We start from the raw sequence: 144,179 nt of genomic DNA, 5'->3' as shown, positions 1-144,179 counted from the left end.
TCAAAACAGATAGTTATTCTAACAGTAAGCAATCCTCTTAGGGAATTAAGACAACGCAGGATTCATGTGGGTCTTTAGACAATTTGCCACAGACTTCGGATCTTGTATAATATTGATTTTGGTCCAATAAGAAAAGTCAATTAGCATGCACAGAAAAATCATCATAAAGAATAAAAAATTTAATTTCCAGACTTGTGACATTACCACTGCTGGGGACTAGACTATAAATTGGGGGAATCGTTTAATATCCGCTAGTTTGTTTCAATTATCGTACGAAGAGATATATTTAAAAAAACGGAAATGGCACGTGGAATCTAATTTCGGACTCCTGAAATTATATACGATATACTCAAAAAGATTATATTCATGTACATTGTGAAAGTCATTTATTGTTATATTTAGACGAAATGAATCATTCGCCATTCAACCTTGTATTGTCAATTTCAAGCAGATTACAAAAATTATTTGAGATAACGAAATAGAAATTTATTTTGAAGCTGAGCATTATTGCCCTACGTAAAATGAAAATTATAAAATGAACAGATGAAGGCATTGATGTCATGCTGCATAACAAAAATGACGGTCTTTTAGTATAATTGGAAAATCATAATAAATTCGAGTAAATAAGGTGGCAAGCAAGATTTATATGGTTCACATCTTTAAAACCTTACAGCAATTTTCAAAATACAAGCAGTAATTAAATGAACAATTTGTAAGTAAAACAAATGTTATTGTTTAAAATGTGAAAAGTTGTAACTGTTGTTAAATACGATTTTTTTTTTTACTATAAACATATACTTCAACGATCGCAGCATACATGTACATGTAGAACCATTTTAACAATTGCTTGAAGTTTGGGTAAATATGTCAACAACAATGTGATGTAGGCCTGTCCATTTCATTGCTGGACGCTCATCCATGGCTCTTTGAAATCAACAATATTTGTCAGGCTTTTGAGCTAAGACTACGCAATCGGTGCATGTTTCGCTTGAAACCTTGTCGTTTTTTACGTGTTTTGAGGCAAGAAATAGATAGCTACGTCCAACCGAAAGCCTAAGGTCTTGTTAAAATGGTTCTATATACTAGCACAATTCTAGCTTTGAATAATTCATATCAGATAGAAAAATCTCATTATGATACATTTTTAAATCAAAACAATTCATATTGATTTTATCGATTTGATTGTATTTACATATGTTTCAATATAGGAAAACAAATTAGCAGATAGCCCCTTCCCTGCCGATTTCACAGGATGAAACTCATTTATTGACTAACTTTAGATTTACATACCCTGAATTTGTATGATTTGTTTTAATTCGCATTTAAGCAATTCTATAGCTGTAAAACAGTAAAGTACGGAAAGCGTTTTAACAAATCGATGTTGAAAGTGAATTCTCTTCGCCACATCGAGAGACCTTGCTATACTTTTATGCCTCAACTCTAGTAGACGATAATATGATAAGATGACTTCCATCAGAGACTTTCCGTGACAGCATAATCCTTACATGCCTGGATATAGTGCAGTTAATAATTTGTTTACATGCCAGGGTTTTTTTAAACGGACAAGATGACCTCTTGATTGGGATTTATATGTAACATTAATCCATGATAAGACACCTCCTGGAACAAATCAATTATGATTAACAGCTCGTTATGAAAAACTGCAAAATCATGTGGGATTTCTGGTGATGACATGATTAAGCCAAATGTCTTTTAAGGATTTCATCGCTCAAAATCGAAGATTACACACAATGAAATCATCGACAAAAGCTGTGGCGTACACAATGATGACTTTGCTACTGTTTTATTTAATCTTGCAATGATATGCACATGGTTTTCCTTAATTAAACATTACCTTATAAATTGCAAATCTTCTACTGGCAATTGTTTTCTCTCGGACTGAAATGTCACACTTTTATTGGTTAAAACATGATTGCTGACAGTGTATATATTTCTATATGATTTATATTCGGTAATATGGTCGATGATTCGTCTACTTATCTAGTCAATTCATATTATTTAATAAATAAAGCCGTTCTGTATAAAAAAAAAATTAATTTGGAGTAGTTGCCCTTTGAAATTATTCTAAAATTAGATAAGTTGCACTTTGAAATGAAATCGCCTCGCTGTCTATGACATTAACTCAATATATTACAAACATTAGCAAATCCATTTTGTAATGACATCTTTAAGTGCATCCTGTTAGATATGCCAAGTACATGTAATTGGCATTGGCATGATATATTTCAAGCGATTCAAATTCTTTTGACACAAGAAAATAATTTATCTAAAATGCTTTTCCTAGCATTAGGCTTTGAGACCACCAACATGTAAAATTCTCTGCGTTGGTCACCTCAAGGCCAAAACATCCGGTCGAAATTATAATTACAAGTTGCTTAGTATTACAATGTATTACATGTATTTTGTTTGTTATTTGTTAACTTCAAATACGTAGGCAGTGGTAATTAACATTTCCTTTTCCCAACTAGCTACAAATGTTGTTCTGAAATTGTTGAGATGTTACTAATCTGCTTCTTTCATGTTATGAAAATAAAGCAAAATATTATCCAGATTGAAAAAAAAATGATACAATTGGGAAAATTTATTTTAGTAATCGGACTATGTACATAAATGTCCATTAGCCTGGAATATTGGCAGATATGTTGCAATGCCTTTATTTTATTTCTTCTGGCTTCGTATGTCTTAAATACTTAATAAACAAATCAAAACATGAATTGTAAAGTTATTTTTTGTTTTTAGAAGGCAAATTGTGACATACTCCTTCCATGCAAATTCGCGCATTGTGTTGTTGAAAAGTAAACTGAATGTGAAATGTTTCTAACAGTCAGTTTGCACCTAATTTAGAACCGTTGATGTTTGGTCGTGTTTAATACGTACTGGTCAGTTAGTTCAATTCCTGTCAGTTAGTTCCATTGCTGTTAATCCAGTGAAACAATTTGTCGAAAAATCCAATAAATTCATTAAAGATCTGAACCTTCTTCCATGATGATCGTTAAGCAGTTCCTTGAACTAGAAAAAGTTCTCTCGAGATCCTCAACAATTTGATAAATATCCTTTGCGCCGCATTGGCAGTCAAAATTCATTACGACGTCGTAGTCTAATATTGCCTGGTGAAAAACTACCTTGCATTTCAATGCAGAAATAAATAAACTAAACTAGTCTCTAAAATACAAAATGGATATTGAAAAATATTACTTTATTCACTCGCCATTTTTCAGTTCATAGTACACATAATCATTCTACTAAAAAAAAAGTTATGTATGATTACAACTGAAAGATTTTAAAAATATTGCTCAAACTTCTTTACGGAAACAATCTAAAATCAATAAAGAGATGCGTTTTTCGGAAAATAACTTGTTCGTGTAAAAGCAGTGTAACCGATAAAATAATCCCCTGGATTGCGACGATGATCTTCAGACGTATCTAAACAAACTACGTTTAATCTATTTTATGACTATAATTTCTTCAGTTCTCTGTATAATTTTTTTTAATTCTTTTTTTTTTTGGGGGGGGGGGGGTTAAATATTAAGGGTTTCCCAGCAAACGTGCTGACTGTATGCACTCTTCGTTTCTCTTCTCATTGCCTTTTTATGGCGTACTCAGTGACCCCGGCTTTGATAGTCTCGCAGTCACGGTCAATGACGAAATACTAGTACACCATTTCTATCGCATCACTTTTGGACAATTAATACCCACATGGGTCTCCGTTTTTTGGCTTGAGTTAGCACTCTCGTCTTTAATATTCACCAAACACGCCCATGCACTAAGAATGTAATATTCACAACTTATAACCACCATAATATAATAATATACAATTTCAGATCTAATTAAAATCTCAGAAATATAATATTTATTTACAAAATGACATTAAAAACAACATAACAGGCTAGGGAAGGATACATGGGCCAGAATAACGGATTTTTATTTATTGGCTTCTCTTTCCAGATCCGCATTCTGAACGCTGAGCCTAACCCGGTCACATACAACTCGCCTTTGACGTAACACATCTGTGACATAATAACTGTTAGATAACACATTATATGATAAACCAATAAAAAGAAAACTTACTGAACTTCATAACAGACATTGAAGCACAAGATAATTTAAATCTATTTCTTGTTAGAATTTTCTCAAAGTGTCCCACAATATTTAGTCATTTTTTCCCATTAAAAAAGAGAATAAATGAGGGGTGTACAAATTTTCCGAACGGCCCTTACATCTTAAAATCAAACAAAGACCAACAATACTTGTTTTCTTGAAAATGTTCAATTAGGAACGAACAATTTAAAAGACGGACAGACAAGAGACTTTATTAGCAAGACATAACATCACGTGACTAATAAGCAACGTTCGGTTCAGTTATCTTAATTTAAAGTAAAGGAAAAGACGTGATGCTATAAAAGACGATACAAAGTTTTAGGTCACCTTGATTTTGATAACCAAAAAAAGATAGGCGTTGACGAGTGAAAATGAATAATTATTGAGGCACATATAGAAAAATAATCAGATTTTAACCACGATCCTCAAATGAAAGGCGGCATAAAAAATGGGTAGTATATGTGATCACGAAAGGTTTAGACCTAATGATGGATAGCCCGGCATGCAATTCATGTAAAATAAAAACACAATGAAGAGAGTTCTTTATCATGTTTCCATCTGTAAAAAACAACAATCGTAATATAGAAAAAATTATGCAATCTAGCAATATATTACCGGTCATTTATAAAACATATAAGGAGTCCGGATGATTAACCAGGCAACCATCAGATCTATAGAAAATTTTATCATATAATTCGCTTATATATATATATATATATATATATATATATATATATATATATATATATATATATATATATATATATATATATTAGAGGTTAAAGAAATATTGTCGTCAGTGTTTTGAATATTAATAATTATTGGCCTCTTGTTTTGTGGTTAATTAGAACTTCATATTTAACAAAAACTTTCATATATGTAACTCTCTCATTTTCAACATTTTAGAAATAATAGAGGTTTGCTTTATTTATTACGTTGTACTGAAAAAGTGAAAATTAATTCTACATGTTTGTTTACATCCAACAACGTAGTTGTGTGTCTCCACATTGCAAAGAACATTCGGCAACGGGGATATTATTGAACTAATTTATCAACATTGTATCCCTTACAAACATAAAATAAATTGATCGGTTTTTAAATTTCATTGCAAAACAAAGCTTTCAAATTGGCTACATGTAAGTCTTTCTTAAACTACTAAATGTTTAGGTTGACGTTTTAATATTTACATCTACCAAGTATTATTCCCTCTATTTCTTATGGAAACTTATAGTTAATTCATAGCTCTATAGAAACAGCCAGACTGAAATCTACACGCCCCGTTTATCGATTGGTCGAAATCTACAGCGGCTGAAACTGACAAGAAAGTGACAGGACAGAAATTGACACGCCCAGTTTATCGATTGGTCGAAATCTACAACTACCTAAGAAAAATCACGGACTGCACGAAATAACCATGATGATGTCAGATTCAAAGTTTCACAAGAGACGTTTTGGCTGTTTCTTTTAGCTAACATACTTATGTACATTAACAGTAATTTATTGAATTTTACTTACTTTTTACGCTCAGTTTTTTAATTAGTTAAAAGAAAGATGTTAATATAAACAATGAAAGTCTTTCTTTAATGATTCATGCGGGTTATGAAGGTAGCGATCATTGCAAAAAAAATTTACAAAACGCGCTAACGCGGGTTATGTATTTTTTCTACAATGTCGCTACCTTCATATCCCGAATGAATCACCAACGAAAGCATTTTATTGTTTAAATATTAACTTTCTATGATAATTTTATTATGTTTTCCACATATTCTTTTGAAAGAGGGCTGACATGAATACGATGATTCGATCCTGTCGTTATAACACTCTCTAACGTTGAAACTCGTACAATGTATGTTGCGCTAGAACACTAAAATACATTTACATCCTTGATGTTGCCAGTAAGAATTAGAGTTTCCATGGAGATTAATAAACCTAACACTTGTACAATTTCAAAAATTTGAAATCGAGCGCTCACTTAGTTCTTTCGTTGATTAACGACGTTGGTGCTGATGAGACTAATTACCACAAAGGCCAAGGATGCACATTTTGAAGACGATATAAAATAATTGTTTTGACGCACGATGCTAATGTTTTCCAGCACTATTAATTACTACTATAGTCTGTCCCAAGTTATTGCTTCCATCGCTTTTTGATGATTTTTAATAAAATTACACATACCTGTGAAAGAAATACAGTTGAAATCGTTAAAAGGGAATTTATCCAAGATATCTTCACTGAACAATTATCCCTTTCCACTCAGAAAAATTCACAGGAACGAAAACAGATTCCTTACGCAGATTTATAATGGGGAATGTTTACATCTTTTCTCCATTCGGAATACACTTGGAATACATCGCGCAATTTTTTAACGTTATCATCCGGGCTTATTAATGGCTGGTGCAATGCAAAATCTCCGTAGACTTTCAATTTCGGGATGTGTATTGAAACCTGAAGCGGTAGAGGGGGCGTTTCAAAACAGATAATCTGGACATTTTTTATATTAGTGGATGAACGTAGTTTGAGCACAAATGTATTTACTATTATTGAAATATCATGCAAAAAGTGGTGGAAGCAAAAAACTCGGGACAGAGTATAGACTTTGACCCGTGCGTGCACGGGTTGACATGGCTTATGATATCGGACATTTACGAAATAGATACATTGACACACCGTATATTGTTGACATTTGCATAACCAAGCTTTAGGCCTACAATAATGCTATTAATTTTACTACACTCTGCTGAGTTGGATTAATCTGTGTCCCGGGAAAGGCCTTTACTTCAACACCTCCCATATACCCGTAATGTAGCAGAAAATTGCAGAATCGCTCCAAAACGGTTTTGGAGAAAATTAATAAAGCTGCATTAAAAAAAACAGTAAAATTTTAAAGCTGTAAATACCTTTTTTCAAAAAGTTTGATTCTATAATTTCAGATTTCAACATTTTTTCAACAACGTTTTTTACACACCTTGTTGAAATACGAAACTCTCGTGATTATTGTGATCGGCTTCGGCCGATCACAGTTGTGTCCATATGAGGCATCCGGCAAATTTAACTATTTGCGCACGCATTGCGCCTTGCACGATTTTATTTAATTTGAAATGACAACTTTATTTAAATCTTTAATTAGACGTAGATTACTAAAACGGTAATCTAATCCGTTTCCCCTGAAAATAAAACATTTATAGAGTTACATACATAATGATTCAAATCACGTTATTTTCACATATGCGTAAGAATATTAGTCGGAAGTATAATTCGCTTACTAAAAGTAAAGCTCATTCATGCCTTGCCATTTCGGAAATCAATTAAACGGTGCTATATAAAGTTTACTGCATGTAGCGTAAATTATATAAACAGAGCTGACCAATGATATTTCATGCCGATCATTCCTTGTTTATAGTTACAGTAAATACACTGTGTTCAAGTTATCTCCCGTATTTTCTTTGATGAACAGAAAAAAATTTCGATGAAAATTTACACGCATTTGTTTTATCGTTTCTGAGTTTATCCATGCAAATGTGATATTGTGGTAATTAGCGTGAATGTAATGCGCATGCGCAAGATTGTAAATTCCAAAAAATTCAGATGATTTCCGGAATTTTTAAAGGAATCTTCGTTGATTATTAATTAGCGAAGCTTGATTGAGAAAAAAACAAAACAAACTGGCAATCTTCAAGTACCAATGATGGTTAAAATATATAAACCAAAAGACAGTTTTCTTCCGATTTATCGGTATTAAAGACCAAAAATTCGAGTCTATTATTTTAATATAGTAATATAGATATATCGCATTTGGATAACATAGATGATTATAAATTTATAACTTGAAATATTCTTCAATATACTTGTGTCGCTTACAGCAAGCGGATCAAACACATGTATTATTAACATTTGGCGTTCAAAAGGGTGTCTAGATCTATAGGATGATCTTCAAAGCAATTAAACAACACGTTATTAAACATCTATCACATGCCGTTGCATGTAAATCCAAGGCACTTTGATTGAATCTGATCATCGTAGTTTAGAAGTTGACTTAGGTCTTTAATATAAGAAAATAATATAGCAGCTGCGTGGGAAATTAAACAAAAAATCATTATTGTTTGTCCCCCGATATGATTGAAAACTAACCTAATATTTAACCATTATCATGATCAGTTTGATTTTAAATGACCCTATTGAAGTTCAGTAAGTATAATGTGATGGTCTATCATCTCGGGATTATGAAATAGATCTGGAACCCAACGACATTAAATTTGCATTTCAAAGCGCACTGACATGATAGGGAAGCATCTGCAACCGCTCCCCTTCTACACGACTTGTAAAGAGAATATGTGTGACAGCTGAGACAGACGTGACACATTAATTGTTCACTTCTAACCTTATTTTTGTTGCTTTACGTAATTATTACCCTTCATAAAACATGCCAGTTATTCCGTAAGTGCAGTCATCCATCCAAAAGTCAACGAACAATGGCAAAACGAGCATGACTTTAGATGTTGTTGAATTCCAGCTAAACTTTATTTTGCTCTACATGCTTTAATGGAAGAATGGGAGAGGCATGCCTTGGAGTCATATACAACCTATTCTCCAATACAAAATAAGTACGCTGAAAAGTCAAAGTCTTTCGTGTTATTTACTTTTTAAATAACATAGTTAATTGTAGGTGTGAAACTTGTTTTTACTGTAAATTCCTTAATACAATCGATCTTTAATCGCAAAATTTGCGCAGTTTTTAATTTATTGCGAGAATATAAAATTGCGAGCACTATTTTACTGTCTGAAAAATAAAAGGAAATGTTAAAATCCATGAGGGGTGGTTTTCGCCATTTTATGCGAATATTAATTTAAAAATGTCTCAAAGTACATGTATATCTAACATGACGCATTCCTCTGACATTAGCAAATACATGAACATAAACCAATAATTTATCTTCGTCGAACGTAATGTAATTCGAATTGTTAAATCGGAATTTATATATGTTTTAGAACCGTTTTAACAAGGCCTTGGACTTTCGTTAGGTCGTAGCTATCTATTTCTTGCGTAAAAACATGTTAAAAATGACGCTGGATTCAGGTGAAATATGCACCGATTGCGTAGTCTTAGCTCAAAAAGCCAGACATTCGTCTTGATTTCAATGAGCTTTCGCTGAATGGCCGACAATAAAATAGACAGGCCTACGTCCCATAGCTGTTTGACACAACTACCCGAAGACCAAGCTCTTGTTAAAATAGTTCTATGCTGAAAAATTGCTAGCTATTCAAAATTTATATTGTTTATTTCCGTCATTTTTTTTTCAGATCAAGGTCAGATCATACCCACTGTACCACATCACTTCATGTATAAAATTAAAACTCTTAATTATGGAGATGAATTTTTAAAATTTTCGAAACGCAGAACCATGGGTTGCCTTTAGATTTGTAGAATATCAAACAATTCATTGATTCAAGCCATGCCTTTCAGATTAGTATCGTTTTTGTTTATTTTTTAAGAATTGTGATGAGTGGATAAAATATAAAGTAAATTTTGTGGTTTCTTGAATCGCCAGACGAGATTTTTTTGTAATATTTTCCTCTCAGACAAATTAAGACTATTATGATTCCTCAAGGCTGTCTCGGCATACTTCCATGACATTGTGGAAGTCAAATCCGTTCGTAAACCAAGATTTGAAACGTCATCGCAGTCTCTAGCATGTTTAATCCGGTTTTTGGGGGGTCCATGTTTATGCAGTTCTTTAGTAAGCTTTTGTGTTGTTATATGTTGGTCACGACCGCTTCATTATTTGACTGCATTGTTGCACGGTGTTTTTCTCTGTTGCTGTTTTTTTTTAAATCATTGTATGAATTATGAATTACATAGGTACTTGATGTCATTGATTTTCTTTTTATTCCGCCCTTTGGTACATGCCGATGAACTTTTTACCATATATATTGAATTATATGCCATAGCAAGACTCATTATATTTTAACATAGTATCTTTGGCTAATATGTTTAAAGCTTTTATTAAACTTTATAAAACATATATGTTACATTAATAATGTCAGAAATATGCAACAAATATGCAGTCCTTTCATCAAAGCAATAATTTTCATTGTTTACCAGATTTACAAGTTAAAGTATGAAGACATTGTTTATAACATTGCAACTAGAGAGATTCCCCCTTTTTGTAAGGCATTATGAGAGGTCCGTGTTTGCTATGCTTTAAAATTTGTATCTCGCAATATGGATTTTTGAGAATGTTGACAATTTGTTATTGTCATTTTTTATTTGATGGATGAGCAGAAAATGTTTCTAAAAGTAGTGTTCTGTCGCTAGAATCAGACTTAGCTTTGTATGATAAGAGAAGCCAAAAAACATCGCAAACTCAAAATAAAGACTTATAATTGTATTTTTGTCCGTAATAAAGTAACATTCACTATCTCGAGAAACTTAAAATTTCTGTAACTGCTCTTGTAATAATTCAGAATAATAGTCTTCTGTTGGTTTCTACAGATTAAGTTTCTGGGTATTGTAACTTTACAGTCAATGCTACAATGTACCCACTGATCATTTTCAATTTTACAAACCGGTAGCATGATGTCGTTGCCAACAGGAAACAAATATTGACACATCGTCTCATGTTTTATCTGGCATTATTGCATTTGAAAGAATAATTTTATCCATCGTATTTATTTATTATTTCTTCTCATTAATCTTTATTTCACTTGTTACCTGTATTTGAGCAATTGTACAATGATGTATGCATTTTTAATAAACGAAATAGTCTTATTTCAAAAAACAAACATATGTAATTATTATTTTACTTGAAAATTTTAACACAGTGTTAGGGGCAGAAGATGTATTTAACACTGTGCCGGATAATTAGGCTAGTGCCAAGGTGGCATCTTTGCACCCGCTTAAGGTGCAGTTTCGGAAAAATCCATACATACCAAATGATAGACCATTGTCAAGAAAGTACTAATTTTGTTTTGAGTGTGTTTCAACTTACAGGTGAGATATTTACCTTTCAAAATTAATATCCCATAGGAAAATGATAATTGATAAATGAATTGATTCTCCTACAGGAAATATTGACAATCGTATAGGTTTTTTAAAAAGTCATTTAGGAATTATATTTCCTTTAGGAGAATGGTATTTTCTGTTGGAATTTGATTCAGGCATGTAGTTTTCCTATAGGATATTAAGTTTTCCTATCGGATTTTATCAAATCCCATCGGAATTGAAATTCCTATAGGAACTTCTTGTATTCCGATAGGAAATTTCAAAATAACTATAGGAATATTGTTTTTTCTATGGGAAACTTTTTTTTTCTATAGGAATTTATTTTTGAAAGGTAAATATCTCACCTGACAGGTGAGATACAATGATAACAAAGGTGGTTGTTAACTCTTTAAGCAATGGACTCTCATATGACATATTTGAATTTTTCGATATATATATATATATATGCAGCTTTGACGGATGCCAAAAATGATACCTTATAATTATCCGGCACAGTGTCATTTAATTCTTTTACAAAGTGTGATTATCAAATGTTTTTGTACGTTATTGGGATTTTGATAAAATCTTAGTTCAGCACAATCTGTGTTAAATGTATAAGTAAGTAAGTAAATCATTTATTATAGTGACATGTGTTTCAATTGAACATATACACATTGAAATATAACATATTATCACACCCGGCCCATCGGACCTATATGTCACTGTTTTAAATTTTAAAACAAATAAAAAGGTCAGCGTGAAAGTTTGGTTCGACTTATCCTGAAAGCTTTAAATATGAATTGAGCACATTGTCGGGGAAAGTTACAGAGCAATGTTTTAAAAAAAATCGTTGACATTAAAATTTACGGAGCCTAGTGTGGTTTCTAAAAGAGAGTTGTGAAAGTCGTGATATAATGAGCATTTTAAAAGAAAGTGTTCTTCAGTTTCAATTTCGTTTAAGATGCAAATTCTAACGTCGAGAGGTTCACCACGAAACCGCCTTGTTTCCACACGGAGGGGGAGTATCCCACATCTAAGTTGCGCTATAGTCGATCTCATGTTTTTGGAATGTCCATCAGTGCATAGTTTTCAGAGATGAAGTGTTGTTTTATTAGCTGGTTTGTTCTAAGTTTCGCTGATTTTTCGAGATCTGATAGCCACGTGTTTTCCAAAATGAAGTGCTAAATGACAATAAATTGTTGGATGTCGCAGATCCTTGTGTTTTGGTATATATTAATCATATTCGTCGATTCGAAGATAGATATCAGCTGATGGTTCCAACTTCTCTCGTTATTTAAATTTTTATCCCAAATGAAGACTTGTTTTATAATTCTGTTGTTATCCAATTATATTAACCTATTCCAGAGACGAATCATATTTGTTTTGTGTCGATAACTTGCAGGTGCCCATCCACATTCTCCTCGAATAGCTAATAACGGTGCTAATCTGTGAGTTCCAAGGAAATATCGTATAGCACGACCCTGAACTTGGTCAATTGAGTGAAAATGCTGGCACTACAGTAATCGAGGACTGGTGCAACACAGCTGTAAAAAAAAAGTTTTTCGAAAGAAGAAAATCTCATATCTTTCAACTTATGAATTTTTTATATTAACGATCCTAAGGCTCGCCCTCCCGATTTGGATAAATCAGCGTTACTTTTGAAATCTCTGTTTTCGTTGAATAAAACACGAAGACATTTGTAGACTGAAACATATTCTAAGCTGGTGTTACCCACACGAAATGTAAATGTACTTCGTTTTATGTTTCTCTTTTGGAAATGTATAATTTTTTACTTGGCCAAATTGATTTGTAGGTGCCATTTTGTACACCACTTAGTCACGACGTTAAGAATTTCCTGCATATCTTGTTCATTTCTAGTAATGAGGGCTATATCATCCGCATTAAGAAGGATTCCAATATTTGTTTGGTTAATAGGGATTCCCTTGTTAAGCAATTTCACTTCATCAGCAAGGCCGTTAATGAATTAAGCGAATAAAGTTGGTGAGAGGTTGTCCTTTGTCTTACACCTGAAGTACATTGAAACCATTCAGTATGTGGATCTCCTAAGCGAACACACGACTCCGTATTCTTATATAATGTTTTATTGTTATTGTAAAGATGACCGTCTACTCCGTTCCTGAATAGACTGTATTGTAGTAAATCTTGGTCAACCGTGTCAAATGCTTTCTGTAGGCCAATAAATGTAACGAATGTGGAATCTCTCTTTTGTATTCTACTGTTCAGAGTAAAAATATGGTCTTCACAACTTCGGTCTTTTCTAAATCAATTTTGTTCATCGACTAAAAGTTCATTATCGTCTAAGTAAATTGTTAAACTGGTGTTCAGCACTGCATTATATACCTTGGATATGACTGAGAAAAGACTAATGCCTCTGTAGTTAAGTGGAATCCTGTGAGTTAGGTTCTTTAAGTATAGGGAATATAAAAAGTTGATAGTTGGATTATATTTGATTCCGAATTTAGAATTAATATTTCTGTTTTAGGAAGGCCGTGTCGGATGTCACCGTGCCATTGTCCATATAACATTCATTGGGAGTTTTTGCTTTTTCTTTGGCCCCGAATGCTTTATTTTGTCCCAGAATTTACGCGGGTCACGAACAGAAATTTCATCTAATTCTAAAGCTACTCCTCTACGCCATCTTCGCTCGTAATATCGAATTCTTTTATCAAGACTATTTTGCGAGAGTTTATATATTCTCAGTAATTCACGATTATCTCTATGATTAGATTTAGTTTTTAGAAATTGCTTTTCATTTTCTCTCATTGTCTTCCATAAGGATGTCAGTTCCTCGTTCCAGTAAGGTTTGTGACATTTGATTTTTTGCGGGGTTTTTTCAGTACAATCGAATTTCGGGATCACTTTCTCCATTTCGTTAATTATCGTATAGCAGAGGTCGTCATAGAGTTTGTCTGACTGGTTTTGTGTCGTTCTGCTGTGATCGATAATATCTATCAAACGTGTAATCGCAGTTATTGCTAAATCCGATTTCATGAAATCACGAGGAATTTGGCGTAGGTAATAACGCTGTCTGTTGTTACTGTTCTGAGATGGAACTCTGTTTGTAGTATGTGTGTTTGACAATTGTGCGAGATCGGTGTTTATTACGATGTCAAACCTGAGTAAAGTGCGTGATCCGGGCTTTTACATTTTTTTCCGAGAAAAAAAAATAGATCAAATTTTTCTATAATACTTTTGCACCTGGTGATACAAATAACTTTTTTTAGAGTTTCAAACATCTTGGGGGACACAAATACAGTCAAGAACTGATTTTCCTCGAGTAAAATGAAAGGTGTACTCATTCGATCCATCCCCAAAACGGCCGTTTATGACACATCTACTGTCATTTAGGAATTCTAAAAGTGAATTTCATTGTTGGTTTTGGGTATTATCTGTAATAATTATAGGTGGCGTTCGTCCGTGCAATCCTTACAATCTTTCCTAATCGCGAGCTGAAACCCCCACAAATGATGATGGATTCAATATCACTGCATATATATTGGGGTTAACAGGTGCGTGAAAAAAGAAGACGAATCTCGGCTTCATGGGAATTTTCCGGGGGCATATAACATGAAAATACAACATATTCAAAATCATTTAGCTTGTTTTTGAATTTCACGCCAAGAATTCCGTCATAGAGTTGTCTAGTGTGTCAGTATACTCGAGCAACCACTTTTTAGCTCACATGAGCTGGTCACATTTTGTCTGTCGTCCGTCTGTCTGTCTGTAAACTTTTCACATTTTCAATATCTTCTCAAGAACCACTGGGCCAATTTCAACCAAACTTGGCAAAAATCATCCTTAGGCCAAGAAGATTCAAAGTTTTTTTTTTTGTTTTGTTTTGTTTTTGGTTTTCCATAATTTGTTTCAATTTTCAACAGCAATACAATATCAAATATAGCTTAAACAATAGTATTTCACAAGATATAATGTATATATACAATCTTTTCCACAGAGACAAGGGATTCACACACATAGTCCAATCCGTAGTCCTTTGAACCCCTTGTCTTCCAACTGGAGGACTGCACCCCCCAGAATGTGGAATACAAATTGATGAATGCATAAAGTTACAAAATATAATTACTTAAAGTAAAGTACCTATCATCAGTACATGTAATACTTTCAGCTTTTTTAAGAACACAATTTTCCACAATTAAGTAATTTTTCACAAAATATTTTAAATTTTCTTTTGACATTCTTTCTTGATTTATTCTACAAGACATTTTGTATTTATAAATTAAAAAGCAGATAAATGACAAAATATTATTCAACCTTCTAGTTTTGACATTATTTTCATAATGGAACCCCAATACTATTATCTTCCATGATATTCCAAAATTAAAGAAATTTCCCACCTCTTGCCATATATGTTTTACTAATTTACAACTAAATAAAGGATGTTCACAGTCTTCGACTGTTTGACAACATTCACATTCGGCTGATACATCTTTGTTCCACAAAGTGTATTTTTAGCAAAAGAAAAATGAAATATTCTTTCAACAACCTATTCATGTTTTAAAAGATACCTACCATAGAGTGATATAACAGTTTATGATTAATAAATAAATGAATATAATGATTTATAGCTATAATTATGTACTAATTGCCCAATTTTAAGAGATGTTACAGAGAGTAAAGAAATATAAAAACTGAAACATTTCCAGGTTAGTCCGTACGTATTACATAACTCCTAATGCAGATCCTTAGAACTTCGAATGCATATAATGACAATAAAAAATCATCAAATAAAATCCCAAGTAGAGGGCATACTGTTATGCAAATGTCGAATGCGATCATTATCTGAATATTACAATCGCCAAATTTCTAGTAATTAGTTAAGTGATATCAGATTAAAAGATATTTCGAGATTTGCTGGTTTTTATATAAATATTTTCTGACACTTGAAGCCAAAACATTGTACGTCAAGTATTATTACTTGTTATTTTTCCTCATTCTGATTTCTAGGTTGTACTAATAATATACACATGGGAACATTATCAAACCGTATCAAATTGTGTGCAAGCAAAGCGTTTTATCAAGGTCTGTGTAAATTATATTTTACCATGAAATTTGAAGCATTAAATTTTTGTCCAGATTAGTCCGGTAGAATGACACTCGGCTTCCACTAAAATACTACACAACTTTAAAGAACGTTTTTGTATATATGATTTTTATTGTAAACTCTAAATTGCAATGTAAGAGTTCTTATCAAAATACATATGGTGACTTACAAATCAACATAGCACATTCTTTACTAACGTGCAGGGTTCCAGCAAAATTAACCAAACCGTACTCTTCCAGATCTTGAACCATTCTCTTCATTCTCGTATATATCACTTATTTTCATTTATCGTTTAACAATTCTATATCATGTAAAAACAGTTGTAAGTTTTGTATAATTTTTCTATTTAATGGTAAAGACCTACATGTAGTAAGTTGTCAAAACTTGTGTCCGAACCATTTGAAGATATCAATGACTAGTGACAATGGGATTAACATTTTGTCACATTCGAGTTGTTTTCAAACTATTACGTCAATTAATCTAACTGAGACATAACTCATACTTACATATATGAACTCATACTTATGTTCTTATAGCAGCAGGTGAATTTTATTCCCATAACCTGTTGCATTAAAAGTTTAAAATAAAAGATTCTAAACTAATCTGTAACAATCTCTCTCACAGCCTTAATGAACTATGTCCAAGTGTTCTACTTCGAAATAAAACTAAAGCTTTAACAACAATGTAAGCAAACCTACTCGACAAAATCACAATAGAAACTAATTCAAAGCCAGCCAGCGTCTAATAAATTGCCACGCAGGCTGCACATTTGGATTGTCTTTGTAACAGGTTCTGTAATAAAAGTAACAGTCCACTCAGGTCTTTAAGATTTCTTGTGAACAAAAGTTTTTGTAAGTTCTCTCAACCTGAAATTTTCTTTAATTGTGTAAGATTGTTAGATATATGTTTAGAATGGTTGATTTTAAACCTTTAATGTAACACATATATTGTGAAAACTCTTTGTTCCTGGTAGGTCAAAGGACAATTAAAATGCAACCTAGTATTCAATAAGATGGTAAAACAACAAACGAACATACATATACATGTACATGTTCCTGAGCTTTCATATCTGTATTAAAATAAATTATTTGTAACATTTTCAAGATAATGTTTTCACAACAGTGATCGTAGAACCTATACATATATTTTGACCTGTTTGATAAGACGCTCTTTGTTTAGATTTTTCTCGACAGACCAACGTCTCTTATCTTAAGATCAACAGTCACGAATAACAAAAAATATAAATGGTTTTGGTTTACTTCGCGTCACTAACAAAACATACTTTGAAACCCTTGTTATAGCAATAGATATGTATGAGACGTGATTTAATTTTTATCATGATTGGGGGAGGGCTCATTTTTATTTTGCAATATGATATTTACGAATGAACTTTTCCTCAATAGGAATATATAAAGCTATCTAAAATTTACATCCGGTTTGAAATTAGAATTTACTAAATATCTGTGTATGCGACCTCAGCATTTCATTGACTCCTATCACAGAGTTAATTCAACACAGTATAAATAAAGTTATTATGAATTTGAATTGTACAAAATTCTTTCAACGATTTCCACAACATAAGTAAGGATTGCATTAACTGCTTTTCTCTATTTTACACGAAATTCATAATCATATGAAGGAATATTTTTGCTTTCGAAACGATTCGGTTCTCCGACAAGTGCTACAGTTGGCAATTTTGAAATTGTTCTAATCGAAATTACATTTCGTTTAACTGTTTTTGCATTAAACCAATTTAAAACAAATTGCTTACTCATCACTGAGTTTATTGAGTATGCATTATATACATGCATTTTAATACATCTTACGAACATTTTCTTGATGATAAAGGCTATGCTTTATGTATTTGTTATGAAAGAAACAGAATTTTTTTAGTAGAATAGACTAGGAATGATAACTAACAAATCCATTATTCACGGATGCTATACGTTTTTGTGGTTTGTATTTTTCCTTGATGTTCAAGCATATCTAAACCCTTAAACATGCATGCATATTTCATGTAGGTAACCATTAACAAGAAATTATTTCCCCAGTGCGTCAGATAATTCACTCACCAGGGTCTCGATATTTGAATTGACCAAGAACAAATCAATTTTTTCCAAGTAATGCACTAATTCCTTATTTTAAAAATTTGCTCAGTGGCCTTTACGGTCACCTCAGTATCATAATTCCCTCTAAAGATTTCACATTATATATTAAGTCCACAAATTAAAGCAAAATAAGTACATGTACTACTAAAAATGTTACCTTATATAGAAATCATATTGTGATCGAAGATCTAGAGAAATTTCCAATGTATATGTATGACTGTAATAACGGCCAATTTTAGCTGTGTGTGTGTTAGCTGCAGGTCTCTTTACTTGTCTCAGACTTTCTCCGGAACAAGCCACCGATCTTTGAAAGTCAAGTATATTAAATTTACATCGAGATCGAGAGTCGACATCTTTACATGTAAACAAACTGCACCACTTCACTTTACGGGGCTGGTGAAAGTGTTTAAAAGATTATCAGAGGCAAGTGAAGAGACGATATCCGTAGTAAATTACATGAAGTGTTTAATGGTTCTAATTGTTTTCACAGAATTTGCGTATAAATAAGATTAATTAGTCCGAATTTTTTCAGACCGGAAGCTACAGACCTGCAGCTATATGTGGTTTTTTTGTTGTTTTTTTTTTTTGGGGGGGGGGGGGGGTGGGGGCTTATTATGGTTACATAATAATTTTATAAGTTATTGGGGGGGGGGGGGGGGTATGGCTCGATAATAACACGCCCGTGCCAAGAGGACTTGGGAATGGAAAGGACTATATTTGATATGACCAAATATATTACCCAAATTTTAAACAAATTTTGAAATGTAATCATATGAAAATCAAATATTCATAAAACATCATATTAATCTTGATATTAGTCATCATGGTCAATTGTTTGTGTATCTATGATGTCACCTAAAGGGACCAATTTCCGCAATTTAGCAAACAAATGAAAATATTGCATATGGAAGTATTGAGCGCAGGTCGGCTCTATTACGAATTTTGGTTTCATTCATATAATCATAATAATCCTTCACCTAGAGATGATTAGCCTCGTATAGTTTCAGGGCAGTTGTAATAATTTCATTGTACAGTCCAGAGTCTCACTTCCCTGCAGTGTTCTGAAATCTATTGGTTGCATATTTGATTTAGATATATACTTTAAACGTTTTATTTTCATCTAAGTGTATGGTTAGGATGAACATTGAAGACTGCTTCAGTGGTAAAACAGCGAACACCTCTCGTTTTATTTTTTGTAGCATTTGACAATGAAGCCATCCGTTCTAATATTTTGCACAGAATCATTTCATCTCAACCATGACGCTAAACTTTATGAATCGCTTAGGTACCATAAAGGACACTTGTTTTTGATTTATACATAAATTATATGTATGGAAAATAATCCAAAAAATCAAAGTCATAGGTAATTTTTGATAACGGTAATAGGCTTGAAAACCAGGGGTATCTACTCCCGGAGATAGATTGAAGTTCGACATCCTCCGAGTCGATAGTTAAACCTTAATCATCGGAGATAAATGAAGCATTGGATTATTTGGGGGGTTTTTAAACCACAAGCGAGTTGACTTTGTAACGGTATTAAGAAATATTAACAACGTTCTCCTAGAGCAACCGTCGACTAATCTATTTGAAAACAACATACAACGTGTTATGATAAATATAATTTATCTTATGAAAAATGGGTTCAGAAACCTTGAAAGTACACTCACCAACTGTATGCCAAAATAAAATTAAAACCATTAGCCCTTGCAGACCAATATTAATTGGTAGTTAAAACTTTGACAAACAACGTTGTGAAAAAAGGAGAAAGAATAAAGTTTGTTTTTACTTTTATTTTTCTTTTGTTCGATATCCACTTAAACAATCTCATTCCCTCTTCAGGAGGCTAGATGGTCAACAAGTTAACCATCAGATCTTCCTTGAACTTTAAAATATGATTTGTTTGGGTATACAATGCATTATATTATTTGGTTAAGATAAATGCCATTTACATAACCTTTAAATTTTGTGTATTTTCTTTTATCTTCAAACAGAGCTCCTCTTCTTTAGGAGATCAATACACTCTAAAAATGGCCACGACCATCTAGCCCCTCTTAATCAAGGAAAATACACTTTCCTGTATCTCCCATAATATAATACTTCGGAAGAATGATTCCGCCATTCGCACTCATGACTTGGATTTAAACAATTAATTTCAGGATCTGCCTCTATCGCCGCCTCTTCATCTCACCTCCTAGAAATATGTTTTATGGGGGAAAATCATGTACATATGTAATGGAATAAGTAATGGCTTATAATTTTACAATTTAGTATTGAGGGTACCAGTAACGGCCGTTGCAAACGGCGCAAAGAAAATAAAAGCATATGAAGCAAACTTAATCAACCATGCATTGTGACCTCGAAGTTAGCAACGTGCCTTCCATAAGCGCTGTGTGATAATTTGTTTGCATGGCCTAATAAGTAAACATGCAATGCTTAGATATATAGTGATGTTTATTTGTATGAAATTTTTTTGTATCAGCACTTTAAAGCCATTATATACGCTCTTTGTTAGGGAAGTGAATAATATATGGAACAACCATTAAACATGTTTTTTAGTTCGTTTCACGACTAGAAATATAGTGCCAGAAATTTTGTCGAGAATTTTTTATTATATTGAATAAATATGCTTGAATGCAGTGTAAGTACATTTCAAATTGGTTATGTAAATTTAAACGTTTAAATTAATATTACAACATAATATATCACACGTTCATTGTTTGACAATTGCATTTTTGTGAACATAAAAACACGGTTAATGCAGTATTTCTGAACGATTTGTCTTTCTCAAATGTAAAAATGATAAAGTGATTTAATTTTCTTAGAAGCCATCTGGTTCATATTCCAGTAAACGTTTCAACTTGTTCAAGTTGCTGTTTATTTCCGTATGGTATTACCAACAAAAAATGAAATAAAATAAAATGTGTACGTCATGAGCCGTGTTAACAAAAAGGGACCATGTGGTTTTGATTGCTTGGGTTTATTCTGTCAACATATTATGCAAGATTGTCAGAACAAAGTTCGGAAAGAATTATGCAAAAAAAAAAACAATTTTGAAAACTAATTTACGTTATGTTTAGCAAATGACATAGTCGTAATACAATTATACCCGCCTCGTCATCGGGACGAATCATAATATGAGGAAAAATCATGCGTTAACCTGTTATGTGAAGTTTATTATTTCCATAGGTTGAAATATTACTTTTAAGATTGGGAAAATTACCGCTTTGCCTGTCATTATACATATACTTAACATAGCCATCTTTTTACAAGGTAAATGAAAATTGATTTCTTCAGACCAAGCAATTTTAAAAGTATTTTTTGCACGTGAATGTTTAAAATTTTTACTTAAATACATGCTTTTTGAGTTAGTGAATTATTTTTATTAATATAACATTTAACATTTAACAGCATATGTCCCAGAAGGAGAACAAAATTAAAGTATTACAATTCATGTTGATTTATCTTTACGCTATTTCGACTAGTGGACTGAATTTGATTGTAACTCAAGTAACGTATATCAGACACCACAGGAAATGAATGCAATCAAGCAGCGATTAATGTTTCTACAACAAATTTGCAAACTGAGGAATTAGATTTTCGTGATTTCAATCCTTGTCAATGGTCTTTATGACTTGCTTTGATGAGAAAAAAGCAAAATTTAAATATTAATACATTTACGGTCGCTGAATGAGATGAAACCCTTACTAAAAGGGGATTCTATTATCTATTACTGTCATTATGACTTTGGTTTAAGAACAAGGTGAGGACTCAAAGCAATCAGATAGTGAAAAAAATCCATCCCCTATTTTGCATGATTTTAATCCATCCTACCCATTAAATCAAACACAATTGCCTAATTACGCCATTATGTCGCTTCCTTTTTGAAGCAACAAGACATTATACTGATATATCACCGCTTGATGTATGTTTATCTTTCTAAAAGGATGAGTTTGTCAAGATTAGAATTGCCCTTGAAACTATCTTTTAGGTTAGCAATTAACCCATGTTCTTGAAAAGTTTTTAAATAAACTCAAAATACTAGGCGTTGATCATATTACATAAAGTTTCAAAAATCATTTTTGTGTTAGGTAAATGCACGCACATAACCAACAAAATCTCCGACAAGTGACTTCAAATAGCATGTTAATGTTTTCTTTAGTTTCTGATACATTTGTATTTTTGGCTGGGCTATTAAGTGTATTTTAATTCGTTTAACGGCCATTGGGATGCTTACATGTACTTATCGTTTAATTTATTGTTCTCGTCATTAGAATTTTTGGTACAAAATTTTTAAAAAGCAGCAACAACCGCTGCATTATTTTTGGTTTGCTGAAAAAGACTATTATTTTCAATGCATATATGTTTATAACTTTTTTTTTAATCTATACTGATTTATAAACATCGAAAGATGAGTAAGCATTGGGATGGCTATATCTGTACTTTAAAAATAAAGTAAAAATATATTTAAAATACAAATTAAAATATGATGATTCGTTTTCATCTAGACAAAGACTTCGATTTACAGAGTTCGCAAAAGTTCAAAAAAATGTTTATATTTTAATTCTTTAAAAAATAAACACATATACATATGTGTATTAAAGAAATTGCGTTATATATATTTGTTTTAATCCTTTACATTATTCAGCTTATATTTCTCTGGCCATAGACTATTAAATGAAAAAGGATAAAAATACATTTTCTACAACTAAAATTCAATTTTAAATATTTATTTCTTTATATAAATACATTATAACAACTATTGGTGTTAGTGGTTTAAATCTTGCACGTTGCTCTCTGAGGGAGATGCAAACTAATTGTTTTGTTAGAAATGCAATGTTTCACGTGTTCAACTTCATTTAAGATATAAACGGCGGTAAATAAACTTGATTGGTCACGTGGTTAGACCAACGCCCGAAGATTTGCTAACGTTTCAACCAAGTTCAATTCGAGTAAACAATATTACACCGCATATTACTTTTCATGGGGTCAACTTGTTTAAAACTTTGAACATAGCCTTGTTTTGTGTTTATGACAATGTAGTCAGACGATTATCATGACGTCATAAATATGGCCACCTGACCCGTTGAAATGAATTTTCTGCTCTTTTCTACGTTCATATACAAATGAATATATTGTAGAATAATGAAAACGACTTTTATAATTTTTGCACACATTTATCTAAGGCGTCATTGATTTAAAAAAAAAAATAAGTACAGAGCTTTGTTTTCAATTTTCAAAAACTCAGAAGTCTTTAACCGAATGACGTGAATTTCATTCCTTATTAAAATATCGATTATCATATGCTAGAGTTAATGTTCCTTCAAAATATACGAACTGTGTCGAATATAAACAAAATTGATATAAAATCGACATGTCATCAACGCAACACAACTTGACGATATCTATAATAAGTATTTGTTTGTGATTTGACTGATCACAAATGCACCAAGATCCAATTTGGGGCATAAAACATTCAAGATGAGTTTTATCATTTAAGTGAATATGCGAATAATACCGGGCCAGGCGTAGAAATTCGATAAATCAGCAATTTTCCAGGATTAAATGGATTACCAAACAGCAGACAGTAGGCAGATAATTAGAAGAAAACATTTCAAGGACAATACTTAATCTAAATCGTAAACAAATCTGAGAATTAGAAAATTGGTCCCACATTTCTGTGTCTATATTTAAGATCTAAGGTGTTATTTTGAAGGAATGCTTTTCCCGCCAATATTTCATTTTTAGCATAAAACGGATTGTTTTCAAGCAGTTTTTCTTTCGGAAAACACAGAGCGCATGCCTGAACAAATAATTTTTAATCGATGTATCTAGCCAAGACTAATAAGTGACAACGGAATTTTCCCTGTCAAAGCGGCACTCTACATTTCCCATTCGTAAAATGTCAGTTTGATCGAATTATAAAAAAACATCACTTCTGATGTTACATACATGTTCTGCCAGTTGGTGCAAATAAATGAAATAGGTGAAAATAAATATTTCATAACAATTCTTCTAAATCTATTGTACACGAAACACTTTAGAAATGGCGAATTATGGGGGCCAAATTTGACTCATATCACAGACAGTACTTTGTAACATCAAGAATCACAGCTTGCCAAGTCAGACAAGGTGCATATAGAGGATGTGAAACATTTTTATCCCTCCCTAATCTGTTGCAAAACTCTAATATTCCTATGGTTTCTTGAAGTATAAGATGCGTATTTTAGCTGTCGACGACTGAAAAACAGAAACACTACTTGTGTATCACGTTATAGAATATGTACTTCAAAAATAATTCACGCATTTAAATACTCTTTCTTTATCTGTCTCTGTATCTGTTGCTCTTATTGTTACAAACTCATATAAAGTTTGCAACATCAAAGTGTGTCAGGAAAAGAAGCAGCTGCAACCATTAACGTATCCGTTTTCTTATTCATTTTGTGTGCAAAATGCTTTATTGTAAGAATGGGAGAAACACTGTTCTTTGAGGATTCTGATATGGAGAAGAACACAAGATAAAAAGGGAGATAACTAATACTCCGTCATAAACCATTTCTTTATTTATAGAGGGTGAGCAATTACAATGCCAGGAAATGCCCCAATGGCTGAATAAGAAGCCATTTTTGAGGCCCAATACGGAAAATCTTAACATGAAATCAACAGCAAGATATGCATAATGTTCTCTTCAATTTCAATATAACCTAAATAAAAATCCTTTATAAGGGAACAAAGATATATAAATCTAATTTTTGACGATATGATAAACTGTAAGCATGAAAATGGCGACTGCAAGAGACGATGCAGATACATTAGTACAAATATGGCAATTTCATGAAGGTTTCTTATTTAATTGCCTTTTCGTGTGGTTTCTTCTGAATAGCGAACAAACATTACAAATATATCTAGCAATGGCATTCGTATTGTATTGATAGATAAGTAAATCATGATGTATACCAGTCGATAATATATATATATATATATATATATATATATATATATATATATATATATATATATATATATATATATATATAATTTCATGTAAAAAATCTCTGAAAGCAGAGTCCAGGCTGTAGGCAGGCAAATCGCCAATGTTACTATAAATAGCACAACTTCAAAAGTAAACAAAAACCCAAACAGCGTCAAAGTCAAAGCTTCCGCTTTACCAAATAGTTACACAAAGAGCCACGTTTTGTCAAAAGTGTTTGCATTTTGTTTCTTTTTTATAATTTCGAGAGAATTGCCTATCTTTTTTTTTTTTTAAAATTCAAGGCAGAAACTGTTAAACTTTTTTTTCTACAGGGAGCCATATTTTTGTTTTCAGCCGCTTACAAAAATTGATCGCTCTCTGATGCTTTGCCAACATTATAAGCAGAGAGAGAGAGAGAGAGAGAGAGAGAGAGAGAGAGAGAGAGAGAGAGAGAGAGAGAGAGAGAGAGATTTTCAGTCTTTACTACACAATATGCATAAAGACACACCAAAAGAGCACGGCTTTCAGTACTTCAGTACTTTGATTATACAATGGAATCTCAGAAACAAGTGCTGCTATTAGATATTAAAGATGAAATAATCATCAACCGCTTGAATTTCCACATTGTTTTTCATCAACTGAAAATGCAGTATGTAGGTAATATTGTTTTGGGATATGGATGAAATCATTTTCCAGTTATATCACATTGTTTCTTTAATAAAAGAAGCGGAGATATGCTTTGAATGATGACATTTATCTACAAAATATTCACCCTTTGTGCCCCAGACATTTGATCTTATTAAACTTGTTCAGGCAGATAATTATAACCAGGTGGTTCTTTACAGTTGCTTTTTATAAGCTAAATGTTTAACTTACTGATTTGTTCAGAGTCAACATACTCAAGTATTACTACATATGTACTTGTATTTGTAATAGTATATACCTGAGGATCGTTTATTCAAATTTGTTACAAGCATTTCCTTGTTTGGCACACGGTCCAAATTCCATCCGCTTCTCGGACCACAGGGGCAATTTGGAGCGACAGGTCTGAGAACCTGAGATTTAGTAAAACAGTTGATCTGTTGCTCTATAGGAAAAATTTAGATTCTCAGACTTGTTTTGAAAATTACCACTTAAAGCAAATAGCAGAATAAAATTTTCCTTTTAAAACGTCTCTTTGTGGATTATTTTGTAATGAAAATTGACGATTTTCCTTTGAAAGGTATGCGTAATCATATTTATTTTTCTGCAGTGGCATAAAATTCTGTAAACTTCATTCTAGAATGGACACTATTATCGGAGGACGATATCGAAGTTGTATGCATGTATCAGATTTCTGATGACGGAGTTAAAAAAAATAAGATACAAAGTCTACGTGTTTTATCCATGTTGTTTTAAAAATAGCTGAACAAAACGTTTCTTCGACATCAGAATAATATGTTTCCTTTGTATATCATTTCTACCACATGTGGCTGATATTTAATCAATATACTGCACGGTTTTAGATATGTCATACAAACAAAAAATTTAAAATTAAAAAACATGCAGTGATTCTAAATAAACAACAATAATCGTTTGTCCTTTATGTAGCTATATAAAACACAACAAGAAAGTTTTTATCCTGTGATTCGATTTTTCTGCAACTTCTATAACTTGATATATTGAAAGAAAGCTGTAAAGCTTTAAGTGAATCTAAATGTTTGTCCACGCTGTTTCAAACCTATCATTTCTTTTAAGCAGTGGTGCAAAAAAAAAAATTCAGTTGGATTGGCGATGCAAAAAACAGTTTAAGAAATTACAAGTATGTGTGTCGTTATTTATCAAGGGTACTTTTTAATATTTAGGTGCACTGAACTATTTTATGACTGGTAACTGATGCAACATAATGTAAGAATTATCCCCAAAGACGAACATTTGCAACACGTTAATGTCTTTAGAAAGAAATTACACGTAAGGATGGTCGTTACTTACAAAGCTCTTTTTAACATATTGCATAGGTACATTAATGAAAGAAAATCTGGGCTAAGAATTTTTTAGCTATGTATAATCTCACTAAACCTAAAAATACGTTATGCTTACACTTGATAAGATAGTTTTTATGCATTTAAAAAAAAATATTTTTTTCAATCATTTGTTTGCAATTGTCAGAACTATAGAACATAAACATCGTTAACAATTTAGGCACACCTGGATATTTTTACACTTTAGTTATTTTTATCACTTTTCATTAAATTATATTTAATTTGAATTAGTTCACATGCACATTCATTTGCATATCCAGATGTTTTGGTTTTCTTCTTTCATTTTGGCAAGTTTCCTGACTATAAAATAATTTGTTTCTGATTCTTCATTACTTAAAAGCGGCTATGAATCTTGAATATACCAACTAAAAAAATCATCTACATTGTGAGTTCATATGTATAAGCCAAGAAGCTTGTATAGGCTAAATATTCATCGCCTTTCATAAACAAAATTAAACGTGTCACATTTAATGTAAACGACTTGCACACAACCTTTTCTGGAAATATTAATAAAAGAATTTACTATTTCAAGATCATTATTGTGTCGAATGAAAATAACCTGATTTATATCAAACCACTTTGAGACATTCACCATTTGAATGCAAGAGTTGAATGCACAAAATAAAATACAAACTGAACTCACTAGAAAATCGACACCAGGGTAACCAATAGAAATCACGAATACTTGTTATTAGCAAAAGTAAAATATCTTTAATAATAAAATTAATCAACTTCATGCTTAGTTAAATCAGTAGTATGTAAATCTACTACATGTAGACTTTAACTTTTAAATTGGTTTATTAATTTCCAACTATATACCAGATATGAAAATATTTTATTTCTTAAGTTTATTTACAGTTTATAACCATCAAAATAACACAACTTATATCACATACTATCCTCTGTTGAAAAAATGACGTCCTCGCCATAAGGAGTATTTGCATAAACAGAGTTAAAACACATTGTTAATAATATTTGCAATCAACTGAATAAAAACATTTTTCATACTTTTATCGGTGGTTGCCATGAGTTGCTGTAATGTAGACACCTTTCCTCACCAGTCATCTGATACTTTGTAACAATGGTAATCAGATATATGACTGGGTGGTTTACTTACCCGTTTACTTTCTCTGACTGATCTATGCGACACTTCATCCTGATCTATATCAGTGTCATGTCCTGGAACATGATTTTTTACTTGTTTAGGTTCGTCTGGTGGAGTAACTTCTGCCTCCTCCTGGGCTCCCCGGAGTTCCCAGTTTCCATCACCTTGACTCTCCTCTCTAACCTCAGTACATCTACGCCTAATGTCATTTGGGACATTTTATATACATGTACTATCCTTACAAGCTGATTATCTGAATCTGAACCATTATCATCTGAGTCAGTTTCTACAGCCTTCTCTCTAATAGGATGTGTTATCTGCCTTGGTCCTGGTATTCTTTGTCTTGGTCCTGGTTGTGGTTTTGGTCTTACTACTGGTACGTCTGCTCTCAACACCAGTCTCTTTGTTATTGGATGTAACATCTGTATCTAAATAGCCAATTGGATGTAATAAGTTTCTGTGTAATATTCTTTTCTTTCCTTTTCTATAGTCTCTTGCTACGACGTAGACTGGGATATCTGCATTTGGCTGTTCTGTCACTATATATGTTGTTTCCTCCAATCAATCCATTATCTTATGGTTTCCCTCAAATGATAAAATTTTCACTAACACTCTGTCCCCGTTATCTATCGTTGAACCTCTGGCCTTAAGATCATATCCTTCTTTCTGCTCTTTCCTTGCTCTATCTGAATCATCTTTTTGCTTTTCTAAAAGCATCCTTCCTTCATGTCTTCAAGTTCTTGACATAATCATTAAACCTTTAAAATCTTTTCCACTGACATTTAGAGCTAAATATATGGGTATTCTCAGATGACGTCCAAACATAAGAAAAAATGGTGTTTGGCTTGAACTTCCATGTCTTGTACAATTGTAGACTGAAACTAATGGTGCTACATACTTTTTCAACTTGGTTTTCTTGTCTGAGTCTAAAGTTCCTAACATGTCAAATAACTATCAATTAAAACGCTCCGTAAGGTGATGTCCTGGATTTCTGAGTACCTGTAATTTTACTTATTTCATGAATGATCTTACCTGTAAAAGAACTGTGAACGCTAACGCCCGTTTCCCGCCTACATTTTACATCCAAATATTTCGGAATTTCTGTCAGATATTAATAAACTAAGTTTTCTTTTTAAAAGTATAATCAAATCCTTATCAATTTATATCAAAATAAAATTTGTAATCAAATAATTAATTTTTAAACAAAAGTTTTGCTAACGCAGGGTCTTAAAAAATTTTACACAGTGTGTCTGCGTCTGAATTCTTCTTACCAGGTCTGTAGCAAATTTCTAAATCAAAATTGGACAACGTTGCTTACCATCTATGTCCCATTGAGTCCAACATGTCTGTTGTCAGAATGTAAGTCAAAGGATAATTGTCGGTAAACATTGTCGTTGTCCGTCCATGAAGATAATCCGAATTTTTTTCGGTCATCGCCCATTTTAAAGCCAGAAAATTCGAGTATGTGAGCTGGATAATATTTCTCCGACCTACATAGGCTTCTTTTGGCATAGCTTATAAAATAACTCTATTGTACTTACCTTGTTTTTATCTTAAAGAAAGGCCCCCAAGCCATGATGAATGCGTCTACATGTTATTCAAAAGGTCCCTACTAGTTTTGAAATCCTTGAATCGGAGATTGAGCTTAGTGTTGTTTCAGTTGTTCAAAAGCCTCGTCTGCCTCTGATTTCCACTTCTGTTCCTGAACCTTGTGGCCTTTCTTCTTTATATGATTTGGAAATATTGTCGTAGGTTGTTTAGCAATCTTACCAAATTTAAAATTCGGTATAAACCTTCTATAATATCCTATAAACCTTATAAATTTCCTTACAGCCTCGGGTGATTTCGGGTTTGGCCAGTTTAGAACTTTCTCTGCTTTCTCTGGGCCTGCTTCTATTCCCTTATCTGACTTTTTGTGGCCTACATATTTGACCCCCTCTTTAAAATGCTCATTTCTTACACATCACTATTTTAAGACTTTTGAACTCACCCGACTGGTTCCCGTGCTGTTGTGGTGAATTAGGCAACTGAAAAGAACAAGCTGTCCTGTACTACAGTTTGTTCAACTTAAAATGTATACAACTGTAACTGAGCATTTTTTCAACCAGGTTCTTTCACTTCCGAGGTAAGAGATTTTTATTTTAAAGTTTGTTTATTGTTAGTTTTCAGATGCAATGGCAGCCAAGTTCCATTTTGTGATTTGTTGACTCGTTCCATAAAGTTTTCTTAAACTTAACATTATGTGAGTACATGAATACTGGCTGGTAATGTCATCAAAGTATACAAAGTAGTTATAAAGTAACAATGCTACGTTAACTTTGTAATATAACAGTAACTGCGTGAATTCATTGTTAAAATAAACATGCAATTTGCGTTATATATATATATATATATATATATATATATATATATATATATATATATATATATATATATATATATATATATATATATATATCATGGTATGTGTAAAAGTGTAAGTATACATGTAAAAGTATAACAACATGAGTTAAAATGCAAGTATAATAAAAGTAAATAAAATTAATGTAAAGTAATTGTGTTAAGTAATGTATACATGTATGTATATGGAAAAGCATTGTACATAACCCCAATGTATGGTATATACAGTAATAATATGCATACAGTAATTTTGTAATAGATCGAAGTACATGTATTCCAGAATCCCAGTATTGCAATACTAAAGTATTCAAGAAACCCAAATATTCCAGGAACCCAGGATTCCTGCAACCCAGTATTCCGTGTACCAGTATCATAAAGACAATGGAACCACCCTTTTTATATAGAAAGTTGAGTTCTGAAAGAGTTGCGCCCATGTGCCCTCTTTTGGGGGGAACATGTAAAATATTATAGGGTAACAAAAGTAACATTACAATAGAAGTCGTAAATTTATACATGTAGATAACGCGCAACCCCCCCCCCCCCCCATTAGCTATCAAGATACGTGATTCGAAAATAAATATGTACTCCCAAACCACCCTTTCATAATTAGTGTACATGTGTATATGCATAATTTAAATAAAAATGTGTATATATAAAACTATGAAAAATGTGTCCACATAATGTATTGAAAAATGTCCAATGGCAATGTGTAATTGTGAGTGCCTGTAACTTTCTGCAAATATTTTGCCAATAAAAACATTATCTCTGGTACGTGTTTCTTATATGAATATAAAAAGGTGTTAATCTTTTAAACAATGAATCATTTAATCATGCCAAACATTTTACTCTTAGTTGTTTTTGTATGTTAGATAGTGTCGAGTAGATTTTTTGAACTGCAGTTTAACTTTGTCCCTTTACAGTGACATAAAATACATGACTGTCCGCTGATGTTGTGATATGACGGGGACCCAGAAAGCTGAAAGGTTGTGGATTCGACAATAAGTCCATGTTATTTCTAGTTGAAAACGAAACAATTATATTGGCAGACCCTTAACAATTATGTCCAACGAATCAAAGGTCAGCTATTTTCGTAGAAAACCAGGATCACCAGTACATGTTCATACAAGAAATAATATTAAATAATCTTTACGCCTCCTTATTTTGAACGGAAAATTTAATGTAAACATGCATGCAGTCTTAAAATGGATGGTAATGCTGTCAGCTGCTGTGCCAGTGGCACTACTTGTTCTTCACCTTATAAAACATGCTTCTCAAACTTAACTCAGTTTAATAATCACTCTGTCTCTTTATCGTCTTAGAACGTTATCTTTACAATCTCAAAATAAAGCATGGTTCGTCAAAATATCGAAATCTTAGGGGAAAACTTCAAACATCAACGAATTCATTTTTCATAATTATTTTGTGTGCATTTTGCTTTACTACTTGAACAGGAAAAACATGATTCTATATGTAAAGCTCATGATAAAGAGAAGAGACTTAAGATGAAAGGGGAAAAAGTAATACACCGTTATAAATAATTTCTTTGTTAATTACACTTGGGTCGGAGGCAAATTGAAAGTGTGTGTGTGTGGGGGGGGGGGGGGGGGGGAGAGAGGGGGGGGGGGGGCAGACTAATCCTCAGATATATTGAGAAAAAAAACCTTAATTCCCAAAATCATCAAAATCCAAATCAATTATGAAATTAAACAGGTCAATATCATATTCACAGACTGAATAACCAATTTCAAGGCCAATTCTTATCAATATTATCTAATCGTTATATCAATAGGATATTCTTAAACTGCAAAATACTTAATGATTGCATTTAGGAAAAGCATATAAACGTTAAATCAATTACACGATCTCTCAGCTACATGTGCTTAAATATACTGAGTTCACTTTCAAAAAGAACAGTTCTTACCTACCAAAAATGTTTCCCCGAATCATGAAAATCCTAATCCGGGGGGGGGGGGGGGGGGGGTTACCTATTACGCTAATAAAAACAAATCTTACCTACCAAAATATTTCTTTTCCAAAATCATGAAATTCCTAATGGGGGGGGGGGGGGGGCGGGGGGGGGGGGGGGGGCTTTGACTCCAACTACTCAATCTTCCAAGGTAAATTAAGGAACAATTATATTTCCTGCGAAAAAAAGGGGGGGGCTGAACCCTCTATTCTGCTATGTGCATAATGGTTACATCTAACTTTGCAAAAAAAAAGTGGGTGGGCTATCCCCACCCCACCCACCCCCACCCCACCCCCGGTTCCGACGCCTATACATTATGATACAATTAGGAAATTTTAAAACAGTTCAATGTCATTATTTTCCGAGAGTTGGGAACTATAAGAAATGTGGATGAATGTTCTCGCGATTTGATACAAACCAGCGGGATCGCGGAAATAAGTACTCGCGTAAAATAAGGAATGTATAGTATTGTTTCTGTATGGAAATAGTTGGAACAATCCCTTAGCTGGATTGCAAATTGTTTATACTAAAGAATCATGCTTTAATTGATGAAAACAAGACCCCTTAACGAAGGACACAAGCTGAAAACTGTTGTATACTTAAGGGAGAATCAACTTGAAAGATTGGCAGTCCATATTTTAAACATATTAATTTGTTCGTAAAAGTAAACACATTTTTAATGTACATTATTCACAAAAAAGTTACTCAAGGGACCTAGACACAATTTGAGTTCAATATTTTATTCTTTATTGGTATAATGGTCTACCTGGGCATTTTCAATGACCATTGTTATGTAAACAAAATTCAAGTCTTACATTTGTTTACAAATAATGTAAACTAAGAAATTAACATATTTTTCTTTGACAAAATGATTTGTGGCAAACAATATCAACTAATGTAATGTGTTCATAAATACTATCGTCAACCATTCAGGCATTGTTTGATTGAAACGTACATCAATACAACACGTAAACAATAAAAAAAACTCGAGCTTTACAAAGAATTCTTAACTCTGTTTCTTGTTATGTAACTCGATATATGACTTTTTAAAGTTTTGACGAAGCATTAAAAATACCCATATTAACCATTTTAGACTATAAAAAATCAAAAAATAAAATTTGAACATTTTGAGCTCAAATCGATGCTTGGTATCTCCATCCAATTTTCAGGGTTCAGGATAATATCATCACAATAGTATTAGAATGACCCTCCTATGGCACCTCACATTTGACTGCGTTTATACCCTTTGTCATGTAGTAAATTTTGTATTTACTGCCACCCGGTAAATTCAAAATTTACAACAGTGCATTTAAGGATTTCCTTTGTCAAAAACAGTATAAATTTTGAGGACATTTCGGACTATAATGATGAATTACAATGACTACCTCTACATATAAGCCAAGAAATTGTCTCGCAAATAATATTATATGTGTTATTTTATGGGATTGATTTCATTTAAGTTGCAAGGTACAACTTGAATAACAGCTGAGTTAAGAGCTTTAATAAACTGTGCCCGGAGTTGTAAAGGTGATTACAGTTAAATACCTAATCAACGCATTCTATCCCAAGGATTGACATTATACAATTTTCTGTTTTTGTTTTCAGTCTTCTTAATGACAAGTATATTTGCAAACGATCTCGATCTTTTAGACATGAAAATAACGTGTTTGAATGGATTTATTTTTGACAAGGAAATTTTTGAATTTCCTTTTAAAGGTTATCACAACAACGGTGTTTTCAAACAGTGGCATATATTTCTGTAAACTCTGATTTAGACCATTATCGGCTTTGCAGACGTAATCGAGACTGTTTATATCAGATATCTGGTGGAGGAGTTCCATTATATAGATAAAAAAGTCTACGTGCTTCGCTAGATGTCAGTCACATATTCAGTTCGATTTCTGTGACGATTTTTGTTCAATAAAAAAACACACCGGAATTCATGGTTCAAAATGCTTATTTTTTGCTATATATAATTGAAAAACGCGAACCTGAACGTATCTAAGAATTATTATTTAAAAAAACAATTCTTTACGGACTTGCATAAATCATGTCAACAATACATTACAAAAGGAGAGATGAAAAATTATCTAGAACATTGTTATATAACAAGGATATGGACTGTCTTCAAATAAGGTACATACGGTCATCTGCCCATTTATATTTAAATCGAAAATAGGCGGCAGTCGTGTTTGATTTAGAAAAGAAAGCATAAAATAAACGTAAATTATGTGCTTTGCCTCAATACAGAACACATGTACATCTGGTCAACAAAAGATGAGAGTAGATAAAGCGGATAAATCTGACTCTCAGTTGAAGTTATATTGGACTTAAATGATATTATATAGAAAAAAAATATTAAGTTATATAAACAAGTTTTATCGGTTATATTGGATACGAGTTGGGAAGATTAACCCAGGAAACACTCTCGTACAGCTTTTATTATATAATTTTAGCGACTTAAGAGAGATAATCGAATACATGTACATGAAAGTTTTCATAAATACATGAATACACATAAGTTATAACAGATTAAAAAGCTCAGCGAGACGAGGCGTCACCTTCATGAGACCACTTTTATCATATTACCGGTATATGAAGATCATAGTTAATGATCATTGATAAAGTATTGGCGACTGTAGCGTTATTTGACACAGGATCGTATGTCATATGATGCAAAATTGTATGAATATCATATGATATGTTTATTTCATATTGCATTGTATGATACAATATTTTTCGATACACTACTAAAATACAATATTGCATCATATAATATTATGTCAAATGATGTATTATATGATACGATGTAATATTGTATAATATTATGATACAGTATGATACAATATCATAATACAACATCATATCATATTATTCAAATTTTTGTGATACAATTATATCATTTGATAATCAAGATCACTCTCTGTATTTGTATCTGAAGCTACCTCAGTGATTCATTTATACAGTAATTATTAGTACTATTATTCATATGTTAACATGTGACCTGCTCCAAAATACTTAACCTCTTCGAATATCCTCCATTATCCGAAACCTATGGCTCAGATTCAGCATCCTTTCCTGTGAAGTGCATCACTATCAAAAGATGCATCTATTAGAATTTTGCTAAAGATTCAACCAATAATAACTAAGATTTGTCTATCAAAAGGGCACCTGCTCCAAAAATTTGAACCAGCTCAAAAAGCCTTAACCTCGTTGTCACAATCAATTTTGAATTTGTTTGATGTTTTATCCCGTTTTGAGCCTCGATGTTGTACAGATACATGTATAGTTGTTTGTATTTTAATTTTGATAAGTTTTTCTTATTCGTTTTTATTATACAAGAAATAATATTCAGCTTAAACGTTCACTTTAATCTACTGTAGTATTTCTATTTGTCAGCGTGTTCGAATTGTATACTTAAAATTTTTCCTGGAGCACTTGTCTTCAGTATCGGTAATAATGTTTACTTATTGCATGTTAATATATATGGTTTTATTTTTGCAGTGTGTTATTTATTGACGGTGTCAACATGTACTGTTTGTAATTTGCTTAAGCATTTTGCACAATGAACGGCAGCCTTTTGGTGGTTTCTTTTGATTATAAATTGTCAACAAATTTGTTGAAGGTTTATCTCGGTGTGCATGTAGCTCTATGTGACGATAAAGTTTTGTTGACGGTCGTGGAGGACTTCCCGAGGCTAGCTAGCGTGTGAGCGATTCGACGTGACGTCTGAAATATGATGCTTTGAGGACCGGTTTTCGGATCAACAGACATTGTGACACTGGGGGCAGTACAATAGTCTGGACAACAACGTACATTACGAATGCGGGCCCACTTAGTGGGTACTAAGGATGTCGAGGATTACCGTAGACCTGAGGGAAGATTCCACCGAAGATACCGATACCTGGGCAACATGAACTATATCTCGTTTCAATTTGTGTGTGTGTGTGTGTGTGTGTGTGTGTGTGTGTGTGTGTGTGTGTGTGTGTGTTATTTAAAATTTTAAAATTAAAAAAAAAAATACTTGTACATGTGTTTTGTGTTTTACTGATCAAGCCAAAGGGTGTCGTTACACTAATCCAGCATCCGAAACCTTTGGCCCAGATTTAACATTCAATCCTGCATGTCAAGTGCATAAATATTCATAAGACGCACCCTCCATGCAAGTTTGGTGAAGTTAGGACAAGCAATAACTAGAATATAGTCATCAAAGGGCACCTGCTCCCAAAACTTTCATTTGCTCAAAAACCTTAACCTCATCGAGCATCCAAAACCTTTGGCTCAGATTAAGCATACAAGGCTGTCAAGTGCATCAGTATCATAAAACGCACCATCCATGCAAACTTTGTAGAGTTATGACCAGTAGTAACTAAGATACAGTCATCAAAGAGCATTTGCTCCAAAAACGATAACCAGCTCCAAAAACCTTCACCTCGTCAAGCATCCAAAACCTATGACTCAAATTTAGCATTCAAGCCTGCGAAGTGCACAAGTGTCATTAAGAAGCATCTTCCATGCACGTTTGAATTTAGGACCAATAGTAACTGAGATATGGACCTCAAAGGGCACATGCTCCAAACACTTGAATAACCTGCTCCAAAAACCTTAACCCCCCCCCCGGCATCCAATATTCCTGGCCCAGATTCAGCATCCAAGTCCCATAAGACCATAATTATGTCCAGATTCAGGTTTGGTGAAGGCAGGGCAAGTTATAACAGGACCTGTACCAAAAACTCAAACCAGGTTCGGACGCGGACGCCGGGGGTATAGCATATTATTTTCTATGTCGCTTATGTAAGACTTTGAGTATCATAGTAGAGGTCACAAGACGACATGACGAAGTGTTTTATCCGCTGTCTGCTGAACATAATCCTTGTACTGACCACAAAATGACTCCACTTACATCCGGGTGTGTTAGATGCCTTCATCTCGTATTACATAAATACAGATTTAGATAGAAGGCATTGAGGTATTCAATGTATAATGAAGTGATATTAAACAATTTTGTATTGTTAGATGACAATGAAAGTGAAATGAACCAAACTCATATGACTGACAACGCATTTGGCACCTTAAACTTCTTTAAAGAGTTATCTTCCCTTAATGAAAAGAAGAAATTTATTTTGTCAAAATAATTGCGGTAAATGTTTCATTTTATCTCATATTTTAATATAGAGAAAGTTTGTATATTGCATATATTCACCAAGAGATTTGTATGAATTTCAGGTTAATTTTGAAAATATATTAATAAAACATACGTTGCCCGCACAGACTTCAATGTAAAATTCAAGTTGCAATGTTTGTTTCAACCCACTTATAAAGGTCAACATCTGGACACTGAGTTTCTTCAACTGATTCATTTTTTTTCTCTCAATCCATCCATAATTTGAAATTGGAAACTGCTTTTCCACCCCCAAGTCTACTTCCGGTTGCAATTTGACACAAACCGTTATATTTTTCTTCCAATAATGATTCTCTACGCTCTCTTTGACTTTGATAAACAACTAAGGGTTCAGAAGTTTAATTTTTGAGTCGTTTCTTAACTGTAAGGTGTAAATCATTCTAGTATTCACAAAGAATATTTGTATCTATTAGCTAATTCTCAAGCACGTTTTTCAATAGATTCTTGTTCAAGTTATTACAGATTTGACGAGAAAGAATTTCTTACTATTATTTTCAGAAAGTTTAAATTTCATATTCAGAATTCGGAAATATCCCTCTCCTCTGTATACCGACAAAGGGGGTCTCCGAAGGCACACACACACACACGCAAAATGAACAGCAAATGCTGCTTTCAATCTCCATTGTAAACAAGAGGCCCAGGGGCCATATCGCTCACCTGAGCAACAATTGCCTTAATTCTGATCAAATTAGCATTACAGAACTAAAATATCTTGACAACTGAGTACAGTAGATCTTGCTAAAAAAAATTGAAAATCTGCCAATTTTTATCAACCTCTTATTTTTTGGTAAATACCAAGCCCCTTTTGTTGTTGTACCTGTAAGAAGATTTGTCTCTATTCCTATATACCCCCCCCCCCCCCTCTCCTCATTTCATGGCCCCATTTTTCTCTAGGGAATCGTGGTTTCATCAGACTTAAATCTGCATAACCTTTGCTTTCACACTAAGTACTGAGTTTTGAACCGAACACTTTCCCAGAATAGTTTTAAAGATTTTCTCTTCATATTCCTATGTAAAAATTCAAACCGCCATCACGGTCCCGCCCTACCACTAGGGACTGTGATTTTGCAAACTTGAATTTACACTACCCGAGGATGCCTCTACACAAGTTTAAACCCTTTCTGGCCAAAAATTCTTTAAAAAGAAGATTTTTAAAGATTTTCTCTATATATTCCTAAGTAAAAATTCATCCCCCATTGTGGCCTCACCCTACCCCTGGACTATTATTTAAACAAACTTGAATCTATACGATCTGGGGATGCTTCCACTCAAATTTGGGCTTTCCTGGCCTAATAATTTTGAGAAGAAGACTTTTAAAGATTTTCTCTATCTATAAAAATTCATCCCCCATTGTGACCCCGCCCTACCCCCAGGGACCATGATTTGAACAAACTTGAATCTACACTTCCTAAGGATGGTTACATGCCAATTTGAGATTTCTTGGCCAAATATTTTTGAGAAGAAGATTTTTAAAAGATTTTCTCAATATATTCCTATGTAAAACTTGATCTCCCAATTGTGGCCCCACCCTACCCCCGGGGATCATGATTTGAACAAACTTGAATCTACACTACCTGAGGATGCTTTCATTTCAATTTGAACTTTTCTGGCCTAATAGTTTTTGAGAAGATTTTTAAAGATTTTCTCTATATATTCTTATGTAAAACATGATCCCCCTATTGTGGCCCCACCCTACCCCCGGGAACCATGATTTGAACAAACTTGAATCTACACTATCTGAGGATGCTTCCACTCAAATTTGAGCTTTCCTGGCCTAATAGTTTTTGAGAAGACTTTGGCTCAGGTGAGCTAAAAAAGGTTAAGTTTACAATGCAATAAGTTGTTAAAGTTGGTTTCTGAAAGAAGAGACTTTGAAAATTTTCTTAATAAATATTGAAATTTTTTTTAGTTTTTTAATCTTTAGTTTTTAAGATCTGTGTACAAACATAGAATTGTGAGCAAATCTCTGTATCTTGCTTATAATTCGAAGCTTAACACTCAAATATGGTTAGTAAATAGAAATTGTAAACAATTATATAAAACACAAGAAACATGCACTATAACAAATAAAGAACACAATTTATTTTTTTCGAAATGAATCATATATATACATGTACATGTATATACCTACATATTTCCGACAGCGATATCAAACTCTATTTAAATTGAATAAACTCGAGAAAATGCCGAGCATCTCAACAAAACCTATTGCATTAATATACCATTACGCAAAATATAATGCCGAATTACCGATAGAATGAATTGTATTTCAGTTCTTTTTTGATACATCAGATTTTGCTTAATTTGCGCAGGTAAACAGTTAACTGTTTGATTTACCGAAGTCTCTGTTTGATTTGATACGTAAAAATCACGAAATACAGACGATAGTTCCCAGGTTACAAAGCATAAATAATGAAAACGAAACGAAAATCAGAACAAGCGAACACCAACGTCATGTGTGAAAACTGTCAACGCATTGAAATATTTAGCCTCAATTTACTTCACAAAATCGGCACAAATACATTTTGCATGTTTCAAAACTCTCCCTTCATTCGCGAACTGTTGCAAAACAAGCAAATTCATCATAGTCAGATCGACCCTTTTTCGTATAATGTCATGGCTGCTTTAAACAAAGAACCTCGTTTTAGATGTATGGAATACGAGTCTTGGTAAAATGGGTACGCAAACCTGGGCCGTGGCAAAATAAAAGCCGGGGCAGATCGGCAATCGTCAATTCCAAATACGCATTATTTTGCAGCAATATTTACAGCAAATACAAATATACTGGTCCATCAAATATCCTGAAATTTTAATGAGATTGGCAGATTAATAACTGCCAATCTTTTGTTTTGCCGAGGCCAAGTCTTGTCTACCCATTTTACCGAATGCCGAATCCGAAGCTATTAAACTGATTGAAACACGCCTTTCCTTTATTATTATTTTCGTAATAACTCAGATTTGAAACATAATTAGACCTTAATTTTTGCAATTTATATTTTCCTTTCCATAAGGATAATTTATGCTAAACAACGTTGAATTGGAATCAGTAGTTCTTGAGAAGAAGATTGTTTAAAATGCACCCCCCTTTTTTTACAGTTTCAAAGTTTTCTCCGCTTTGAATACAGATCTGACTTTTATTTCTGCAATTTATATTCGCCCTCCCATAAGGATGCTTTGTGCCAAATTTGGTTGAAATTGGATAAGCAGTTTTAGAGAAGAAGTTCAAAATGTAAAAAGTTTACAGACGGACAGACAGACGGACAGACGGACGGACAGACAGACGGACGGACGGACGGACGACGGACAAAAAGTGATCAGAATAGCTCACTTGAGCTTTCAGCTCAGGTGAGCTAATAAAAACAGAACAAAGTTTGTATTTCAGAATATTATTTATTTCACCTTTAATTACAGAAATGTCTTGCACGCACTTGTCACAAACTAAGCAGTGATATGGTATAGGGTTATTGAACAATGAGACACTTGGCTACTGTGTGTCTGCCATAGCACATGACCTGAAATCAAAACAAAAATGCATTCTATTTCATAGAAAAAATGCATTTTGACCCATAAATGCCCATCAAGCAAGATCTCTCTGTCCAATTTGGATCTTCGACGCAGATTTCGAGGATTCGATACCACATTACTGTTACAATGTAGGCACAAGCTTTGTAATTATCAATATCCATTTTTTTACTAATGGTGTAACAAAGAGAGGCCATGGGCCACGAAGCGCTTGCCTCTAAGGGATTCAGTACTTTCAAGGCTTTAAATTAAAATAAAATAAAGTTTTATAAAAACAATACCATCTATAAAAATTATTCCCAACAGAAAAAATATATGCAAGTTCCGGTACACTACTGTACATTCATTTTCTTGGAAAAATTTACCCCAAACATACATCAGGATTAAATATACACACCTTTCCTCTGAAATTTGTAACCAATTTAATATTCATATATATAACAAAGGTAAAGTTTCAGGTTCTTCTAATCTGAACTGACAAAGACTTTTGACTGTAAAATTCAAATGTAAATTAACATTTTTCATTTACATTTAGCATGTAGCAGAAAGTTGCTGACATCTTACACAATATCTTGACTAAACAACTTTTATTTATATCTCGCTTCGAAAATACAAAGAAAATATTAAATTTTAAATATTACAATTATTCAAAGGGGAACCAAAATTGACGGTCAGGGCAAAACTAGTATGCGTAGCTTTGACCTATTTCATGATCAATCTTAATAGATTGTCTAACCAACTTTGGACCAAATACTGATAACAATTTCCAAAAACAACAAAATGATTCCAGAAAACAAGGATTTCCATCACCACATTGCACAACATATTTCATAAATATGGTCACAATTCTTTATAAAACAGGTTGTCATTGTGTGATTTGCTTTATATAATCATTAATGGCATTAATCAATTCATTCAATATCAATCATCGAAATCATGCAATGAAATAGAAGAAAAAAAGTTATGCAACATTAAGACATCAACCATGGGTTTCCAGCTCTTCCAACATATTAAATGATGTGGATCCATTGTGTATATAAAAACCTTTTCTTTGTTTCTGACAAAAAACATGGTCTGTATAGTGATAGTAAATTACAAATATGGAAATAGTATATAAGCTTGCAAAATTAGACTGACCAAAACAATCTAAACGTATTTCAAATTTCTATTTTCGTGTTCAGAAAGAGACCCTTTTTTTTTTAATTATCCACAATGAATTTGGGCACATTAACCGCACAGAGCCATGTAAAGATAAACAAGACATGTAATAAATGAATAATAACATTGTAAACGTACATTCATGAATTTCCATAACACCTGATCCATATGGCATATAATAAATCTCAAATCAACATATTTGTATCAAACTTTATTTAGAGTTTTACTGCATGATCAGAACTAAAAGAGTTTTATTTTTAGTTGTTTCATTGAAAACAACAAAAAGCCACTGAAGAATGATTTACCGGGTATTACGAATCATGGAAAGTAAATGTCCTACTCCTTTTAGAATAAAGACAATTATCGTTAAGGTGTTCATAACTTCTGATCAGTGTGTCCCATTGAGACGCATTATATACTGTACTATTATCACATTTACACTACTTGCAAATCAATCACTAAATAAACGCAATGCAAATATACTGTTCAAAGCATTATGAAATCATTTCCTAACAGCTCAAAATCTATACTAATAAAATAAAAAAAATACTCCTGTTAATAGTCCAAAATAGAAATACCCCATTTTCTGTCCAATACAGTATTTGAAAAAAATATTTGACATACAGACCCTTTTAAACCCCCCCCCCCCCCAAAAAAAAAACTTTCAACATATCTCGGAACTGAGCAGGTTTCATTTCTCAATAATATGCTGGATGTATACACACTCTGAAAAAAAAACATCATTCATTTTTTTCAGGCTTACCATACCAGTTCAATTTAATTTGAAAGAAAGACAGACTCTTAGAAGGATGTAATAACACAGCAGGAATGTCAACTTGTAAAATGAAGTGAAAGCTGTGCTATACTACCTTATGATGCACAAATACTTAATATAATACATCTTTTATGTACACAAAGCAAAACAAAACAATTCTATAAGTCTGAGATACATGAATGTACACTGTGCATTATTAATGAGAAAAATATAACAGAATGAAAAGTAAGGTGAATATGTATAAAATAAGTGAAAGACATGAGTATGTACTGATTAACACTGACAATACATGTATGTGTACTTTATTTTCAGTTATAAATATATACTTTACCTAACGTCAAACTGCATGTCCTAACTTTATTATGGGCATATTTAAATTAAAATGAGATGAAAATATCTTTAACAATGATTGTTGAAGCCAAAACTAAATACCTCAATAAATTTAAGAAGTTCATTTAAAAGAATAAGATCCAATAACTTCGAACATTATCTTTCACTCTATTTTGTTTATTCAGTATATGAATACCATAACAATGAAAAAAAAAATCAAGTTGAACATTATACAGTTCTCTCATTAAATTAGTGTCCCACATTTTCACCCACTTATCATTAATTTAGCTTATTTGCTAAAAGCTGCTATCACAGCCCACATGAGTTCATTTGCACCCTCCTTCATACTCTCAGCATCAAATTCAAGGTCAAGTAACTCTCTCACACGCTTCATTGCCACTTCATAATCATCATCTGATAACGGAGCGAAGGCATTTTCAAGGACGTCTGAGGCATGAGCCAGGTAGATGAGAGAAAGCATTCGCCTGTCCATCTTCTGTGCATTGTTAGTCCAGCGACTTAACACAGATTCCTGGACTTTTTTAATAAGTTTTTGCTTGATGCCACCATCAGTCAGTGGATGTGTTGTCATGTCAAACAAAAGAAAATTCTGTTTTTCTGTGGTACATACTCCTTTCTCCACTAAATTCTTGGCCAATCTCTCACGGACATTCCTCAGCTGATACCTTAGTTTCAGGGGATTCCAGGTCTCACCTGCTCATTCAAATAAAATATGCTATAATGAACATGTTCATGACAAAGAACTGTAAACTTAACCATGACAATTACTACTAGACTCGCTATCTTTCTAAAAAAAAATTTTCATATCAATGACAATTAACCTACCACTGAGATACTCAATCCAGATTTGGACAGTTTCTGCTGGGTCTGTTTCTTTTATGTGTTTCAGAGCTTCGTCCAGTAAGACATCTCCAGTTGGATTTGAGGACTTTAGTAAAACTTTTCGGTTAAGAAGACTTCTTCTGCGCATCCCAGCTTTTTCCAGTTCCAAGCGCCCTCTGAGAGCTAGTTCTATTAGTATGCAACCTCGTAACCCTGATGAAATGCAATCATTCCAAAATGATGTGTAACCCTGAAACATAAGATAATGGCAAGTTATAAAATTTGTAATAAAATGTGACATATATAAATAATTCTATTCTATTCAACTTCTGGTGAACCTGTACCTGATTTATCTTCTTTTTTTTTACCTTCTTTTCCTAATTGTCTTTGATGGTTACTAAATCTTCATACTGGGCATAAAGTGCATCTTTTAAATGCATCATTACAGAAAAATTTGCAATTCTGGGGGTACTTATTCCCCAGGGTACATTTCTTTCCCTCGAAAAATTTGTACCTGGTTACAAGTTCTCTAAGACATCCATGTTATGACATCTGTTACATGTATTTTTTTATCTGCATAAGATTGATTGGGATATTGACATTTTATTGATGAGAGTTTGATTTTTGGTTTTAGATAGCATGCAGTACATTTTTACAGAAAAGTGCACAAGTGCCACTAACAAATGTTAGAGAGTTACAAATTTCAAAAAGGTGTATGCTTCTATGTATAGGCCTACATGGAAAGAAGAGAGTGTCTATGGAATTTTGAATTACTAAACATGAAACACATTTTACATTTTTTAATATACATTATCTCTTAGACATACACAGCACGTAAAGATTTGTTAAATTCAAGCGAAATTTGCACCTCTCTGTCTTTAAGTCCGAGCAATAGAATTTCTTCCATTAGAGTCAATCTGGTTTCCTTCGATTCGTGGTCTTCTTCTTCGTCTGGGGTATATCCCTCGTCGTCTCGCTCTTCTGCTCCCCCATCCGCTCCGACATGTTGCACAGTTGCTGTTTTACGCTGAACGAGACCACTCGATCTATTTGTGAGCGACATTGCGTTTAAATAATGTTTTTTTACTTCTATACAAACCAATGTTTACGTTCACCTCCTGACCAGACTGTCTTGCAAAATGGCCGACTAGGAGTTGACGTAAACACGGAGATGGGCACGAGACTTGAAGAAAATTTAAAATAAACAGGGTTATGGCATGTTTACTGTAGTTTTAAGTGTTTTTACAATGATATATCTAGAAGAAAAAATTATTGGAAATATTTGCAATATTGCAAAAATGTTCACATACCAATAATTGTAAAAACCAAGTATGAGGGAACATATAATATCCGGAATAATGCCAATTTGTAAAGCGTCTTTTCAACCGATCCTTACTTAATTAATCTTTATGATGAATACTCATATATAAAGCTCAGAGAAAGAAGGAAGGGTGGTTCATTATATTTAGATAAATATTCATGTAGATGTTTCACCCAACTCAAACTATTTTAATTTATTTAAAAAAAAAACAAAAACAAATTTAGTTTGGCTCACCCATTATATTTCTGCACTTAAATTACACAAAATCTTTTTCTTATTTCATTAAAATGCATTCTGTTATAAATATTTTCCTTATAATATTCAGCCCCGCCTCCTTTCAATTTGCTATCGACACCTATATTTGTATTGAAATTTAATTTTTTTTTATAAATAAACTCTCTTTTAAAAAAACATCCCACAATCACAACTATTTGGTCATTGCATTATATAGTAACACTCTAAAAAAAATCTAGTACATGACAATTCTTAAAAAAAAAAATCAAAAAAATTGCACCTTCATCTTTCAATAGTGAGCCCCTCCCCCTTCAGTACACTGTCTGTACTTCTTCATAATATTAAACGTAAAAGAAGGCACGTACATGAAGCATCGGGGGGGGGGGGGGGGTTCTCTCGCAACAAACACTTTTTTTAAATTAACAAAAAAAAGTGGGTATAATCAGTGGAACCCCCCCCCCCCCCCCACACACACATAAACACACACACTTTTTGTGACCATGTAAAATAAAATTGAAGCAAAAATAAGGAAATAAATAATGAAATTGAAGTACTGTGGACTAGGTGTCCTACCGTTCTAATTTTGAAGTTAATATCTTTTGTTTATCCTTTTTAAATCATTATGTTAATTCTTTCTTTCATATTCGATCACCAAGAGAGAAAAAGAATATTTCATTACTTTATTATACATGTGATTGATACAAGTAAAACAAACATATGAGATTTTACAGTTTATTGAATAATGCATCACTGATTTGTCAGCTCTATATTATAAGCCTAGAGTTGTCTGAGAACTCCAACAGTTCAGTGCCCAATTCATTCCTCGCTCTCTCTATTAATGATGAACAAATAATGTCCAGGCCAAAAGTTCAATGTTTTGTGATGAGATATTAATTAATACAGCTTTTGATAACAAATCGGTTTTACTCTGTATGTTCCGCCAGAGGTGAGAAGCGATTGATGCCGAAGAACGTGTTTTCAAAATTAACGAGCAGCTTAGATTTCATATTATAGTACTAAATTAAATTAAAGTCTGTACTTAGTACATTATCATTAATCTATTATAATAATTATTTTTTTTTGGCATTATATTCTCTAAAAACGCAATTTCTTAATATGCATGGATTATCCGATATAAATGTAATGCTTAATGTACAATGTTAATTAATTTATAGTTGTCTTGGTTGTTGGAGAGGACATGCACAATTAAGTTCATGTACCACTAATTCATCTCCTGCCGTTTAATTCCTCAATGTATTTGTTTTATACAATGTTCTAAATATCAGTAAATAAAGAACGTCTCAAATTATTGATTTATTATACCAAGTACTAATATGTAAGTTATACTGTATACATGTACATATATTTCATTGCACAGTAATTCAACGGGAATATAAACATGTGTATTTGCTGAGGAAAAATTAAATGAAGAAAGAAACATCGAAAATAATTTTTCGTTAAGTGTTTGGACTATATTTAAAGGAAGACGGCACATTTTCCATAAATTTTGTTCTATTGTCCAATTCCGTTTCTTGACGGACTTTTGATACTCGTCTCCACTTTCTGTAAACAATGATCACTTCAAGGATAAATGTGACGAGAACAATAGCCAAAATCCCGCCATACAGAGCGAATATTCCCGACAGGCTCTCGGTCTCCAGGGCTGTGGCGGTTTTTGGACTGCTTACACATTTGCTTTTTCTCCACCATTTGGCCTTGAACTTGGCAATGATTCCTGCCTCTATCATCTTTAGCATGCTGACAAAACATGAAATACATGAAAAAGCCTTATAATTATCGAACATGTTGGTAGGTAAAATCAGGCGATTATTTCAAACCTTCTATTGGTCAGGTGAAAACGGATCAATATATCAAACTTTCTAATAGGTAAAATCTAGCCATTATCTTTGATGACACTTCTATGAAACATTGTTATCTAGGTAGGTTTAAGAATACCAAACGCTTTTATTACCTAATCAAAGGGATTTTGTTGTTTTATTACAAATTAAATATTTGCGTCTATTTTGAACTGCCGGTCAATAGACTGCGATCTATTAGACCGCTGGTCAATAGAATTCGATCTATTGGATTGCCGGTCAATAGACTGCGATCTATTGGACCGGCAACGTATTTCAGAACGTGGGTATGTTGATGTTACATCCTTTCGATAGTTCTCAGGAAGTGTATATTCCTTTACATAGACGCTGTTTTAGTACTTGGTGAAACCAAATTCAATGTTATCAAAATGGAGTACTGTGGTTTCATTAATTTTTGTGGGTATCAATTTTCGTGGATTTTCTAAAAACCGCAGTTTCAAGGATACGTAATTTCGTGGCCAATGATACAATCAATACAAAATGTTAGTTGAAATTGAACTTCAATGAACATTTAATTTCGTGGATCAACTTAACAACGAAATCCACGAAAATTGGTATTCAACGAATATTGATGAAACCACAGTATCAAATAATCAACAGTTTTAAAGCTTTATATAAGGTAAAAGACTATTTCAAATCTAATGGGTTGAAGACTCCCCCTTCTTTGTGTAAACTATTACTAAATTGAGATGTTGTAATGCATGCAACAGGTTTTGTGCATGTAAAAGATGAAAAAAAAAATCTGAGTATATTGCATAATGGCACGAAAACCATCTGCAATATGCAAATTGTAAACCCCGAAAACTAAATAAGGAATAAGGTAATAAAACAATTATTTGATGCTTGAACAGTCAATAGACCAGAATTTTTTCCCTTGGTGCAGGGAACAGCTCAGTATGATCTATTGCCCTCGGCCGTTGGCCTCGGGCAATAGATCATACTGAGCTGTTCCCTGCACCTCGGGAAAAATATTCTGGTCTATTGACTGCTCAAGCATTAAATAATTGTATACTGTTTCACGTCGCTGAATAAAAGTTATATCGAATCATAGACCAGATGAAATATATACATTTTGGCTGTATAATAAGGTCATTATCAACATGTTCGGGTTTTTCTTACCGCCTGTAATATTCCAATGACGATTATGCATGTTTTAATTTTTGAAATACTCACTGATTATCGAATGCTCTCTTGAAGGGTGCCTTTTCTGGGATTATAAACGACAAGCTGATCTTGTGAAACGATTCCTGTGCTATTTCTAGAGATCCACAATCGTTATTTATCAAATACTCAAACTGGGAGTAATCCCAAAGGAGAGCAAACTGCCCCGTCTCCACCAGCTGGTACCCCTCCTCCACGGTTTTGATTTTTGGAATATCTGACATCAAGTCCCAAATCCTTTTATATAGACCAGTTGTGGCTCCCTTAAATGTTTAAGATTAAAACACCAAACAATCTCATCACTTGTCTAAGAATTTTGAAGTCATATAAAGTCAAAAACAAAGATAGAACAACAAGGAGTAAATTCGTAAAAAAAATAATTCTAAATAAAAAATTAAGACGAACATGCATCATATCTTTATAAAGATTTTGACGAAACTTGCAAAAGGTTGATATACGCACAAATTGTTTAGAAACAATCTTAAAATCCAACCCAAGGTTGTACGTCTTCGTTCACATCAAGAAATCAAAAAATTAGTATAATTAAGAGATTACAAATCAATTTTAATCACCTTAAACATTGCATGATGGTTGGTTTCCTGAACTATCAATGGTTTATAAATTGTCTGTGAAGCTAGTTCCTCCAAATTCTTTACTGGGGGTTTAGCCAAGGATATCGTCAAAAAAGCGGCCAAATTAGCTGTGTATGAAGCAGTTATAAGAATGGTGAAAACCCACCAGAATCCAAGAATGATTCGTCCTGCCCCAAAACTAGGACGTTGTCCGTCATCTGAAACAAATTTCGTTGAAGAAATAAAAAGGATAGCTCAATGTACATGCATGCATCTCGAATGCATTCAAAAGCCAGTGAACGCAATACAAACATATCGTGCATTTCAATCACATGCAGTTAAAAGACCATGCATCGACGGAAACCTACGGAAGTCTCGCATACGCTTACTCTAGACCGATCGTGGGTTTCCGGAACAGAAAAGACCCGCATCAGCTTAAGTTAAAATCATGAAAGAAGATGAATGAATAAGGCGTGTAAACTGCCTATGTGAGGATAGATAAGATACTAATTTTATATTAAAATTTCAACAAATCTCATAGTTCTTTTCTTAATTATTAAAAACAATTTCTATTTACCATAATATCGATTTATGGCCCTTGAATATGTTAAATAACGACTGAACCAAATGGGCATTTGTGCTATCTTATTTACCCACCTTCTTACAGAAATATCATAATTAAAGAAACCACAGGAAATACCACATAATGTTTGTACCTTGACCGTACACGGTTCCAACAATTAACCAAATGTTGTGACCCAGCTGTAGTTCCCGCTCTTTTGATTCCGGACTCAGTTTGGCTGCAAAGTACAATACATACGCCGCTACCACCGTAGCCACCACAACTGCCCACCACGTAGTGTAGTGCAGAGGAAGAAAGATGCGGAAGAATTTCTGGACCTTGTTCTCTACTCTCTTCATGAGGATCCCCACACCATCTTCTTGGTACGGCAATACATAGTCTATGACTTGTTCACGGGTAGCTGTTACGGCAAACGGCGCCACACCAATGTCAACCTCCTGAAACCGGAAGTCAAAGGAACCAAATGTAAGAAAACGCTACATTTCTATTGATGGCGAGTCCAGTTTTTTAAAATTTACCCAAGTAAATATTTGTGTAGTAGTATACCCCTCTCATAACCATTCCGACCATTCCTGAGGCATTGCGGCCGTCTTCTGTAGGGTTTCCAAACAGTCCGCCATCACCATCGACTGACTCGTATCTGGCGTAATAGTGAATGTAAGGATAATGGTGAATATCATCATCCAATCAAATGTATGCATTTCATGTTTTCCTATTTCTATTATTCTTTTACAAAAATATTTAATAGCTATCATTTCTAAACTATTTCAAACATTTGTGAAATAGTCTTCGATATAACGTTACCGAAAATTGAAGGCTTTTGCGTAATCTTCCAAAATGTCATAACAGAAGCCGTAGTAATACGTCTCGCCATTTTCTTTTGTTCCCTTCATCACATAGGGAGCGTTCTTCAACATAGCATTAGTCTAAATCGTTAACATTTGTAGATAACTTTCTAATTATATTTTAAAATATTTTCTATTAGTCTTCTATCCAATAGTAATTAAAATATATTTTCAAAACTTTTCAAAAAATGTAATTCAGACGGTAACCTATAATTCTTTTGGTAAAAAAAGATATTGTTTTATTGTTTTCAATATTCAGAAAGCTTAAAATAAGCAAGTTGATATGCGTTATTACCGGAACAGAAGCTACTTTCAGTACTCTATTGCCAAAGTCCCTAAACTTGTTCTTGAAGAGTTCTTCATGACTATTCAGTCCTTCTTGGTTTGTGAAAAGAGCTACTTCCTCAAAATCAGACGTTTCTTTACAAGAGCTGTGAATCTTTAATGGGTAATGTTGTTGAACGGAAGTCCAGTTTGTCTGGGAATAGAGACCATGTGGAATTTAACTTAGCTTACATAAGATTTCTTGTACAACGAAGAAATCGTCATACAAACTATAAAAAGTTTTCATCAGATATCTTTATAGAATTAAATACTTACGAGACAATTTTCTGTGGTGTTTTCAATTCCTGAGGCCCGTTGTAATATGGTCTTAATTATATCCTGCAATTCAAAAAGAGGTATTTAAAAATTATTGAAAATGGCAGGTTGTGCTTGAATGGAATGCTTCCCTTTTATAAAAAAATGTTTTATAATAATTTTGCGAAAAAAGAAAAACTTTGTTACACTGTAGTTTCCCCGGAGCCCCGTACTGAGTGTCACGACAAAGCTGCGATGCAATGACCCATAGTGATCTGCATTATGTAAATACTTAGGGTCAATATTCATAACCCAGTGAAGCTTTCGTTCAAATAAACCCAATGATATAGCCTGAAATGATTAAGCAAAATACGAAAAACTCAATGCTGAGAATTCACATTCATTATTTCTCAAAAATTCGCAGCTGTCTTGAATATCAATACGTTATTGATGTTTGCTCGATCGTTTTCATATAAGAGTTTATAAAACTTGAAATAAAGACGTATTGGAATTGTAGGAACATAAGTATGCAATTTATTGAAACTACATGTACATGTACATGTCATTTAGAAATTAATGATTCCGATCAATACTTATAAATACTTCTCTTGGTAAACAGTATTGTTGCTTTTATTCTACAGAAACTCAAACATTAGTTCATTAAATCTAGGTATATTTGCGTCCAATACTTGATTACTTCTGCCATACATCTTTAATGGTGTTCAGCATGAGGTGGGGTTCCAAAGCTAGGTAGACATTTTCGTAGTGGTCGTCTCTCCTGATCATTGATAAAGTACCCTTAATAGTATTTCCCTCAGTCGTCATCAAGATGGAACTGGTCGCCACGCCCATCGCACTCAGCCGGTGTACAAGATCCTGAATACAGTTGGAATCTAGAAGCAATTAAAGCAACAATTCAATCTAAATTTAACCATTTGTTCAGTCTCAAAGACGTGATCAAAGGTTAAGTTTCTTGTAGATCATACAGGTTTGTCAGAATAATGATGACCTGTAAAAATATTAATCTTTCACGTAAGCAGACTTGTTAAAAAACGATGAGGTACCATAATAATCATCATAAAAAAGATTGATACGGCTCCAATTTTCCCTCGTCACTATAGAAACAAATCCTTGATTTCGAAGCCAGCAATCAAATGGCAAACTTGAAGAAGAGAAAAATATATCGCGCTGATTTGCTAGCAGTATCAAAGGCTGTGGTGACACGTACTGTCTCTGAAGAACCCAGGCAGTCTCCCCGGAATTAGTAACGACAATTACACAGAGGCACTCCTTCGTTAGGTTCTTTACTGAAATAAAGACACATTTACTTAATGAACCTAGATTCAAACTGTATAGAAATTTCTACTTTATCATTATCAATATTTTTTTTATAGAAAATTTCATGTACAAATAATTGAAATGATAATCTAGGATTTATGTGATTAAGACAATACCATTGTCCTTTACTTTTTAACAGGTTTTTCTCTGTAAGTAATTTCAATTAGTAAAAGACACCTGTATTAGAATCGAGTGTGTGAAGTTCGAAAGTAAGCCGACTTACTCTTTTCAATGAGCGCAAAAGGTTCGTTTTCACCCATACCGTACGGAATATATACAATGCCCTTCTCTGTCTCTGTGTTGTTCAGATCCGTCCATGCTATTTTGGAATCATATAGGACCCCTGAAAATTGATGAACATTACGTAATGAAACACAGAAATCCAGCGTATGCATCATTTAATGTATTTGTCATGATATCGGTAATTTCATTTCAGTGCTTCAAAATGATTTTCGAAGAAATTAACTACAAAATCAAAATATTTCGTTTCAGATCATAGTAAACAGAAGTAAGTAAATAACTAACTTGTGCTTAATAATGAAAAGGAACTATTCGAACAGAACAAATATATCCGACAAAGATAAAATTGAAATAAATCTTTAAAAATACTTACCGATTTTATGTGTGGCTATTCCCACGCTTCTATGAATTACCACAAACGATATAAAAATGAGCACAGAATTCTCCATTGCGAGTATCTCAATTATTGCTATGTCAGTTCAGATTCCAATCAGGCGAGTGCTTTCATTGGACTAAACGATTCGTTTCCCGGGTGTATTGATATATGGGAGAGACGTGGGTAAGAAACGGCGGAGATGAAATTGGCCATTTTAATTTCATGACAAACAATTTAGGATTGATTGAATAATAAAGTCATTATATAACTAATTAAAAGCTTCATTTGGTGAAGGTTCTTGCAAGTTTATTCACTCTAACCAAAAACTGATACTACACGAGAGACATTCATAACAAATAAATACCGGTATACAAACTTAACATATTGTCAGGGGAAAATAGATGATTGATCCACTGCAAGAACTTTGACCAAAGGAAGATGTTATATAATGACTTAATTATTCAATCGTAGTTATACTATAGAGATTGATTAATAACAATTTCATATAGGGGAGGAGATTAGAAGAACAAGAAAAATAGACAATGTCAAAAATATATAAAATAAGTGCAGAAAGATTTATTTCTCACTAAGACATTAGTGTTAGACATAATGTCAAAAAATTGAAGAGATTTAAAACTCAGCAGTATTCGATGCTTACTTCCACCAAAGCCAAATTTTCAAATGTAGTGACTCACTGCCCTTGTGTTTCTTGTTACATTTATTCATAAAATTTAGTTCCACTATAGAAATTTGAGTGCATACCATAATAACAGACAAGGAACTCAAATTTGACAATTAAATATACTGTAACAGTACTTATTTTATCAATATGCCTGATAAATATTTTCTATAAAGTACAATAAATACAAGGAAAGACCGAAATATTAATTCTGCTTTCAATTAATCTATAGCGATTGGAATCTATTCATTTGGAAATGAATGTAAGATCAACTGTTTCCTGTAAAACGATACTTTGTGATATTATTATATGAACAATTCTATTAGGGTTTCGGAAATGAACAGTTCGCAATTTAATCATACAGGTATACTAGTATTTAATTTTCTATAAAATGTATATTTAACGTACATAAATTATGCTTTTCGTCTCTTTATTATAATAAAACATTTTGAAAAATAAGAAGTGTCATTTTTTTTTATATTAAACATATCTGGAGTAACATTGCACATGTAAATAAGAAATAGTATGCTTATTATTAGTTATAAATTACCATATTATTTAAAAAATAAAATGTTAGTTCTCAATGAACACTTCCTACAAAATTACACATACAAAAGCAAGACTTGTTGTTCATCAAAAGCCTATCTAAACTCTGCATCAATATAAAGCTCATACTTCCAAACAACGAGGTTGTTTTCATAGCTAGGGGTCATATTAAAGTTTCTTTAATCTCCACAGGATAATGAGGACGCCCAATATATTTTACTGACTTACTACATAGTCAGCGCATGTTTATCTATTGTTATCCTTTTAATGATAGTTGTATATTTTAAACAAAAGCCTATATACATGTATATACTTTTTATAGCCTCTTTTGGGTAGTATGTGCTGTACTATATACCTAATTTCAAGTATGTATAGATGAGAGTAAATAAATATTAATATTTTTGTACAAAAAGCTTCGATTGACAAGAAGTTTGTTTACATTATAATTTATAAATGGTGAATTTTGTCCTTATGATTGTTTATTTAAAATAAATTAGGTGAGGCTTAATATTACTTTAGAAATATCGTTACATATAGTCAATATATTTTAGTAAAGAAGGGTTTTAATGGCCAATGTTATAATAACTATAGAAACAAGCGTAAAAAGTATAGTTATCCTTGTTGCAGAATATCCAAGGCAACAAAAACCAAAAGTTTGGACAATTTGTTGTTGAAGTCCCTTACAAAAACATTAACACGTACCAGTACTTTTAGTACTTTGATTAAAAGATAACCTTAAGTATCTGTATACAAAATTCGGTTTTTCAGTAGAGAGAATTAAAATTTGACGACACCGCTTCATACCGATAAGACTGATAATGTGGACATCGCAGTAATATACATGTACAATCCTGTAAACATATTTGAACCTTAAAATTTTGCAAATATAACATTTATTTTATTTTAACTAGATCCATGACTGACCATTCTAGAGGTCTGACATGTTCAATTTTAATTATGTCTGTCGTGGATATTCATAAAACACGCTATTACAAGAGGCATATGGGCCACATCGTTTATCTGATAAATATTTATCATTCAATTCACCAAAAAACCTAACTTATAATTTTAAATGCCTCATTAATAGTGAAACTTTCCAAGGTGAATATTTTAGTACTGCCTCAACTTGTCATGGCTAGAATGTCATGTTTAATCCTGAAAAATGCAATACGGTGGGCAGATAGTGTTTTGAGATAGCAAATATCTGAATCATGGGTACTTCATTCTAGAAGTCTTTAATTATAAAAGGACAAAATACCAAAAATAATTTATTAATAAAAAAGATTTTTATCCTCTTCAAAAGACAACATGTTTAACAACTGATAAAAATTACAATAATGTATACTAAACAATGTGGGAACTAGTACATATGAAATGATATACATGCATATGGTCATGTACATTAACATTTTTCTTGTTATAATATGTCACCAGCAACACCAATTCGTCAATGCTTAAAGATCTTAACATAAGATACACCAACAGATGAAACAAAAACAAATAAAGATTCAATAGATACATACATATAACAATATAAAAGAATCAAAAAATTAGTGGCACTTCATATGTCATTATACATTAACTTAAACCATTTGTTAATTTAAAAATAAAATATATATATAATATCTCTGCAAATTACAATGCACCATATATATTTGTTATTACAGCCTATATTTCACATTAAAACCTTACTTTATCATGAAAAACAATAATGACGTTCCACAAATAGAAATCTTCTTGTTCTTCTTTGTGTTCTTGATATTTTTTTTATTTTGCCATAATTCTTCAATCAATGAAAACTACATGTATATCCTATGTGCTACACTAATGAACAGCTACACTGAACACAATAACATGCAGTGAATTTACTGCAGTAAATGAACTTCAACATCAATGTAAACTGCACAACATGGAGCCCAAAATCATGAATACTAACATGTGAAAATGTGATGAGATGCCACACTTTTATCATTTATATCATTTTTTCATAACAATATATCAGCCAAATATACTCAAATTTATCATGAATCTTAACAAGATTATCAATTTCAACAAAGAATATTTCTTATTTACAAATCATCATACTTTGCTTTAATGGTTTTGTAATGGAAAACAACTAAATGAACTGATATTTAATGTGAAAAAAATTACTATTGTATACAGAGTTATTTTCACCCCAAGTTATATTCGCCCTGCAAATGGGTTCGCCCTATCTTAAATTCGCCCAGACATTGTGTACTAGAGTATTACTCAAAACATTGGAATTCGCCCAGTCTTAAATTCGTCTGCTGACAATGAGGGCAAAAGCGCCGAAAATAAAACAAGGGCGAATATTTCCCTGTATAAAGAACTCGCTTTTGGCATTCCTGTAGAATAAAAGGTCTCATTAGCAGTTCAAAATGTACATTCAAGTAGTTTGTAAATATTTATAAAGATTAACTAGCATTACAAAAGAATACAACAGATCTACGGGTCACAATGCTCCCCATTAGGCAATGTTATTACATTGAACCACTAGTTAACTAACATTTTGTATTTCCTCTGAATATTACACATAAAACTATCATAATGTCAAATATAATAAAATCCAACAATACAGGGTACATGTACACATGTATGTTGTAATACTTTATATAAAAGGCTAAAATATTTTGGTTAACCCAAAAATTTCTATCATTTTAAAAATCATTTGTTTTTAAAAATATATTTTGATTATTTATTTAAAAAATAATTTGTATACTCAGTTTATTGAACTGCCTGCACCAAAACTGTACAATATTGTATGATAATACAAATTTGTAAGCAAATAAAATTTTTTACAAAGAAATTCAAACACCAACATCTATACCTTCTATCATTGTAGAAACCCATGGTTGGTCTCACATCTGCTTTTTGACCTTGGCCTAACACATTGAACTTCCCTTGTTTTCATGAATATTCATTATTCTCAATTCACCAATTAGAAAGTGAAACAATTTAGTTTTTGGAGGTATGAAAATGACGGTCATGTGATGAAAACAAGCTATTGTCTATAGATGCATGCGTAAGCATTAACAGTACTGGTGAGATTTCCTCCAAGAAAATGTGAAGGAATCCATCGGAATAGAGTACAAATTATTCATGAAATCGTGAAAATTTCAATAAGTTGGTCCAAGCCATCAGTAAGTATGCGCAAGACTGGCCTTGGGTTTTTGACAATGACCTTCCACATACATGTACAATATACAAATGTGATTAGCGAAGTTGAATAAATATTCGAATTTAAAACAAATAAAGAACAGATCCCTGAAAAAATTCCTTGTGGACAACATATCTAATTAAAAAAAATCATATTTAAACAACAGAAAAACAAATGATACAGCAACAGAATCTACAAATGTTTCATTGACATCATAATAATTACTGCCTTGATGTCATAAACCCCTTCTTTTAACAACTGTTCCTCTGAAAAATTTGTCATGCACTGGCCATGAACACTATGCCATACACATGTATGTCCTTCTGTCTGATTACAAATGCACACTATCTTGTGTTTACCTTTTTATGATTATACATGTACATATAGTTGTACATGAATATAACCTCTGTTGAAAATATGTTTTATATATTGGTACATCAATGATACATAGTTTCAAATTTAGAGCATGTATCAAGTTAACCAAAAAATAATAAACTTACCCCCAAAATTTTATCGCATCAGCCTCAAATGAAAAGGACGTAAAACTTTAATAAAATGCTTAACACTTAACTAAACCACCTAATAAACTCATCAAGAGTAGCCATTCTTGTCACTGAAGTCTTCATGCTCCATGGCCTCATTTTCAATGGGCTTCCACAGCTTTAGCACCGCCACCAGAGGGAGCCCCAAGTTGACTTGGACGATGTGAAGTTTATATTGTGGTGAAACAGCCTGATCTTCAGGAGCAAGTGCATATCTAATACCAACATCAATGACCAGATCCTCCTATAGAAAAAAGAAAACACAGCTACAATGAAAAGTTACAGAGCTCACTGAGACAAGGCATCACCTAAAGTGTATATCAGGCCATCATTATTATTTTATATCAAAATAATATTTAGTATATATTCTACATTGTTCTATTGATCCAAGAATAAATATCACAGTGACAGTGATGTTATTTTATTAAAAAATCAAGATAATACTTCTCCTTTGATCTGCACTTACAGTTACTTTCTGTATCTCCTGCAGTGTGCTTTTGGTACGGGTCGGGTTATTTGAGGTCACTTTTGGGTTCATGTCCTTCAAAGACACAGCCTAACAAAACAGAAAAATAACTAATAAAGCATTGTTTAAATAAAAAAAAACCCTGAACATCTTATATTCCATAAATGAATTTCATAATATACCAGTACTTAAATATTTATTCAACGATATGATGAAAGAGACATGACAATTTCCTTTTTATCAATAAATTTCTATAAGCCTTTCTACAATCCAAAGTGTTTGGTGTTTGTAAGATTCAGGTTCCTAAAATGGCTCTGTATTTATTAGTGTTTTTTTGTGAGTAGCTTCCACTAGATCAAGTACATTGCTTAATGCCTTGAATACCGGTATGTGTTAAAGAAAAGGAACATTCAGAAATAGGCTTACTCAAATCCCCGCTAATTTGTTGAAAAATCTAATTCTGAAACATATAGTCACAGCATAACAATTGACTGAAATTAAGAAAAATACAAAACCATTTTTCCAATTCTGCATTTTTTAGCACACATGAAAATTAAAAATTAGTTGAAAGGCCTATTTATTGTTATACGAGGAGAATAGATTGACTAATTGAATGTACAAACCGAAGGGATTTTGCAGATGTAAGCCACTGCTTGGAGGGTAATTCCTGGATTTTTGACTGTGGTGATGACATGAAGAACATTAGAGAAGTCTGACTGAAATTCCATCTCCAGATCCATCTGAAGGTCTTGGATGTGTATTAACTTCTTCTCAGGTTTCTCTGTTAGAAATAACAGTTTAACATGTTACTTTTTATTCATGCTACAACTGAAAATAATTGCAGCTGTTAATCTATCTTTTTTTTTTATACTTGATACCATGACATCTATAAAAGCAACGTTAACACCAAAACATTGCACTACTAAGTAGTTTTTATTCATTTCAATGAGTATTCATTTCAAAATACAGTTGAACTTCAATATCTCTAACACTGGTATCTTGAATAAAATGGATATGTCGAATAGATTTGTAAGTCCCAACCGCTTATTTTTTAAAGGACATTACATGTACACTCGAATACTTTAAATACTCGGATATCTCGAAGTTTTAAAACAGTCCCATCTACTTCGAGATAACAAAGTTTGACTGTACATGTAATAAAAATTTTAACTCGCAAAGTTTTGGTTGCACACCTCACTTTAATATGTACAGTGTATCGGTATGTATAAAATTTTAAATTATTTTTTCAAACAATTTGCAAATGTAGAAAATATCAGGTTCTAAAGTTTGTTTCCCTGTGTTCAATTTTTCATGTACATGTGTACTGCTAGAATTAAGCTTCTGATTTTTTTTTCGCCTTTCCCTTAACTATGATCTAAGTTTAAAGTAGATCAGGTTTTCTTTAACTTCACAAAACTGACTAAGAACTGTAAGTTTACAATATAACACTTACGGTGACACTCCAGCCATCGTAGGGTGCGCTGCTGATACAATTTTGTAGCCCCCTTCGTAGAGATCTTGTCTGCCAGTGAGCGTTTTGGCTGAAGAAGGTTGGATCTGATTTCTGGGATCTGTAGCTTGTAGTGTTTAGGCTCTTTTCCGATTGCTTCAAAAACATCCAAATTGTTTTTAAAAAAAATACACAAAGAGACCATTCTTACATTAAACTTAAAATGACCTCTTTTTACTTCTATTTACAGTGAATAAATTGCACTCTTTAATATTGTCAGCTTTCAATCAAATTTAAATAAAGTTAGGATTGAAAAGAAAGCACTAATTAATAAATGAAATAATGACTAACCCTCTTGCACTTGGGAGAAAATTTCAATTACAGATTTGTCTTGAACAATGAATTTTTGGAGATATTTCACCAGGATTCCATTGACAGCATCTTCATATGCAAACATTCCAAGGCTCCTGCAGTGTTCAATAATACATTCATATCCAGAAAGATACATGGGATAATACAAGTTTAATCCGATATGTAAAGCATTTTTAATTTAGTTTTCTTCCTATACAACAAATGTGAAAATTTTATCCCTATGGAAACAGTTGAACATTGCCCTCCCAAAATATGATTCTTGTGTACAATCAATCTGCATTTCAATCAAGTCAGGTTTGAAATTGAAAGAGCCAGTTGCCGAGCAAACATAAGCAATAACTGAATCATAAGAACTATTGACTGTGTAGCAATGCTCATGGTGTGTGATTAGTTCTCTCTGTACCTATCTGTATTTACCAGTACAGTACATGTAAATGTTATTTGGCACAACATTCTTCGAAATTTCCCTTTGTTCTTACGTGGCATAACAAAAGACTGTGTTTCCTCTCTGCTGAATATTAATCATATCTGCTGCATGGGAACTCTCCACCCGGTTCCTAAAACATAAAATGGTATATATTGGTATCCACAATATGAGAGAATCAATACTAATTGGCATATATACATGTACATTTAGTTTAAATAGCTTATACTGTAAGGTTTACTCCTGAATGCATTTTTTAAAAATCTGATAGTCTTTTCATTAGAAGAATGTGTTTCTGGTTGTTTATTATACATCCAAGCACATGGGGAATTTAAGACAGGGCAAATTCCAGTGCCTCAAATGATCTCTCTCTAAGCACAACTAGGTCTGGGCAAATTCAAGACAGGGGGAAACCGTTTGCAATTGAAAAAGGGCAAAAATAAAAAATTCCAAGGAGCATAACTCTGTCAAACTGTCAAACACCCAAAATCAAATATGACCTAGATATTAATATGATTAATCAGAATACCAAATTTCATTTCAGTATCATGTGCAACCCCTGCAAAGAAAATGAATGGAAACTGCAAATAATTAGAATTTTTTCAAGTCAAAGCGGCATAACTTTTCCAAGTCCATGGGGCATAACTCTGTCAAACACCCAAAATCAAAGAAAATGAACGGAAACTGCAAATAATTAGAACATATGTTTTTCTTCAGATAATTATACACGTTATACTAAAAAATGGTACTTCAGCAAGCCTGCGTTCGATGTTTCCCAGTCGAAAAACCATTGGAAAACACCCACATTTTGCTACAAAACATCAATTTATCAAAAGAAGGCAATCTTCATGACGTCATTTCTACATTATGACGTCACCTTAGTGATAAACTTTTACACCCTTATTTTCAATACGATTTTAACTATCTTCTATCTTATTTTTAAAGCTTGTGATAAAACTTTAATTTTGAGGGCAAAAAATGCATAATACCGCACATAGTCCTTTCATTTAGTGGGTGCAACCTTGCAAATAAAATGAACAGAAGCTGTTGGTGAATCAACAGACCAATTTTAACTGACCAAACAAAAGAGGGCATAATTGAAGAGAGTATGAATCAATAATTAAATAAGAAACTTTAAACCACTTAAACGGATAATTAAACCAAACAGATTTTCAGAAATTTCTACAGATATAAACAGCTATTTCACTTCTAGTACTCATAAAAAGTCAAAGTAAATTTATGTAAACATGTATTGATTTTATGCATCAAATCCTATGTTTAGATACATGAGTCTAGAGAATACCTGATTCTACAAATATCCAAAATCAGCACAATGAGGTCAGGGTCTGGCTTCTGCATCCTACTCAACACATTTTCTGCACTAACACAGTCTTCTATTGTATAGCCAGCCTTGGCATCTGGTGGCACAAAATAACACTTTCCATCCTCCTCAAAGCCATGCCCACAGAAGTAGAACACAGCATACACACCTTTCCCAAGAAGTTCTGAAAAATAGTCCACAGCGGACAACATTTCTGTTTTGGTCAGGTTGAGTAAGGTCACGACCTTAAAGTCAAGGTGTCTGAAAAGCTGGGCTAGTGTGGAGACATCAGTTTCCGGGGCCTTTAGCTCTGTCTCATTTTTGTAGTCGTAATTTCCTATCAATAGCGCAACTTTGTCGGTGGCTGAAAAGGTAAAGCTAAGCAATTAATCCACCTTTCAAAAATTTCAACAACTCTTTCTTGGTATTGGCATTGTTATGACTTTAAATAACATCTTTTTGGTACCATACACATTAAAATATTCAGTCAAAAAACTATTATTTATATGAATACATGTTAATGTTTAAATTTTGCTAGAGGAGGATTTATAATTTGAATTTGAGTTGGGGGAGCAAGAAAAAAATATGTATTGATTTATTAGATTTACAACATGTCAGCAACGCCTTACGATTGAACTCTGGACGTTTGAGGGGGTCCATTTTAATGGTGAGACAAGCTATCTTGGAATGGCGACTGAGATTGAGTTCTGGCACAGACACCATACACATGTAGTTCCCTTGTTGTTCCATGTCCTGCAGCCGGTCCAGTCTCATCTCACTGCTACAATGACCTGTAAAACATGGGATAATCAATAATTCAATTCCGGTTGTAACAGGTACAGTAAAACTTGTTTATTATGAACACGGATATAGCGAATTCTCGGATATAGTGAAGTTTAATTGAGTCCCCGGCAAAATTTTTAACAAATATTTGCAAAATTTTAAGGTTATAAGAAATTCAAATATAACGAATTTACTGATATAGCGAACTGATTTTAAGTCCCGCAGGGTTGAATAATAACGAAATTTAACACTTTTATAACGAATTTCGTTACAGTTTAAAAAAAGTTTGCACTACCATTTAACCATTTAGTTTGAAGTAATTTATTTTCATATAAACTCTACGACTCACAATCCGATTATTAAAGTATCAAAGAAACATATTTTTATTCTAAGCCTCAATTAGCAAAAATTAAATTCTGGTGAAAGAAAACAGGTATATAGTGAATTCACTATAGTTATTACTACGAATTCGGATATAATGAATTACGGATATAACAAAGTAAATCCATTGGTCCCTAGGACTTCGCTTTCACCGAGTTTTACTGTAATTTCATTGGCTGGAACAAATAATCAAATAGTATAGTCTGCCTTTATATTAGTATATTACAATGTGATTAGTGACATTTAAAATATCAACATCATCTACTGTTATATATGTATGCAAATTATCACCTTTTTAAGAGTTTATAGTCATTCATAGACACACTGTTTTATTTCCAACTTTAAGTGCTGAAAAGTTATTTGAAAACAATGAACAAATTTGTTCCCATTTCAGATGAGTACAACCATGTTTAAGAAATTTTTACCCTATGTTTTAAGTTAAGGGATGCCCTAGACATAAACATTTGTAATGTTTCCAATTTAAGTTCCAAGAATTATCCCTGATGCAGATGATCCACTGTACATATTGTACATATGATATAAAACTAAACAAAAAATGGATCAGCAGAAAATGAAATTGAGACCAGTACAGGCATACTGGTAATAATATAAATCGAAATTTGAATTTTAAGCTTAATTTAACCTAATGCAGCTTTTACACACCAAACTAACGAACTAAGATCATAACAAAAACCACTAGGGCTCAGTGAAGGAACCTGAATATTACCTTGCAACTTTCTTCCATCTTTATACCATTCATAACACAGTTGTAAACCCCTGCAGCGGGCCTCACAGCTAAATATACAGCTTCCTCCATATTCAACAGTGCATGACTTCGGATTACTAATGATCTCAATTTCTGCAAGAAAAGTTTGACAACTAGATATTAAATAAATATAAAAGAACATTTTTCATAATTTCAATATATACGTACTTGAATGTACATACATGTAATTCAAAATACCACTAGACTATTATAAATCATAAAGCATCTTTTAGAAGTAGAGGTGTTTTATTTCATAGGTGAAATATTCAATTTTTAATGATGCAAAGTTAACACAACTATTCATTTATATTGAAACATGAAATGTACAGCTGATCTACAAGCTCATAATGTTATATAAAAGAAAATGCATAATTTTGTAAATTGCACAAACTTCACTTACCTGCTTGTACAACTGGCTCAGGTACATTTTCTACAAACAATTATAAAAAATTAATATTAATACCATCCAGTACTTATGCAAATTGAAAGAAGGAACCTATAGGTTTGCATACTGTTACAATGATGTATTGGTTTTCAGAAAATCATAAATCAGAAAGTCTGGGACATTAAATGGCATTCAACAACATTAAGTGATTATCATCTGAGATGAGAATAATGAATTAGAATTTGATCCTTGGCTGTAGAAGATGCATTACATTATTAAAGATAAGAAAGAAGTAGTTCCATATTTACCTGACACTGTCACTATGGCTTCTTTACTTCTGACTTCCCCAAAGGCATTTTTCACCAGACAAAAATAAGCACCAATCTGACTGCTTAATGCGGGAATCTATAGGTCAGAGGTAGGAAAATATTTCAAGATTAGTTAGAATTTCGTAAGAATCAATTTGCTTTGAAATTGAAATCATGGGTACATGTATGTATATAGCCTAATGCATAATGTACATGTACCAGCCATTCTTGCATGGTAATGAATTCATTTATTATACATATTACATTAATTTCATAAATGTGTGAACCTAAGCCAATGAAAACTTGAAAAGTGTCACATTCTGGTTAGAATGGAGTGAATATCTCATGTATAAAATATAGCACAGTTCATTTATTTATGTTTAAAAGAATAAGGTTTTCTTTGTAGAGCTTGATTCATATTATTTGATCAGTATCCCTGAAGCCTTACTGACCTTTATGAAGCTCTCGTCTGTAGTGGTGAAGAACTGTCCGTTCTTGTACCACTGATAAATCAGTGGCGGCTTTCCCAGCGCCTGACAGTTCATAATCAGAGTGGATCCCTTCATGATCTGCTGACTCTTGGGGTGCTCCAGGATATATGGAAGAACAGCTGAAGGACAGGAAAAAATATGTTTTTACTGTACATTAAATTTTTAAAAAAAAGTGTGCTTTATACACATCATTTAGGAGGAATTTCAATTCAAAAGGATTTATATGGCTTGAAAATATTAAGACATATAAGTCATTTAATTCACTTACGTATGAGTAGAAGAAATAACCAAACAACTAAATAAGGATTACAATATGTGTTTCTATCAAATACATCTTAACTCTGAAAAACTTAATATGCAGATTAAATGAAAATTTGTCTGAAACTTATTTCAATATTGGTTCATTTAGAAAAAAAACTGCATCAACCAATAAAACATTGATTCAGTTCTAGAAGGTTTTGTCTGTGTGGTTAATTGTGAATATATGTTAATTCTCCACAAACCAAACAAAATCAAAACATTGGGAGAAAAATCTAAAAATACTTCATCTAAGTGAAATGAACAAAACTGATATTGATATTGATCAGACAAAGACCTTTTTCCGGCATGACATCTTTTTGGCGATAGAATGGGGTTCTATCTAAAGCAGTGGAGTAGTTATAAGGCACCTCATGGTGGTTTGTACCTGTGGTACATGCACTAGTATCTGAAAGGGAAAAACATCTGACAGTCTACTAACAACACCAGGAAACACAGATGAAAATTCTAAAGGTCATTAGCTTATAGGGTTCAAAGTACAGCTGTACCGAGATATTTGGAAAGAATTGAGGATTATTTTCAGTAGTACAACAAACACGATTAGATCTCAACATAGATAATGAAAGGAGATTTCATAATGGATTCAACTCTCAATACATGTATTATGATTGTAGTATTTAATATTATGCATAAGTGTTAACTAACTTTTATTCATGATGACTCTGTTTCGAGATTTAGTGGAGAAATACTAGTTCGCAAAAACTAATTTTTTGAAACAATTTGTAGATTATCTGGAAAGGAAAAAACTAGCGGCATTTGAGACTGGTTCGCGGCGATAAAGTTTCCCTTTACTAGGCTCTTGCGAACCTCGAGAAAATTTCTCTCACGTAAAAAGTTGGTTCAAAGTATAAACTCTTGTAAATCAAAGTATAAACTCTTGTAAATCAAAGTATTTTGGAACTAAATATCATTAAAACAAACTTTAAGGAAGAATGGTGGAAATTTTAAGGTTGGGTAATAAGTTGATACAAAATAAGTATATTTCCATGACCTATTAAACATGCAGATTACAATTAAGGAACAATTATGAAAATGTATGTCTTCTAGATATGAATGCATGAACATGTCATTAGAAAAGTAATACATGTATGTCTACAAAAACACAAAATGACAAAATCTACAGTACATGTACTATTACTTATGAGATTAGTACATGTACAATGTTATAATTTTAAAACTGATTAAAAAAGGATAGAAAACCCACAAACATATAGTACTGCTGTTATGTCTTTTACCTTCTTCATATCCAGGTTTTTTCAATGGACGACTTTTCACAACTACAACTGACTCTCCGCTGAAATGGACCTGGGTATCTCCCTTGCCATTGTGTAGGCGACAGCAATATGTGCCAGAATCATCAAATCTAAATACATTTAGTACATACAATACATTGCATAACTGGGCAAGTTTGCATATGTGGGTAAGAATAACAAATTCACACAAAGCTTTTTCTGGTGATCTGAAGTTATAATACATCATTATTGACTTTTTATATTGGTTTACATGGTCAGCTCTTAGCTGTTTTGAATGTATAAAAAGTTAGTTTGAATGACCTGGACCTCACTGGTCAACAAAACTTAATCACTTCTGAGTAATATCATTCCAACCGCTTCACCTGACTGACTCAAGAATCAAATGATATACATTTATCATAATTATTTGAAGCATGTCCATGAGATGATGTAATTCTTTTATTTCCTTGAAAATCAAACATATTAGCACACTGTACATGTATCCTTAAACTGCTTTTGTATTCTCAGAGTAAAATGTATTTCTATGCAGCTCAAAATATATTTAATATATATGTACCTGCACTTATCAATCTTGAGAACTTTGAGATTCTGCCCATGCACCTCTTGGTATTTGGAAGTGGATGGGTTTAACCTGAACCACTGATATCGGGGGTAAGGGAAGCCCACCCCTTCAACCTCCAGTCTCAGCAAATCACCCTCTGTCAACTCTAAGGTCTCGGCAGGCTGGCTCGTGATCTTGATTTGATCTGGAATAAAAATTATAATTTTTAAGGTAAGGGACATGGTCATAACAACACATATTAATAAATATGCATCATACATGTATCATCTTTGAGATCAATTCATTCACATAATTATCAAAAATCTGTAAAAATTAAATGTGACCATCCTGAACTGTTAAGTTTACTTTGCTACATGTAGAGAAATAAATTGCTTAATATATAGAATTATTGTTTGTAAAATTCTTATAGACTTCCCTGTTCCCTTTGATCTGCTCTAAGGCTTTATTTCTTTAAAACCTTCCTTAGAACAGATATTATCAAGTTGTGAACAGAGACTTTTCATTCTTTCCCTTAATTTTTTAACAGAACAGATAAAAAAATTGGACCTTGGGGCTACATGTACATGTACTCTCGTCACAATCACATTCACCTAAAAAACACTGTTAGAAACCAAAGCTGCATACCATATTTCTTTATGTACATGAGGATTTTTTCCAATTTGAGCTGATCTAGGACTCGAGCAAGTTCCTCTGCTGTCATGTTCAGGGCCCCAAGCTCGTTAATCAGGGCCTTACTAGGACTATCCCTATGTACCCGGCTGGCAATCCTCTCGATGTCTTGATAACTGTAAGACATATTAAGAAAAATAAGACATACATGTATTAAGAAAAATAAAACAATATCATACTAGAAACTAGTTCTGAGAATTTCATTATAAATAGTTTTCAAATGGAAAATTTTATTTGCTTCCTGTAATTTTTAAACTGCTTCTACCTTTATAGACAAAACTGATTTCTTTTATTCATAAGGGACATTTAAAATTCTTTCCACATAGTCAAAATCCTTATGACTAATGTACTGGTCTTACCAATTGTTATTGCTTTGAAATTTTTAAAATTGCATTTTTTTGGTCCTTTAAAGTTTTGTTCATATTCCAGATAACCTTAATATCATTTCTTAATTTAAAGTTCATTATGACCTGATAATCATAAATTTAATATCCTGAAGCGGCCATAGACCCTTCATCAATAAATCTTCAAGATTTCAAACCTAAAGGTGTATTTTCTGTACAGTCTGGCAGTAGCCGAAACAAAGGCCCTCCAGTTAGATGTCTCTGGTCCATTGTCCAGATACTCTCTCAGGTCGAGCATGAGTTTGGACGACAGATCACAGATGTTTGTGTCCGGGTCCACCGTCAGGTTTCTACATTGCTGTTTACTTAACATCCTTCAAGCATATGTCTATGCCTTGAGGTTCAACACCTTCTCCTCTGAAAATCAGATAAAAGGAAGCAAATGTATTGCATGAGTGATAAAAAGGAGAGAAAGGAGAGAAAACTTTAACATTTTACTCTTTAGATTATAATGACTATTTTCTCTGCAATGACTACAACTACAGTACATGGGTCATTATCAAAATATGCAGACTTTTGAAAAATGTAAAACATGAGAAAATTATTGCTGAAAAAATTACTTTGATTGCAAAAAACACATTTAACAAACAATGAAGTATAACATCTAAAAATTTGCAAACATTGGAATCTACCATTTAGCTGATAATTAGACTAAAATGTAATGAACTGTAAAAATTTGGTCAGTGGTGTAACAGGCATATAGTATAGGAAAAAATTCTTAAATAAAATAAAATAATTCTTTTAAAATGATGGACATAAAGTTTATATCAACAAACTTCATTTAAAGTTATTAGAATTAGATAACAGAAAATATTTGACACATTTACATAGTGACCAACATAACATTTGAGACAAAGTCTTGATGTTACTCAACAAATTTTTAATTTGAGCATTAAAAAGAACACAACTGGATTTTTCTTTTAATGGAGCATAAAAAGACATAACTATAAATGCAGTGGTGTTTTCAAATATACATGTATCATAGCCAGTTAAATTTATTTGGAGAAAAATGTACATGTTACACCACTGATTATTATGTTTTCCCACTGACTTAAAGTTACACCAATGACCTAGCGATAATAAATAAGAGATAAGCGCATTAAATTTTGTAAAATAAACTAATCTCTATTTTTGATTGCATTTAAAACATGACAAATTTGATCTTAAATAAAAGTTTTCGTACCTCATTCTTTCATAATCTGAAGAGAGATACACTGTTACACCACTTATAATCAGTGTTACACAACTGACACAAAAACGGCATGTAGATTTTTTTTTTACACGAATTCATTCATTCTTTGATGTTATATTTCATACTATTGGCATCCACACACTTTTATCTACCTTGTATCGAGTTCGAACTTTCTTTGGCTCATCAATCTCACAAACAACATCGTCAATACTATACCAGCTCATATCAATCATACATTTTGGATAATAATATTGAAATTTCTCCAATTTTCTCCAAAATCTATGCATACAACTCGTATACACTTCCTCTTTGTTTTTATATGTTTCTTGAAGCTAAGCTAGCATTTGTTACCTTTAAGAATTTGAAAGATTTTAGTATAACATAATAGGGAATGTGAAATGTCAGTGGAATAACATATCTTATCATACACTATTAGTCATTAAAAAGTTTGATTTTTTAATAAAAATAAAATGTGGATAATTTCATTTCTTTATTAGAATAAATTTGTTTTTACTTTTATCTTTTAATCAAGTATTTAAATGAGTAAAACATAATTAGAGCATACAAAATGTCAATGGTGTTTCAAATAACGTCAATGGTGTAACAAGTCCCATTTTCCAGATTAAGAAAACACAATTGCAATTAAATAGTCAAGCTTTCTTTATTGTGACAGTGTCTAACTTGTAAAATTGATAAATAACAATTGTTCAAAATCCTCAAAATATAAATGAAATGGAAGGAAAAGTAAAATAATTAAATAATGTCATGTGATGTAACAGTTTTTTCAGTGGTGTAACAACAATTTTTGGTTACACCACTGACCGTTATACCACTGATGTATCCATAGTAAATGTAGCAGTATGGCCAAAGAGAACAGATAGTACACAAAGCTACATAGCCTATGTTATAATGTGATAAACATTCATCATTTATGTGAAAAACTTGTTTGTTCTTTCATAATAGAAAACCTTAAATAGCACGTTATCCCACTGACACAGTTTACATTGTATTTTTCGGAGCATACTAACATTTTCTGCCATATTTTCTATCACAATGATGTCATCACTGATACATTTATCTTTTTAGTAGCAGGGAATGATGTCACTATGATCTGAGGGATTCCAACTGTAGTACAATATTATTTACTTGATGTATTTTAAGATATTTTTATATAATTTGCCTTGTAACACCAATGACAAAAAATTTTTGTACAAGCATATATCTCATCAAATTCATTGTTTTTAAAAGAGAACTTGTTAAGGAGCATAGCATAAATTAAAATATGAATGTTGTTTTGAAAATTAACGGTGATTTTTGGAATAAAACATCAATATTATTGAAGATATTGTAGGGTAAAGACGTTGGAAAAATTTAATGACAACATAAATTCACTGAAATCTCATAACAAATAATATTTTTTTTATACTTTAAGCAGTAAAATTGTCGATTAATTTGTTCAACAATATAGGTTTAAGTTTCTAAAATCCAATGGTACTGTATATATTCCCCAGAACATTATTTTTCCCCCTTTAAATTGACACTGACACAAAAGGCTGCATATTTTGAGAATGACCCACATGTGAAGCAACAAAGAGAAAATTTTCAAAAGTAATTAAGTTAGTTATTTCCACCAAATAGCTGGGTGTTCAATCGGCAAAAATATAACGATACTATACTATTAGATCCAACAGTGTATTAGCTGTTCTATAACTAAATCATAAAATTTGTCCTTGCAGGGTCCAATTTCTAGGCCGGGCTAATTGAAAAATAAGACACTGCATGCTCTGAAATTTAAATATCAGTTGAATTCAAGCAGGTTGTACTTATATTGGTCTAAAATTCTAAAAAAAAAATTGTAGAATCTTAATCTTAAGCAATCGATGAAAGGAAAGTCAATGCAAGATACTATAGTAATTAATTGATTTGTAATGTTCCAGCCAACACAATGTGGATAAACCATAATTATTCTTGTCCCAATTCATGTAAGATGGTGTGCAGTAACCCCCCCCAAGAATCGAAACATACTTTATGCTTGAAATTCTTTGATTTAATTTGCTTTTAAAAAGGTTTATATACTGTAGTACAAATATTACTACATTGTATATTCTTTAAAAATATTTTGGATCATATCAATGACATGCATACTGTAGTATAGCTTTATAAAGTTATTTTGAATAGTGTTGTAAATCTATAAAGCTACAGTGTAACGTTATATATGTAAATAAATTGAGCAAAACCTGTTACATGTAACTTGATGTTAACATAAGTTATATAATCAGTGACAGAGTTGATTATCACGACAAGTTGCACAAAATATTGTGGATCCGATGTATTTTACCACATGGCCAAATACTCTTTTGTACATATATTATAAGGTTAATAAGACTTACTCATTCAATCAAGCAAAGTTATACGTCTCAATATCTTCAAATAATAAACTTCTCGTAGGCTAAAGATGCCATGGTACATGTAAGTCTGTTAATAAATAACCGGAAGTATTTTTCGAGTGCAAAAATAGATTGTGTGACGTCGACCAATAGAATTGTTCAAGGCTTACTCTGTTGTCAAGACCAATGAGCGTCTGTGTCCGCGACATCAACTTTAAAGATATATGAAATTTCAATACAATACTCAATTTAAGAGAACAATTTTGTAAATAAATAGTAACAATGGACAATAATCAATGAATATATTGGAAACATTAAGGGTAGATAAAAATCAATAATATCTACAAATGTTGCGAATCGAGTACGACGTTGCATAATAAGGGACTTCCCTTCTGCTGTTCGAAGTTGATATACTTTCACTTCAGGTTGAATTGATCGTACGTTTTCGGGTAACTACCCAAGGGAAAATCCTTAATGTAGGAGTATTAGAATATAAAAGGTCTGGCAACTTTCCACATGTCTTCAAATTATTGCATGAAATGTATTTCAGTACTGTCAATACTACTTTAGTACATGTACGTGCAGGCTAGATACCTGATGATGATGTATATGATTATATATATACATGTAGTACATGTATTTGGAGTTGTGAATGGGGTGGGTCGGACCCTCTCTGTAAAATTCAAATTTTGGTGAACTATGTGATCCCAGTGTGAAGAATTTAAAGTAAGGCTAGGTTATGTAATTATATCTCTGCATGGGTATATCGATCATTTATAAATTGTACATGAGCATTAATTGCGGATTATATATATTTGGGCCATATATTTAAAGGCATATGCAGCTATTCTTGGCTGATATGTACCCAGTCTAATATTATAGTCGAAGGTCCTAAAATCAGCGGGGTCCAAATTTCGACGGTGTTTATCTTTTGTTTACATCTCGCTCGTTTTCGCAGGAATAAGAGAAATTTTGTATGCATATGATACTATGATAGACTAGCAATCAATTAGCCCAGTATTTTTAAAATGACTTCAAACAAGTAAGAAATTAATTGATGAATTTTTCCTCACAAAAAAACCCCAGCAAATTTTGTTAATCCACTATTACCCTGAATTTAAATCATCGTATCACAAAAATATATAAACACTATGACGAAACACATGGTGTATCGTCTGCAAGGACCTTACACGACAATGTCGAGTAATCGTCGAATTTAGGACCCAGAAATGGCGGCCCTCGTAATTTTGTTGATGAATTAATACTTTGTATATTGAAATTACAAAATGTAAAAAGGTTAATCAAATTCTGTTAACACAGCAAGCTATGATTGATATTCATGATAAATGTCTTAGATTTTAAAATTATTGCTCATTTTATCTGAAAAGAGGACCTATAGATTAAGACTGTCGAAATACGGACACACAAGGATATATAGAAAAAAGAATGCAGCCATTATATAGCATTTATACATGTATATATGTCTCTCTTTGTAAAAAAAAAAATAGTGTAAGTTTTAACTAGTCGATCACGAAAATAATTCATGCACTAAATAGCTGTACATCATACCGAGAATATACGACACAGTGAGTGAGTGTTTCACTCTCTGTAACTACTCAAAAGCAGATATATATCGTGTAGAACTGCATACTTTAACTTTGGTCAGTAACAATTAATTAATTAAAAGTAATTTTATATTTTTTTCTTAAAAGACGATCAAGACTTACATGTATGATAAAGGGAAAAAAATGGTTTTAAAGAAAAGCTGTTCGTTCAACAGAGGATCTATAAATACATGCCAATTAATCATTGACTAATTAAATTTTCAATATTGTGACAGAAAATTATAATTAAAGAAATATAAATGAAAATGAATTAAATTTAGTTAATGGTTTATATGAATCCTAGCTCTTCGTTAGTGGTTATTCAAAACTATTCCACATGACTGAAATTTCTTACAAATTTGTCGCAAGTAAAACAAAAACGTAATACGTTACACATGTATGGCTGTCCGTTAATCTTATAATTATTTTTTTTTATTAATGAAATTATTCAAATGTGAACTTGGATTATAATTACCAAGCTTTATTTAAAAGGTTTTGCTCAAATTCTATCTTTCTTTTTTTTTTATTTATTACAATGTTTTAGGAATGCATTTATAACGATCAAATGAAATTTGAGAGTCAGTTGCCGAGTTGTAAGCAAGATGTAGCGCTCTCAATTCTTTGTCATGTAAACAAGGCTCGTGCCCTGTTTTTGTTTACATAGGTTAAATATACTATTAAAAAATCTTTTTCAATGTGATTTGTCTATTTTCTAGTTCATTTTAAGCAAAAATAAACAGTTCTTAACGTTAAAAACATTCATTGAAGGTCTGAAACTGGAAATTTCACTTCAACATTCAAAATGTAAACAAAAGCTTTGTTTACATAGCAAATAATTGAAAGTTATGACTCAACAAATGACACTAAAATTTTGATTGCCTATCAAAAAGGCCTTACGGAAGCATTGGGAACATTAAAATTGGAAAAATAATTTTTGACCCAAATCATGACCGTACCCCTTTAAAGATATAACTGGTATAAATGACTGGTTGGTGCGAGAAAAAATCTATTGAGAAAACGTTAACTTTGGGCATGATTTATAGATAAGTACAGGATTTGATCATGTCACTAAGCAAGATGAATTTATATACCGACGATGCTTTATTTCTTTGTTACACTGTACATGATTAATATTTTACAATATGATATTTGTAGTTTAATGAAAAACAATTAAAACACGACGTTTCACATGTACGTTTATTTTTTTTTCATGCACATTTCTTTTTACAGGGCACCATGACTTTGGGAGTAGTGTTGTTGTCAGACGATTTCGCTGAGAAGGACAGCGAGCAAGTTGCTCGTGTTTTGGACGAGGAGCAAAGCGTGAATGTAGATGTTTGCATCTTGTTAACTTCAGACACCGTCCCAGATTTCATTTCAAACATGCCCAGAGGCAAGTTCACAGAAAAAGTTATAGAAATATCAGACCAAGACTTTATTTCTGGGTTTCTTACAGCTAAAAACAAGCTTGACGAAGTTATGTGTCCAGAAATTAAGGTTATCTGCAAGCGTAAGCAAGAGGTAACTTTTCTGTGTCAGGTCATGTTCACACCAGCAGTGCAGTGGAGCATTGTGTCGATCGGTGAAGACAAGAGTTCGAAGAGCGCAACCCTGGAGAACATTACTCAAAAGGTCAAGGACTATCTAAGAAAACGGAAGGCTTCAGACGAGGTGAAAATACTTCGGTCAACCCTGATACCTGATGACTTGTTTTATCATGGATTTAGCACAAGAACAGGGGGTCTTTCTTCCATTCCTGGTATGAAATCTTTAAACGTGCTTTATACGACGGCCAAACGAGACCCACTAGTTTTGATAGAAGAAAACAGGCGTCGTCTTGCATCTAAAGCGGGATTTGACGTAGAGACACTTTATATTGCAAAAGCCGTTCATGGGAATACGGTTTATGAAATAGGAACAGATCCTCCTGATGGAGGCTATGATGGCGTAATCAGCAATAAATCGAACGTCACATGCGCAGCCCCTGGCGCAGACTGCGTTATCATCCTCTTTGCAGACCCCATACAACACGTCTTTGCTGCCATTCATTCAGGGTGGAAAGGCACAGTAGCAAAGATCCCATCAGTGACAGTGAGAAGTATGCACGGGAAGTTTGGAAGTAAACTAGAAGATATAGTAGTTGTAATGGGGCCATCAATTTGCAAGAACTGTTTTGAGTTTGGTAAAGACGACATCCAACAATTTGAGAACATCAACCCTCAATGTGTCCTTAACAAAGGCTTGGATAGAAATCCCACGATAGATCTTAAGCTTGCTATTCGTACTCTGTTAGAGGAAGAAGGTGTTTTGCCGGAACACATTGATAACACGACCACTTGCCCATGTACGGTGGAGAACCCGAATCAGCTCTTCTCTTATCGAAGAGACGGGCGGCCATTCGGAAACCAGATTGGTTTCATTGGACTAAGGTCAAACTAAAGATTTAGTTGAAATACTGACTAATGTAACAGTGTCTTTTAGAATTTTGAAAAAATATGCAACACATTTTTGGTTTTTATATTCCAACAGAGAAAGAATCGTTTTCATGTTTATTGTTACAATGCTGCAAAGTACATAATGTATCATAATGTTATCATGCATGTACATGCACTGACATAACCTTTGCTATGTTGTATTCAGAGACATATTTAAAATAACATTGTAGAAAAAATTCAATGGCTAGATAAACTTAAATTTTTGATAAGTACTATTATGATGAACGTTTTACACATATTATCTTATACAGTTATATTCAGCTGTTTAAAAGACCTTATGTAGTCGTCATGATTCATAAGTTAATTAATGATTTATTAATAAACATTTCTCCAAAAAAAATACAATTTTATAAAAGTCTTTTAAATTCCAATTTGAGTCTTACGGTGGCTTTAATTTTGCAGTTAAGATTTTCCACAATCTTAACTTTTTAACAGGAAATACACGCAACAGCTTCATTCATGAAACTGAGAAAAAACCTATTCAACAATTTGATTGAACACAACTAAATTAATCATTTACTCATTCACCGAATTTTCTAAAACCGGATTCAATGCATATGCTACTAAGACTTAGTTCTGTGATGGCTTCCAGGAATAAATCCGCAGAAAGAACGTCTTTGAGAGTTGATGCGGTTTGTTTGAATTTCTTCTTCATCTGAAATGTTGGTAACCTTAGACAAAAAGTGAACACAAGATTATAAATCAAGATATAATCGAACATGCGCTCATAAAATGATTATATATTTTCTTAGATTTTTCAAATCTTATTTATAATATAAAATCATTAAAGCTGCTTGGTCCGATTTTTTTGTAATTACAGTATCAAAATTGTTTCCATACAAATCATTCATCTTAGAAAGTTATGGACTTTCTCCTATTTACACCAGCAGAATCAGTCTCCTTTCAAAGTTAGAAATATTCAAAGTAAATAAAAATAATTTATCTTTGGGCAAACGAAAAAACAAACCAAAATGCATCACGGGAATGTTTAGAAAAGGAAACCGCTTGGTTTCGTCCCCCGAATGATTGGGGTTATTCAACCCGCATGCTATGCATCGATTGTAAAGAAAGCAGACTTTGGAAATATTAGCGAACAAAACGTACACATGTTTATTTGTAATTGTCTGATCATTTCGACCTTTATTTAAAGCGATGTCAAAGTAATACAACCATACCCGTCCCGTCGTCAGGGGTGAAATTTAACATGAGGCGAAATAACGCGGTACCTTTTAATGTCGTTTGTTTTGTTAGCAAATTTTGTACGTATTTTTCTTCATTGAAATTTGGCATAATTGACGGGTAAAACTACTGCAATGTCTATTATTATACATATACTAAGCATAGCCATCGTTTAAAAGCGTGCCTAAAATTTGATATAAAATCGGACCAAGCAGCTTTAATCGAGTTAATTTATACGATGCATCAAAATACTTTTTATACATCTTTAAAAAATGCGTTTCCTTGCCACATGACTCCCACAGTTTTCCGTAAGAGGTTATTGTCTTTGTTTAAGTTGTAGACGACAAATCCGTATCTAAATTCCTGTTTGGCCGATAAAGTTCTCAGGAAGGCTTGGTAAGGCTGATTTCCTTCTATGAAATATATATATGTAACCACAACTTACTTTTATCGATGACGTAAAAAAGCTGATTTACATGTTAAGATATGTAATACTAAATAATTTAAAAATAAATTGTTAGTTTAAAAATGCTTTTTGATTTTTTTTTAAACACTAATGAATGATAATAAAACATAAGTGAGACTATACAGTATTATTACCTAATCAAAGGATTTTGTTGTTTATTACAACATAAATATTTGCGTCTATTTTGAACTGCCGGTCAACAGACTGCGATCTATTAGACCGCCGGTCAATAGACTGCGATCTATTGGACCGGCAACGTATTTCAGAACGCGGGTATGTTAATGTTACATCCTTTCGATAGTTCTCAGGGAATGTATATTCCTTTACGTACGTAGACGCTGTTTTTAGTACTTAGTGAAACCAAATTCAATGTTATCAAAATGGAGTATCAAATAACCAACAGTTTTAAAGCCTCAAATAAGGTAAAAGACTATTTAAAATCTAATGGGTTTAAGACTCCCCCTTCTTTGTGTAAACTAATATTAAATTGAGATGTTGTAATGCATGCAACAGGTTCTGTGCATGTAAAAGATGAAAAAAATCTTACTATTATTTTGCATAATGGCACGAAAACCATCTGCAATATGCAAATTGTAAACCCCGAAAACTAAAAAGGGAATTAGGTAATAAAACAATTATTTAATGCTTGAACAGTCAATAGACCAGAATTTTTTCCCTTGGTGCAGGGAACAGCTCAGTATGATCTATTGCCCTCGGCCGTTGGCCTCGGGCTATAGATCATACTGAGCTGTTCCCTGCACCTCGGGAAAAATAGTCTGGTCTATTGACTGCTCAAGCATTAAATAATTGTATACTAATAATCTCACTTTTTTCCCCACTTCAAACTGGATATCAAATTTTCTTGTAATAATTTTAGCAATTCTTTACCTAAAACAAATAGCCTACAGTTGCAGGCAACACACACACACACACACACACACACACACACACACACACACACACACACACACACACACACACACACACACATATATATATATATATATATATATATATATATATATATATATATATATATATATATATATATATATATATATATATATATATATAACTATTTTAATTCGTAATCAGTGTTTTATTAATCTTTAGTTAAAATGCAAATGATGTGTTCAAATTATCAGAGAGTCTTTCCTACGTTAACTCAATAAGACTGATACAACGTACCTAAGTCGTCGAGTTGTTCAATATGTTCAATAACCAACCGTTCACGATTAATCTTACATATCATGTAGTTATATTTCCCATTCTCTCTAATTTCATTATGCATTTGTAGTACTTCGTCTGAAATATCCAAATATTGTCCAGCCTAAAAAGAAAGAGAATTCAATTAATGATGTCGATTTGTTTTGTTGTTTTGTTTTTTGCGAAAAAAACTACAGTAGCAAAGCTTTTTATTTTTTTAACCAATTTACACAAACATTAGTATTTTTGCGAAATTTAAAGGAAATTGACTATCTGGTTCTTTTTATAAGCCATCTCAAAATACAGGTATATTTACTATAGGAATTAGGCAATTGTCATTTTTCGCACGTCGACGCAGATTTAAAAAATAATACTATAGCCATTTTCCTTAAATTTTAATATGTGACTAGAAGTATAATTTTCTACCTAATATACAAAAAACCTAAATTTTACTGTCTTTTTTTAGTTGGGCTCAATCTCAAAAAATCAAAATGCACCAAATTCTGCTACATGTTTGGAGCACTACAAATGTAGATTGATGTGATGGATTCATGCACAAATTAAGAAAAATAACCCTGAGGATTGCATCATTCTGTGTAAAAAAATTTCAACGACTTACTAGGTTTACTTTTTCTTTTCTTTTAAATCGTATAACATACTCCTACAAAGCTTCATTTTATCATAATGTCATAAAAGCTCGAACAGGATGGCAAGGCTCACCTACGGTACAACGGAATAAAATATATAGAAAATAATACTGTAGAAAAGTAGGTGGATGCTCGATTATATATCATTGTGTATATAATCTTACAACGTTTAATACCATTTATACCCATTTCAAACTGAATCTTTAGATTGGGTGGTAACGATCTGCTATAACCAAGGCAGATACCTTCTTATTTGAGAGTCAAAGAGCTGGCACTGCTAGACCTTGAAAAACTTTTCGATGGTAAAAGAGGTTACGCGTACCGTAAAGTGCTTGAAAGGTATAACCAACAGGCGACAACAGGTAAATGACAGGTGACTGGGTTTTAATTTTGCTGTTTAGTCAACTTTCCAGACATTTGAGGTTATATTTAGTTGACTGAATGACAGAGCTCTTTCCTGTCGGCCTGTCATTCCGATACAAAATCTAAAAAAAAAATAAACAAAAAAATCCCTAATTTGAGCCTAAAAAGTGCTGGTACAGTACAAGTAACCCTAATCTGAACGATAGCCCAAACTCGAAACCCATGGTCAAAACGCGGTCGACGCCTCAGTGTTATGAACAAATATCTTTGCTGGATGTTTAACAAAATCTATTCCAATTAGTTACACTTCAAGTACATGTACATTGTATATTGAGAGGAGGTATTCATTTCGACCTTTTTGTACAATTTGTCATGTAATTATATAATTGTATAATAATATAATCACGTAACTGGGTTATAAGCTGCATTTTACAGTTTTCATTACAGTCAATACTGTAGAAAAAATAAAACAATTGAATTTACCATGACGATGAAAAAATCACCTTCACCATTTGTATCTCATTAGTAGCTTCCGTGTTTTGTCGGCCATGCGACGGGAAAACACTCCTCTTTACAACACACTTAGGATAGTGTAAACAAACATCCATTCAAAACCTAGTTTTCTCCTGTTTAAATTATTGTTCTTTTCGCCAAGCAGTCTCAGTATCTGAAAAGTGCTTCGTATGCGACAGAAAGTTCTGAGCATGTCGAAAAACTCTTTAGTGTATTTGGATCTAATTGGTATGCATATTTCATTCTCATACTGCTTCTAAAAAAATAACCCGATGTAGATCCACATTTTGAAAGGTCACAAATCAAAATCAATGTGTTATGATTTATTTCATTTCTTCTTGCAAGCAAATATTAGGGAATAAAGACCTCAATAATGAATAAATTTTAAGTAGAATTTCCTGAGAGGATGGGTTTTGTTTATGTATCAAATTATTATTGAGAATTTTATTCAGTTTTATGTAAATCAAAGCAGTAAATAGGTACTGTCCTTTAAAACAATGGTACACTGATATTTTTCTAATTTATGCTTGGAAAGTCTAGAATATGCATTTAAAACCCAGAGTAGCGTACTTTCACGTACATACAAATAAAAAAATACTCAAATAAAACTACTGCAAGTTTAAGGCAACGTTTATTTGTCTTAAATATCAATTTACAAACAATCTTAGTTTTAAACAATGTATATACAATGTTTTGATTTTCAAAACACACAGAAGTAGACAAAATCTAGAGCTTTGTAGTTTCAATTTTATTTTGATTTTGTAGGCCTCTATTCTTACTGTACCACTCTTTTACCTCCAGTAGATTCTGAGGAAGTTCTACACCACGTGTTTCCGGCACAAACAAGATGATGAATGTCACTATGAAACACATTGCGGAAAATATAGTTCCTGGAGCCCAAGGAATTTCTTCGGCCTAAAAGAATCAAGTATACATCAGATGTTATTTGTTCTGTTATTCTCCATATATACCATTTTGTAAGACTATCAGCGTGAAACTGACTACATACCAGTGTTCCCGCAAAAGGAGAAATGATAGCTCCTAGCCGTGAAAATGCTGAAGAAAACCCGATGCCTGCATTTCTTATGAGAGAAAAGACATTTCAGTTCTTAGTAACTTTTGAAAATTAAACATTTCGTATATCAATTTGAGGAAAGAGACATTTTTTATTGGGTTTTTCATTTCACAACATATGTACATATATGACATAATAGGTAATTGGAACATTTGTAGAAACAAATTACATAGTCTTTAGGCTATTTCTACTTAATAGTACAATTTTATATATTTCATATGAAGTGAAGTTGATTTTGAGAGAGAGAAAGAGAGAGAGAGAGAATTTATGCCGGTGGATTACAATACATGTAACGACTATGCTATACGGAGGACAATTGAAATGATATGAGGGTTCACAGAGATCAGAAAAACAAAAAAAAAAAAAACCAGAAAAATTAAACTTGTTCATATAACTACAATTTTTCATAGATATTCAGCCAGTGGCGTTCGTATTCCTTATATTTACATCCTTTCAACAGTAAATATTTTTCAGTTAAGATTTTTTCTGTTATGACCCTTTTCAAGGCATGTATATTTGGCATCGGATTACTTTTATATTTACATGAAAAAATATAATGCTTCACAATAAGAGCTATCAGGTTAAAAAATTTATAACTTTCTTTATTTTTATATTTTCCAAAAAGAACTGATTGAATATCAGATGTAATCGAGATTTCAAGCTGTGTAAAAATCCACTCTTCAACATCACACCAAAATTCTTTTACTATATTACATTCATAAAATAAATGACTAATACTTTCTTCATCTGTTTTACAAAAGGTGCAAACAGCAGACTCTGCTTTTTTATATTTAAAAGATATTTATTTGTAGGGACAATCCTATGAAGTATTTGATCTTGCAGCCAATATAGTTTTGATTCCTGTGTACACTTAAAAGGGAGTTCAAAAATTTTATTCAAAGAAGTTGTGAATAGTTGTAACCCTTTCTCTCCATTTTGATATAGATGTACATATTTCTCTTTTTTGTCTGATAGTATATTGTACATGGGTTTACAATCTTAACAAGTATTAATAAACAATAGAATATGATTAGGGATAATTGGTCCATATTGTATTGTGTTCTGTAAGTTTGGTAAGTATATATCTTGTTTATGCAGTCTGGTTGTAACTGCAGTTCTTAAACTTGCATACTCTATGACATTTTTATTAGATATTATATCAATTTTGTTAATAGACAATAAATGTATATGTACCTCAGGTTTGTTGGATATAACTCTGGAGTGTAAATGAAGAGAATGCTGAACGATCCTGTAATGGCCGATTTTCCAACAAATGTACTCACAACTGAGGCCAACTGTATACTGCTATCACCGTCTGGAAAAATATCAACATTTCCCTGCTACTATATGTTTAGAAAATATTGTGTGATATTTACCTGCCCCTTACATTACCCTCCATCCATTATTAGTAAATTGCTTTTCAAAGTATCAATAATATTTAAAAAGAGAGAGCGAAACTTTAAATATCACATAGAATTGTTATTTGTTAAACACAGGTATGCGGATATAAAGAATTTAGCGTAGAATATTAATACTTTTCTTAAAAAAAATATCATCAAATTATTATGATATCGTCTTTTTCCAAAGCACATAATTTGTCATATGATCTTACTATAAATTCCTTTTTCAAATATGACCGATATCTGGGAACAAAAAAAAATGTAACCACATTATGCCAAATCCTAATACATACCTGAAAAATGATTCAACAAAGTAGCTAAAGCTAATGACACCCCGCAAACAGCATGAAATACGATTGTACTTGTTCTTCTACCAAGACTAAAATGATGAAATCGCTATCATTACAAAGTTAAACGTATTATTATAATAGTAACATATTGCAGTACAGATCCGTACATCCATCCATTCATCCATCCATCTATCCGTCTATCTAACTTAGTCAATCCGAAAATCACTTACTAAAGTAATGTTAAATGCTCTACTATCACTGCTATATATTCAACAACTGAAGACAGGAAAAAATTAAGAAATCGGTCCCCCGCCAAAGACGTTGATGTCAAGGTCAGTCCAAAATAGGTTACGGTATTGGTCACCCTAAATGCATAATAGTGCCATAATTATTAACGTGTCTAATCAAAGGAATAAAAAGAGCTACGCAATGACTTACAGTGTCATTCATATTTATAGATTATGACTTTATGTAAAATTATATCTGTGAAAATAATTTCCCATTATTGTCTACTGCTAAAAATTGTGACAGTATCAGTAATATACATTACAAATTTTAATCAGTGTTCACTCACCATGTAAACCACATGACCATAGATATCAACAAAATGTTTCTATTCTTAAGAATTGTAAAAATGGAATATTTTTCCACAATTAGCTCCCTTGGTATTGTATCCTCTGCCGTCGGTTTGTTTGCATCTACATCATCGGTCTCCTTTTCGAAGACAGCCATCCTTTTATCAACTATTTTCTTAAGATCCTCGTAATTAATTTTATTCCATCTTGCCACTTTTTGTATGACCTTATCAGCGGCTTCCATTTTACCGTTTGCTGCCAGCCACCTTAATGATTCGTCTTGGACCCTAGATTTGATTACAGTTGACATCGTAATCATTATTTAAATAAATCTTATACTGTGGAATCATTCAAATTCGTGGGGGCCATTTTTTGTGGTTTGCTTAAATTTTACAGGTTCGTTGGGATGTAATTTCGTGTATTCTCTAAAACATTCAAAAGAAATATGACTTTATTACCCTAATTTATTAATTCATGGAGGATGTTAATTCGTGGATGAGAGGTACCCACGAATTCCACGAAAATTGAGCCACCAAGAAATCTAATGATTCCACTATTAGCAAAAAATATTAATTTTACTTTCTATTGTCTTGTATTAAAATGACATAATAGAGATTTAAAAAAAAACCACCAGCAATATGTAAAACACACACACATTTTTGGACGTCTGAAAAAGCTCTGCATACTTACCAACTGTAATTCTGTTACTATCATGGTTAAGTATAAACTTGTATTGAAAGACTGTAAAGAAAATGAGAGAAAGAAAGCTTACCAAAATTGGATTAGACTAAACAGCGAGAAACAAGTCAGAACTATTTGAAGATATCTCCATGAGTAATTTCTCATCAGATATGCTATAGGAGCCATTAAAACCAGTCCCGTTGACCAAAAGAAAAGTCCTACTGATCCTCCGTAGAAACGTGTTTTTTCTGGAAATAACTCCAATCCCAGCACTGCATTGGACACAACCATACCCTTAAACAACCAAATGCGTTATAACTTGTTAAGGTTGTATGGGACACTTCCATGTTGTGACGATCAATTTATCGAAATAAACAATAAAATCAAATTTAATCTTATAACAAGCAATTGCCCCAAAGTTGTCACTTATCACCGTAGCGCAGTGGATGAGAGTGCTCACTACAAACCTGTAAGTCATGAATTCGAACCTTGCTTGGGATTCCAAAATTTTACCTTAAGTTTTCAAATAAAATTTAATGTATGTTTTGGTTAAATACTGTAAAATTGAAAAATAATTTAAACCGGTTAAAGTATTTTAATTATAATGTATTTTGATTTACATTATTATCGACAGATGTCCCATACCACCTTGTTCATATAAGTAACAGAAACAGCGCAATGCCAAAATCAAACCAAAATCAACCAAAATCTTTTACACGACATTAACTTGCATGCAGTACGCATTACCTGTTGCAAAACACCAAGTATGAATTTCAGGATTGCCAGAACCATATAATTGGGTGAAAAGGCCACACCAAATCCAAAGGCTAACGTTAATAGATGAGATGCCAATAGAACAGTTTTTCTGCCAAATCTATCACTGAGCGACGATGCAATGGCTGCTCCAAACAACTGTCCTGCCATGATAAGGGTCTGCACCAGCTCACCAAGATACGCTTGGTCGCAGACAAGATCCATCTGAAAAAAGTAACGTATCATTATTATACTCTGTTCCAAGATATCCTGGATTCACATTTTGCTTAATTGCTTGATATTTATAAATACCTCATGGTTCAAAAACGATGTTTATTCAAAAGTATGAAAATTTTCCAAGATTTCTCAGTCGAAACGCCCATGTTAGCTTAACAGGTTTCAATACAATGCTAAAAAATGTTATGTCTACGGGGGATTTTGTATTGCAGCAAGCCCGGATGATAGCGTTCAAAAATAGCGCGATGTATTCCAAGTATATTCCGATTCGAGAAAAGATGTAAACATTCCCCATTATAAATTTCCGTAAGGAATTTGATTTCGTTCCTGTGAATTTTTCCGAGTAAAAGATGATGTGTAAAGGAAATTATCTTGGAAATTATCTTTTCCAATTATTTCAATTGCACTTTTTTCACAGGTATGTGCATTTTTATTAAAAATTGTCCAAATGTGTTGCATAAATATACTGGGACAGACTATAAACAGTACTATTATTTCAAATTTTTGTGTAGGCAGACTATATTATTTAACATTTCATTAACTTTCATATTTATATTTCTATGCTGAATTAATTCTTGACTATTAACAACTACGTAATGAATACTATCCTACAAAAATGTAATATGTTTTGAACTATATCCTGAATCCCGTATCGAGAGATCAATTATCATATTGTTCGATTTTTGTCCCAACACAATACTGATAAACTCACGTTTGCAATATCTTATTAGTTCTTACATAAAAGAATAGGGTCACAGTGGATCCTTGATTAAGCCTGAATAAATTGAGAATTACCTCTGTGACATAGGTACTGTATTTGTCAAGGCTGTACTGATACCCTTCAGTACATGCACTGTCTTTGACCAGTGTAATTTTGTTTTGACTTGAGTCATTATAAAACACTTTCATATGACATTTGTCATAAGTAACATAATAGGAGTTGTTTCTTGTAAAGGTTTCATTTTCGAAAGCACTGCTTGCTGAACACTGGAAGGAAGGTCTATACCCTAAAAGAGATGTACAGTTTTAAAAATACAATTATTTGTACGTTAAAACTGATTAAAACTGATTGATCAATACTGAAGAGAATTATAAAAGTAAAAATTATGTGAAGACCAATGAAAACTCCGATAAGTAACTGAAATGCTGTAGGCAATATGTTGTAGAAGACAATGGCAGCTTGGACTACTTGATAGATGCCCCAACGGCCGTAACTGTAAAAAAAAAACAACTTTTATGATGGCAGATCCCAATACAATAATAAATTGTAAATTAAAAATGTCATGCATCAGAGTAGTTGGTATCACGAATAAAATTAAGCATTTAATGCTTATATTTATATATTTACATCTGCCAAGTTTTATTCCCTCTATTTCTTTCGGAAACGTATAGTTAATCCATAGCTCTATAGAAACAGTCAGACTGAAAATCAACACGCCCCGTTTATCGATTGGTCGAAATCTACAGCGGCTGAAACTGATAAGAAACTGACAGGGCTGAAATTGACACGCTTTGTTTATCGATTGGTCGAAACCTACAGCGACCTAAGAAAAATCACTGACCGCACGAATTAATTATGATAATGTCAGACTCAAAGCCTCACAGGAGACAATTTGGCTGTTTTCTTTAGCTAACATACTTTTGTACATTATCAGTAATTTGGTAAATTTTACTTACTTTTCTTAATCAATTTATTAATTGGTTAAAAGAAAGATGTTAATTTAAACAATAAAATGTGTTCTTTGATATTCATGCAGGTTATGAATTGAGGTAGCGAACAGTGCAGAATTTTTTTTACATAATCCGCTAACGCGGGTAATGTAATTTTTCTGCAATGTCGCTACCTTCATATCCAGAATGAATCACCAAAGAAAGCATTTTATTGTTTAAATATTCAGACTGATGTCTTTTTGTATGAACTATTTATGTATTACCGCTTTGAGACCATTATATGCGCTCTTGGTCAGTGATATGAAACACTTTGTCAAAAATCTTGTCTAACAGCAATATAAAATCATGATGTCGTTAATATTTGTGGTCTTGGTTAAGTGTATTCAATGAAATGCTTTCTTTGGTGATTCAAGGACCTTTATGTCTTTCAACATCAACCTATTTACCCAGAAAGATTATGAATAACATTCTAAGCATGTGAAATAATATTTCACCTTTCAAGGAATATAAAAATGGATTATAGCAAGCGCAGCTCACCAACAAGAACCGCGTGCTCTAACGACATGGTCTGGGCGATGAAAGAAATTCAAACTACTGCTCCATTTGACATATTGAGTTTTCTGTCGTCAGAATCGTTCCTACAAGTCTTTGTAAATTGCATATTGCTACCAATTTCACTTTCTCGTGAGACCAGTTAAGAATGGATTTTAAATGATTTTTAGGAACTTCACGCATGAAATAAGTCAAATAAAACATACGCTACTGTAGTGAATTTTGAAATTAAACAAACCCAGACGACAACAAATCTAAAATGCCAACGTGATCCCTGACGTCACAATCACTTTCTAAAGAGGAGAAAGAACTTTAACTGAACTGTATTGAAATAAACAAAGTCGAAATTAATCGTATCGACCTGCAATGCATGTCACGATAAGCAAGTTCTCCTTTTTTCAATCGAAATATTATGATAAATGCTTTTATGCAAGAGCAAAAAAAAAAAATGTATGATTAATTATATAAAAAAGAATCGAACGAAAAAGTAATTTTACTTTTATTCAAAATCTTTATCACGTTAAAGCATCCATTTAGTACTTTTAATTAAGCTTAATAGATCTGACTGAATAATAAATTAAGTTTTAAAGGCCTATATAAACTCTGAATACTAATTTCCAACCATTGACCCCATCAGTTTTAACAACACACTCGCTCATTCACTCACATATCTGATAAACATACTCATGAACAATGCAATTGATTGATTGATTTCATTATTCTAATAACGAAAAACGATAACGAATGGTACTCCTATAAAAAATGATTATCAAATTGTTAAGATTTGATTAAAAGAGATTTTCATAACAGTTTTCAAGACATGATGAGCTCGGTGTCCGTATGCAGGTTTCATTAAGAAAAAACATTGATAATATATAGAGGTACATTTACAAACAAAAATGACAAAATGGGAACTCCGTAGCAATATAAAAAAAGAAATAAAAAAGCAGCCTGTAAATTTATATTTAATGAGACTATTCAAAATGTTTTAAGATATATCATTCGTTTACTTTTACTGTGTTGGCGTACACTACCGATAAATAGCATGTATCTTAAAACAATGTCTCTCTAAACAGGTATACAAAATCTTTAAAATAAGAAAAAAACAACAACAATTGAATAACACTATCTTTACATGGCACCATTAACATAAATCTTCTTTAATTTCATCAAATGGCTAAAATATTATCAACCCTCATGCTGCTCTTACACAGTCATGTATAATTTCGAATAATAACAATCCTGAAAAACTCACATATAATTGTCATCCAGTTTCTTTGTGGCTTGCTTATTTGTGTTTTCGGTCGAATCCATTTCCAAGCAAAATCTCAAAAGATTGAGAAATATCACGACGTTTGATGCCTTTAGAAATTGACACTATGTGATGTCTTCATTCTCTGTGCACTGACCTTACTAGAGACAACTGTGTCCTAGATGTTTTTATGAGCTAACCTCTGAAATTGTGAGGTAAAAAGTCATTGAAGCATGGTAGAATGCAGACAGGATGAAACGCACTGCTGCACCTGACAAACAGTGCATAATTTAAGCGACAGGAAACATTAAAGGTCTAAAAACAAAACAATCTTCTGTTTAATAGAATAACTATGATAGGTTATAGTATTTCAAATTGTTCAATAAAGAAATCTACAATAAATAACAGGGCACTATGAAAAGCAAATGGTTTTAGAACATAAACTACTGCCTCAGTTCGTTTAAGGAATAAGGTCATTTAATGTCGCTTAATCTTTACTGTTCCATTGCGAGTTTTAATTGAGATAGTATAGTTACAATTTGTAAAACTTTATCCACTGGCAGTTAATTTAGTATATATGAGTAGATATTGGGTAGCTATAACTGAATGCATGTCTTATATCTATTGTTGTTCTTTAACTTAGAGTTTGAGGCCACTTAGCCTTTCAAATAAAAACGTAACCATTTGTATTTTGCCAAATCAAGAAAATGCTTCTTTTAACTAGTGTCTTCAACTAGAGGGTAAGAAAGTAACCTAAACCAAGTTTATGGTCATCATTAATTGTATTCATGAAAAACTCTAGTCCACACCATACTGTCTCTTCCCTTGGCCTGATTTGGTTCACAGCTCGCCCTCAGAGAAACTTATGTTAAACAGTGTGCAGTAACATTGAACAAAGTTTGAGGATTAAAGTTTAAGGTAATATCAGACCTTTAAAAATATTCGTGTCCTAGACAAGAAAAATTGTAGTGCTTAAAGGGTGGGCAGTGCACCTTCAAACATTTTTTGTCAAATATCCAGGCCAGAGGTAATCTATCTGAAATCAAATTCTGGACCATAATATTGCTTCTTGGTCAAATGTTACAAAAGGAAGTGCCGAAAAGATAAGGGTATGGAGTTATTTTGAACCAAAATTTAAGAGCAAGATCGCATCAGATTTATATGAGAAAAATCTTAGTCCGGAAATATTTCCTCTCCCAAATTACTTAATGTTACTCACATTTAATCAAATGACTGTCAATTGGTAAGGAAATTGCACTTACCTGTAATGAAAGATCTGTGTAAGATGTCATGATTTTTGTGGAAATTTGCGTTAAGCATAAAGTGCCCTTTTTACTCAGTCTCTTTCTCATCCAGCAGCCTTCTATGTCTTCTACTACACCATTTAGATTCTTGTCTGATAAAAGATGTGCATTAAGAACACATAATATTTTATTTTTTATTTGCCGCTCAAATTAACTCAGTAAAGCTGCATGCCAAAACCTGTATTCTTTCCTCATATATGTTTGGATCTGACTATTAGTCAGATCCAAACATATATAAGGTGGTTCTACCGTAAATGTTACCTCTAAGACAATGTTGTGCGAAAAAAATACTGGGGAATCATTATCAGAGAATATTTCCAAAATGTTCAAATTATCCACTCAATATTATAATACAAATCAGGAAATTCCTATGAAAAATTTCCTAAAATTGCAGTTTATATCACCATTGGTATGATATTTAGTTGAATTTCTTGTGTTGTCAGCCATTGTTATAACATCTACTACACTGACTTAAGTTGGATGAAGATGAATGCCTGGATTCAGAAGGTGTTCATAAACATATGCTGGTAAAAGAAGAAAAATACAAATCAATGCAAACAGTCATCCACATGTCGAAAATCCACAAAGGGTCCAAATGCTTCGATAGAATAAGCAGAGATGGTCGGAGAAATCTTAAAATTTGAATTGCCAGAAGCAGGTATTTGAATACCTGAAATCAAGAATCAACAATCGATTCAAAAAAGTTTGCAAAATGGGTATATTCAAGATTGTCTAGAAGAAAATAAAACCTGTCCACAACACAAATGGAAATGCAATGATTTGCAAAAATTTGAAAATGGTCGAAGTGTTAATGAATATAATTTATCTTGTGTTTTTATAACCATATTAGTACTTTGGTTTTGTTCATGATTTTGAAAATCCAAAAAAAATATATAAATTCTAACACATCTATCTATCTAGCTATCTATCTATCATCTATCTATCGATCGATCGATCGATCGATCGATCGATCGATCGATCGATCTATCTATCTATCTATCTATCTATCTATCTATCTATCTATCTATCTATCTATCTATCTATCTATCTATCTATCTATCTATCTATCTATCTATCTATCTCTGCATATACATAATGCAAAGGAAACCAAACAGCACGGTTATATCTATCTATCTATCTATCTATCTATCTATCTATCTATCTATCTATCTATCTATCTATCTATCTATCTATCTATCTATCTATCTATCTCTGCATATACATAATGCAAAGGAAACCCAACAGCACGGTTATATCGCAATGATTGTTCAGTTAAAATCAGGGTGTAAGATTAAGACAGTTTTATAAGGTTTTTATAACGTTTTCAAAACCACTTCATAATTATCCCTTGATGCTTTGTGAGTAATACATTGACGCAAAAATTCTATCGAAAACGATTAAACACATTATAGCCACAGAGGACTTTACGAGATATATATATATATATATATATATATATATATATATATATATATATATATATATATATATATATATATATATATATATAAAGCGATGACTACATGTCATCTTTTGTAGCTTTGCAAGTGTCAATCGCGCATAAACGCTCATTATCTTTCGGATTCAATGGGAAAATGTTTTCTTTATGATTTGTTATCACTTTTGCCTAGTGTTTTCGTATTGAAATAAAAGTAAATAATTGTGGCATATTTCTGCATGAATGGAAAATAAACTATGCAAGAAGAATGTTACATAGAACATGCATAATAATCATGGAAATATGTATCCCGTATATAATGTATAATGTATACATTGTCTTCACAGACCACCTTATCTAAGAATGAATATGCATGTTGCATATGCACTTGAAAGATTAAGCATAGGGATATCGACACTATTGTTATTTTCTTCTTAACTTACTTGTTTTTACTAAACCCAAACTCGCATTATATCTCTCCCTGTATTCTGTGGTATTACAGTGAAAGGTTTATTTGATAAAAGCATCAGGATAAAATAGAAGGCAAAAATTTATTCTGTTTCTTAAAATAAATGGTTTCACAACTCAAGTAAGATTTAAGAACGCATGTTAGAGTTGATTTACTGATGGGTTTCATGTAATGTCGTTTAAAAAGAACACAAATTTATTTCAGTTCTGATTCCTTTTACCGCAGATGTTTCTATTTTTTTTTTTTATCCTTTTGGTTGTATATTTACAAATCTGTGATTATTAAACTTCAAGGAAAAATTTAGTAATACGAATTTGTCAATATTGTGACATTGCTTACATGCTAACAATCATTATAACATTTGCAGTCTTTACCGAATATATCACATGTTTTTTTTAACTTCAATTGCTTATTACCTGCAAATTTTTCGATTTTCTTTTGAAATTCCCATTTAAGCTAGGGAAATACCATTAAAATAGTAATGTATTGAGTTATTATCCCGTAATTTTTTATGATTTTAAATGAAAACACACATACCCACCAAATAGGTACAACAAATCCACGATTTTCTTGTTTTTTTAACTTCAATTGCTTATTACCTGCAAATTTTTCGATTTTCTTTTGAAATTCCCATTTAAGCTAGGGAAATACCATTAAAATAGTAATGTATTGAGTTATTATCCCGTAATTTTTTATGATTTTAAATGAAAACACACATACCCACCAAATAGGTACAACAAATCCACGATTTTCTTTATTGACATCTTATCGATTTTTACCCGGATAAGTCCACTCGAACAAAATTAATTTTTTTACGAAGAGTTTCAATGAGTATTAATTCGACATCTTCTGGCATTCAAAGGTCACTCGGAACTACAAATACAAATTCAACAACGAAATACAAAGCAGAGCAACACGGACCTCCAAAAAGAAAGTGGTAGGATCAGGTGCCTAGGAGGAGTAAGCATCCTCTGCAAACCGGTCAAACCCGCCGTGTGCCCAATGTCATATCAGCAAAAATATCACTATCTGGAAAAATGTAATTTGCGGAAAATATCATGATCGGGAAAAACGGGAAAAAATCCGTGGACAATTCGGTACTCAATCAATAGTCGAAAGCAGAGCATTCACGGTTCTCTGGAAAACCTCAGAGGCAAATTCAGCTGTCTAGGAGGAGTTAGCATCCTCTGCTGACCGGTTACACCTGCCGTGAGCTCCCGCCATGTGCTCATTGTCGTAATCGAAAAAAACCCTCGAAAAGTCCGTAGACAATTAGGTGATTAATTATGGTCTAAAAATAAGTATGAAAAAGTCATTCAGCATGCGACCCAAGGGAAAAAGGAAAAAGAATTTTACACATAAGAGAAGTTTAGATGAGAGTCAACTTACCATGTTAACCACATTATCAGATCAGAGATGTTATCAAAATGCGTCGGTGTTTAAGAATAATAACGATTGAATATTTTATAACAGCAAGCTTTTCCTGTGGAATAATCTCAGTTGTCGTCTCCATTTGTTCTGTTCTGTACTAGCCATCTTTTTGTCAACAATTATTTTGAGGTCATCGTAGTTAATTTTATTCCATCTTGCCACTTTGCGTATGACTTATACATGTATATTCGTTTGAACAATGGTAGACTGATATTTTCTAATTTATGCTTGGAAATTCTAGAATATGCATTCAAAACCCATAGTAGCGTACTCTTATGTGCATAAAAATAAAATTACTCAAATAAATAAAACAAGTTTAAGGCAACGTTATTTGCTTTAAGTATCAATTTACAAACAATCTTGGTTTTAAACAATATTTAACTAATATATGTATAATACTTTTATTTTTCAAAACCAACGGAACTAGACAATATCTAGAGTTTTATCATTTCAATTTTTTTTTCGTTTTTGTAAGCCACTATTCTTACTGTACCACACTTTTACCTCCATTAAATTCTGAGGAAGTTCTACACCACGTGTTTCCGGCACAAACAAGAGGATGAATGTCACTATGAAACACATTGCGGAAAATATAGTTCCTGGAGCCCAAGGAATTTCTTCGGTCTAAAAGAATCAAGTGTATTTCAAATATTATTTGTTCTGTTAGTATTTCTCAATAAATACCACTTTTTACGATTATCAGCGTAAAACAAACTACATACCAGTGTTCCCGCAAAAGGAGAAATGATTACTCCTAACCGTGAAAATGCTTGAGAATAACCGATGCCTGCATTTTTTTGTGAAAAATATATTTCAGTTATTAGTAACTTTTGAAAATTAAATATTTCTTTAATCTGTAAAAAGAAAAAATTGAGAAAATAGACATTTTCATTAGATATTATATTTGTTAATTGACAATAAATGTATGTGTACCTCAGGTTTGTTGGATATAACTCTGGTGTGTAAATGAAAAGAATGCTGAACGATCCCATTTTCCAACGTATGTACTTACAACTGAGGCAAACTGTATACTGCTATCACCGTCTGAAAAGTGTCAACATTCTCCTGCTACTATATGTTAAGAAAATATTGTGTGAAATTTACCTGCCCCATACATTACCTATCTGTCACGATATTAGTAAATCGCTTTTCAAAGTATCAATAATATTTTAAGGAGAAAGCAAAACTTTTAATATCATACAGAATTCTTATTTGTTAAAAACAGGTATCTGGATAAAAAGAATTTGGCGGAGAATATTAAAAATAATATTCAATGTTTTTTTTAATATCAAATTTTAAAAATATCGTGTTTTTCCGAAGCACATGATTGTTCACATAATCTTTTTATAAATTATCGGTCGGTATACTCTCACTAAAAAGAAATGAACTGACCTCATCAAAGGTTATAATTTATATCATAGGATATATACAACAAGCTTATTTTTTGCCGACACGCCAAATGTCATTTTTTTTCAAATTTTTTATAAGACCGATATCTGGGAACAAAAATGAAACGTTACCACATTTTGCCAAAACTTAATACAGGAATACATTACACAGTTCAGCATTTTATAGAAACAGATTGCAATACAGATCCGTTTACCACGTTATCTAAATAGATTTGATAAGCACATCCATCCATCCATCCATCCATTCATCCATCCATCCATCTATCCATCCATCTATCTATCTCAGGCAAACGGAAAATGTTAATTGCTCTACTATCACTGTTATATATTCAACAACTGCAGATAGGAAAAAATCAAGAAATCGCTCTCCCGCCAAAGACGTTGATGTGAAGGTAAGTCCAAAATATGTTACGGCATTTGTTTACCCTAAATGCATATTGGTACCGTATTATAAACGTGTCTAATCAACGGAATTAAAGGAGCTATACAATGACTTACAGGGTCATTCATATCTATAAATATGACTTAGTACATATAAAATGATTATTGTAAAAATCATATCCCATTATTGTCCATTGCTGAAAATTGGGACATATCAGTAATATTCATTACATATGTAAATCTAATCAGTGTTTACTCACCATGTAAACCACATGACCATTGATATCAACAAAAATGTTTCTATTTTTAAGAATTGTAACAATGGAATATTTTTCCACAATAAGCTCGCTTGGTATTGTATCCTTTGCCGTCGATTTCTTTGCATCTACATCATTGGTCTTCTGTTCGACGAAAGCCGTCCTTTTATCAACTATTTTCTTAAGATCCTCGTAGCTAATCCTATTCCATCGTGCTACTTTTTGTATGACCTTATCAGCGGCTTCCATTTTACCGTTTGCTGTCAGCCATCTTAATGATTCGTCTTGGACCCTTGATTTGATTACAGCTGACATTGTGATTATTATCTAAATCTTACGTTAAAGAAAAAAGGGAGTAATTTCACTCTCTAATGTTTTGCATTAAAATGACTTAATAAGGATTGAAAAAGACACATTTCTTAGCAATATATAAAAACACATACATTTTAGCACGTTTAAAAAGCTCTGCATAAATACCAACTGTAATTATGTAACATTTACTATCATGGTTAAGTATTGACTTTCATTTAAAGGCTGTATAGAAAATGAGAGGAAGAAAGCTTACCAATACTGGATTAGACTAAACAGTGAGAAACAAGTCGGAACTATTTGAAAATATCTCCAGGAGTAATGTCTCATCAGATATGCTATAGGAGCCATGAGAACAAATCCCGTTGCCCAAAAGAAATGTCCAACTACTCCTGTGTAGAAACGTTTATTTTCAGGAAATAACTCCAATCCCAGTACTGCATTGGACAAAACCATACCCTTAAACAACCAAAAGCGTTGTAACATGTAAAATGTTGATACACATGAAATCATTAGAGACTTGTTCACATAAAAAAGAAACGGTGCAATGCCTGCAACCAAAACTATTTACACGGCATTAACTTGAATGCAGTATGCAATACCTATTGCAAAACACCAAATATAAATTTCAGGATTGCCAGAACCATGTAATTGGGTGAAAAGGACACACCAAATCCAGAAGCAAGCGTTAATAAATGAGACGTCAATTGAACAGTTTTTCTGTCCAATCTATCACAGAGAGGCGATGAAAAGGCTGCTCCAACCAAATGTAATGCCATGATAAGGGTCTGCACCAGTTCACCAAGATACGCTTGGTCGCAGACAAGATCCATCTGAAAATAGTAACGTATTGTTTATTAGGGTCTTCCGTTTTAAACGGAAGACCCTCTTGTTATTCTACGGTTTCTTTTTCTTTATTATTATGTTTTTTTTCTTTCTCTGACTTTTTGGAGCGTTATTTCTCAAAAACTATTCAACAGATTTTTACCAAATTGTTGGGACTTATAGAGCATCATATTCGCTACAGATTATTAAATTTTTAAATGATGAAGTGATTTCCGGTTTCAGATATAGACGATTTGTAAATTTTTAAGGGTGATTTTGTCCACGCATCTCCTCCTTAACTTTTAAGGATTGTAGATGAATGTCTGTAGATGTCCCACCATGGTTCTAGTTATGAAAATTGCGCAAGGCCTTGAAGCTCGCCCGAACCTGAAAATTTGCACCAAATTTTTCAACGAAATATTCGCACATTTTCTTTAATATCTTTTGATGTATACATATTTTGTTAAAACATGTAATGCAAAAGTTGTTTCAATTTTTACGGGATTTTATTTGATATCAATAAAAAGGGGCTGACTCCTCAAATTAGAGACCAAGATGGCTCTAAAGTCTTTTTTAAACAACTTTTTACTGACCAATAATTTGTTATCAATTATAGAATCAAACATGTTTATTTCACAGCTGTTTATCTATACAGCACCCTAGTAAAGTCATATGTTACGTAATTAGGGATTCCACGGGGGGAAAAGTCAGAAACTTTGATCATTAATATCTAGAAAAGGAGAAATATTTTAATAAGCTTTGTAGAACAAAAAATGCTTACAATAATGTTCTTAACAATATGCTACCTAAATAATTTTTGTTGGTGACCCCAGTTAGGAGTTAAATGGTCGGCCCCTAAAACACATTTGTTCAGATAACTTTAGAACGGTCAACAATTTCTGAACACTTGTTGAACAAAATGTGTTTATATTTACAAGACCTTTTATTTGATATCAAGAAATAAGGGCTGGTCCCTCAAACTAGGGGCCAAGAGGGTTCTAAAGTCTTTTTATAATAACTCTTTACTGAAAAATAATTTGTTATCTATCATAGAAGCAAAATTGTTCATTTTACAGTTGTTTATCTACACGGTACCATACCTAAGTCATATGTTACGTAATTAGGGGTTTCAAGGGGCCAGAGGTCCAAAACTCTGATCATAAATATCTAGAAAATGAGAAATATTTTGAAAAGCATTGTAGAAGAAAAGTTCTCAAAATAATGTTTTTAACAATAGGGACCTAAATTTTTTTTTGTTGGTGGTCCTGGTAAGGAGTTTAAGGGTTGGCCCCTAAAACACAGTTGTTCCGATATCTTTAGAACTGTTAACAATTCTTGAATACTTATTGAACAAAATATGTTGATTTTTTTGAGACTTTTCATTTGATATCAAGAAAAAGGAGCTGACCGCTCAAATTAGGGGCCGAAAGGTCTACAAAGTTTTTTCATAATAACTTAATTTTTAGGATAATTTGTTATTAATCATAAGCAAAAAATAAGAGCTTATTAATCATGATTTAAAACTGAAATCCGTTTTAAAATCGGACGATGCATTTCATAGATATAGGGGTTTAAAAATTAATTTTTCCAGAAATTTTGATTCCACATTCTTGGTTAAGAAAATATTTTTTTGTTCAGAGTTAAATTAAGTCGTACCTTAAATTATTCATTATTTGTTAAATCGTCCTTTTACACATTCGGATGTGTATTTGCTAAGTCGTTCTACAAATTGATAAGGATTGTTAATTGTACTTAGAATCATTCGGATTTTGTTAACTCGTACCAAAAATATTCTTCGATTTTTTGTTTGTTTGTCTTAATTACTTATGTTTATTGGTTTCAGAACTCTGCTTCTTTCAGGAACTTCTAGCTTTACTTTCGACGTTAACGGAAGACCCACTCGTTGCTTTGCAACGAGCTTTGCTCTAGTTTTATGTATAACTGATAAACTCGTGTGTGCAGTATGTTTATTAGTTCTTAAATAAAAGGAAAGGGGCACAGTGCATCCTTGATTAAACCTGACTGAATTGAAAATTACCTCTGTGACATAGGTACTGTATTTGTCAAGGCTGTACTGATATCCTTCAGTACAGGTGCTGTCTTTGACTAGTGTAATTTTGTTTTCACTTGAGTCATTAAACAACACTTTCATATGACATTTGTCATAAGTAACATAATAGGAGTTGTTTCTTGTAAAGGTTTCATTTTCAAAAGCACTAACTGCTGAACACTGGAAGGAAGGTCTATACCCTGAGGAGATTCAAAAAAACAATTATTTGTACGTTAAAACTAATTAAAATTGATTAATCAATGCTTACGATAATTATAAAAGTAAAAATCTTGTAAACACCAATGAAAACTCCGATAAGTAACTGAAATGCTGTTGCCAATATGTTGTAGAAGACAATGGCAGCATGGACTACTTGATAGATGCCCCGACGGCCGAAGCTGTAAAAAAAACTTTTATGATAGCAGATCCCAATACAATAGTAAATTGTAAATTAAAAATGTCATGTATCAAAGTAGTATGCGTCACGAATAAAATTAAGCATTTAATGCTTATATTTATATATTCAGACTGATGTCTTTTTGTATGAACTTTTTGAGTATTATCACTTTAAAGCCATTATATAGGCTCTTAATAAGGGATATGACACATAAAGGAAACGTTATTAAGGTCTTCCGTTGGAAACGGAAGACCTTATTGTTATTGCTTTGTTTCTTTTTCCCTTTTATTATTTTTTTCTTACGCTTTTTTGTACAAGCGATTTCTTAAAAACGACTTAACCGATTTTCGTGAAAATTTCAGATCTTGTAGATATTGATAAAAACCTTATGTACAATTTTTTTATTTTGATGACGTCATTTCCGTTCGGGGGATATTGACGTTTAGCGATTTTTAGAGGGTCGGTTTGTCCTGCTATCTCCTAAACGAAAAAAGATATTGAATTTAAATTTTCAGGGATTGTAGACGAAAGATTATAGATGTGTTTAAAGGCATTTATGGTTGTCTGGCTTCAAAGGCGACGAAAGGCGTCGAAGCTCGCCTGGACCCGAAAATCGAATTTGAAAAAACGACGTGATTTTGATTGGTTTTCGTTCTTTATCTAATTTACTGAAAATATTTTAACATTATATACAAGCAAATAAAATTTATATTTACAAGAGCTTTCGTTTGATATCAAGAAAAAGGGGCTGGTCCCTCAAATTCTGGCCCCTGAAAACTCCTAATTACGTAACGCATGATAAAAAAAATTATAATGTATAGTTTTATAAGTGAAAGTTGAACATTTTTGCTTTTTAAACATATTACAAAATAATTCTCAGTAAAGTGCTATGGAAAAAAGACTTTAGAGCCCTTTTGGTCCCTAAATTGAAGGACCAGTCCCTTTTTCTTGATATGAAAGTTCTTTTGATATTAAACATATTTTGTTCAAGAAGTGTTTAGAAATTTGTTGCCGTTTTTAAGCTATCTGGGATAGGACGTTTTAGGGGCCGACCCCTTATCTAATTATTGGGGCCAGATAACGAAACTTTTATGATTGAATATTGTTTTAAACATCATTATAAGCATCTTTTATATATATTGCTTTTCAAAATATTTGTCCTTTTTGAGATATAATTGATCGAAGTTTTGGACTTCTGGCCCCTTAAAACCCCTAATTACGTTACGCATAATAAAAATTTTAAAATGTATGGTTTTATAAGTGAAATATGAACATTTTTGCTTCTTAAACCTTTTGCAAAATAAAGTGAAGTAAAGTACTATGGAAAAAAGACTTTAGAGCCCTTTTGGCCCCTAAATTGAGGGACAGGCCCCTTTTCCTTGATATCAAACGAAAGCTCTTGTAAATATAAATTTTATTTGCTATATATATCATGTTAAAATATTTTCAGAAAAGGAGACAAAGAACGAAAAGCATTCAAAATCACGTCGTTTTTTCAAACTCGAATTTCGGTTCCAGGCGAGCTTCGACGCCTTTGAAGCCAGACAACCATAAATGCCTTTAAACACATCTACAATCCCTGAAAAATTAAATTCAATATCTTTCTTTGTTAAGGAGGAGATAGCAGGACTGCTGAGAATGATGTTCCTAACAATATTAAACCATCAAATGTTTTTTTGTTGCCCCGATAAGGAGATAAAGGGTCATATGCCAAAGTCAAGGTCATATAACCTATAAAAAAATCTCACAGAATACCTCCTCGTTGCTTGCAACGAGATCGTATCTAGTTATTATTATAGTTTATCATATTAAACATCCCACTCGTTCATCCACTCATATACTCTCTCATAATGTTGTAAAAAATGCATTTGATTGTTTGATTTCATTATTCAATTATGAATAAGAGGCCCATGAGCCACATCGCTCACCAGAGAAACAATAGACTTAATAAAATTAGCTGTACGGAGTCATATACAAAATATCTCAACAATGTCGTATAATAGATAATGTATAAAAATTTTCTTATGTTTATCATTGAGCCTTTGTAATAGAATGATTTTATAGTCATTTCACATATTGAGCATTGCAGTGCTCAAGAAGATGATCATTCTTATACAAGTGTATGGATTTTAAACCCACAACAAACTTTAAACCCCTTATTAGGCTGAAGAATTGTCAAGAATTGTCAAGAGGTTAAAGTCTGAACAATTTTAAAGAATAAACAATATGTCAAAATGTGTGCAAAAAGTAAAATCATATACCGTATAATGACATTAGAGTTTTTAGTAGAGTAAATAATTAAAATTGTTTTTCCTTTTTAAAATTGGACCCCAGGCCTTCTCCTGAAGATTATGATTTTGACAAATTTAATCTACACTATTTGAACTCACTAAAATTTCAATTTTTTAAAGACAAATTGTGTTTGATGTGATTTTTAAAAAGAAATTCCCTATATATTCCTATATAAAAACTTTACACCCCCCCCCCCCAATAGGGCCCAACCCTACTTTTAGGGATCATGATTTAAACAAACTTGAATCTTCCCTACCTTAGGATGCTTCCACACAAGTTGAGGCTTTTCTTACCGATCGGTTTCTGAGAAGATCTTTAAAGATTTTTCTCTATATATTCCCATAAAAAGTTCGACCCCCCCCCCCCCCATTGTGGCCCTACCCTACCACTGGGGATCAGGATTTGAAGAAACTTGAATCTACACTACCTGAAGATGATTCCACACAAGTTACACATTTTCTGGCTGATCAGTTTTAGTAGAGAAAATGGTTAAGATATATTCCTAATATTCAAAAATATGGCCCCCATTTTAGGCCCACACTACCCCTGGGGATCGGGAATTGAGCAAACTTAAATCTACACTACCTGAGAATGCTTCCGCACAGGTAATTTTTTTTGGCTGATCAGTTTCAGAGAAGAAGGTTTTTAAAGATTTACTCTATATATTCCAAATATATATATAAAAACTCGACCCCACATTGTGGCCCCACCCTACCCCGGGACCATGATTTGAATAGACTTGAATCTACACTACCTGAGGATGCCTCCACACACTTTTCAGTTTTTCTGGCCAAATGGTTTCTGAGAAGATAATTTTTGAAAAATACCAATTAATTTTCAATGATTTTTGATTATCTATCTCCCCTTGAAAGGAGACGTGGCCCTTTTTAAACAAACTTGACTCCCCTCTACCGATGTTTTGTGCTAAGTCTAGTTGAAATCGGCGCAGTGATTCTGGAGAAGAAGTCGATAATGTAAAAAGTTTACGGACAGACGAACGGACGTCGGACAAACAGTGATAAGAAAAGCTCACTTTAGCTTTCAGCTCAAAGGAGCTAAAAACGATAACAAAGTAGTATCTTCTATAATAAGAATGATTATCAAATTATTTAAGCTGCTTAAGCTTGTTCCGATTTGTTTGGTTTTTATAGTATCAAATAATTTTTCATACAAACCAAATTACTTAGAAAGTTATGGAGTTTCTCCTATTTACCCCAGCAGAATCGGTCTCCCTTCACAGTTAGAAATATCTAAAGTAAATAAAATAATTTCTTTTTGGCAAACGAAAAAACAAACCAAAATGCATCATGGGAATGTTTAGAAAAGAAAACCGTTTTTTTTTTGTCCCGCGGATGATTGAGTTTATTCAACCAGTATGTTATGCATAGATTGTAAACAAAGCAAACTTCAGAAAAATTAGCGAACAAATTGTACACATTTTTTTAAAAATTTACCTGAACATTATTACCTTTATTTAAAGCGATTTCAAAGTCGGGCCCGAATTAAAACATGAGGCGAAAAAACGCGATTCCCTTTTTTGTCGCTTGTTTTGTTAACAAATTTTGTACATAATTTTTATTCATGGAAATGTGGCTTGATTTACCGGGGAAATTACTGCAATGGCTATCACTATACACATAACCATCGTTTAAAAGCGTAAACAAAATTTGATATAAAATCGGACAAAGTAGCTTTAAGATTTGATATAAAGACAGGACAGGACACTATGAGCTCGGTATCCGTATACAGGTTTCATTAGGAAAGAACATTGATTATATATAGACGTACATTAACACACTAAAAAGACACAATGAGAACAGTGTAGCAAAATGAAAACTATTCAAAATGTTTTTAGATATATCACTAGTTTACTTTTACTGCATTGGCTTACACTACCGATTAACAACATGCATCTTAAAACAGGTATACAAAAACTTTTGAATAAGAAAAAAAATAATTGAATAACACTATTTTTACATGTGCGGCAACCAATGGCACCATTAACATATTTCTTCTTTAAATTCATCAAATTGCTAAAATATATCCTGCACTTACATATGTAATTATAATTTCGAATAATAACCATCCTGAAAAACTCACATATAATTGTCATCCAGTTTTTTTGCGGCTTGATTATTTACGTTTTCGGTCGAACCCATTTTCAAGCAAAATCACCAAAGATTGAGAAATATAATGTTTGATGCCTTCAGAAATTGCCACTGTGTGAGGTCTTCATTCTCTGTGCACTGTTTGACTTCTCTGAGGTATTATCATTGGTATGTTTTATTACCTTTTACATTCTAGTTTTCTTAGAAAAATCCAACCACGGACTCGAGAAAAATTTGTCTTAGTTTTTTTCTTATGTGCTAACCTCTAAAATCATGTGGTAAAAAAATCATTGAAGCATGGAAAAATGCTGACTGGATTAGATGGAATGTTGCCCATGAGAAACAGGACATAATTTAAACGAATATAAACATTTGAAGATCTACACACAAAACAATCTTCTGTTTTATAGAATATATTATTTACCTATGATCGCTTATAGGCAACTCAAATCATTCAATAAAGAAAACTACAATGAATAATTGTGCACTATGAAGATTTTTAGAACATAAACTACTGTCACAGTTCGTTTAAAGAATAAAGTCAATAAGTGTCACTTAAATTTTTGGAGAAGGCTTACACAGGCATTGCCTGCAGCCTAATCCATTTATGAAAATGTATATTTGCATAATAAAATATTTTCAAATCAAATCAAATTTTACGATCGCGAGTTTGAGATGGTGTAGTTCACGATTTGTAAACTGCAAAGAGTAAACTTTATCCATTTACAGTTAATCTTGTTTTTTATGAGCAGATATTGGGTAGCTATAACTGCATTCATGTCTTATAACTACTGTTGTTCTTAATTTAGAGCTTAAGTCCATTTAGCCTTAAAAAACCGTAACCATTTGTACTTTGCCAAATCAAGAAAATGCTTCTTTCCACAAGTGTCCTCGATTAGAGGGTAAGAAAGTAACCTAAACCAAGTTTATGGTTCTAATTGTATTCATGAAAAACTCTAGTCCACACCATCCTTTATCTTCCCTTAACCAAATTTGGTTCATACCTCGCCCTCAGAGAGACTTTTGCAAACAAAGTTAAAAAAAAAGGGTAATATCAGGCCTTTGACAATATTTTTGTCCTAGCTGTGTATTCTTTACCCTCAATTAAGTTCGCTTATATTTAATGTAAAGAAAAATGGTAGTGCTTTAAGGGTGGGCTAGTTAGTCAAATATCCAGGCCACAGTTAATCTCTTTGAAATCAAGTTTAGGACAATAATATTGCTTCTTTTGGCCCAATTTTGGTCAAATTTTACAAAATTACTGACAAAATGATAAGGATATGAAGTTGTTTTGAACCAAGATTAAAGAACAAGGTCGAATCAGGTTTCTGTGAGAAAAGACATAGTCCGGAAATATTTCCTCTCCCAATTGACTTAATGTTACATGTAGCCAGATTTAACCAAATGACTGTGTATTAAAGACATATAAGACTTTAGTTCAACAGTTATCTGAAAATCTGAAACCAAGAATCAACAATCGATTCAAAATAGTTTGCAAAATTGGAACATTCAAGATCGTCCAGAAGAAAAAATCTATCTAGAATAGTACTGGAAATTCACTGATATGCAAAGAAAACTTCAAATGATTAAAGAGTTAATAAATATATTTTATCTTGTATTTTTTATAACAATATAAGTACTTTGTTTTTGTTCTGATTTTGATAAATAAATAAAAAAGTATTCTAACACATCAAAGTTGTGCCGTCTACGACACCGTTATCTTAGTAGAATTATGTGCACGTGTTTATTTATAACGTCTTTCACCTGCATGTTATCGGAAATCAACCAACTTTGCACCAAAACCATTTCTTCCACCTGTCATCCTAAAGAGCTAATATTTTTATTTTTGTATGCCTGTACACGTAATGGTCAGATAACGTAGTATATACGTAGTAGCGGTATACACACTGTTATGTATAAATCCTTTATCATCCATTTGATATCTTAACCGATTTCTTAACATGCTTTCTTAAGTCTTACTTGAGTTGTAAAACCCTTTGTTCTAAGAAACGGAGTAAATTTATGGCTGCTAATTTATCATGGTGGTTTTATCAAATAAATATTTCACTGTAATACCACAGAACACAGAGATAAAATGAGAGTGTGGGTTTATTGAAAATTAGTAAGTTATGGAAAAAATAACAATAATGTGTTGTGCCTTCTACGACACCGTTATCTTAGTAGAATTATGTGCACGTGTTTATTTATAACGTCTTTCACCTGCATGTTATCGGAAATCAACCAACGTAATCAATAACATGAAGGGTTGTTTTCAAAAACATTCTTTTGATTGTATATTTACAAATATTTGATTATTAAACTTAAGGAAAAATACAATAATACGAATATGTCGATATTGTGACATTGCTTACATGCTAACAATCATTATAACATTTGCAGTCTTCTACGAATATATCACATTCAAATGTGAAACGTTTTTTAGAACTTCAAATGCTTTTAACATGCAAATTTTTCGAGAAATCTTTGTGCTAGAGTTTCGTACTTTCCACCTTTTGTTGTTGTCGAAGACCACTTTTCTCCGTATACCACACTTTAACCTCTACCAAAGTCTGAGGAAGTTCTACACCACGTGTTTCCGGCACGTACAGGATTATTAACGTAACGGTGAGACACATTGCCGAAAATATAGTTCCAGGAGCCCAAGGAATTTCTTCCGCCTGAAAATGTTTTATTACCTATAAATCATATTTTCTTGAATATATGATACTTTAAAAAAAACCTAGAATCTCAAACTACTCACCAATGTTCCAGCAAAGGGTGATATTATAGCTCCCAATCTAGAAAATGCAGAAGAAAACCCTATGCCAGCATTCCTGAAAGAAAATATTGTAAGTTTAAATAATCGTATATTTCATATAAAAATTAATTGAAAACCTGATTAAATGATTTTTAATTGTTAGTGTTTAAAAAAAAAACAAATGAGCTCAATATTATTCTATACCTCAGATTTGTAGGATACAATTCTGGAGTGTACAAAAAAAGAGTACTAAATGACCCAGTTATGGCCGATTTTCCAGCAAACGTAGTTATAATGGAGGCCATCTTTGCACTGCTATCAGTCCCTAAAGGAAACAATATTTCTTTGCTAAAAAATTAAAAATTATCGATATACACTGAAAAATCTTCATTAAACGCAATTTATATATCTGAGTAAAATAGCGAGAGAAGCACGTCCTGCAGCTTTAAATCAATCAATGTTTATTTGTTTCGGACAGATGTAACAAAACTAAATAAAACTATGATTAAAAGTCGGCTTTTACGGTTCTTGTATTTTCACAATTTGCTGCTAAACCGGGAGCAGTTATTTTGTTGTTATTTGTTGTTCTATTGTCTATTATTGAACGTTGTCAGCTGATCTTTTTTTCGAAAATCCATTGCGCTATCTTTCATTTTCAATGTGAAAGAAAAAAGCAAATCTTATTGTAGAAAAGAAGACAAACACTGCTGAATGATGAACTTATTTGATTTTCTTTTAAAATTCCCATTGAAGCTAGGGAAATACCATCAAAAAGTAATGTATTGAAATCTATAGCATGTTTTCCCCGTATTTCTTACGATTTTAAACGAAAATACACATACCTGCTAAAGAGGTACAACTTTATTGGAAACAATTAAATATTTCTTTATTGACAACTCATCTAGTTTTACCCGGATAAGTCCACTCGAACAACGACGAAAGTTTATAATGAGTAAATATGATACCTTGTAGCATTCAAAAGTCACTCGGAACTCCTCGTAATTTTAACTAACGTTATTACTCGGATACGTTTATTTCTCTTGCACTACAAAATCATTGTCATATTATTATTTATAGCTCTGAATTGAAATATAACATGCTAGGGGTTTCAAAGGAAATATTGAGAATTTTTCTTAGTATTAAACAACATTGTTTGAACCTTGACGTATTTATAAATATGTTGACATAATACAGTTTACATTGCAACTTGCTGAAATATGTTGGATATAGAATGTTTGAATCCTTATTAACCATCACCATTTTGGATCATAAGTGAATGTGGAAATTGGCTTAAATAGTTCGGTGAATTCCAATACAAGAAATTCCTATTATACCTATCCAAAACCACTTCCATTTTTTTAGTGTTGAATTTTAGTCAATAAAGATTTGAATCTGATACTTCATTATATTTATGGATGGTGTGTTATAACGCCCCTTGTGAATAAAAAGCAGCTTTATCAAACATGCATATCAAACTGTTAAAAACTGCAAATTAGCTAGCGAATTTCTCGGCCAATAAAACATATTCCTTTTAATCTCAAAAGGTAGAAATTACTTGGGAGATCAACTATAATTGCGTTCTATGTATATCTAATAAGGGCATTTAACATTAAGCTGTTTCAAAAATATAAGTTGGCAGGATAAACCGGACTCGCATACGATATACATTGTCATGACATTAAAAATGAATATATAGTATACACAATTACAAAATTGTAAAACAAGTTTATATCATACCAGAAAAATGATTCAATAAAGTAGCAGAAGCTAACGATATTCCACAAACAGCATGAAACACAATTGTAATTGTTCTTCTACCAAGGCTGTAAGAAGAAAAAGAAAGCAACCAAAACATAATTATCAAAATGCTAATATTCAAATTGATGTGATTACAAATACACTCTCAAATCTAATAAACCACAAATTGCAGTTATTGAGTTAAGTTAAAACGTAATTTGTTTATAACATAATTTGCAAATTCTTCTGATCCTGATAATTATCGAAAGAATAAGCCTACCAATATAACATTGGGTATTCAAACATGACAGCAATGTACTCAACGATTGCTGACAGGAAAAAATTAAAGAATCGGTCTCCTGCCAAGGATGTTGATGTCAAGGTCAGTCCAAAATATGTTACGGTATTGGTCACCCTTTAAACATAACATCATTTAAGATTAAAGCTTATTTAAAAGATTACATACACGGATGTACAAAGAATCAATTATTAAGGATAAGGTGCTAATAAAAAACGGTTATTTTTATAACATTTGTTCGGAATTAAAATTGAACGAATAGAATTTGTCCCTTTGTTGATAACAACAATTAACCCACTTTAATGTGCAAATTAAAAATATTGTATAAAGAAAATAAATTACACATAAGAGAAGTTTTGATGCGAGTCAACTTACCATGTAAACCACATTATCAGAGATGTTATCAAGATGCGTCGGTGTTTAAGAATGGTAACGATTGAATATTTTTCCACAGCAAGCTTTTCCTGTGGAGTATTCTCAGTGGTCGTCCCATTTTTGTCCGCCTTTTGTGTGTTCTGTTCCGTACTGGCCATTCTTTTGTCCACAATAATTTTGAGGTCATCGTAGTTAACTTTATTCCATCTTGCCACTTTGTGTATAACTTTATCAGCAGCTTCCTTTTTACCGTTTGCTACAAGCCATCTTAACGATTCATCTTGAACCCTAAAATGTATAGCTATGAATGTTAAGACTCTACAAATCGACCAAATGGCATGTACATATAGGTATTTAAGTCAAAACCTACATCTTACAAGTTTTAAAATCAATACATTTGAAAATTTCTGCTAAACATCTTTTTATGAAATAATTTAATATGTTTTACGGTGTAACCGTTTGGAGGGCGAAACCAATATAAATGGGGCTAGATCAGTAGATGCCCTTTCATCTTCTCTGGCCTGTCATTTCATGTATTGTTTTGTTTGGACTCTAATCTTATTGCTTGTTAAATTTGTTCAAGCCCTGATATGCTATAGACTATAGTCTGTCTAAGGCTACTGTTTCCATCACATTTTGACGATTTTTATAGAAACATACACAGCTAAAAGAAATACAATTGGAATCCTTCATTAAAACGTCATCTCTTTTTTTTTTACTCAGAGACTTTCACAGGAATGAAAAACAGATTTCTTATGGAGATTTATCTTTTTTCCATTCAGAAGTCTCTTGGAACACCTCACACGATTTTCAAATGTTATCATTCAGATTTTATTTTATATTATTTGCTATACAAATTTCCATAGACTTTTATTTAACAGCCGCTTTTTTCTAGTCAAACAAGAGAGAGAGAGAGAGAGAGAGAGAGAGAGAGAGAGAGAATTAAAAAACAAATTTTCATTCTGGTATGTAAATAATATTGTTTAAACCCTGAAATATTTCATCTTTGTAAGCCAAGGGTTTCTGATCCACGCCGATTTCCTGCGGATCACACACCCTTGTCTAGCAAAGGTAGGGGTATTTATGAATAATTAATAAGGAAGCAAGAAATCTTAGGACAGATTTTAGCTGCATTTTTGTTGTTGTTATTTTTATTATTTCAATATACATGTATATTATTTTAATGTCTTATAGTCTAGTCTGAAGTAATCTATACATATATTGGTTAATACGGTATACCCTGGCTGCAGCTACATGTAGTACCTACATGGCTGATCTCTGGATAATTTCTCAGCATAAAGTATTTACTTTTTACTCCCTTATATTAAATGTATGCATAGAACATGAATTAAAGAATAATGTATATATTTTTTTAAATAAGAAAATAAATTTTATCTTGAGAATATTTCACTTGTATGATCGAATTTGAGATTATTTTTGGTTCACTAAATTCACTAAAATTTGTCATCCAAACAGGCAAACACTGAATTATTAAACATTCTGAATCAATAATTGATTTGTGCATTAAAACTTGAGAATTGAGATACCCTAGCTAATTCACATCATAAGGTGCAAATTATGTCCTTCATGTATATTGTACATACTGGGGTATATAATTTAATCTGAGTTTGTCTACAAATGTCTTGCATTTAGTGTGCAATGCATATTTATGATTGTGAATGCTGATAAATACTTCCTATTATGCATAATATTTAAGTATTTATAATGCATCTTGCTCCAAGAAAACTTCCTATCTGATTTTATTTTCATGGCTGATTGGGGGTAATTTGAACATTTATTGTATTTTTTAATCATATACGAATGGTTTACACATTTTTAGTCATGTCTGTCAATGATTATGATGTGTACAAAATTTACTTTTGATTTTCTTTAGTTTTTATAGAATTAGTTATTGGTGGTAACTTATTTTTTTTTTTTTTTGGATTTTAATAATTGATTTGAATTTTGGGTACGAAATGACCTGGGTAGGAGTATATCAGGCTACGATTTGAGCTGAAACCTAAAAAACGAAACTTCAAATTGAAAGTAGGAGAAAAAACGTCTTTGGTGTTTTCAAAAAGTAATCAGAGAGCAAATTCAATTGAAATGCATGATGTTATTTTAATAACAATGAATAAAACTGTTTCACTGTTGAAACACGTTTTTTGTCCAATCAGATGTCTTGAAATTCATATGATCGGATCTAATGGAACTGTTGAAAGTTGTAGGAAACGAAAAATTGTTTTCTTAATTAGGAATTACTTTTCTCAAGAACACACTAGGTAAGTTTGAATGTATTTATCACTCATTAAACAAAGTTGATAAATTATCACCAAACGTGAAGTTAGTACGAGATTCAGATTCAACATGGATGCCGGTGATGTCACTGCGCGTGAAGTTATTCTTTTTTCCTCCATCTTGGAAAAGTTTTTCAACTTCATAGGTATAGAGTGTAATTTCTATTTTAAGACATATACACACATGTTGTCTATAGTTAGAGCTGCGCTCTCACGGGTCCGTGAGAGGGCTTCGCCCTCTATGATGTTGTTTTTTTTTAAATTAAAAGTGTTCATAACATCTCTTTTTTCAATAAAATAGTAGCTGCTTTAACACCCTTGATAATGAATTAGAACATTCTACACGATTATAAATTAGTAAACATAAAACACTCTACCAATATTGGATCAAACTAAACAATGAAAAGCCCGTCAAAACAATTTGAAGGTATCTCCATGAGTAGTCTCTCATCAGATATCCTATTGGAGCCATCATAACGAGACTCGTAGTCCAACAAAACAGTCCTATTGCTTCTGCATAGAAACGTGTTTTTTCTGGAAATAACTCCAAAGTAAGAACAGCATCGGACATAACCATTCCCTTGAATAACGACAAGAATATCACAGTTAAATGCGACGATAAAAGAGTTTAAGTTTGCGGAGAGCATTTCTTTGATAAGATTTAAAAACATTTGACAGTAAATATTACAGAAGCACATACATATCATAACGTTAATTATATATAAGCTGTGACATTTTTTGCAAAATAATTAAACAAATCTTAAATTCCTGTTGTATTACCTGTTGCAAAACACCGATAATGAATTTTAGGATAGCAAGAGTTATGTAGTTGGGTGAGAAAGCAACACCAATTCCAAACGCTAGCGTCAATAAATGGGACGTCAAATGAACCGTTTTTCTACCCCACTTGTCACTGAGAGACGATGCAAAGGCTGCTCCAACCAACTGTCCTGCCATGACAAGGGTCTGCACCAGCTCACCAAGATACGCTCGGTCGCAGACAAGATCCATCTGTTAGCATAACATAAACTGATACAGGCACGTAGCATCAGGGGGAGCAAAGATTTTTCTTAAATTAAAATTTAAAAAAAATTAAATGAACAAGGAGTCCCCCCCCCCCCGCTTTTCTGTGACAATGTAACAATTGAATTGAAAATAAGGAAATGAACAGTGAAATTGAAGTGAAAAGTAAACCTGCCCCCCCCCCCCCGATTTTTTGGATGAGTGTGGCCCCCCCCCCCCCCCCCCCCCACTTTCGACGTGCCTGTGATAAAAGAAAAGTTGAATATTGAGGCCATGTATTAATGACATGTTCTTATCAAGAGAGCTGTAGGCTAGATATTTTATTGCATTTTCCGTTGCAAATAATAGATAACATTTGATCCCCCCCTTTTTTTTAAATATAATGTAGAAAAAAAATAAATTTAATCATTGAGTCAGTAGTCATTTCGCAACCTAATGGGCTGATACCTGTCTGAAATAATTAATTGTCTATTTTTATGAAAAATAAGATGTGGCAAAACATCACTAAAACTGAAATTTGATGGCATACCTCCGTGACAAATGTACTGTATTTGTCAAGGCTATATTGGTATCCTTCAGTACAGAGGTCATCTTTGACCAACTGTGGTGCATCCCTGGTGGTATCATTGTAAAACACTTTGATATGGCATTTGTAATATGTGACAAAATAAGAGTTGTTCGACGAATACGTCTGATTTTCATAGGTACTGCTTGATGAACATTGGTAATTAGGCCTGTAACCTATTGAGGTACAAGTGAGAAAGGTTAAAATTCAAATACTGCTCAATCAAAATAGAGTTTTGAAAATTATAAATGCGATAATCAAAACCAAGACCATTTCGGGTCAGTAAAATAAGCTTAAGTAAAGAAACCTTTCTGACAAATGCGATAAAACATTGTTATTTACAGAGTATTGCGAGTGAGATGTATTGCGCGTGCGCATAAACGTTTAGATCGTGATCTTGTTAACGTACTTAAACAACCTTTTGAATTATGTAACGATAAAACTTCGAAAGGAATGTTTAATATCCGACCCGAAATAAATAGGAAATGATCATAATCACTTTCGAATGTTCAGGATTGATTAAAATGTACAACTTAAAGATTTATATTGCATATTACTATAGGAACGGTATACAATGTTCTTACCGATAAAAACGCCTATTAGCAATTGAAATCCTGTAGGCAAAATGTTGTAGAATGCAATGGCTGATTGAAATACCTGATAGGCGCCCCATCGGCCGTATCTGTGTGATAAACAATATGCATATTTACTGGTATATTATGATGAAGCCTTTAATTGTTAGCGGTTACAAGAGTCTTTATTGTCGAGACATTATTCGCCATGATACTAACATCTTACCAAAGAAATAATACTTTGTTCAAATGAGTTTAGACTTTTTAAAAAACTTTTCTAAAAAATCAAATTAAGATAACAATATAAACAAGAGGCCCAGAGGCAACATCGCACACCTGAGCAACAATAGCCATAATTCGTCTATTAGATGAGCATAATAGTATCAATTCAAAATATAATTCCTAATAAAATCCCCCTTTTGTGATCCCCTTTTTCTCAAGGGAACCATGATCAAACTGCAATCTGCACAATATGTGTTTTCACACAAGTTTCAGTTTTGTAGGCTAAATGCTTTTATAAATATATTATATTTGTACTTGCTAAGGGTATAATGTTTTTTACCTGTCCGTCAGTCAGTATGCCAGTCAGTTCTGGTTTTTGTATGGGTTTTTTGTAAGCGCAACTACTACTAAACCGCTGCACAGAAGTTTATGAAACTTCCTGTATACGCATATATGTATTTAAAACACAATGTGTAAATGTGCATATTGCCAGGATTTCTGATTTCATTTCTTTTTGAAATTTCGACCCTTTTAAACTTGGGATTTCGGCTATGCATCAAATATCGTAATAAACAGTCTTTATTAGAGCAAATCCTCTTAAACCGCTGCATGAAATTAAGTAAAACTGTATAGGCATGTAGGATACAATGTGTAGATGTGCATATTACCAGAATGTACCGATTATTTTCTGGAAATGTTGGCCCTTTTCAACTTAGAATTTTAGGTATATATTGAATATCGTCATAAACAGTTTGTAAGCACCCCCCCCCCCTCATAAACTGCTGCATGGAATTTTAGGGGTTTTCCCAGGCCCCATCTAGATCCGCACATGAATATACCATTAAGTTTGTATAGCAAAATTCTCGTGACCTCAACTGCATTATGGTAGATCACACATCTTTAGGCAGAACATTTTATGTTAATGAAAGCAATGGTAACCTTTCGTCGCAATTTATCACATAAAGATTAAAACGAAATATGTTTTATGTTTATAGTTTAGCATGAAGTACTTACATATAATTTTCATCTAGTTTCTTGACACCATTGATGCTTGGTGAATCCATTTTGCACAGGAGAACACCTGAGATACAACACTGTCAATTTTGACAGGTAAATGTTTTTTCTCTTTCCCCCTTTATTCTGTGGGCATGGTTTGTCCATTAAAGCCTTGCTACATTATTTGATTTAGTGTGGTGAACACATCCTGGAACTTGTGCACTTACTGTCCTTTACAGATTCAAAATTCTGCTTTGCTACAATAATTTTTTTTCTCTTTATGTGGTGAATGCGCCCTGCAGTTTGATATACTAAAAAAATTTATTCTGATTTATGTAGGCCGAAAGGTAAACTGAGATCACTGTACCGTAGCACGGATAAAGCCTTCAAATGACGTGCAAATAGAACATCTATAAGCACTGTTAACTTTATAAACAAGAATAACACCAACACTGGTAGCCGATCTAAGCCGTACACATTTTGTATTCAAGAGTAAATAATATCTTGTTCAAGCAATGGGTATTCACCGACTGCATAGATAATGTAACTCATACCTTAGGATTAAACACATTCAAAGCAATATTGAATAACTTCCAATAAGAGTTCGGTCTACTCTACAAACCATAGAAATTTTGTGAATTTTAAAGACAACAATTTCATGTCCAGATGAATCATTAAATTTGCTAAATATACCTAGTAAATGTCAATAATGCACCTTTTCCCTTACAAATGATTATTTCTATTAGCAGTAAGAAATGACGACAGAAGGGATTTAATTTTTTGCGGACATACTATCTTGAACCCCCAATTCAATAAGAAATAAAAATATAAGTCGGATTCAATACTTCGCCTACATAATTATACCCCTCTCGAATATAAAAAAAATGGATTGCACCAACAAATGTTTATATACAAACGTGCTTTAACAACAAGAAAAAATATATAAATAACTTGGTATACGGATATAAAATCAAAAACTGCAAATGTATAAAAAATGTAATTTAAAGTCAAAATTCAATGATTTATCCCCCCCCCCTAATATTTTAGAGTCATGGAATCAGCTTATTAAAGGGGCATGGTCACGATTTTAGTCAAAAATTATTTTTCCGATTTTAATGTTCACAATGTTTCAGTAAGGCATTTTAAATAGGCACCCAAAATTTGAGTGTCATTCGTTAAGTTATAAGCAAGTTACAGAGCTTGCAATTTTTTGCTATGTAAACAAAGCTTGAAAAAGATTTTTTACTGGTATTTTGAACCTATGTAAACAACAACAGGGCACGAGCCTTGTTTACATGACAAAGAATTGTGAGCCCTGTATCTTGCTTAAAACTTTACAACTGACCCTCAAATTTCATTTTATCATTAGAAATGCTTTCCTAAAGCATTGTAAAAAATGAAAACAGAAAAATAGAACTTGACCAAAATCGTGACCATGCCCCTTTAAGCGAGAACTCCATTATCTCACCAGAGGTCGTGCTACGCAATATTCGCCGCCGTAGGAATATACACGACTACAAAAGTACTATCGAGATCGTTCCTACCGTATAAATATTAAAGTATAAATCAATAGGTTTATAAAATGGAGAGTATAATAAGAGTAGTACAGTATTAGAGTTTTTTGTTTATAAAAGTTACTAAACAAAGGGACAAATAGGTTTCTCCAACTCGGCAGAACAGAAATCGATACATGTATAAGGATGAAATTTTCTTTTTCATCGATCATTCTTTCCAAATTTACCAAACTACCGCCTTCTGAACTGCTATTATATATATCTTTTTATCCATTCATATTTCGATGAGAAAAAATCATTAATGCATTAATATTTTTAAAAAAATACATTTTAATTACGCTAAACATGTCATGGTTTGTCTATTTTCATCATATTTTGAGTTAATCATATTAGTTAACTTTAACTGTAATTATATATAAAAATATTGTTTGAAAAAAATAGCTTTATTTTTCTAGTTTTTTTGTGGTTATATCAAGTATTTCCAATCTACACAATATTAAATTAAGGAAAGACAAAGAACGCTTGTGTTAGTGCTTATATTTTTAACTTCAGCTTTAAATTTTATGTCATTTGACATAAAAAAAAATCTAAAATTTAAGGGAAATAGTACTATTTTTTAAAATTTTCTTCGTTACATATCACCGAGACATGATACTCAATATATGTTAACATCGGTAAAATTGTAATTTTTCATGTATAAACAATACGCACGTTTTGTACTAAAGCTTTGTGTATATTACAGTTGATTTGTTTAATTTCTATAATTAAAGACAATTCTATATTTTATATTGAAGAAAGCATTTTATAAACAGAAATTTTACACATTTTAAAAGAATATGAATTTCTGTTTATATCGCAGTTTGTTTTTGCCTTTAGAATTTTAAGAGATAACTTAAATTTTATTAATAACAAATGACGTATTTAAAATAATGTATTTTTTGCTTACATGAAATAAAATCCGTATACAGAACCATCATCAAAATGTCGGACTTAAACATATTGAGTAAACTTTCAACAATCTAACACAGTTAGAAATTAAACCAAAACACTTTCATCTGGGAAACAAAATCTTTGACTGACAATCAGAAATGTAAATAATGTCATCATATTAAAGTTCAATTCCATGTCCAATAATAACACAATTTATAATGATATATACATATTGCATATGCTGAGTGTAGAGTGGAATACAAAAGTTTAAATTAACTTTTAAATGAGATACGATATACAAACAAAACATTTTTTAAAACAGTACAAAACACATGTGAAGTTAATTAATTAAATTAGTTTCTTAAACACACAACATAATGGAAATTTTTTAAACATAATCCTCTATCTAAAGACCGGAAAATGTCTATCATATCCTTTATATATTTAACATTGAGGTACATCTTATACAAGATGTTTGCTCATTTGAATGGTGGTCTAAACCAACTTTTGTTTGCGGCTATACATTATTTTGGGAGTTGCCGAAGAAGAACTGGTTCGCAGCTATAAATTTTCTTGATGTAAAAGTAGATTATCTGAAAAAAATATTACCAAAGACTGGTTCGCGACGATAAATATTCGCGACGACGAAGCTTTCGCGCACGCGAATAAAAGTTGGTTTACAATATTCATTGGCTTTGTACAACCCTCTGTCATTTAATTAAGTGTAACTTATGTTTCTTTTCTAGTAAAGACATTAAATTTCAAAGTGATATCATAATAACAATGGTTGATTATGAAGACTTCATCCTGGTTTTCTTTAAAAAAATATTTTCACCCTGTCAAATGTCGTTTATTCTTACTTTATGTAAAATCCAAAGTCCCATTGTCCATATTTCATTATATTTATGAAACGGATTAATAACAACCATGCTGTAATTTAAAAAAAAAAATTAATAATACAATTTCTCTTTAAAAACTTTTAAATATTGCAAATTTTTGTTTCAACTATATCATATCAAAGTTCACTTCAAGTTACTAGTTAGAATATATAAGTACATGTAGTGTTTATAGGTGACAAAACAATTTTCTGTATACATATCACCACGTATACGTCTACATGTATCTTTAATGTGTTTAAAAGCAACTTATATCAAATAATATTTCATTTATATTCCACTAGAAAGAAATTAAAGTGGTAAACTTGAGGCAATGTGGCTAAAAATGTGAAGTCAAATTTCTTTCAAATTTTGAATATTTCTAAACAACTAAAGTTTAAATATAAGCATATACTTTTGGCTTTTATATTGTGCACTACTTAAAACATTCAAGTTTGATGGAACATAAAAGTAATTCAGGTTCTAAGACCGCTTTTTGATTTTATCGAAAACCTGTTATTATGCATTAATTATATGTATTGGGCAAAGAAGTGTATCTTCATCATTCGTTTTACGGACATTTCGAATGGATTTGTTGACACCTTGAAAAAAAAATTAAAGTTTGGGTTTTTTTTAATCTTATTGCATTTTTAAACTCAAAACAGACAAAATTCGAAATTAAAGTTTCAGCTCAATGATGTTTTCTTTCTTTCGTTGTCGTATACCACTATTCTCTGAATACCACACTTTTACATCTTTAAGAGTATGAGGAAGTTCTACACCACGTGTTTCCGGTACGTACAAGATAATGAACGTAACGATGAAACACATCGCGGAAAATATAGTTCCTGGAGCCCAAGGAATTTCTTCGGCCTAAAAGAAAGAATATTAAGAAGTTAAACTTAATGCTTAAATTTCTTTAACACTGCAACAATGCATGAGCCAATGCTCGAAAATAAACTAGATACCAGTGTTCCTGCAAAAGGGGACAGTATTGCCCCAAACCTTGAAAAAGCAGACGAAACTCCGATACCAGCATTTCTGGAAAGAGAAAAATACCTGTCATTGATTTTTAAAATATGTAATACGAAAACCGCGTTGTGCAGATAATAAAAAAGTCTTAAATGATATTTATTAAAACGTATGTACCTCAAATTCGTAGGATACAACTCTGGGGTAAACAGATAGAGAGTACTGAATGATCCGGAAATGGCCGATTTCCCAAGAAACGTTGTAACAACCGATGCCATTTGCATTCGGCTATTTCCACCTAAAGGAAACATATATAGTTCCCAATTTTAGAAATTATGTCTATTGCAAATTGTCGGCGGGCCTAAAGTTTTTTAAAAATATGTGTTTTAATGTTTTAACAATGCTATCATTAGGTCGTTAGAAATATATGTGAACTTAGGATATTTTTTCTTAGTTGCAGGTCTGTAGCTGCCGGTCTAAAAAAAATTCAGATGTCGAGCAGGGCGCTATAGTTTTACCCATTATTGCTCACAAAAACGTGCGTTATTTTTGAGTTGATTAACCTTATTCATATGCAAATTCTGTGAAAACAATTGGTACCATAAAATTCTTTACGCAATTTACAACGGATATCGTCTCTTTACTTGCCTCATACTTTCTCCTGAGCACAATGCCGACCTCGGAAAATCAAACATATTGAAGAACTACGAACGCTAACGCCCGTTTCCTGCCTACATTTAACATCAAAATATTTCGGAATTTCTGTCAGATATTCAAAAACTTTTCTTTTAGAAAAAGTTTTCTATTAAAAAGTATAATCAAATCCTAATCAATTTATATCAAAATAAAATGTGTAATCAAATTATTTATTTTTAAACAAAAGTTTTTCTAACGCGGGGTCTAAAATGTTTTTCATTGAAACTGGTCTCTATGAGTGAGGGAAATTTTATTTAGCGGCCAATATGTGCATAAAAACTTAATAATAACATTTTTACGATATATATTAAAGTAAAAGTTCATTTTAATTCATATCTGTTAATTAGTTTTCGAAAATTTACAAAGCAAAATTCTTTTTTTGGAATGCATTTCGGTCTGTAGACATATGTTCCCCCCGTGACACAACAAACCCTTTTGTAAAAATATGCTAAATAACAATAATTAAAACCCCTCAAAAGGAATTTTTGTTTCACGGGGGGGGGGGGGGGGATGTTTTAAAAAACATTTCCGTTTTCCGTTATATTATTTTCTATTATGAAAGGAGCTATTTCAACCCAAAATACAAAGTTATCTCTCTTTGTTTGACCAAATCATTTATATTTAATGAAAATATACATAACTGTTTACATTATTATAAAAAAAATTAACTTTAATTAGACAACTTTCAAAAAATTACTTTTAGTTAGACGGCTAGACAATGCTATCGTTCGCAGTCCTTTACATCGATATTGAGGGAAGCTCTTTACATGTAAACAAATACACCACTTCATTTCACGGGACTGGCGATAGTGTTTTAAAGACTATTAGAGGGAAGTAAAGAGACGATATACGCAGTAAAATGCATGAAGAATTTTCTGGTACTAATTGTTTATACAAAATTCGCGTATGAATAAGGTTAATCCTGTTCAAAACTAGGAAAGGTTTAGTGCGCAATAAATATACAGTTTTTTTCAATGGGTGACACTGTAGCTTCCGGTCGTCCATCCGAGTTTTTTCAGACCAGGAGCGAGTTTTTTCTATGAACAATTTCGTCCAAGAAATCAATAAGCTGTTTTAGACTTCATTCTGAATTTGTTCAATGTATAACAGTTATTGTTTGCAGTGATAAAGTAAAACAAACCATTCATATTTGAGATGTTTGGTTTATTTTTTATTACTTTATTGTAAGTTTTTATGGGCAATACGATTATGGATTGTTCTTACCTGAAAAGTAATTCAATAAAGTGGCGGAAGCTAAGGATACACCACAAACAGCATGGAATATGATTAGTATTGTTCTTCTACCTAGCCTTTACAAAAGAAAATCAATCATGTAACAATCAGCTTTTCAAAATGTATACAGATTAATTCAGTAATGATATGCAGAAAAATAACTAATACGTATACAAACAGTTTGTTTATATTGAAACATTTCATTATACCATCTCCATGCTTACCTACGCAGCATTAAGAACTCGCAAATCACCGCTATGTACTCAACAATGGATGATAGGAAAAAGTTCAGGAAACGGTTTCCCGCCAAAGATGTTGATGTCAAGGTCAGTCCAAAGTAGGTAACCGTATTGGTAACCCTAAGATACATACTCAGAAAATGAAACTATCGTAAGGGCTACTGAGGAATAATTTAATGCATATTAATTCATACTGATATTGTAAACACTAATTTACATCAATCGGTCGATATTCTTTGAAGCTTAAACTACATATATTTGAGTATGACCGACTGATTAATTTATTAACAAGCAGAAAAGCAATTACCATATAAACCACAAGATCAAAGAGATAAGAAAAATGCTTTTGTTTCTCAAAATTGTTAGGGCCGAATATTTTTCCACAACATGCGACGGCGCACTATTCGTGGTCGTCTCCGTTTCGTTGACCTTATGCGTGTCGGGTTTGATGCTATCCATTTTTTTGTCCACTATTTTCTTCAGTTCCTCGTAGTTGATTTTATTCCATCTTGCCACTTTATGCATGACCTTATCCGCGGCCTCCCTTTTACCGTTTGCTGCTAGCCATCTTAATGATTCGTCTTGAATCCTAGATTTGTTAAAGAGGACAATTTATTGCAATTGACATGTATGTTGCATACATAATGTATTAAATCAAACAGACGTTATCATAACGTCAAAACTATCACACATCCCCTGGAACACGCTTTAAAAACGGTGAATAGCTTATTGTTAACGTAAACACATTTCATTAACAAATATTCTGGAAAAAAACCCAATATCATCAAAAATAAAAATAATTTAAGATTTCAAAAGTGTTTGGTTAGAGACATTAATCACATGCATATTGAAGAACATACAAGAAATATAATTGGATGTGATAAAGGACAAGAGCATATAAGGCCTGACAAATCCCCACGTACCCGGGATTTTGATATGGCATATGAACATATAAAAAAAACTTTACGTTTGAAACTGTGCATCAGTACATGTACATGTATTATATAGAACTTCATTCTTTGACAAATAAATAATATACAATGATACATGTACTTAATATTTATTTCCTTTGTTTAATTTGATGCTTTCTAAGCATTACAGCATGATCTCATATTTGTGCTAGCTCTATTTTTATCCAACATTGTATGTACAGAACATGAACATTACGTAATTGTTGTCATTATATAAATAGTATTAGATATTTTTCTCATTATCAATGAAAAAAAGCAAAACAGGAAAATGAATGAAAAATAAAACGCCGTCTTTACGATTCGAACACCCTTTCCATGGAGAAGGATGGACTACGAGCCTCCGCCTTTCACAGTGAGCTACGTTGACACAGTAAAGTACGGGTGAATAAATCTAACTCTTTGACAATTATTAAAAGAGTAAAACGTTTTTGGTGAAAATCACAAATTTAACTCATTATGGGTCTAGACTCCATATTAATAAATCAATGATTAAAATAAAAATAAACTTATTCTTTAAATAAAAATATTTTTAGGATGTAGTCAGGACCCATTCATACCTAATTTTGCAATTAAGAACAGTGAATGATCCAAGATTTAGGCAAAAAACGATATTTAAAAATCAATACCTGTTGTCTTTATAGAATAAAAGCCCAATATTGACTTCCATCGTTACATTTTTAATGAAAACGATGCATACAAGTCAAAAATTAATATTCTAACTTGAATTGAAATTCTTTCGTCTTCTTCCGAGTGCTCTTTACTCTATTATCAATCATAAAGAAGTTATTATAAAACTAGCTTCACTCAAAAGCACTTATATATATATAGCTATAACTGATATATTTTTATACAAAGAAAACCCTTGTTTTATCAGCATTCAACAATCATGTAATTTGTTTTCTTTATCGTTCATCTATCAGAGAAGTTATTTGATAAGGTAGCTTACCAATATTGGGCTAAACTTATTAAAGAGAAGCACGTCCCAACAACCTGTAGATATCTCCAGGAGTAGTTTCTCATCAAATATGCTACCGGAGCCATGATAACCAAACTTGTGGTCCAACTAAAAAGTCCAATAGCTTCCGAGTAGAAACGCGTTTGTTCTGGAAACAATTCCAATCCAAGCACTGTATTGGACATAACCATCCCCTTGAATAATCAAAAGCAATTCATTTAAACATCTATATGATAAATCCTATTTGGACTTTATTTTGAAGAAGAAAATAAGCTAAATAATGTACAAGTAATATTAAAAAGAAAAGCACATGAAATGTTTAAAATGGGATTCAAGCAATGTTTTAATAATTATTATAATAGTAGCTAAGCTATGCTCCTTGTATATGCTACCTGTTGTAAAACACCGAGAACAAATTTGAGGGCTGCCAGGGTTACGTAGTTGGGTGAGAAAGCCACTCCAATCCCGAACGTTAACGTCAATAAATGAGATGTCAAATGGATCGTTTTTCTACCCAACTTGTCACTGAGAGACGATGCAAAGGCTGCCCCAACTAGCTGTCCAGTCATGATGAGAGTCTGAATCAACTCTCCAAGATAGGCTTGATCACACACAAGATCCATCTGTGAACATAACATGTAAAGCCAAAAGCATGTAACATGCAAATATTCAAAGATATTTCAATATATTTCTAATTAAAATATACCTGTTAAAAGTGAAAAAAATTAGATATATAAAGCAGGGATAAATTAACTTTATATGAGCTCTACTACGTGCACCACTCTGACCAGGAATTGGTTCTTGTCCACTCTTCTAGCTAGTGCATTAACTGCTCGGCTACCTAGCTAGGCTAGTCAGTTTGAATGACTTGTGGCACCACCCATTGATTTAGGAATATGCATATCATATTGCTCATTTTTTTAAGTACCGTTTGACTAACATAGTTGAAAATGGTATGGGGGAACTTTTGCACTTTGAAATGATTTCGTAAGAAATAATCAATAAATTAAAGAATATTCTATCTATTTATGATGTCTCTGGTAGATTTTGATTCAGATTCTGCTGGGACGTTTGGTCCCAATAACCTTTTGAAAGGTTTTTCTTTCGGTATACATATTGAAGTCACTTATTGTAAATTTAAAAAAAAAAAACCAAGGTTATGGTTTTTATAATAATAATGATATGCAATTAATTTCATTTTTATTTTATATCTCAAGATGTTCAAAATCACCTTTTCATAATGTAGCAAACTACATGACCGTGCTTTGTGTGAAAGCTTATCTGACTTCAGATTGACATCTACCAAAAGCTTCTTTTGAACTTGCTTAAATATTCGGTAGCACGTTGTAAGCGCGGTGACAGCACTTTGATAAAAAAAAAGTTGGTGTTGCATGGCCCAGAGTCCAGCCTCGAAAATAGCGGGGCTAAGCTCTAATAAAGTTAATTTTTTAAGCTTTTTTTATACTGTGGAATCATTAATTTTCTTGGTGGCTCAATTTTCGTGGAATTCGTGGGTACCTCTCATTCACAAATTAACATCCTCTACGAATAAATAAATTAAGGTAATAAAGTCATAATTCTTTTGTAGGTTTAAGAGAATACGCGAAATCACGTCCCCACGAATCTGTAAAATTTAGGCAATCCATAAAAAACTCGCCCCCACAAAAATTAATGATTCCACAGTAACTGCGACGAATACCTCAGTGACATATGAGCGGTCTTTTTCAAGACTGTATTGATATCCCTCAAAACAAGTTGTTTTCTTGACCAACGTTTGCGTCTTCTTAGCTGTGTCATTGTATAGCACTTTAATATGACATTTGTCGTAGGAAACGAAATAGGAGCTGTTTGTGGTCAAAGTAATATTTTCATATGCGCTGCTCGATGAACATTGAAAGGTTGGTCTATAACCTGTTAAAACCACATCAATGAGAGCAAATGTGTTGTAACAAAACAAAGTTCAGGTTCATCTCATATTTATAATCAAGTTCTTTTGTTCAATTATTAATCAAACTTGTCATTTAATTGTTGTTGTTTTTTTCTAAGCAAAATGTACAATTAAATATTGTTGCTGAAGTCAAAATAAAAAAAAAACCCAATGAAATTGTTTCAAAATTTAAAACAATAAAATTAGGCTACTATTTATATTCGCAAGTTTGATATCTTTGTTGAATATATCAACATTTTAAAAATCAATAAATAGATTAACTTTAATTAACAATAAAATTAGGCTACTATTTATATTCACAAGTTTGATATCTTTGGTTAAATATATCAACATTTTAAAAATCAATAAATAGATTAACTTTAACAGTTAATTTCCCCGCTTAAAGCTGACCATCTAACAGTTAATTTCCCCGCTTAAGGTGTAATATCCCTCTGCTATTAATTTTGCCATAAATTTAAAAAAAAGATCATATTGATTTTCATCAAAGTCAATATCAATCGATTCACATGAAACAAATTTTAAGTGATGAAGCGCTGCTAGATTTTTCAGAAATTGGTAAAATGTCTAATCATGATATGAAGAAAACTAGACATAGTGATTAGAAATTTTTTTTTTTACCATCGCAGCATAAAATTAAAAATCCAAAATGTATATGAAAATAATATATAGTGATATACATTTTCAATTCATATTAGAAAACATAATGAAGCGCTGCGTTTTAGTTGAGAATAGCACTTTGTTGTATAGGATTGCAACAGAAATTGCTTCAATCAGCAAGAGTTATCTTTCTTTATCATAGACTATTGAAGGTTTTACATACCAGTTTTACAATCAGTGCAAGTAAAATTGCCACAGTTTCTTAAATTTCAGAAAAGGTTATCTTTTTTAAATTTGGATAGGATAATAGTTAATGGATTTATATATTTAAGAAATCCTAAAAATGTAAACCAGAGCATTTTGTTATGTAACACAAAACGGGGATCAAGTGAATGATCTTCCAGTAATAGGTATGATATCAATACAGGGATATACTGTCTTGAATCAAATGAGCTGAGATATTAGGTTTTTTCAATTTGTTTTCCCATATCTGCTCCCTCAGAATAGAAAAGCTTTATTCAATTTTAAACATTTGAAATGTTATAAGTTTTTAATTAAACGATTTCAACTAAGTCTAGAATTTGTAATTGTCTTGGTCACATTTTCCCAATTATAATTCATTCAGCTCTGTGAACGAGCTATTCGGGATTTTCATAACCTGGAGTTATCGTTCGTAACACGAGTTATCTCTCCATTAGAGCAGGTATGCGCTATTTTACCAGTATAAACAAATGGTTATAATAAACGTTTTTTGTCTTGTTTAATCGGTTATTGGTGTAAATTGTCAATGTAAAAAGACAATTGTGCAATTAAAGGATGATATAATAATGCAAAACAGTTCGGAGATTTGAATAACGCGTTTAATTGTAGCATCGTTTTTGAAAGTGCGGGGGGGGGGGGGTCATCCAAAAAATCTTGACAAACCATGAAAATTCTGATCCTTGTGTGTTGGGGGAGGGGGGATAGCGAACTGTACTGCGTACCTTTAATCATAACTTCGATTTCACTATTCATTTCCTTCTTTTCACTGATTCATTTCAATTTTTTTTTTACATGGATGGTGCTCCCCAAAAAGTGGTTGGGGGACTTTATGTTTATTCATTTTTTAATATGTTAACTTATGAAAACTATCTGCTGCAAGAAGAAGTGGTGGATGGAGGCTCCCTGCCCCCCCCCCCCCCCCTTATGCTGCGCACCGACAACCAACCAATCATTAATGCTATTTGCTTGCAATGAAGTGCGTACATGTGGTTTCAGCTGATACTTGTGCATTATATTTTCCAGTGAAGTGGACATGTAAAACAATCATAAAGACACGTCTGTCCACCTTTAAAAAGAGAATTTTTTTATTCTATCAGTAGGTCGAAGTACAAAGATAGGCATTATACCCACATATCTGCACTGATCATTAGCGGTCGTTACTATATACTTCCACTTGATCGATTTCATGTAGATTAATTATTGACTAATTTATATTTCATCATGTGAATTTACGAGATAATGGATTAAAACATTCGCAACCTAGCTTTTGCGTAATTTTTCGCATATACATGTAAATTGCGATCATGTTTTCATTTAAAGTTGCGTTACGATTTTGATCGACAACATTCAGGTTTATATTCATATTAATAGTTCATTCCAAAACATGGTTTTCATATGTATGGCTAATTGATACTAATTTGCTCTTGTGCATTTCTTTTTAAAATCAGCTTTAATATTTTCTCGCACTTTACCATCATTTGTTTGCTACAGATGGCACATATATAAAGTACAACTCAATACTATATATAAAGGGCACTGTGGTAAATGATCAAAGTAATAAAGGTACTAAATGTAAAACAAACAAACAAACAAGCAAACAAACTTCAAAAGGTGTGTTTGAGCAGTTTCATCAAAGGCTTGAAGGAAACAAGTACGTCTTATTTTTAACCGAAAACAAATTCTCATGTCGATGAAATCTATACAATAATATAGCATTGCGCTATAATTTCAACACTGTCATTCCTCTTAACCCTGTAATATCTATTTAATACAATGAATTTGTTTTGTTCAGAAATTCATATGGTTGTCATTGATTAAACATCGTACGTGGCAGATACAGCTGCCTGAATTGATGACCGTCGGTGCCTGGTTAGATACCAATACTTACTGCATCTATATATGTTTCATGAATGTATGGCATTTTGAACGAATACTTCTCAACAGGCTTGCGCAAATTTTGTATATTGAAAAAGTGTGTGCGTGAGAGGGGGAGCAGACCGACCTAAAATCATGACGAAAAACATTTAAAAAATAAAAATCAATCAGTTCACAAATTCCCAAAATCCAAGCCCGTTATTACTTGAGTTGGGGTCTCGCACATGTTTATCTGAATTTAATCAGAATTACATCTACATGTATGCGTAATTTCCCTATATATCAGCGTTGTCCTCAGAGAAAAAATAAGGACAGTTTATAAGGAATTTATATTTCTATATTTGATTTCTAGAAAAAACTCGATTTTCAATTCCAGCCCTTTCTAATATTCATAACATCTTTCATTTCTGCGTATCAGGTGAAGTTGTTTTACAGAGATATCACTATTACCTCCATCCATCCGTTAGCTCTATTAGCTGTTAGCTCTAAAACCGAGAAAATAAGTAATTGTTCGATAACTAAAAATCAAATTGTCTTTCATTCGCAATGTTTTCCGATTGATCAAAAATATGTACATCACATTATAAATGTTATTGATTGTAATCAAACGTATTCTTATGATATGCTGATTTTAAATTTTTTTTATTTTAATTAACTGTTGGTGTTTTCTGTTTTCAAACATTATCAAACTTTTTGGTCGGAAGAAAAGTCGTACATGTATTTGTTAACTCCCGCACTGTTTACTCATCTTTGAATACCCGGAAGTAAAGCATACCTGCTGTAAGGGGCAGATAACTCTTTCAGTAACGATAACTCTAGTTTATGGGAAGACTGAATAGATAGAGAAATAAAAATATTCAATCCAAATATTCTCTGGCCTAAAACATCAAACATGTACCGTACATGTACTGAACAAGTACATAAAATTTAGTTATATTTAAAAAAAGAATAAATCCATCGGGAGGGGGGAGGGGAGAGGGGGAGGAATAGTCATGTAGATATTGCCTCATAAATACTTTATCATTATGATACATTTCTTGTAGTATTTTGTAAAGTTTTCTTTACTTTTTGCCCCCCCCCCCCCCCTTGCTTCAAAAGAGCCATAGGGTTCAGTTCTAATTTTCTTTCTCTATCTTTGAATTCAAATAAGTGTATCGCCTTCCAACATTAATTGGGACCATGCACCACCTCCCTTGTTCTTACATGCATTAATAATTGTGAGTTAGCGGAAACAAAGTGATATTATTTTCTACAGAAGTTATCTCTCTTATCAGAGGGACATTCCACCTTAAAGCTGACCATCGTTCGTAAATAGGCCTTTTCATAAAGGCCAGGTAACGGTTTATAAACCCTTCGATTTCGTTACACCCGATTGCACACCTGAAACTAGTGGCCGACGTGTAGCATTCCTTTCGAGGTCTTTGGAATTTTATGCATTTATTTCTTTTTTATGTGTATATTCTGTTTGTAAATAATGAATTGACCTGTTTATTCGATGTTATTATTAACTTGACAAATTAAAGTGCGTAAAATTTGATAATTTCATTGGGACCAAGTAACACGGCAAGACAAAATTGCACGAACTGTCGTAAACGTTGCACGAGCTCTCGCATTCATTACATGGACATTGTGGCCGCATTAAGTCTCCTCAAAATTGTGGACATGCACATTATTCAGACGCGACCGAATTACCCCTGCGAATGTTATTGTCGTTTATATTTAGACCACGTGGTTTTATTTGACCTTTTCAGTTTCGCAGTAAAAATCGTGCCTCGTGTTTAGGGTCTTTTTCCTAGAATCTAGGTACTTGTAGTCAAATAAAAAAATTGGACATTTATTGATTTTTAACGTTATTATGATTAATTGATGGATAAAACGAGTTCAAGATACATGTATGAATGTGAGAATAGAAAATACAGGTTTTTTTCTGCTGTTGCAACAATTACATGTAAAGTGATTAGTAGCGATTTCCCCCTTATGATTTATTTTCGATCCGCGCCTGACCTAGTATTATCATCAAAATTGAAACAGACGATACTATTTTATGCGAAATGTACCTTGAAAATGGCTCGGTATACCAAGTTTTTATTCAAAACAGACACCCATTCTTATGTTATAAAGCATGGTATTGCACACTTTAAGCATCAAACATGGTTATTATTTTATTTGGCAACCCAAAGTTTATATCTTAAACGTGTAGAGTGGTTGAACACGAACGATAACTCTGTGTTAAATACCTTCGATTAGTTTAAATAACTGCTAGATGATAAAATAAGACACATATCTTAATCTTGATATCATACGTCGTATGCTCATATCGGCTTTCATCGCCCTGTCACGTGACTTTCTAGACCAATCAGATATAATAGAATAATTATATTGAGGTATAATAATAAAAGCTGCTGCATCTCTGTTTCTTCTTGGGCGGCATGTTCTCTTGCTTTCAACTTTGTTTACTGAAGAGCGTCGAAAATGGACGGTAAAAATATAGCCACTCTAGATCTGACTCGCACGAGCATTCTTACCATGGAACGCATGATCGCACGTCCAATCGCATTGGCGCACGTTAAATCGTCCGTTCAACTGGTGTCTCGCGCGATCCTATCGCATTATTTTTCAAAAGTCGCTTTCATCATACAACAGTCGCATATAGACGCAAGATATATCGCAAGATTTAATGCGTTCACATCGCGCAACGCTCGCTTATATCGTGCGAATTTCGTACACACATTTTTAATGGAATTATTTCGCAAGAATATTTTTTCGCTTCTGCGCCAATTGTAAAAAGGGCTCAAACTGTTGCCAAAATAATCGCATATTAAAAATTACTCGTACGAAAGTCGCACGACCCAGAGCGACTGTTGTGCGATCTAAACGCATTTAATCTTGCGATATATCTTGCGACTGTATGCGACTGCTGTACAATGAAAGCGACTGTTGTTATATTATGCGATAGGGTCGCACAAATGACTACATGATCGGACGATTGAACGTGCGCCAATGCGATAGGACGTGCGGCGCTCGTCCGATTATGTGTTTTATCGTATTAATTCTCGCGCGAATCAGAGGGGGTATTTATACGTATCCCGCCCGTTTCAGACGCTTTTCAGTAGACATAGCTGAATGCAAGAGAAGATATTGCCTTAGAAGATGACAAAAGCAACAGCCAAAATCAAGGTCAATTGTAGCCTGAAACAGATATGCTTAATCAGTATACACTGTAAAAAGGAAATACACACCCCCATATATTTTCGCTACTTTTGTTAGTAAGCGAATTAAGACTTGGCGAATTTCAATGTCTCACATTATCTCTCTCTTACCACAACATTGTTGGAGCGAATTCATGACAAGGCAAAACCGTAGGTAGAAGCGAAAATATAACGGGACGAAAATAACCCTGTATCCAGTTTATCTAGAGATAAAGCATAAAAACTGAAACAAAAAATTCTTCCAATGATAGTAATACGTTGCAAGATTACATGAGATACGTTGAGCAACAGTCTCTAGTCGCACAACACATGCATAAACAGCTGCAATTTATCTTACGTTGAGATTCAAATCGCATTCGGTCACATCTGAATAGTGTGCATGTCCACTATTTTCGAGAGAGTTGATGCGTCAACAAAAACGCATGCAACGAATGCGAAAGCTCGTGCAACGTATGCGATAGCTTGTGCGAAGCCAAAATAGTCCGATCGCAAAATGTTGTTAAGTGCTCGTGCGCAAATTGTGAAAGGGCTTTACGAACAATAGCAGTTTTTTTTCGGTCGTACGAATATTTTGTCGCCTCTGCTTGTTCGCAAATTGTGAAAGGGGCTTAAAAGGTCTGTAGTTTATATAGAGGTAGGGATAGCGGTGATAAAAGAGAAATATGGCGGACAGTGCCTATTTACGAACGGTTTTTAACTTTAAGGAATACTTAAAGGGGCTTGTGTCTTGTCTTGCAGACTTACATGTACATGTACCTATAGGCTGTGATATGGAGGAATCACGTCCACTTTATTCATTAGTTAAATTTCACGTGATTCTGTTCTTATTAATATTTATGCCTTCAATTTATCTCCCTTACGAATGAAATTACATACTTTTTATGAATAAACTGCTATGTATACGTCTTAATTTGTATTTTTTGAATAAGAAAATGTGTTAAGGCATATCAAAGATTACTTTTCACAGTGTATGATTTTGTCTTCACATTCAGGGTTTTTTAATTCACATTTTAAATTTACTCTATATATCTCATCGTTCAACCCTTATACTATCTAAAATATGAATATATAGGGAAATACGTGAATATATGAATCGTTAAAAACAGCATGAAGTAATTAGAAGTAATTAGAATATCTAGAAATTCCCATTCAATATCTCATAATGACATCGCTGCAAGCTCGATACCAAATTCATGTTTAAAAAAGGACTCGACAAGACATTTCTAACACAAATAAGTTTGCAATTAAAACTTATTGGACCGATGAAAAAAACCTATGAATGGGAAGTATTTTGAAAATAAATTCCAAATTCCCTATATGTCGTCTTTCATTACCAAAACACACTTTAATTTAATCCTAGAAAGCCCCGCGCCAATTATTCCGATTCAAAGGGAACTGCATCTTACGTAAACAAAACAAGCACATTTCGTTCCAGAACAGAAGGAAAATAATATATCTGAAATACTCATGTTTTCAAAAATAAGTAATTTTTCTCATTTCTTTTTATATAAATACTCTATTTTAATGAAAATCGCCATTATTATAACAATATGGCCGCTTTGCAAGTGATTAAAGTGAACACCATGTCTATATACGTTGAATTTTTATGTCCTTCAATATCAGTTTGAAATTTTCAAATCATTTACATTTACATAACTATTTTGGGGGAAGGATTTTAGCAAGCTTTAATAAACGTACATTTTGTGAATATCGAAAATAAAAAATTTTCGTGGTTTATCTTAAAAATATGTGAATCTATCATCTAACAAAATATGTGTTTTATATATTGTAGAAAGAGTAACGTTACCAGGAAACAGCTACCAAAGGAATCTTTTAATGTTTATCTGACCTATATCCTAATTTGAGATAAATCTGAAGAGGTTGTCCTTCCCTTATCGTGCAAGTCTTATCTATTATCTAATACTGAACGTAATTTTTTTTAAATACACATCCATATGTGATGTTATGTTGATACCAATGAAAACTCCTATCAGAAGTTGAAATGCTGTAGGTAATATGTTGTAGAATATCAAGGCAGCTTGAATCACTTGATAGTTGCCCCAGCGGCCATATCTGTAAATTAAAATAAAATTGATATTAGTATCGTTTGAAATAAAACTAACGGGTTTTTTTTATGTCTGTGTTAATTTATAAGTATAAGGTTGTTAGGATAGAGTAGAATATTAAATTTAAAAACAATGCTTACGAATAAGGTTATATTATGTGTGCCCATAATTGCTCCTTTAGGTTAAGTCACATACTATGATAGTTTAGCATTTGTCATCAGACTACACGTTAGAAGAAATTGTTTCTAAATAAGGATTAAAGCTCACACATTATTTACTTTTAAAAGTTCTGTGAAACATTTTTGTACAAAATTTAAAAAAAAAACAAAACGCTTACATTATTAAGAATTTAAATTGTTTATTCGCCTATGGCAATGTCCTTAGGATTGAGGATTACAAACATGTATATACCATAATTTGTTTGGTCCTATATCTTATTTTATTTCTCTTTATGCGCGCTACGCACGTATAAAACTGATTACCCAGTTATTAAGTGAACATTCATTGGTTGCTTAGTGAAAAATACATTTTAGGAGAAAATTTATCGAGACAAGGAACCTAGTGAAGAATATCGAGTTCAACCAGAAAAAAAGTCAGGGTATGTTTACAACATTTAAAAAATATACACCCCCCCCCCCCCAAAAAAAAATATTGCTAATATTTCGATAACATCTTTCATTTTAAATAATGCATATATAATAAAGCCTGGACACTCAAATTAAAAATTACTTATCATTTATAAAGAGACCGGTATGAACATAAAGTGAAAATGTATAAGATCTGAGAAAATCTCCTCTTCTCGCATATATATCTAAGAAAAAAAATTTACTTATACTTTGAAATAGGATACATCAGTACACTGAATTAATTTAAGCACAACCTAAGCATAAATCGTCTACAGAATTTAATTTAGTGTTTACGATGAGTAGAAGGGCCACTTCTTTGGTATTGAAACCATTCAGTAACATATACGCAAATCAATAAAAAATTGAAGATGTAATATATACTCATATTTAATTACTCACATATAATTCTCATCAAGTTTTTTATCACTCCCATTGTCAGACGAACCCATTTTGCGAAGACGAATAGTACATATGGGCAAAGCCGTTAACCGACACTATGTTATATCTAAAAAATCGCACAGGATATCACATAGGCTTGAAACCGTCGTACATTTATAAAGTGGATCTTATCATTCGATAGGTGTATTCGTCTTTAAACTATTGAGACATGATTTCATATATATATATATATATATATATATATATATATATATATATATATATATATATATATATATATATATATATATTCAATTAATCCTTTTTCTTGGTACGGGGGATGAATAAACATATTATTTAAGTCCAATGCTCAAACAACTTTTATCCATAGCGCTTTCGCCTTACCGGGCTCTCCAGTAGATTTAAGGTATCCATTGTACAGTTGACCAAAAAATGATGCCTGGTAAAGTATATATTCTATGTACAAGATCATTCCTATACAAACAGTGTTAAAGACGTGATTGTGACGTCAAAACATAGTGACGTCAAAACATTATACAGTGCATAAAATGAGTCAACACAATTAGAATGTTAAAAGTCCAGTGTATCCTGTAAATAATTGGATATCTTACCTCCTGCTAAAGAAAATCATTGGCTAACAGCAGTCACGTGGAGACTATGTATATTCCATATAGAGTCAGTAGAGATATCACCCCCTTTGAGCATTATGACGTCATTTTAGAGCATTATGACGTCAGTTTCGTAATCAAATTAAAACTTGTAGCCTAATATTTTAAATACAAAAGCTTGATTTCCATTGCTTTATACTTTTTATCATTAAAAAAAGAAAGTCAGTGAGATATAATCGTTACATGGTTTGTAGTTGACCTAATATGCTTAATACATGGTCTGTAAATTCCATATGGGGGCCGTTCAACCATTATATATATATATATATATATATATATATATTCGATAAATTCTTTTTCTTGGTATTGGGGTTGTTGAATAAACACAAAGAAGAAGTCCAATGCTCAAACAACTTATATCTATAGCGCTCTCGCCCTACCGGGCTCTTAAGTAGATTCGTCTACAAGCATACCATGCACAGGAACTTTCCATAGGATATGAATCCCTTGTACAGGGGTCATAAAATTTAGAACTTTTGAGTAGGACTCTATGATCAAAAGATCATAATGAAAACATTCAGTTTATATCCCTCTGTGGATTAATAAGAAAAGATTTTCGATTTAATAAAATATAGCACTCGTTGTGGCCTTCAACTCAACATTCTGGTATATCGACGACGTATTTCGTCAATCGCGACCATAATTAATCACCTGTCTACGGATTTTTCCTTTTTCCCACTTACGACAAAGAGCATAAGGCGGGTGTGACCAGTCAGAAGAGGATTCTCACTCCTCCATGGCACCTGATCCTACTCCATTTTTTCGGCCTGTGTTTACTTTGCTCCAGTCCTGTTTTGTATTTTTCATTTGGACTTTTGATTTTGAACACTGTTCGTTATCATCACGATTATAATAAAGTTTATTCAATATTATCAGATTCATTTGCGAATGCAAAGATTAAAGATTCAAATCCCCAAAACAAAGCAGCTTATCTAAAAGCATAATCATTACTTACAATGTCAAATTTGTAACAGAGTTACAAAACCTACCTCTGAAACAGGCGATTATTATTATGCGCTTTTAAAACTGTACTTGCCTCATAGATAGATATGATATATGAAAAAATATATACCGTTTTACAAATAGCAAGCAAGTGTATATCAATAAATACATTAATTTTGACAGAAAATCATTGTGTGTTAGGATACAGTTGATGAATAAATAAAAATTATTCAAGCTGTTCTGTTGTCTAACATAGAACAATCTCTTTTTTATCAAAGAGAACCAAAAAAGCGTTCACTCACAAGTAATAGGTGAAACTGCAGTTAATGACTCTGATAGCCAAAATAGTGTTCTAAATAACTCATTAAGTGAAAATCATTACTTTTAAAACAACATAGAATGTCAATGACATCAATTGGTTACCTCAGATTGTGACAGAGCATTTCACCTTACTTTGCAACAAATGACTTAAGACCAAACACAATATTTTAGAATACAAAATACAAAAATTTCACGAAAAGTCTGAAATCCATAAATATTTATAAATGAAGGGGCTATTGTATCAAAAGCGTTGACTAAGTACATAACTCTGTGTCAATCAACATTAAGTGGCATTGTCAAGTTTGTGCTGATGCACCAATAGGAGTTGCTGCGCTCAATATTCATGGTAAAATTATACAACATCAATAGCATTGTCCAATTGGTACCATTGTCCTACTGGGAGTTGCTGCATTTATTAATCATGGTAAAACTATAATTGTGCTATTAGAATGTCAGTGCAGCATTACCAACACATACACTGTAACTATGCCTTATCATCTACATCACTTTCATCTTTAAGAAGTTTCTTTAATTTATTTTGTCAACACTTTAATAATAGATAAAATTGGTATGGTTAGTTCTAGGATGTTAGATCAAATTCATTTAAGATTGCAGGCCATTAGACGTTATGAACTTCCATTTGGGAACTTAATGTTCTTGTTGGAAAAAGTTTCAAATTGCGACAATTTAGTGCAAAGATTGCTAATGCCCACAGCACTTTGTGGCCTCTATCAACACCTTTCTTTTTTTAATGAAAACTTGAGCCAATATTAGGATCATTCATTTGCACAATTATTAAACAGAGTTTGTATTGTACTCATGATTCCAAGTGAGATCAAATTACTGAAACGTCGTTTAATTACTAAAAATACACATTTAGACCTTTGCATATATTTTCTGTTTGTCAGAAAGTACTTACTCTTGCCTAATTAATTAATAATAAATAATGATAACAAAATGCTGCGGATGCTACCAGAGATTTTTCTTGCTGCTTTCCAATACTTTACTAATAATGACACATCTCCACATAACTCAGTAAAGGGTAACTCTTTCATACCCAAGGATGATCGCATTGCTAGTGTACTTCGCATTTAACTTAAGGTTTCGAGAGGTACACGAGTGATTAAGGTTGATAATAACTTAAATTTACAATGGTAACGGTGCACGAGGTACTATTGTTCATGTTCATTCCAATAGTGTTTATGTAACAGGGGTATTTGTTGAATGTTGAAGAAATCAAACAAACGCCTGTTTGTGTTCTGGGCATCTCCAGTATTTATTGGGATGTCACATCGCTCCCCGAAGTTACAATATCTTTAACTGTGATCAAATCAAAATGTTCTAACAATTTAGTATGATAGATGTTGTTACAAACGTAAAAAGATGTTTCGATTTTTATCTTTTTATGTTCAATATCAAGCCTCTTTTGTGTTTTAGTAGTTGAGAGAAGATTTTATTCCTTTTTAGAAATCCCTCCATCATTTGTGGTCCTATTCTTCTCCCGGGAATTATTTTTTGAACGAACCTTTAACAGCACAACTGGTGCTTACACACAAGTTTCGGCTTTTTTGGCTGATTGGTTTTCAAGAAGACTATTTTAAAGGAATTTTAAAGGTGTTTCGATGAGGCCACTTCGACCTTCGCCTGTAGGGCGAAGATGCGAGAGTGCGAAGTTTCGAAGGCGAAAGCGAAGGAGGGAAAGTGCGAAGCTGCGATGGCTGAGAAGCAATACTACTATCGCTCCTTTGCAACCTCGTCTTCGCATCTTCGTGCTCTTGCCTTCGCCTTTTTATAATCCTGGAGCTCTCAAATGTTTCGAGACAAATTTAGCTGTTTAAAATGACATCTGAGGAAGAAGGCAAACTTTTAAGGATTTATTTTCAACAACCTGCCCAGATCCATAACTTTTTTTTGGGGGGGGGGGGGGGGATCGATAATTGTATTTGTAGGTGGGGTCCAAGGTATATTTTGTAAATTTTATTTTATGAAATTATTTAAATTAAATTTTCCAGGGATGGGGGTGGGGTCCAGACCCCCTCTCCCCCTTTACTGTGTGAAATTATTAACATTAAATTTTCCGGCGGGAGGGGTCCGAGCCGCGATAGATAGAATCGTCTTTGCCGTTGCATCTACGCTCTTTCGCCCCTTCAACGTCGCATATTCGCCTTCGCAATTTCGCACTCTTGCGTCTTCGCCCTGAAGGGGAAAGTGCTAAGATCGAAGTGGCCCCATCGGAACACCATACATTTCTCTATATTATATACCCGTAGGTAAAAATTCAACCCCCCCCCCCCTCCCTTATTGTGGCTCGACCATAATCTTGATAATCATGATTTGACAAACTTGAATTTTACTACCTGACCATCCTACTTGCAAGCTCTCCGGCCAGTTGGTTATACAGAAGAAGATTTCAAAACATTTCTCTCTATATTCCTACGTAAAAATATGACACCCTGTAATTGTGCCCCCCCCCCCCTTCCCCCGCATATCATGATTTAAACATATATATATCTACACTACTTGTTGATGCTTCAACACAAATTTCAGGTTTTCTGGCTGAATGGATGTTTGGGAAAATTTTTAAAAGATTGTTCTCTATATTATATGAAAGGCTATTGTCTTTTTTACCTGATCGTCCAATTGAAGTCACCAATAAGTCGAAAGCAGTTTTTTTCAAGCAGTTTTTATTCACAGCTATTCACAGCGTGATTGTATAGTTTTATTAAGCTACAAAGTCAATTCCAACAGCCTCAACTTACTGAACTCAATATAATGATGTAATTAAGAAATCTATCTATTAACATTATTTTACTTGGGTGTATATACCTTTTAACTATGACATACAGTTTTGATTGGGTCTGTCCGCCTGTGATGATCATGAGTCAACATTTAGGGCTTATATTCCGAGGATATATTTTAATTCTAAAGACAATAAATGGGTGTTGCTAAACGCGGAACGGAACCGAAAGCGGAACAAAATAGAATACGGAAAATGTTATGTAATGTTATTTAGTCAATAGATGTGTTACATGTAAACAAGCTATAACGATAAATTCTTAATATTTTTAAAACTGTTATTCATATGCAATTTTACTTATTTAGAAAATGTATGATTTTCTCTCAATTAACATCACTTGCTTTGACCACCAGTCCCAGTTTATCAAACTAAACAACATATCCAGGGCTCTATTCGGATTAAGTTGCAGGACTGTTCAATCATGTAGGTAAAGGTAAAGAAACTGTCATACCTAAAATACTAGGAATAAGTACTCTTAAACGGTAGAAGATGTAGACAACGAACGGCGATATCAGAAGAAAAGAAAGAGACTTTGCAGGACATCTAGAGCTTTAGTGATCCAATTAAAATGATTCTTTTTTCGAATAAATGATCTTTAAAATAGTGAAACAAAAAGGTTAGAAAACAAATGTTGCAACAAAACCTCTTGACAATGAGGGTTGATTTTGTTTGTCGGTCACGTTTTTTATATCAATATCTATTAATAAATTTTTAAATAGTATGGATCGATAAAACTTCAATGTTTGGATTTTTTAAAACAAGTTTAAAATTCCAAGCAAGGTTCGAAGTCATGAAAAACACAACCAAACGCTCAACTTATCGCGTTACACTATCATTCCAACAATATTACAAGTGGAAAATAACTAAAAAGTTATTTCAATAGCTTATTTAATCACAATGTATGTCCATCTCATTTTTCCCTTTCGTACTTGCAATAATATAGTTGATAGACATTCGTAAGAATTATATCAAATAGTTAAGCTACCTTTTAATGATAATCATTAAAAAAACTAGATTTTGACCCGTGTGTGCACGGGTGACATAGCATATGATATCGGAAGTTTACGAAATAGATACATCCATACACCGTATATTGTTGACATTTACATAACCAAGCTTTAAACATACAGTAATGCTATTAATTTCACTCTGCTGAGTTTGAATTATGTAACTGTGTCTGGTGAAAGGCCTTCACCACAGTTAAAATGCCTTTCATACACCCGTAACGTAGCAGAAAATTGCAGAATCGCCCCAAAACGATTTTGGAGAAACTTAATAAAGTTGCATTGAAAATAACAGTCAAATTGTTCATAACAAATCATTTTGAAGCTGTTAATACCTTTCTTCAAAAAGTGTAATTCTATAATTGCAGAATTTAACATTTCTTCAACAACGTGTTTTACAGACCATGTTGACATTCAAAACTCTCATCACTTTTGTGTTAGAGTTACCTCCCGTATTTTCTTTGATGAACAGAAGAAAAAAAATTCCAATGAAAATATACACGCATTTTTTTTTATCGTCTCTAAGTTTATCCATGCAAATGTGATATTATGGAAACATAAAATAAAGTGCCTTGATTTAGCGGGAATGTAATGCGCATGCGCAAGATTGTAAAATCCAAAAATACTAGATGATTTCCGGAATTTTTTGAGGATTTTTCGTTGATCATTAATTAGCGAAGCATGATTTAGAAAAAATAAAAACAAATTGGTGTTTAGAATATATAAAACAAAAGACAGTACTCTTCCGATTTATCGGTATTAAAGCTAAATAAATTCGAGTCTATTATTTTTATATAGGTTTAAAAGTTGCATTCTCCGAAACAGTGCAGACAATGGGACAAGCGATATCATGATATTTCACAAAAAAAGATTAACCAATGCATATTTAGGATGTCAGCATTTACATTCACAATTGATGAAAATGTTATATGGCATGTAATAATAAAAGCGAGCAAGAGTTTTCAAGTGAAAGGGACGTTGACCATGCAGTGCACTTGTGTAATCATGATTTAAAAATAGATCAGCATTCAACCATATTTGAACGGTGAAAAAGGGGGAGGGGGTCATCGCAACAGCAACAAGATGTAACATATTGTCTATTACGGTACAATGTAAGTAATAATTGGTGTTGGATTATCATTATTACAAGAGAGTCATCAATTTGGATTAAAATAAAGATATACTTATACAGCTGGAATGTTTACTGGAGGAACTAAATCGCCAAACCGGGGTGTGACCCGATTTTCGTTATGTTGGGCTCGAAAGGGATCATAACTCGCGTGTCTTACTTAATGTACATTACTACATTTAACAACAATTATTACTAATCAAGTGTGTTTCTTAATTCGATAGGTTTCTTCCAACACATCCGATCCAAATTATAATATACACATGTACATGTATATAGCTGTTACAAAACAAATGTCAAAAAATTTATCTGACCCCCTCCCCATAGATCTCTGCCAATGGATGAGTTCAATCGTTGCGTGAACGGTAACAGCAGGACTTCGCGCCATAATGGCTCATTCATAGTTTCCATGGGGATCATGCGAATTAATACCCCAGACCACACCGTGTGTTTACATCACATGCACGTAGCATTGGGGGTTGGGGTGAGGGGGCTGCTCCCCTCCCCACTTTTTGGCAGCTGGCACTTTTCTTAACTTTATATGATAAATGGAAATATCATGGAACCCCCCCCCCCCTTTCCACTTTTGTACGAGCATGCGATAAATGAAACTACAAATAAGGTATTCTAATTGAACTGAAGTTACAGGTTTTTTTTCATGAATTTGAGAATTCACCCTTTTTTTATTGCTTGGCATGATGATTTTGATGAAACTGCCCACACACATTATAAAACAATACGTGTTTGTATAGTATTACCCTTTCATATTTCATATAGTTGGAAATTTTTAAAAATGCCTTTCAGTTGATTTTGCATCTTAGTATAACAAATACAATTTTAAAAAACGACTATTTACTCTCCAGCTTTCAAGCTTATATAACTTATATGATATGTGCACATTCCTAAAAAAAATGGATTATAAATAAAAAAAAATGAATTTCAAGTGATATACATGTATATGTACATGTTATAGATCGAAGAAAAGACTAACATTTCGTCTTAAATTTGATCTGTTTATAAATCTATGATCAGCAGCGAAAATTAAAATTCATATCTGATAAGATAGGCTAATTGATACATGCATGCATCCATTGAATAATTTTGTTTAGTCAGGCAAGCTATTTGGAATACTTTTACTTGTAGTATAGATATGAATAAAGGATACATATTTGTGTCCAATCTATACAATATTAAAGCATTAATCGTCATAGTTTTTTCCGTTTTCCGTTCCGCGCTTTAGCAAGACCCAGTAATAAATATGCCACAACTGTCCATCACACAGTATTGGGATGCGGGTTCAGACGTCAGAGCCTCCCGCATGGTTATATGATTCATGGCTCCGTGTAAAAATTTAAAAGTCATATATAGAGACATACATACAAGGATGTTTCTATAGTGTGATTAAAAACATGTATATGGAAAATTTAGTGCCTGTAAACCTCCAAAATAAACTTACTAAGTCATCTGTACCAAGAGTTGGAGTAAGACAAGGTGATAATCTTAGTCCTAATTTATTTAAGACACCAATCAATGATTTACCAACAATATTTAATACTAACGAAGACCCCGTAAAGTTAGGAAATCTCTCTCTAAGTTGTTGAATGTATGCGCTGATGATTTGGTACTTTTCCCAGAAACTGAAAGTGACCTTCAAAAGTATATAAGTTAAGTGACTATTGTGATAAGTATTGTCTAACTGTCAATTTAAAAAAAAAATCATAGTATTTTGTAAAATAAAAAAAAAACAAAAAAAAAAAACTCCCCCCAAAAACACAGATTTGGTTCAAACTTTCTTGTATAAAAACATTTATATTGTCCCTCACTACGTTCAACAATAACGTGCTTAATGAATAAAACCAACAAGTACTACATAGTTACGCTGCTCGCTAGCGTTATTTTATTTACACAGAAACATATATTAAACAACCATCTGTCAGCAAAAATCAACACTTTCCATATCATCTGCAGCAATTTTAACTTAAATCGCAACTAGCGAGCAAGCTTAGAGTGCCACGCCACCGCATGGTCCTACTATTTATATTACCTGATCATGTGACCCGAAAAGAATTCGAGTACGTATGAAAACCCATCACGCACACAATTTTAAGTAATCGAACGAGAGACATCATATAAATATCGAAGAATTGTGTTTAGCTCATCAGGTACATTTACAAATTGCCAGCTTGATCTCTTTAAAAGCCTATTTCAAACTCAAATCTTTTGGAAATATTAAACCAAGTGTCCACACTTTAATACATTTATTTGACCATACTATTAAACCAATTTTATTATACACTTGTGAAATTTGGGGAACAATAAATACAGTCAGATATAAATTCTACTAAACGCCCCAAGTATTGTTTAAAAAACTTCTTCAATAAGATGTACTGTAAAAAATTACATGTTAAATTTTTGAAATATATAAGTGGTGTACAAAAAAAGCTTCGAACGAAGCAGTTGTTGGTGAACTTGATCGTTTTTTCTATGTTTGTTGATATCATAAAATGCAATCTAAAATATTTACAAAGAATTGAAGCTCTCCCTGAACAATCTTTAAAAATGCAATGAATGAAAACAATTTCTTATATCAGAATAACAAAAGCAGCTGGAGAAGCAGTATTCATTTTATCCTAGATAAACTACATTAACAACACCTTATACATGATAGAAATATTGTGTCAATATCTTCAAGCAAATCTTTTGGTGAAATATATAAAACACTTGGAGAAATGCACTTGCAGACAAAGCAGATAAACAAATTGGTAAACTCAGAACATATGCCCATTTTAAAACAAGATTTTGTAGAGAAAACTATTTTTCTATTATCCACAATCCTCATGTTTTAAAATGTTTTACTAACTTTAGAATTAGCTCTCATTCAATAGCCATTGAAACTGGTCGCTATAATAATACTCCTGT

The 144,179-nt window shown here is 32.5% G+C and overlaps 8 protein-coding genes and 1 pseudogene across 12 annotated transcripts; 1 reads left to right on the top strand and 8 right to left on the bottom strand.

Annotated features, from left to right (window-relative positions):
- Nucleotides 1–41,300: 41,300 nt before the first annotated feature.
- On the bottom strand, nucleotides 41,301–45,724 carry LOC128176698 (Golgi phosphoprotein 3 homolog sauron-like). The gene is made up of 3 exons (XM_052843205.1): nucleotides 45,427–45,724; nucleotides 44,562–44,808; nucleotides 41,301–44,429 (listed from the first exon to the last, which is right to left on the bottom strand). The coding sequence occupies exons 1-3, from the start codon at nucleotides 45,619–45,621 to the stop codon at nucleotides 44,005–44,007; spliced, it is 867 nt and encodes a 288-aa protein (XP_052699165.1). The 5' UTR covers nucleotides 45,622–45,724; the 3' UTR covers nucleotides 41,301–44,004.
- A 1,617-nt stretch (nucleotides 45,725–47,341) lies between these two features.
- Nucleotides 47,342–54,007, bottom strand: LOC128176305 (glutamate receptor ionotropic, kainate 2-like). The gene is made up of 13 exons (XM_052842556.1): nucleotides 53,682–54,007; nucleotides 53,292–53,411; nucleotides 52,795–53,037; nucleotides 52,439–52,623; nucleotides 51,938–52,081; nucleotides 51,752–51,814; nucleotides 51,447–51,629; nucleotides 51,111–51,214; nucleotides 50,853–50,946; nucleotides 50,440–50,743; nucleotides 49,724–49,941; nucleotides 49,164–49,414; nucleotides 47,342–47,871 (listed from the first exon to the last, which is right to left on the bottom strand). Exons 1-13 carry the CDS (start codon nucleotides 53,755–53,757, stop codon nucleotides 47,571–47,573), a joined length of 2,286 nt encoding a protein of 761 aa, XP_052698516.1. The 5' UTR covers nucleotides 53,758–54,007; the 3' UTR covers nucleotides 47,342–47,570.
- Nucleotides 54,008–56,161: 2,154 nt separating this feature from the next.
- Nucleotides 56,162–72,684, bottom strand: LOC128176304 (mucosa-associated lymphoid tissue lymphoma translocation protein 1-like). Its single transcript, XM_052842555.1, has 18 exons — nucleotides 72,565–72,684; nucleotides 69,120–69,339; nucleotides 68,534–68,694; nucleotides 67,904–68,093; nucleotides 67,330–67,457; nucleotides 66,372–66,482; nucleotides 65,738–65,895; nucleotides 65,286–65,382; nucleotides 64,993–65,022; nucleotides 64,554–64,685; nucleotides 63,292–63,453; nucleotides 62,645–63,026; nucleotides 61,397–61,474; nucleotides 60,897–61,012; nucleotides 60,549–60,701; nucleotides 59,719–59,876; nucleotides 59,096–59,185; nucleotides 56,162–58,873 (listed from the first exon to the last, which is right to left on the bottom strand). The coding sequence occupies exons 2-18, from the start codon at nucleotides 69,293–69,295 to the stop codon at nucleotides 58,679–58,681; spliced, it is 2,517 nt and encodes an 838-aa protein (XP_052698515.1). The 5' UTR covers nucleotides 69,296–69,339; nucleotides 72,565–72,684; the 3' UTR covers nucleotides 56,162–58,678.
- Nucleotides 72,685–72,929: 245 nt separating this feature from the next.
- On the top strand, nucleotides 72,930–77,154 carry LOC128178443 (purine nucleoside phosphorylase LACC1-like). The gene is made up of 2 exons (XM_052845606.1): nucleotides 72,930–73,060; nucleotides 75,396–77,154. The coding sequence occupies exon 2, from the start codon at nucleotides 75,402–75,404 to the stop codon at nucleotides 76,602–76,604; it is 1,203 nt and encodes a 400-aa protein (XP_052701566.1). The 5' UTR covers nucleotides 72,930–73,060; nucleotides 75,396–75,401; the 3' UTR covers nucleotides 76,605–77,154.
- LOC128178444 (uncharacterized) lies at nucleotides 76,871–81,086 on the bottom strand. 4 transcript variants are annotated; one of them, XM_052845607.1, is made up of 4 exons: nucleotides 81,005–81,086; nucleotides 79,494–79,635; nucleotides 78,126–78,252; nucleotides 76,871–77,331 (listed from the first exon to the last, which is right to left on the bottom strand). In XM_052845607.1, exons 1-4 carry the CDS (start codon nucleotides 81,005–81,007, stop codon nucleotides 77,181–77,183), a joined length of 423 nt encoding a protein of 140 aa, XP_052701567.1. In that variant the 5' UTR covers nucleotides 81,008–81,086; the 3' UTR covers nucleotides 76,871–77,180. The 4 variants fall into 4 exon arrangements, with proteins under 4 accessions (XP_052701567.1, XP_052701568.1, XP_052701569.1 ...); XM_052845608.1 differs by having other exon boundaries at nucleotides 78,126–78,249; XM_052845609.1 differs by having other exon boundaries at nucleotides 77,195–77,331; nucleotides 78,101–78,252.
- A 567-nt stretch (nucleotides 81,087–81,653) lies between these two features.
- Nucleotides 81,654–89,690, bottom strand: LOC128175205 (solute carrier family 22 member 5-like). Of its 2 annotated transcripts, XM_052840654.1 has the most exons (11): nucleotides 89,524–89,690; nucleotides 87,162–87,259; nucleotides 86,841–87,052; nucleotides 85,803–86,033; nucleotides 85,147–85,349; nucleotides 84,374–84,661; nucleotides 84,030–84,164; nucleotides 83,803–83,888; nucleotides 83,304–83,424; nucleotides 82,044–82,116; nucleotides 81,654–81,949 (listed from the first exon to the last, which is right to left on the bottom strand). In XM_052840654.1, the coding sequence occupies exons 1-11, from the start codon at nucleotides 89,580–89,582 to the stop codon at nucleotides 81,761–81,763; spliced, it is 1,695 nt and encodes a 564-aa protein (XP_052696614.1). In that variant the 5' UTR covers nucleotides 89,583–89,690; the 3' UTR covers nucleotides 81,654–81,760. The 2 variants fall into 2 exon arrangements, with proteins under 2 accessions (XP_052696614.1, XP_052696615.1); XM_052840655.1 differs by lacking the exon at nucleotides 82,044–82,116 and having other exon boundaries at nucleotides 81,757–81,949.
- Nucleotides 89,691–94,612: 4,922 nt separating this feature from the next.
- Nucleotides 94,613–104,241, bottom strand: LOC128176897 (solute carrier family 22 member 6-A-like; annotated as a pseudogene).
- A 2,054-nt stretch (nucleotides 104,242–106,295) lies between these two features.
- On the bottom strand, nucleotides 106,296–115,325 carry LOC128175206 (organic cation transporter protein-like). The gene is made up of 11 exons (XM_052840656.1): nucleotides 115,052–115,325; nucleotides 113,828–113,925; nucleotides 113,208–113,419; nucleotides 112,436–112,666; nucleotides 112,033–112,235; nucleotides 109,359–109,646; nucleotides 108,966–109,100; nucleotides 108,686–108,771; nucleotides 107,153–107,273; nucleotides 106,952–107,024; nucleotides 106,296–106,868 (listed from the first exon to the last, which is right to left on the bottom strand). Exons 1-11 carry the CDS (start codon nucleotides 115,099–115,101, stop codon nucleotides 106,680–106,682), a joined length of 1,686 nt encoding a protein of 561 aa, XP_052696616.1. The 5' UTR covers nucleotides 115,102–115,325; the 3' UTR covers nucleotides 106,296–106,679.
- Nucleotides 115,326–117,058: 1,733 nt separating this feature from the next.
- Nucleotides 117,059–134,540, bottom strand: LOC128175111 (organic cation transporter-like protein). The gene is made up of 11 exons (XM_052840524.1): nucleotides 134,400–134,540; nucleotides 133,284–133,381; nucleotides 125,118–125,329; nucleotides 123,811–124,041; nucleotides 123,410–123,612; nucleotides 121,800–122,081; nucleotides 121,478–121,612; nucleotides 121,245–121,330; nucleotides 119,502–119,622; nucleotides 119,321–119,393; nucleotides 117,059–119,225 (listed from the first exon to the last, which is right to left on the bottom strand). The coding sequence occupies exons 1-11, from the start codon at nucleotides 134,447–134,449 to the stop codon at nucleotides 119,031–119,033; spliced, it is 1,686 nt and encodes a 561-aa protein (XP_052696484.1). The 5' UTR covers nucleotides 134,450–134,540; the 3' UTR covers nucleotides 117,059–119,030.
- Nucleotides 134,541–144,179: the final 9,639 nt, after the last annotated feature.

Source organism: Crassostrea angulata, chromosome 3 (genome assembly GCF_025612915.1).
Source record: "Crassostrea angulata isolate pt1a10 chromosome 3, ASM2561291v2, whole genome shotgun sequence".
In the NCBI taxonomy this organism is placed as follows: Eukaryota; Metazoa; Mollusca; class Bivalvia; order Ostreida; family Ostreidae; genus Magallana; species Magallana angulata.
This window is presented reverse-complemented; position numbering and strand designations above follow the sequence as displayed.

Coding starts and splice junctions, on each gene's coding strand:
- LOC128176698 (XM_052843205.1), bottom strand. CDS start 45,621: ATGTCGCTCACAAATAGATCGAGTGGTCTCGTTCAGCGTAAAACAGCA. Junction 44,809..45,426: donor TCGGACTTAAAGACAGAGAG/GTGCAAATTTCG, acceptor CTTATGTTTCAG/GGTTACACATCATTTTGGAA. Junction 44,430..44,561: donor CTGGATTGAGTATCTCAGTG/GTAGGTTAATTG, acceptor TTGAATGAGCAG/GTGAGACCTGGAATCCCCTG.
- LOC128176305 (XM_052842556.1), bottom strand. CDS start 53,757: ATGGAGAATTCTGTGCTCATTTTTATATCGTTTGTGGTAATTCATAGA. Junction 50,744..50,852: donor TCGGAATGGTTATGAGAGGG/GTATACTACTAC, acceptor TTCCGGTTTCAG/GAGGTTGACATTGGTGTGGC. Junction 47,872..49,163: donor AAGAGAGCATTCGATAATCA/GTGAGTATTTCA, acceptor ATGTTTTGTCAG/CATGCTAAAGATGATAGAGG.
- LOC128176304 (XM_052842555.1), bottom strand. CDS start 69,295: ATGTTAAGTAAACAGCAATGTAGAAACCTGACGGTGGACCCGGACACA. Junction 68,695..69,119: donor TACAGAAAATACACCTTTAG/GTTTGAAATCTT, acceptor TATGTCTTACAG/TTATCAAGACATCGAGAGGA. Junction 58,874..59,095: donor AGGAGATACAGAAAGTAACT/GTAAGTGCAGAT, acceptor TTTTTTCTATAG/GAGGATCTGGTCATTGATGT.
- LOC128178443 (XM_052845606.1), top strand. CDS start 75,402: ATGACTTTGGGAGTAGTGTTGTTGTCAGACGATTTCGCTGAGAAGGAC.
- LOC128178444 (XM_052845607.1), bottom strand. Junction 78,253..79,493: donor TGAACAACTCGACGACTTAG/GTACGTTGTATC, acceptor TATATTTCATAG/AAGGAAATCAGCCTTACCAA. Junction 77,332..78,125: donor AAAACTGTGGGAGTCATGTG/GCAAGGAAACGC, acceptor TTTTTGTCTAAG/GTTACCAACATTTCAGATGA.
- LOC128175205 (XM_052840654.1), bottom strand. CDS start 89,582: ATGGATTCGACCGAAAACACAAATAAGCAAGCCACAAAGAAACTGGAT. Junction 86,034..86,840: donor ACAGTACCTATGTCACAGAG/GTAATTCTCAAT, acceptor TACTTTTTTCAG/ATGGATCTTGTCTGCGACCA. Junction 84,165..84,373: donor ATGGTCATGTGGTTTACATG/GTGAGTGAACAC, acceptor TTATGCATTTAG/GGTGACCAATACCGTAACCT.
- LOC128175206 (XM_052840656.1), bottom strand. CDS start 115,101: ATGGATTCACCAAGCATCAATGGTGTCAAGAAACTAGATGAAAATTAT. Junction 112,236..112,435: donor TTATCGGTGTTTTGCAACAG/GTAATACAACAG, acceptor TCGTTATTCAAG/GGAATGGTTATGTCCGATGC. Junction 106,869..106,951: donor CACCCTTTGCTGGAACATTG/GTGAGTAGTTTG, acceptor AAACATTTTCAG/GCGGAAGAAATTCCTTGGGC.
- LOC128175111 (XM_052840524.1), bottom strand. CDS start 134,449: ATGGGTTCGTCTGACAATGGGAGTGATAAAAAACTTGATGAGAATTAT. Junction 125,330..133,283: donor TCTGATAGGAGTTTTCATTG/GTATCAACATAA, acceptor TGGTTTTAACAG/GTTATAGACCAACCTTTCAA. Junction 119,623..121,244: donor TTTATTGAATTACTTTTCAG/GTAAGAACAATC, acceptor TGTTTCCTTTAG/GTGGAAATAGCCGAATGCAA.